This window comes from Chionomys nivalis, chromosome 23, assembly GCF_950005125.1.
Source record: "Chionomys nivalis chromosome 23, mChiNiv1.1, whole genome shotgun sequence".
NCBI lineage: Eukaryota > Metazoa > Chordata > Mammalia > Rodentia > Cricetidae > Chionomys > Chionomys nivalis.
In genome coordinates this window covers 35,418,894-35,547,817 of record NC_080108.1, presented here as the reverse complement: position 1 = coordinate 35,547,817, position 128,924 = coordinate 35,418,894, and the positions used below count along the sequence as shown (strand labels likewise).

The window sequence follows — 128,924 nt, the reverse complement described above, 5'->3', positions numbered from 1 at the left end:
GACCTATGAAGTACACAGGCTGGTTCTGACCAGCAGGAGCACAAAACGAAAACTAATCATTACACAGATTACCGTTCTCGGGGTGTGGGGGCTCACATCTGTAACCCTGCACTCTGGAGGCTGAGGTCGAACAGTGCCGTGAGTCTGACGCTAGCCTGAGCTACACGGTGAGTTCCAGGTCCACCTGGGTTAGAGAGCGAAGCCTTTTCTCACAAAGATGCTTGTGCCTCAATCCTGTCCAACCCATTCCTCTCCAGAACCAACGTTACCTGTCAAATAACTTGTTTAACCTTTCTGTGTTCATTTCTCACACCTCCTAAATAGGCCTCTTTCTCTGACATACCACTTTAAACAGGAGCTATGATTAAGATAGAAGAGCACTGGCTTTCTTCTACCCTGTCCTTCCTAGTATTTATTACTGTGCGTACTCCTTAGCAGATTATTAGTTTATGGGGCTGGGGGTCAAGCCAGGGGCCTTGCACTTGGAGGTGTCAACTGCTGGATAAAACCCTTTATATAGGAATTAAGGATGGTGACTTATAATCCTAGCACACGGAAGGCTGAAGCAGGAGGATCACTGTAAGTCTGTCCTGGGCTACAGAGTGACACCCTGTCTCAAAATGCACAAGTGAGCAGCCAAAATGAAAAGCAAAGCAAAACAAAGCAAGGCATGATGCTGTGTACCTATAACCACCTATAATCAGAGGATTCATTAGAGTTGAGGCTTGGCTACATAGCAAGCCTCTGCCTCAGTCAAGAAAAGGAAAAGCAAAGCAAATACACACAAAATTAAAATGACACATACTTACATTTCTTAGTTCCTAAGCACTAGATCGTCTGAAGATCTCACTTGGTAAGAAGCAGTTTGGGGTTTCCTACTTTCTTGTAGAATGTTTTCACCCCTTCCACTGTACTAAGCCAAATGGACTTCCAGGTAGTGGGACTGGACCAGCCCTGCCTACATTTCCCAGGTTTGGTGGCCACTGTGACCCCCTGGCTCAGCACATTCCAGATGCTATCAAAGTCTAACACAATGGCAGGAGACACACACAGAATTTTGAATTGCCTCAGCCATACCTTGTCTCTTTAAGGAAATGCGGGATCATTAAGCCACAGCCTGCAGAACTGCAGAGGCGCCCATAAGCAAAAGTTCGTGGGAAGAATCCTATTAGGGATCCCAGCAGGGCTACATGGAGATGCATGCTAATGAAGACCTGGGTGCCTATGTTTACCACGCTCCCCAGGCCACACAAGCCGAGCCGGTTGTTCTTCTGAAAACTGAAGATGAAGATAACCACTTCAAGCAATTCCCATCACCTGCTTGGAGTTGTATTAAAGCGTTTTTAATGACTGGAACTGTCTCTAGAGTGTGCTGAGATTTCGCTGAGTCAATCATGATTTCACCCTTTTATTTACCTTCTAACGCAAAAGTGAACAAATCAGTATTGTTATTTGAAGACAGGATCCTGCTACAGAGCACAGGCTGGCCTCACCTTCTCTATCTGTCCTCTCCAGCCTCCTGGGATTACAGGCACTGGCCACCACATCCAGCTTCTTAAATGTTTTAATTAGAAATCAGATCTTTTAAGGGAAGTTTTGCATCTGTTTGTATATGTTTACTATGACAGGTTCTGCTGTTGACAGTTCTAAAATCTACGTCACCTACATTTGAAAGAACATAAGCAGAGTGCAGGACCCTCCAGCTTCATGCGCTAGTCCAGGCCCTTGTGGTGGGAGGGGTCTTTTTGTTTTCTGATAGAATTTTAGGTTGGGACGGAAATAACAGTTATGAAAATAGCTTTATTTCTCAAACCTAACATCTCATGAGGAGAGCAGCAGTGTCTGTCTTTGTTACAAATCCCACAGAACACATGCAAGGGCAAGCTGTTCTGCTTGAGTCTATGAAAAATGGCCTCATCAAAACCTGCCACACAATAGTTTCTTACAGGTCAGCTGCAGAGTGGAACCTTAAACGCTTGACTTGTAACATGAAACTTGAAGGGTTTACTGTGCCCTTTGAAAAGGCATTGGTTACATCGTCTCTCTCTGTGTGTGTGTGTGTGTGTGTGTGTGTAGTTCACCAAGCTACATAGACCTTTCAGTGCTGGTATATTTTATTATCCAATGTTAAAATCATGCCAGTATTACCACTAAATCTCAAAATGAATGCGCCCCCCCCCCCCCGCCCGTGTCTTCCCAGGGCCTGCACTCTACTGCAGAAAGGTAAAAGAGACTGGGAAGACAACATGAGAAAGCAACAATAACCGTGGGAAGGAGGGCTGGGCCCGGGAGTGAGTGGCACTGTAGCCCTCCACTGGCCAAGGAGAAACCCCTGTGCCACCCGGCAGTGTCTTCTGGACATCAGAGCCATGGAGCCGTGGCACTCACTACAGCTGTGGTTATCTGCACAAGACAAATACTGGGAAGCCTGGAGCTCACACGAGAGGAGCCTTATTTTCCAAAATTCTAATGTTTCTAAAATGTTTCTTGAGTTTTACTATTAGCAAGGAACCCTTCCTTCTGTTTTACTTGTCACGGAGTGAGAGTTTTTCTCTCAAGTGAAAATGATGATGTATTAAAGAGACAGATGGATTCACAATGCCGTGGCACAGGTGGTTTCCCTGGAGATAAATAAGCAATGATCTTCCTGGTTCGTTCTTGGGCCTCCACATTTCAACTGGCAGTGACTGGTGTGTATGGGTTCACTTCTATTACCAACATGATGCAACACGATTTCAGATGCTAACATTTTGCAATTTTGCCCTCACAAACTCTCTCAGCTTCAGATGATCATGGGGCCTCCCCTTCACCATGATATACAGGTGACTGTTGGTTGCTGAGGAATAGATTTCGTTAGGTGTTGGAGTCACTTCTGAGTTGCCCATGCTCCTGTAGGTAACTCCAATTAAACTTGGTGGACTTGCTTTCTCGTCTGCTGTTCAAGCCCGAGCTGGAGCGATTAATGTCTCTCTTTTGCCCCAGGAGAAGTGCATGTGCACACAACAGCTACTCCGTTTATTTTGAAAATTTAAAAAGTGGACCAAATTTATATCACTCCACAGACAACGAGGCTATGAAGAATCAGACATGATGCAAACAGGTGAATAAGCAATTGTTGTCTTTTAAATACTCCGGCAGAGGGAGCCTTTAAATCTGGGCTAGGGGGTTGGAGAGATGGTCAGCAGTTAAAAGCACTGACAGCTCTTCCAGGGGTCCCAGGTTCCATTCTTCCATTCCCAGATAAACATGATGGCTCACAACCACCTATAACTCCATTTCCAGGGGATCTGATGCCCTCCTTCTGGCCCCTCAGATACCAGGTGTGCATATACCCATACCCATACAATAAATAAATAAAAACCTAAAATGAATAAATAAATTTGGCTCATCCCAAGTTACCTTTTGGTTTAACATTCCCATAGCAAGATACACGCTGTCAATGGAGACCTCATTTTTACTGAACGCATACTCCATGCAGAAAATACACTGTAACTTAGTTGCCTTCTTCCTTCCTTTCCTGTTAACTTCCACTAATCAAACGAATTCAGTGGCAGATCATTTTTATGTATGATTCAGCCACAATCTGGACCTAGAAGAATATGAATTACTTGCTATCGGCCAAGATGCTCAGACAATATATGAAAAATGTATTAGGACGGTCAAATGAATTGTAAAGATATTTTGAAACTGCTTATTTATCATTCTGCTTGGAAAGCTTCACTTGAAAGCAAGGAGACACTCAAAATCAAGACGAGGTTAAAAACCAGACGAGCCCTTCAAGGCAACAATGCCCCGCTGCCAGGTGGGCAAGGATGCACTGAATATCCTGCCTCGGTGTCTGAGGCAACACTGCTGACATAAGCTCACCGAGCTTCTCCTCTTGGAGATCTGGAGGTCTGCCAGATCCCCAAAAACTCCTTCAGACCCTGAAGTCACTCATTCGCTGAGTCACTTCGTAGTTTATGGTAGAGCTGTGACACTCCAGCTTTTGATACTTCTGGTGACACATTTCTCTTAGGGTTGTTGAGATGGTTTTGCTATGTGTGGTAACTTTCCTCACCGTTCTGATCCAAATCAGGGAGGAATGATGTTTAGCTCTTGTTTTTCTCTTTAGAGAGAGGGTCTCTCTCGGTAGCTCTGGCTAGCCTGGAACTATGGAGACCAAGCTGTTTGGAATTCAGAGATCTGCCTGCCTCTGCCTCCCACCTGAGTGCTGCAATTAAAGGTGTGTACTACACCACCAAGCTTGGCGTGGGAATTGCTTTTTGGTTCACAAAGGATCAGCATATAGTCACTTAGCCCTCTGGGCTTGTAGGGAGTCTATGCAAGGCCTTGGTCCTAAGGAAGGAGCCCTGGATAGGATCTCTGCAAGGACCTGGCCTCAGGAACCTACTTCCAGGTTCTGTCCCACCTCAAGTTTCTAAAACTTTGCAAAATAGCATCACAGGCTGGGATCAAAGACCAACACCAGCCTTGGGGGATATATCAAGCTGTACCAGGCTGGCCTTAAACTTGCAATCCTCCTGCCTCGGTTTCTGAGCACTAGGATGACTAGTGTGCTACTATGTTTGGCTCTTGCTTATCCAGGAGTTTGCCAATCCTCTTGGAGCTTTCTGAACTTAGGGGATAAAGAGCCACAAAGTTGCAGTCTCCTAGATTTCTTGAAACGGAGCAGTAACTGTAACTGTTTAGACATGCTTAAAGTAGACAAGTTGAAAAATTACCTCCTAGTCAACCCTCCATCCGCACAGATGGACCTCCAATTGCTTCATTCGCTCCATGTTTTTGATTTTAAAAAGCAACGTCCTTGTAACCTCTGTCCTGCTGTGCCTGTCTTCTCTGCCGTGACCAGTCACGAGTCCTAGAGGCGGTTGTTCTCTCATGGCTGCCACTAAAAATACATTTATACCTTTCCTAAGTGGCTTTTCTACACAGATTATAAACCTTACCTCAATTTACTTCACCCAGATTTTACCTCAGTCTCAACTGAGGAAACATGGTCCCTGGACACTATCGATGGGTTAACCTGATATTCTCACTGAGGTGGGAAGCCCACAACTAACGATGGAGCATGAGAGCAGCTGGGGAGCCCACTGCAGATGGGGGCATGGAAGTACCGTTAGCGGTGTGAGCCACGTCTCAATTACCTGACATGGGGTTGCAAGAGTAACTGCAGGAGACTCAAATAAAGAAGGTGGCATCCTAGGGGCACTGAACCAAAACAGCTGCACTCAGTGCCCACTGGGCACTCCTCACCCTTGCCCCTCATCACAAACTGTCTCCTTATGAGAAGAGAGCAGGTACAGCAGACATCTGTAGCTCTATGAGCTAATTTCAGTCTTTACAAATGACCTGGGTCTGGTCTCCATGACGGTGGTGGATGGCTGACAAGTCTGGCTATTTCTCTGGTTAAAAGCTCTTAGCAGTAGTGTAATATCCCTTCCTGTAGGAGGAGGGGCTACGGAGCCCTGAGACTAATCTTATGTAACTTCACGAGATCCTGGTTCTTCCACCCTAAGGGACAGGTACAAGTGGAACACATAGGTAAATTCCAAGAAGGTGATAAAAAAAAATGCTGTGGGACAATGGTTTTGTACCCTGTAAAGATTTGTTACTTGTATTTTAATAAAGCACTGACTGGCCAGTAGCCAGGAAGGAAGTATAGGCAGGGTGTGCAGAAGAGGAGAATTCTGGGAAGAGGAAAGACTGTCTGCAGTTGTCACCCAGATGCAGAGGAAGCAAGATGTGACTGCCTCACTGATAAAAGGTATCAAGTCATGTGGCTGACACAGACAAGAATTATCAGTTAATATAGGATGTAAGAATTCAAAAATAAGAAGTCTGAGCTACTAGACCAACCAGTTTATAATTAATGTATGCTTCTGTGTGTTTCTTTGGGATTGAACAGCTGTGGGACTGGGTGGGACAGGAACCTCTGTCAATAGAAAGTAAACAGACTACTTAGGAGGTGAATGTAATAGAATCAGAAGCCCAATATTGCCCTTGGCTACAAAGCAAGCTGAAAGTTTGTTTGGAGTACATGAGACTCAAAACAAAACAAAACAAAACATCCAGACAATTTTCCTCTAAGGAACACTTCCACACACATCCCAAATGCCAAGGTCCTAAACTGAGCTCAAAGCTCTCAGAAACCAGCTATTGGGAAACTATAGAAAAGTGGCTGCCCATCCTCAGACACAGGGGTTGCAAAGAGACAACAAACCCATTTCATAAGAAGCTTGCCTAAGGAAAACAGCAAACTCCTCCATTCTGCCCCTAATAAAATCCCCCCTTTTCCCTATCCTTTGACACAAAAACCCCAGCTTGAAACCAGTCTCACTATGTAACCCAGGCTGGCCACAAACTCATAAAGATCAACCTACCTCTGCCTACTGAGTGCTGGGATTAAAGGTGTGTACCACCATGCCTGGCAAAAGGGGTAATTTTTGAGAAATACTTTTTTAAATAGTAGAAAATATTTATTCACTGAAAGGTGATGTGGGAGTCCCCTCTGTGTGTTGTGATTACCATTAATGAATAAAGAAACTGCTTTGGACCTATAGCAAGGCAGAACTTAGGTAGGCAGGGGAAGCTAGGTAAAAGCAGGGCGGAGTCAGAGAAAAGCCATGGAGCTGCTGGAGACAGCGGGGAACTTTAGCCAGTAAGCCACTGTCATGTGGCAATACACAGATTAATAGAAATGGGTTAAATTAGTATGAGTTAGCCAATAAGAAGTTAGAGCTAATGGGCCAAGCAGTGATTTAATTAAAACCGTTTCTGTGTGATTATTTCAGGTCTAAGCTAGCTGGGTGGCCAGAAACCAACAAGCAGTCTCCTCCAACAGAAAGGAAATAAGAAGAAGGAAGAAAAAAAAAAGAAGGCTGGGTCATAGCAAAACAATACAATACAAAATCTGATGGGTTATCTCCCTCCGCTGACAGCAGTCCAGTTCTTTTCTGCTGCAGCCCTTCCTGCAAAGGCCAGCCTGCTGAGGCTGCTCATCCATTCTGTGTTCCTGGGAGGAGCTCCTTCAATGAACAACGACAACACTGTCACCTCCTCTTACTGAGGCCCTGACCTCGGCACCTGGACTGTACTAACATAACCAGCATCTTGTGAAGGGGAGTCAGGCTCAGGAAAGAGACTAAGAGCACACTGAGATCTACAGCTGCGTGGGAACCCACTCACTTCCGGACTAGTCTGGGCTCCTGCTGGTGTCTAGTGTGAACAGAGAACATGCCTGGTTCACCCGCTGGAGTTACTGCTTCTTGAAATTGACACCTTCCTTGACTTGTTAAATGTTTATGACCTCACAACAGGAATCAGTGCAAAGAGGAAGCTTTCAATTCTCCAAGTTAGACATTTTATTGAGTATTTTCATTCTTCCAACCGAAATAACATGATTTTCTAACATGTGTGATACATGTGTGACCTGGTCTGAAAGGCAGCATTTGAGAGGCATCTATACATCTCAGCCTTGAGGATCCATCACAGCTAGGGTAAGTACTGAGGTCAGACTCCCCAGCAGTGCTATCTATGGCTCGAGAACGCTGAGGAGAGATAGCTGAGCTGCAGGTGGCTGGAGAGGACAGGCTCAGCCTCTGCAAACAGGACCTGCAGGGGCCGCTGCTCTGTCCTGTCCACTGGTTCTCTGGTCTTAAGATACCCTGATATTACAGCAAAGGATGCAACTAAAAACTGTTCTTCCATAAAGGAAACCTGCAACAAAACAGGACTTTGTCCTGCTCATTATTAAAAGAAAATATATAGTAAGAAACTTACAAATATATAAAAGAAATCCGGAATTACTACTGTTTCAAAAGTAAGCCAATAATTTAAATGACTCCCAGTCTGGCAGGAGAGGGCTCCCTTCAGCTAATCTGCCAAGCAGGCTTCTGCGACTAGGGTCCCACAGCAGAAGCAGGAGGAGGGCACGGTCCTCTGCTGAGCTCCCTACTCTATTCCACACTTACTAGCCAGGAGCTGCAGCCCTATGGAGCCCGCCCCTCCCACTGACCGCCCGATCCCCTGTTAAAGACCGAGAGTCATGTGTGCTTCAGGTTTTGCGGCAGCTGGAGACCAAGATGGTCACTGGAGACTGTAAGTCTGAGTTGAGCTGTTCAAGGTCAGGGTCACAATGAGGGAGCGAGGATCCCTCTTATTCTTGTGAACTGTGATCTTTCCTTTCAAGGCTTCACCTACAAAGTAAGGCAGAGCACACAGTAAGAACAGGCTGCTGTGAATGTCCCACCCAGTGGGTCTCTTGTTCTGTTGTACAGAGGCACAAGACTTGGCTGCCGGCCTTCAGTGTCCTGCCATGTAAACAGGAGGAACCACAGAGGCCCAACAGTGAGCACACACCAGTTCCATGAAACCGCAGCTGTTACCCACAAGCAGGCTTTCCTGAAGACTCACAGGGATGCCTGAGCCTTTCTAGTGCGAAACCTCATTTCACTTCCCCCATCTCTCTGCAGTTACAGTGACAAAGCAAGGCTGACAGTGGTGTCCTCACCATTCCCTGCTTTAATAAGACCACTCCAACTCCTCCCAGATCCATTCTCCTTCCTTCCCATCTAGCTTGGTGTTCTTTCTTTGTTGTTATCTTTGTTTTTTGTTTTTTTGAGATAGAGTTTCTCCGTGGAGTTAGAGCCTCTCCTGGTCTTGTAGACCAGGCTGGCCTCAAACTCACAGAGATCCGCCTGCCTCTGCCTCCTGAGTGCTGGGATTAAAGGCGTGTACCACCATCACCCAGCTTGTTGTTGTTATTTTTAAAACAAGCTCCTGGGACTCACTATATAGATCAGGCTGGCTTTGTACTCACAGAGATCCGCCTGCCTCTGCCTCCTGATTAAAGCTGCTGCGATTAAGGCTGTGTGTGCTCCACAGCACCCAGTTTGTTTTGTTTAACTCCATCAAGTCCAATTTGTGCTGCTCATATCTCATATATTCTTAGATGTCGGTGTGCATTCTATGGAACATGAGTGACTTGACCAGGGACTCCAAAGAAAACTGACTGCTCTCTTGCAGAAGCTTAACAGTTGCCAACAGCTCCTCAGCTGGGTCTACTTTATTTTTTTGTTTTCTAAGACAGGGTCTTACTATGTAGCCTCGGGTGGCCTTCAAGTCATAGAGATCCACCTGCTTCTGGCCCCCTTCCACACATTAGGATTAAAAGTGTGTGCCATCACTCCTGGCCCAACTTTATTACTTCTTTGAGACAGGAGTCTCTCACTACACCTGCGCTCACAACTGAGCTAGACTAGCCAGTGACTTCAGGGATCAGCTGTCCCGGATTTTTAATCTGGGCTCACAGGCACACGTGGTACTACACTTGGCTCTTTACGTGGGTGCTAGGGATCTGAACTCTGGTCCCCACACTTGAAGGGAAGACACATCACCAGTTGAGCCATTTCCTTTTGTAGTTTTAAATTTTCATTTGACTCCAATAAACTTGGTCTGAATTTATCATTTACTGATTCAGAAACTGAGAAGATGCCACTTCATGAATTAAATAGACTTGTTTTTGTACATAACAGAGAGAACTATGAAATATGGAGAATATGCATGGGGTTGGACTCAGCACCATGTGGACCACATTCTCCCCACTGATCTGTGGGCTCAACGCATCCTCATCAGCACCCCAGTCGTTAAAATGTATATGTAAGTGGAAAGTGAAAGAGCCGAAATAGTTTGATCAAGTTAGAGGATCAACGTTTATAAAGATGGTGTCCTCCTGGCTTAAGGACAGACACATAGATCAACAGAACAAAGTGTGCGCTCAGAAAGAGGCCCATATGCATATGGCCCATTAACTTCCGACAAAGGCGCCAAGGTAATTAAATGGAAAAAGGACAGTTCTGTCAAGAAATGAAGACGGAACAACTGAAAAGATGAATCACTAACTCTTACAATGAAATAGACTATAGACCTAAATGTTGTGAGCAAGCCTGAACATTTCAGAAGAAACACACAACCTTGTCGCAATCAGTTCAAGTTTTAGGATCAGCACAAAAGGCACATGCTATCAATGGCTGACATAGTAAAACTCATAAAACCTCTATTCTATGGCTATTCTTTGTAAAGACATGGTAGAAACTGGGATGAAGACATCATCAATGCACCTACCTTATAAAGAACACAAACAATTCTTACAGCTAACTGACAACAAATAACCCACTTAAAAATCCAGCAAAAGGGCAGGATGTGGTAGCACCCAACTACTACCCAGAACCTAGGAGCAGAGGCAGGAGCAGGAGGATAGCAAGTTCAAAGTCAGTCTGGTAAAGCCAATCAAGGACACAGAGAGAGACTGTCTCAAAAACCCAATTCCTCACAAGCGCCACACAAATCCCAATAGTAGATGAAAAATGCTGATGTCATCAGGAATCAGACAAATGCAAACTACATATACAAACACAAAGCTGGGCAGTGACCCAGCCATAATCCTAGCACTCAGGGGGCTGAGGCAGGAGATACTGGACCATAGAGTATGGCTGTCTCAGTGACACAAAGACAATGATGAAAGCACAGAAAAAATTATGCACCCAATAGAATTATTAAAATGACTGCCTGTATTTGAAACAAACAGGGGCTGAGAACTCACAACACTAGGAGAGACATAAGCATGAACTGCCTTAAATATGAAGCCGGCATTGCTGCTGTTCTCATGTCTATCTCTCTTCCACAGCAGCCATTTCAAAGATTAGGGTGCAATACACTCTTACTGAAGTTAATTAAATGGTGTGAAGGGTCACAGTGGTAAACACATAATTCATACTGCTGAGACCCCTTCAACTGTCCGTACCTAACTAAAGTGCAGTGGCTGTCACAGCGGGCTAGATAAGAGTAATTAGTCAGTGTCAGGCAGATATAAATAACTGATGCTGCTCAGAGTGTACAGCAAGCTCTTGCTGGATATAGAGAAAAAGCTTGAGCAAGCTTGTGTCAACAGCCTAAGCAAGCTCACCGTGTGTGTAAGCATCGAGTAAGCTCACTGTGTGTGTAAGCATAGAGTGTGTGTAAACAGTCTGAGCAAGCTCACTGTGTGTGCAAACAGCCTGAGCAAGCTCACTGTATGTGTAAGCATCGAGTAAGCTCACTGTGTGTGTAAGCATCGAGTGTGTGTAAACAGTCTGAGCAAGCTCACTGTGTGTGCAAACAGCCTGAGCAAGCTCACTGTATGTGTAAGCATCGAGTAAGCTCACTGTGTGTGTAAACATCAAGCAAGCTCACTCTGTGTGTGTAAACAGCCTGAGCAAGTTCACTGTGTGTGTAAACATCGAGCAAATGCACTCTGTGTGTAAACAGCCTGAGCAAGTTCACTGTGCGTAAATACTGTGAGCAAGTTCACTGTGAATATAATCACTCTGAGCAGACACACTATGTGTGTAAAGAAACAGCCTGATGACAACCATATTTTCAAATTTAAACATGAAACACATCAAGATTTGTAATACAAATTGTTGTGTAAGCTGTGTAAAAAAAAGTGTATTATTTTCGGATGCAAAGAAATACCACACATTTTAAAAGGATGTCGTCTGCAACTAAACTCCATCCTGGAGACAGTTCCCCCCGCAACAAGCTGGAGCACCCTAAATTCTGAAGTAGGCTGTTTCTTTGCAATTTTTTTTTTTAGAACTAGCTTGTAAATAAAGCAAACAGAAACCTAGTGAGTTTTGCTCCTAGCCAAATGAATTGTCTGAATTCTTATTTCAGATACATTCTCAGTGGGAGAAATTTCTTATTTGCAGCTTTTTCCCCCCTTGTTTTTTCTTTTTTTAATTATTATTTCTTTTTTCTTTTAAAATTGGAGACAGGGTCTCACTGTATAGCTCTGCTTGGCCTGGAACTCTCTATGTAGACCAGATTAGCTTTGAACTCAAGAGAGCCACCTGCCCCTGTCTCCCTAGTGTAAACCATCAGATCCAGTCGTCTTCCTACTTTCTAAGTATTTAGTCTGCCCTCACAGGGAGTGAATTTAGTTTACCAAACAACACTGGCCATTGTCGAAACAGAAGCAGACACAGACATATGCACATGTAAACAACACAGGCAGAGTAACTACATGGCTATACTGAAATATGCTGCATCAGTGTATGGTAGCGCAACACCGATAATATCAGCACTCAAGAGGAGGCCAAAGAATCAGAAATTCAGCTATCCTCACATAAACAGTGAATTTAAGGCCAGATTGGGCCATTTGAGACCCTGCTTCAAACAAACAAACATCTTGCATGTTACATCATGGATACCAAAATTCATAAATAGTAAAATTTTCAAAATAGACTCTTGGCTTGAACTCTGCCTAAAGTCTCTGCCATGCATAAAACCACACTGATGGAGGTGGGTCTTGTATTAATCTGTTGCTTTCATTGGTTAATTAATAAAGAAACTGCCTAGGCCCATTTGATAGGCCAACCCTTAGGTGGGTGGAGTAAACAGAACAGAATGCTGGGAGGAAGAAGCCGAGTCAGGCAGTCGCCATGATTCTCCCACTCCAGACAGACACAGGTTAAGATCTTTCCTGGTAAGCCAGCTCGTGGTGCTACACAGAATATTAGAAATGGGTTAGATCAATATGCAAGAGCTAGCCAATAAGAGGCTGGAGCTAATGGGCCAGGCAGTGATTAAAAGAATACAGTTTCCGTGTAATTATTTTGGGTAAAGCCATGCGGGCAGCCAGGTGCCGGGGACGCAGCCCCGCTGCTCTTATTACAACACCACACATTGAAAATTCTTTTCAGCCATGCAAGATAAAACAACCTGCTTAAGTCCAGCCACACAGTAAGGTCCCAAGCACACTGGAGCTGGCAAGATGGTCACACAGCAGCGAGTTAAGTGCCTCGGCATGGTGCCACCCTAAGTGACAGAAGAATGGGACCTAAGCAAGTAGTCTTCCTGTAGTCCCTCAGCCACACACTACCAGATAAAATCGAAAGGCCAAGGACTCACGCCATTAGAAGTCAGCACAGCATATGGCGACACGAACGTGCTGTTAGAACTTGACACAAGCTAAGGGGATGCAGCAGCAGATGTGTGGACAAGCTGACCTGGAGAGGACAGGAAAGGAGAGAGCCGCTGACTGAGGGCAACCAGCAGACTCCCAAGAGTGAACAGAGCGGAAGTGGAACTCTATACACAGAGAAGCCACAGCAGCTGCAGATGGAGACGACTACCTTGAATAAACCCAAGGAAGTTCTTAAGAAAATAGGACAGTAAACTAAGAAATGTCATCTCTGCAGCTCCGTGGTGGAGCACTTGCCAAGGCATCTATGATGTCCTGGGCTTGTCCCAAAGCACCGCAAAAGCCCCAACAAGAAGATGCAGCTGGGGCATGAGTTAGTCTTGGGCCCTGAAAGGGGGAAGCTGGAAGACAAGAATGTTTTTTAAAAAACAGCTTTGGGAAAATCTGAATTTTATCTGGATGAAACTGTCCAACGAGGGAGTTTAAAATTTTGATGGCATATACAGTTGTCTTGCCAACATCCCCTTTTATAAGCCTGCCAAAAGATGATCTATTGACCATGAGTTTTACACAGTTTAAAGCCTTTAAATTTTACGTATCTAGATCTGATGTTGGCTCATTGCCACCAAGCCTAAGTGAGCACTTGAATTCAATCCCTGGGACCCACACTGTGGACAGCAGGAACCAACTCCCCTAAGCTATCCTCTGACTCCACAGGGGTACTGTGCCACGTGTGCACCTATATATACAAATAAATAAAATGGAATACAAGTTTTGATAAAAAAAAAAAAAACAAATGGTATCTACAATCCACTGAGTGTTAGTCTCTGTATGGTGCAGAGAATATACCAACCAACAGCGCATCTCTCCATTCACTAGGATTTCATTTCTCTCAATGTTCTGTAGTTCTAAATGTACAGGACTTAAAGCAATTTTTTCTGTTTTTAAAACTACATTAATTTATTTAATGCATGCACATGAACACATGCTTATCACTCTGTGTGTGTGTATATGTGCACACGTATGCGGTCAACAACTATGAGTTGATTCTCTTCTTCTACATGGGGGTCTCAGGGACTGAATTTAGATTGTCAAGCTTGGTAGTAAGCACCTGGACCACTGAACCACCCTGCCAGCCCTCTGATGTGGATCTGAGGCTCTGCTTTCTCCATTTTCTCTACTAATACTTTCTTTTGGTCTGGCTTATAAGGTGCTTTGTTCAATCTGTTGATCAGCAATTTATGCCATTTGCTTTATCTTACTTAACTCTCAATGACTTCAATCTGCGGATTCTAGTTATTATCAAGTGGAGAACATGTACCGTGTCCTATTTTCTGCCCTAGGTCTCTTCTTCCTGCTACTACCCTGAGGACAGGGCACTTAGAATGTCCCCACATAGTGGGAAACTCCTGAGGACAGGCACTTAGAATGTCCCTACGCAGTGAGGGACTCCAAGCTTGTTTATTAAATCTCCCTTATTTTGACATCTACCAACCATCTATATCTATCAGTCTATCATCTCTATCACTCAATCTATTATTTACCTACTATCCACCTATTAATCTATCTGAGAAAGACTTTTTCAAGGTAGTATCTCACACAGCTCAGCCTGGCTTTGAACTCACTATGAAACAGAGGATGACACTAACCACCCCATACCTCTACTTTAGGCATGCTCATTCTTAAAGCACTTTAGACCTCTGCCGTACAACAACAAACTTCTCGGCTCTATTCATTCAAAGGTGTTAAGTTGTTGGGCTAGAGAGCAACCTTAGCATCACACACCAGCTTCATAACATTAGGAAAAGCCTGGAGGTGAAGCACACACTAGTCATCTTCAGGGTTGTAACAAGAGTAGATAGAATTTCATATTTTTGCCAGTTATCAAGTATTTCTTTGAAATTAAGAGAGAATTTGGAGAAGCAAGCTTAAAAGCTATCTTCATCCTCGCGTCTAAAACACGTGACTTTAGAGTCCTAGAATTAAGATGACAAGCTGGCTACAAGAAGGACCTTCAAGTTTTCATGCAAGGCCGATGTGAGCTGCAAAATTGAAAGCAGAGTTGCATCCAAAGCCTCGTCTGTGTTAGTCTCGGGTCAGCTGTGCTATGCTTCAGCTTTCTTCAGAGAAAATGGCACTATCAAGGTCTCATTCCCACAGACAGCACTGGAACCTGAAGTGAGAGGCGCCGGCAGGACGCAGCATTCCTCTAACAGCCTCCTCTGCACCTACATTCAATTTACGCAGCGACAGTGAGACCAAAGCTATCTCAGAGTGTCAGGAAACAGGATGCAGAGCTTAGCATAATGGTGATATGCAGCCCAACTCTGACGCTGAACCCCTGTGTAGCCTGAGAAGTCTGACAGCTGTCCAGAGCCATTCCCATCTAGCACAACAGAGCTCATGCTCCTGCTGGAGGACACTTCCAAGTCACGATGCCCCCCCACACCTTCCCTGGGTGTTTTCGGCGGCCTCTCAGCACATGACCACAGAAATCTTTACAGTGGTTTGCAGATGTGCAAAGAGTGAAAACAAGCTGAGATGGCAGAGAAAAGATGGTAAGTAAACATGGCAGCTACAGAGAAGAAGAGCAGTGAGCATGCAGGGAGCTGAGACAGGAGGATTGTTCTGAGCTTGGAGCCAGCCTGGGCTCTAAAGTCTCAAAACCAGTAACAAATGTGTGTCAAGTAAGTAATGCTGTGTGTGTAAATACCACTCAAAAACAAAATGAGAGAAACCGAGGCTGGAAAAGACCCTTGCCATCCCATCCCCCACTTCCATGAAGATCTCCAGCTATTTGCACACATCTATGTAGAGCGGAAACCACCGCCTTTCCTCTACTGGAATTCTGCAATGCTCCTCTAAGGACACGTGATGACTACCATCCCCCCAGAATGAAGGCAAGGTTTCTCACCTGCTTTCACTGGAAACGGCTTTTCCAGCAGAAACACTGTCTGTTTCCAGTGTGTTTTGGTGCTCTGAGGGCCCGTAGAGAACACGACCTGCATTGGTAAAGTTCAGAAGCATCTGATGAAGTACACGATTTTTAATATCATGGTACATTAATCTACTACATCAAATACAAGCTGCAACTGCTTACAACAGCAAAATGCTCCTGATCAAACACCTTAGGGCACAAATCAAACAGAGTACTCCATATAATTAATCCTTATGAATAACTCATGATACTTACTCTGTTGTGGCAATTCTTCTCAAAATGTATATCAAAGTACCCAGCGACTGCCTGTGATTTTAAAAAGAATATGATAGATTATTAAACTAATTACACGATACAGTCATTAACTATTCCGTCTTTTAAGACTTGACACCTTAGAAACTATCTCAAAGCCTAGACTCCTCACAACTGACTCGTCGCTGTTTTTCCAGGAAAAGATGCTGTAAGGAAAATGAAGACCACAACTGGCTTTTCCCCATAGAACTGTGTGATAATAAGGGTAACAAGGCTAATCAAACAATCAATAAATGGCTTATCAGAGAAATAGTCAAGCAAGGCTGCCCCAGGTAGGAGGCTAGGCAGAGGCCCAGCTAGACTGGCAGAACAGACTAAGTTGAAAAACTGGCAGACAGCAAGGGAGTCACCCTGTGCCCTCCAGCTCTCCTCAGACTTTAGGCATCTGTAGCTAGGCAGGGCCAGGCACGGCTGAAAGTGCCAGAGCTCAGTCCAGACTGTGTTTCACAAAAGATGCCATCTGTGAGATCATGGCTACAGTTGGGGCTGGGTCACAGGAGAAGCACTCTTTTGCAACTACTATTGTTTTTTAATCTAAGTTTGCCCAACTTTAAAGCAAATTAAAATAATTTTGTGAGCCGTGCTGTGGTGGCTCATGTTTTTAATCCTAGCACTGGGGGGAACAGAGGCAGGCAGATCTCTGAGTTCAAGGACAGCCTGGTCCACAAGAGCTAGTTCCAGAACAGACTCCAAAGCTACAGAGAAATCCTGCCTTGAAAAACCAATAAAAAAAATTTGCAATGGGATTAGCAGATGCAATTTTTAAATGTTATTTATTAAAAATGAGCAAAAATCATAGTACTCAAAACTGTTTATAAAAATATCATAAACACATGTTTTTGACAAAATATATGTGGGAAAGCATATATGTGTGTGTATATATATGTATATATATATGGAAAGCCAATAAAATTAACTCTAAATATTACTGGGACAATACAAGACAGTCTCCAGAAAAAGATTTAACACATTCAGATAAATATATATTTCACATCTGAAAAAATATTTATTTTTATGTAGGCTTGTATGTAGGTTTGAGCACCACATGGTAATGATCCACATGAGATAAATTATTGATAAACATGATGATTAATCCAAAATTGAAAGTTTTAAGTCTTTTTCATGGACAGCCAGACCAAGGCGGGCTTGAGACTCTGAAAAGTCTCTCAGTGCCCAACATTTTAAAGGAAACCCACAAAGATACACCAAGATCCAATGAGAGTCAGAGGAACCTTGAAACACTCATTCCGGGCAGAGGATAGTTAATTATTCTAGATATAACCTTCCAATTATTTTTGGCTACTACATCTGGACCATAGTCAAGGCCATAGAAATTTCAAATATGTAGCCAAGGCAGAAGGAACCATGGGTGGGTGGGAGGTAGAGGGTTGAAAACCATTTAAGTAAACACAAAATGCAGTCAGATCAGGAAGGCCTTACTTAGTCATTTCAATGTGTGCCTAATGTCTGTGGTAACCGGAAGAGGGCAAAGATCTCCTGACCTGAGTTGCAGGGATTGTGAGATGCTGACTGCAGGTGTTGGAAACTGAACCAGGGTCCTGGGCAAGACCAGCACAAGCTATTAACCACCAAGGCATCTCTGCTGCCCAGTTCCACCTTGGCTTGTTTAAAACTTAAGTGCTACCATTCCCTTTCTTTCATAATGGATTAGGTGGACTAAATCTGTTTTCAAAACTGGCATTAAATTAAGCTTACGAAGTGCTAAAAACAAGGCATTGATTATTGAAAATTCACCATCAGGCCAATTTGTGTGCTCTGCCGCTTTTGCAAAGAATGGAGAATTTTATTGATCTTGGAGGGCTATTTCACATTGAGTCCAAAGCAAATCCAATACTTAACCTTGAAGTTCATTACACGTTAGACACCAAGAGGGAATGGAAATGCTGTTGATACTTCTCCCAAAAGAATCACAGAGCAGAGGTTCTTAGACACCGGCTATTCCAGAGAGGCATGAGGCTACAATGAGCTTCTATAACAAATCCTGGGGCGTCTATACCTACGGCACCTTCAGCGACGAAGCCAGCTGCTTGTAAGTATATTTCTGGTGTCTGCCTTGTCCCCCACGGTACTCCTGGTGCGGTGCTGAGCAGATACCACTTGAGTGTACCATTCCCCACACTGATCACACTCTGCCTGCCCTCAGGCTGCAGTCTGTTTAAGAGCAGGGCTGGGGCATAGCTGAAATCTCTCACCCAGCACCATCTTATATAGCCCTCAAACAGATTTAGGTACATTTTTAGTTCCTTGTCTCTTAAATGCAGCTAGCCCTATACAGTCAGGATAACTGACTAAATTAATTGTACATTGTACACTGAGGATTTACCAAAGAAATGAATACAGATAAAGAAAATTGATAAGAATCTAATGATTTTATTACTCTCTTTGTTTTTGTCTTCTTGTTGTATGTTTTTAAGGCTGGCTTATTTAGAAAGGAAGGGAAATGACTGGGTACAATCTTCCTCTGGGAAGGGAGAGGACCATGGACGGAGTCAAGTACTAATGTCTAAAGATTAATCAACCACACTCACACAATAGAGTCTTCTTTAAAAACCTAAGCGTTCTTCTTCAGAGAAGGAGAGTCAGGGAGCATTCAGATTGGTGGATGCATCTGTCTGTTAGGATAGTGGCACACACTGTCTTTGTTGCAAGGACATCTCTGGTGCTGGGACCTTCCAGACCTTTCTACCTGCTCTTCTTTTGTCTATCTTTAAGACACTGGGGAGCAGAAAGAGGCAAGAGAAAGTGTACCTGATAAGAAAGATGTTTCTCAATTCTGAGATGCATTAAAAAAAAAATCACAAAGAAAACTACTTCTCTAACTCTCTCTCTCTCTCTCTTTTTTTTTTTTAATAAAAAGCAGCCTGTCAATCAATGACTTGGCAGGACAGCTGTAATGATGATAGAATGCCAGTTTCAAGAGGGATTTCAAAGTATAAAGATATCTTAGAACTGTCTTCTAACCCCAAACAACCATCTATAAATTTTAGCTAAAATAACAAAGATAAAGCTAAAAAGTGAGAGAAATATTGATGAGTTTGGGTAACAAGAAACAAACAAACAAAGCAACGTTTCTTTTGTTTTGGTGACTAGCACTGGAACCCTCCTGACTGATTCCATGCTTGAGAACTGCTGTGCCTCTGCTTCCTCATCAGACCAGTGTCCCAGTGGCATCTGGAGACGGAGGCTGCAGACACAAGAGGGGGCATAGGAAAGGGTGAGTATGATCTACAGACAACCTGCTCTAAAGTGTGCTTTCCCGGAACTGCAAACACAGAACACACTGGCTCTGGAAAGCCAGAGTTTCTGGACTCATTTGAGACAGGGTTCTCACCATATAGCCCAGGCTGGCTTGCCCACGTGGCTGCTGCCCTTTCGCCACGCACTGTGCTTTGACGTATGGCACACTGACTGGAGACTCTCATCTCCGTGCTAGAGAGCACATGAGCTACATCGGTCTGGGTACTGTCCATTTCAGGCACTCAGGAGGACTACTAGATGAGTGATTCTTAGGAGACAGAAGGAAGACTCGGCCTGAAGTGCAGCCGGGGAAGCCAGCTGCACTACGGCTGGAGCTAGGACTTCTGTAGAGCATTTGGGCAAAGTGCTGTTTTCAATAAAATGTCAGCTGGTTTGAGGACAAAACCGTTCCTTCCAGAGAACATAACAAGCTTTTACAGTCCCATCATCCTGTTGGCATCACTGTGGAAGGCTGTCTTAGGTCCTCCAAGTGCTAACTTTGAACTTTTTTTCTTTTTGTTTTATGACACAGGGTTTCTCTGTGGTGCCCTGGCTGTTCTGGCATTCACTATGTAGGCACGTCTACCTCTGACTCCTAAGTGCTGGGATTAAAGGCATGCACCAGCACACCTGGCTCCAAGTGTTAATCTCAATGGCCTCTATTCTCCCCTCGAAAGTCAAACACCAGACTCGAAGACCACCACAGACAACTGGAGATGACGACATCTAGGTAAGATGAGCGACTGGAGCCAGGCCCAGGGAGAGCAGGGGCTCAAAGGGCAGGCACAGGGCACACTGCTGCTAGTTTCCTTGGTATCTCGGTGGCAGCAGGGATTGCTTAGGAGAAAAAGGTATGAAGCCCAAGTGTCAAAAGTAACTGGCTAATCCACAAAGTCAGGGTGATATTAAACAACACTCCCCCCCAAAACACACTCGGCTCTATCAGTCAGAGGCCAAGAGAGGGGAATGGGCAGCCATTGCCACCACAGTAAAGAGTGAGATGACAGTGATGGCAGAGGACAGGATGAAAGAGAGACTGGGGACAGTGACTTCTGGACACTTGAGAATGTTTCAGACACATGGAGAAGTCGTCAGCGTGTGGCTCTATTGTGGAGAACACTGTTCCAGAGGGAATTGCTCACGTGTCCTGTGGGTGTCACAGGAAGAAAATAACACTAAGCAGGTATAAACAGAATCATTTTAAAAGTCTTCTTTAAGCCACATTTTTCTTGTTTACTTTGTATGCATAAAAGTAAGCAGTTCATTTTACACTCATGCATTTGAGGAATAATGGGTAAGAATTAAACAAACGACTTTTTCACGTGTGTCAGTGCGGTGGGTCTTTTTACAAAAGGGAACCCATGTGGGTATGGAAGAAGATGACAGCCAATGAAATGCAATCAGTCTAGACTCTAGACTATACAAGGAAGAAGGAAATTAAAAATCATCACGATCACTATCACCTGCAGGGGGTAATTCATCATTCCTGTTCCTCTGTGGTATCATGTTCCACCAGCGCATGGGTACAGCAGATACAATTAGGCAGCTGGCCACAGCCGTGGAGGATAATGTGCTTTTGATGGAGTGTATTCAAGCATGGAGAAACAGAGCTTGTAATCCATGTGGCAGGATCTCTGCAGCAAAAGCACAATTCATCTGCTGTGGAGTATTTCTTTCAAAATCTCAGCACTGAATGTAAGCGCCGACAGATGAAGGGTCTGAAGCAAGCAGCAGATAATGCGGGGGAAGGTTCAGAGCTTATATCATAATACATATGCGCATGAAAATGTAACATGGGCGACATGGTTGCTGAGCAGACAGCAGTGCTGTGATGGCTGGCACAGATCAGCAAATGGGAAAGCGACAGTTTCCTCCCAAGGCTAACTATGCCTTAAATTATAGACTCTTTCTTCTTCAATTAATTTCTATTTTATCCCAAGAGTGAATTTGTGTCTCTGTTTGCTGTTGTGGTCCCTCTAGGGGACAATGCATGCTAAGTGCCGTGCAACTCCCAAAGGGCAACGCCAGCCCGAGTGGTGTTCAGAAAAAGGACTGAACAACATGGGAAACAACAAAACACACAAGATGGCTTTAAAGACCTCTTTCTGCAAAATCTCACTACAATACTAACCTATCCCCAGATATTGGCTGGAAGGCCTTTTCAGGTTTAAATTACATCCTTATTATTTCAGATTGCTTATTAACATCATTTTAGGAGTGAACTGAATCATCTCTTCAGAGTCTAGAGTTTGTTTAAAACAAACAAACAAACAAACAAACAAAGGAATCATGCTATGTTACCTAAAGTGGGCTCAGGTACTCCTGCTTCAGCCTCCTGAGTAGCTATATGTAAAGGCATGTACAATTGTCCTTGCCTAATCAAGTATCTGATTTTTTGTACACTGTTACCTTACCACACCTAATTATATATTTCTTCTGTCCTGTAAACATAGGCTAATGTTTTATGTATTTTGTATTTTTAACCTTTAAAAATATATCACATCATCATTTGGCTCTTTGGAAACAGGATCTCATACAACCCAGGCTGGCCTCAAACTTACTAAACTCGGGATTCTCCCACCACCTCCATCTCACAAGTTCTGGGATAACAGGCTTATTTCATCATGCCGCACTTAAAAATGCACTTGAGTGCACAGTACAGTGAGCTTTCAAACCCAGCTTGTGGTGGACAGGTCATCATGTCTCACCTACAACCTATAAAGTCTCCTTGCTTTTGTTTGTAGGGGTGGCTTCTTTGGCCTTTGCTTTGCTCAAATAAACCTATTGTTATACTTTTTCATTTCGGCTTCATCTGGCTTACTGCATCAATGGAGAAACCTATTACAGAGGGATGGAAAACCTATTACCACTAACTGTTTTTAAAATTCTCTCCTTGGACTATGAATTTTTTCAGAATAGGTCTAGGGTTTCTTCTTCCCTTTTAATTGAGACAGAATTCACATATCACAAAAGCTACCCATTTAAATAAGTGTAAACTCACATTCTTCAATGCAATCAGAGTCATGTAGCATCACAACCCTAGAACATTCTACACCAGTCCAAGCCTACATTTTCCTGTTCTGAACATCCGCATGGAAGGATTCATACAACATGTCATGATGTACCTGGCCTCCTTCCCTAAGCACAATGTCTGCAAGTTTTATCTGCACTGTATCATTTCTTCATGTTTCAATCTTCATAGCAAGAGACAGAGTCCCCAGTAGCTCAGAGTAGCCTTGAACTCACTACGTAGCCAAGAACAGGCTTGATCCTCTAAGATTACAAGTGTGCACTGTCCCTGGCTTTCTCCATCACTTTCCTGGATGTATCTCAATTTGTTACTCATTCTTCTTGCATTCAGTTACTAAGAATAACTGCTGTTAATGGTACCATGAACTGTGAGCCACAACAGACTCCTCTTTCCTTGGGTGTTTGTCAGGGTTATTTCATCATAGCAATAGGAATGGTAGTGAGGCCACGTCTCGTCCTTGTCCTTGCACCTCCTGAGTTATTTTCTTTTGGTGTGAAGCCCAGCTCACAGGTCCTTTTAACACTATGAAGATCTGCTGCCAACTTGTACTGTATTGAGGTTCAGGATGTCTGGCTCCTTTCCACACTAGGTACCTTATTTTCAGAAATGTTTTCAGTCCTTTCCTCCTGACCACACCAAGTCTAGTTGATTTAATAATGTATGACTTGGATGAATACCCATGGCTTCCAGAGCTGATCTTAGTCCCCATTTCATCTGGTTCTTGGTCCATGTCGTCTTCTCTCAAAATCACTGATTGCCTTTGATTATGTACCTTACAATGAACTTTTTAAAATTGCTAATAGAAATAATTTTAGGCTTATAGCAAAAATCTTCTAGAAATATTTTTGAATTTATTACTGAAATGCCCCAGGAAACTAGCAACCAAACATCACTATAAGGCACCACTGGGACCTGGGTTCCCTGGGTCATGCAGCTCTATTGCTGTAAGGCTCCACTGGGACCTGGGTTCCCTGGGTCATGCAGCTCTATCGCTGTAAGACATCACTGGGACCTGGGTTCCCTGGGTCATGCAGCTCTATCGCTGTAAGGCTCCACTGGGACCTGGGTTCCCTGGATCATGCAGCTCTATTGCTGTAAGGCTCCATTGGGACCTGGGTTCCCTGGGTCATGCAGCTCTATTGCTGTAAGGCTCCATTGGGACCTGGGTTCCCTGGGTCATGCAGCTCTATCGCTGTAAGGCTCCACTGGGACCTGGGTTCCCTGGGTTGAGCAGGGGTGGTGAGGCTGGCTGCAGTCATTGCAGTTCTCTGGTCTCTGCTATGCCCTGCTCTTGATGTCAGCCTTCCAGGATTCCCACTGCAAACCCTTAGGAAGACCAGCACCCCTTTCTATTTGTTAGGGTGGAAGGCTCCCAAAGGGGTAACATGAAGCTGCTCACCTGCTTCCTGAGTGGCAGAGCAGAAACAGCTGCAAGTCTGTCTAACTTCTTTGGGTCTTCCTTCTCGCCCTCTTCCTATCGCCCTTGTTTCCTTCCCTCCCTCTCTGTGACAGGTCCCACATCCCCTAGGCTGGCCTCAGACTCACTATGTAGTTGAATGACTTCTGATTCTTGTGTCTGCACCTCCCAAGTGCTGGGATCACAGCCTGTTCATGTAGTCCTAGGGATGGACTCTGGCCTCCTCATATGCTAGGCAGGCATTCTACCAACTGAGTCACATCCCTAGCCCCCTTCTGGGATTTTCTTGTGATTCTTGGACAGATCAGAGAGAGAGAAAGGGGAGGGTGGTTGTGCACGCATGCGTGCACATATCTTTCTTATGTGCCAAGCACAGGAGAACATGTGCACAAGCTGAAGGTCGGCCAGTACCACAGTGTCACTGTTCTCTGTGAGAAGAGGAAGACGGACTGACTCACTTCTGTAAACGTCATAAACTACACTGTGACTTATCTAGCTTATGCAACAAAAATTTATTTTTCAATTCTTGACTCATCTCTTCATAAAGACGGATGTTCCTATCAATGCCCACGCACACACAATGTCTGGAAACACTGGGTATGTTATGTCAGATTTGAGGGCCAATATTCACAATGACTTCTGTAAAAAGACCTAAAAGGGCAAGATTATTTTCTCATAGGTCATTACTCCAGGGTAAGTGTCTCTATCAAAGAGTCAATTCACTTCACAATAATGCCCATAGGTGACTGTGTGACAGGGCAGGGAGAGGCCTTTTGACAGCATTAAGACAGAACCTATTACTGTTTATTTAATAAATACCCCATCCACCCTTCCACTGTGCTTGAGCCTCTGTGACTTCTCTGACATTGCTGAGTCCCAGTGTGACACCTAAAGGCCTCTGTCCCATCTAGTGACAAAGCTGTCCAGTGCAGCTCATGAATCCCCGCTTCCACACAGGGTGTTTCAGAGCAATGATGTTACAATGCCTACAGTTTTGTCTGGAGCCCCTGGAGCCAGGTGCTACCAGTCCTTCAGTCTGCAAGTCTGAGGCTCCACCACGGCCTGACTTTCAGAACTACCCCAATTCCATAGACAAGTCACTCTCAGCTCCAGAGCTACCTGTTTTGTAGACAGTCACATTCTCACTGATGATGTGTGAACAGCAACTTAGTCACTGCGGGCCATTCTTCTCAACATTCTATCAAAGAACACACATCTTAGAGTTAACACAATGTAGGGAACACACCTAAGCTTTTCAAGATCGTGTTCCCGAGGAATGCAAAAGCAGAGATGAACTGAGTGCCTTGAACAGTGGAGCTGGGGCTGGGATAGTCCACTGCATCAGGTGCTGAGTATCTGATGCAGAACTGACAGGCAACTGCCACTGTCCTGCCTCCTGAAGACCATCAGCGATGCAGTTTGGAAAGATGTTCTGATAGAGAAGCACGTGAAGGAAAAATAGCCACTGGCCAGGCTTGCTTAAGACAGCAGAATCATCTATACTGGGGTAGTTCCTATTCCTGGAGACTCTGCTTACTTGAATGCTCAGTTGACCAACCTGTTGCATTTTATCTGAAAATGATGCTGCCTTAATAGACTTGCCAATAAGTTTTCTGAATCCCTAAACCGTAGGAAGCAGCAAAGGTTAAAAAATAGTTAGCCAGGCATGATGGTGCACACCTTTATTCCCAGCACTCAGGAGGCGGAGGCAGGAGATCTCTGTGAGTTCAAGGCCAGCCTGGTCTACAAAGAGAGTTCCAGGACAGTCAGTGCTACACAGAGAAACCCTGTCTTAAACAAAACAAAACAAAACAAAACAAAAAACCACAGCTGTTAGCCAGTCAGCTTGTTGTCTCGGCTGTGGTCCTTTAAGCTTCCCACGAGGAACCTGTCTCTGTGACTTTGTCTTCTGGTTCTGAGGCTTTATGCCATCCTTCTCTCATCCTCTTTACTAACTTCATTCTCTTGGTTTCATCTCCAGTTAGTTCCTGGATCACCATCTCCTTTCTAAACTGCCCATGTCAACCATGGTTATTGGCTATGCTACGGGGCTAGCCTGACTACCAGCCGCCTGCATCCACTCTAGTCCCTTTAGCCCCATATTCCAGCAAAGCTACTTTTCAAGTGCATCGTAACCGCTTCTCATTGTATTAAGTTCAGGGCAGCAGATGATAGGGAAGACTCTACACCTCTGCAAACACTATGGTCTACATGTTCTAGCCAAGTTAGACTCCTTTCCTAAAAATTAACATGTCACCTATACATCCTAATGGGGTTGAACAGAAGCTACTTCTATACATGCATACAGCATGCACTGATCAAACACTAAAAATCATGCTAATTTAGCTTGAAACTTACATAATGAAACTTTCTCCTGGGTGGTCCCTCTATTCTGAGGTGAACTTTACACCCATAAGACTCATGAATATCATGGTCACACATACGCTCCTCATTGCTATGTTCTTATCACATTTATTTATTACCCTGTTAAATGTTAAATATCACATATTAAATGCCCTATTTTCTCTGTTAAGTGCTTGGATTCTCTGCAGTTTGGGGCAATAAGAAGGCTGCAATAAATATTCTTACACATGCATATGAATGCACTTCTGCTGTGACCTATGCAATTCCTGTGGCTGGAGACGCTGCCGAATTTATAGGAACAGACCACTCTGGGGTGGTGAGATAGCTGAGTGGGCAAAGGTACTTTTGGTCAAGCCTGATTACCTGAGTCCAATCCCCAGAAACCTCACGGTGGAGAGAGTCAACTTTTACAGTTGTTCTCGGACCTCTTGTAAACTGGAGATAAATCTAATAAAAACAAATGAAAGCCTGAACAGCTTTCTCTTCGCCTTTTCTTTGTCATCCCAAGTCTCTCAGAACGCTGCTGGCACAGCTCAGTCAGATCCTTGAGAGCGCACTCTGCTACAACTTTCAAACACACTTTCAGGACACACTGCCAGCACCACCGTGACCTGGCAAGTCACTTCTGCCCACTCTTCTCTCTGTGCTGCACTGCTGTGAAGCAAGCGCCTCACTAGATGACGAGAGTGCCCTAGCACAAACTACCAAACTCTGTCTTTATTTGGTGCTACCTAATATCCATGGTGTAAACTGAGTATCTGACTTTTCCAGTATTGGCTGTGAACACAGAACTACCTCTTCAGCTTACTACATACCCCAAGGCCTCCAGCTCTTAACACCGGTCAGTTAGTATTTGGTGATGCTTGGGATACAGAGGAGCAGAGACAAGGATCAGCCTCAGGTCTAGATGGCATGGGCATCCCGACAAGGAGACCTAACACCAGCTGCAGAGAAGTCAGCGAGAACCACTCTCCTCTACAACATAAACCTTCCTTAAGGCAGCCTATTACAACATCTGCCAGCTGTCTCTCTGAAATCCAAGATGCAAGCTCAAGACAAATCTGACCATTTCTAAGCAGCACAGATGTGCTTTAATAATTAGTTTGTTTAGTTGATTAGCTTTGCAAGGTCAAAATTAGGTCAACCTACACCAAGGAGTTCCAAGAACTGATTTACTATGCGGAATGAGTTTGGAATTAGCTGGTTATCACCATCAAATATGTCAAAAAAAAAAAAAAACCCTTTAGAAGATTTGAAGAACAGTTGCAAAGAAACCGACTCCTTCCTGAAGCTATTAGAAAAATGTAAAGCTTGATTAGAAAATAAAACAAAATAAAGAACCATGACAAAGACTCACTGAGGCTTGATTGTAAACACGGTGAAGCCTCTTCTTACAGCAGTGTTATGTGCCCTAGAGACTCAGCAGCCTAAAGGCCCCGCCTGCCTCTGTACAGGTCAAAACCTGAGCTTTCACATTGCTGCAGCCACTCACCAGGCACATCATGAAGAGAGGCTGAATGACACTGAGAAGCAACAGGATTTTTAGCTGCTGCTTCTATGTTCTTTCATTTAACTTTTCAAAATCCTAGTTAGGGAGACCCCAGTTTCTTAGGCAGACAATTTCTCACTAGGCCTCAGAGACTGCCTAGACAAACAGGAGAGTCCAGGGCAGCGTTTCCTCTCGGCAGCCTCCCCAACCTGCTGGGCCCAAGCCTCTGGGGTCACAACCCTGCAAACCCTTCCCTCAGCACTGCCATGAGGAGAAGGAAAAGAACAAGTCGTTTATGGTGGGAAGCGTGGCTGATACCAGGATGATAACCTTGAAGTTCAACTCTGGATCTTGGAGTAAGACACCAACTTCATCAGAAACAAGAATGCTTTAGTCTGGCCACTTAATGAATGTAAAGCATGTTTTAAAACGGGCACCCTCTTTAGAAAATGAATACGTGGCATATTAGATATGTCTGAAATAAACTAATGGAAAAACTAGGAAGGAGCCTTGAATGTTAAACAATTAGCAGAGAGGGGTGTTTCTATGTCACAGAATCAGACCAACAGTGGCTTCTGGAGCTGAGGACATATGCTGAGGACAGAGTGAGACATCAGCCTGGGCCTGGGTCTCTTGGGAAATCTAGGGAACCCCAAAGGCAGAGCCTGTGTTTTGTGTAAACAAGTTCTTACTGTCACTGTCGTGTGCAGTGCTCAGACCAGGCCTCAACCACGCGTTACCCCCGACAGGAGCCTTCCCCGTTCAGTTCTCCATGTCCCTAAGCTCTTCCAAGACAGACGTTTGCTGTAGGTGATCAGGAGAGCCTATGTATGAGGAACAGGCTCATTAACTAACACAGTGAAAACCTCTGCAGTACAGAAGGCACAGTCACACGTTCCCACAGTCCCCATACTGGAGAAGGTGACAAGCTCAAGGCCAGCTTGGGCTCCTACTGAGACCTGGCTTCAGGAGAAAGTGACTGAGTGAGTAAGCTCTGAGTAAGAAACAGGTAGGTGGAGTAGTGTTCAGTGTTCAGGAAACAATGTGAAGCCCACTTAGCTGCCTGCCAATCTTCAACAGGCCAATACCTGATGGGGACTTTGCACTTGATCTGACCTCACTCTAGTGAGATGCTCTGCACACCCTGACTTTGCTTCCCTACGAGGATTGATTGCTGGTCAGCCTGTCAGGGCAAGGTCCTCTTCCTGCAGCAAGTTGTGAGCCTGGCTTTATTTTGCTGGGCTCCCCAGGAAGCTGAACAGAGGACAGCCTGACGCCATTCTCAAGACACTGGAGAGCAACCACCGTGGCACTCAGTCCTCTCCCCAACAACCGCCTCCAGAGTGAAGTTCTACAGGAGTACTACCATTTTAGTCCGAATTATTCTAGTATATAATGACTACCATAATTTTTTCCACTTGGAAAATTGCTTTTATGTGTATATGTCTGTGTGGGGATATGTACAGATGTGTGCTCAAAGAAGCCAGAAGAGGGTGCTGGATGTCCTGGAGCTAGAGTCACAGCGGTCGTGAGCTGCCATGTGAGTGCTGGGAAGAGAACCTGGGTCCTCTGGGAGAGCGTATGATCTCAATTGCTGAGCCACTCTTCTAATCAGCTAATAATTATATGCAGTATGAAAAACTGGAAAACTCATAATTAGAAGAAGATAATCAAGAGAAACATATTTAGGATTGGCTCAGAGAGGCAGCAAATATAGACCTTAGAAATGATTGCAAATATGGGTAAAGGGGAAAAACACTTCTAAAACCAGTGCTTTACACACAAAAACAACGACAAAAATAACAGCATTTTGTTTTTTGTTTTGACCAGGTGATAGTGGCCCATGCCTTTAATCCCAGCACTCGGGAGGCAGAGGCAGGAGGATCTGTGAGTTCGAGGCCAGCCTGGTCTACAGAGTGAGTTTCAGGACAGCCAGATGTACACAGAGAAACCCTGTCTTGAAAGCCAAAAAAAAAAACAAAAACGTAATTTTTTGTTGTTCTTTATTTGTTTTTGAGACAGACCTCACACCACAGACTAGGCTGCTCTCAGTGTTGCTGTAATTCTCCTACCTCATTCTCCTCAGTGCTGAAATTAGAGGCACATGTAACTATGCCCAGAGAAGACGGCTTCCTATACTGGTGAGAAGCACAGCAAGCAATCCCACAGCTACATGAACAAAATGAAAGACAAGCTAGAAATGCAGATGGGCCGGGGAGACACTCAGAAGGAAAGAGCCCTTGCTGTGCAAGCACGAGACCTGAGCTAAAGCCCAAGCATGGGCCGGGCGGTGGTGGCGCACGCCTTTAATCCCAGCACTTGGGAGGCAGAGACAGGCGGATCTCTGTGAGTTCGAGACCAGCCTGGTCTACAAGAGCTAGTTCCAGGACAGACTCCAAAACCACAGAGAAACCCTGTCTCAAAAAACCAAAAAAAAAAAAAAAATAAAGCCCAAGCATGGCTGTGTACCTTTGCAGTAGTAAACCTTGGAGCAGAGGCAAGCGGATCTCCTGGCTTCAACCTGGTTTAGAAGTTGAGTTTCTGCTTTAGTGAGAGACTTTGTCTAAGGCAACACGGAGGCAGGTGACTGAGGACACACCCAGTGTTCTTCTCTGGCATGCACGCATGCACGCACATGCATACACACACCATACATAGAGAATAAAAAACAAACAACTATAACAAAACTAGAATTCATAAGGTGAAGCTATTTGTCAATAAACTCTAGCAAATTAAAACTGCTTTGAAATGCCCATGCTGTGTGTACATGTGTAGGCAAGCGAGAGGATTGTGCAGTTGTGCAGGAAAGGTGTTTACTCATAGAAGGTTCTAACCACCCTGAGAGGCTCAGCCTGCAGCACACATGCTGTGAAAATTAAATCCAAAGGTGTTCTTGTTATTTTGGAAAATTCAATTTTCTCTAGTTTTTTAATGAGGCCACAAATTTGGAATCTCTCAGGAGAAAAACACTGTGCATGTATTTAAACATGCTCAACTCCTAAGAAACTGTGTATTTGTCACTAGGTATTCTAGTTTCAGAATGAGAAAGACATTGAATTGTTCTGAAGTTTATTCTTCCCAGTACAAATCCACAGACTTTGTTCTCTCTACTTAAAACCAACAACAAACTCCCACACTCAATCCCCACGCTGCCTCTCAGCCGTCCACCTCCACCATCTAGCTTTGCCCATCACCAGCTCTGCCCATTGGTGGCACTGCCCTTCACTAATCAGACACCTGTCCTCTGAAATACGCCTGTGCTGGATTATTCTTCATGAACACAGAAGCTGTCTCTTTAGGAGCAGCCGCAGAGACCATGTTCACACAACAGCTCCAGACCAAAGGGGTGAGCCAGGCTTCAGACGACGAGATGATTAGGATCATTAGGTGCAAGTGTCCTAGTGGTGCCAAGCTCCTGGTCAAGTGAGCATGGGAAGGAAGGGGTTTGCTGGAAATGCAGATGCTTATCCAAACATCTCAGTTCTCTCCAAGAGACAAAGTTTAACAACTCAAAGATCTACTTTTCTTTTTTCTTTAAAGGATTTCCTTATCATTATGTGTGTCCAGGGCAGGGGACAACTTGTGAAATCAATTCCCACCTTTCACTTTTACATAAGTCCTAAGGATTAAACCCTTTACCAACTGAGTCATCTCTCTAGCCCAGGATTTTGTATTTGCTACAAAGGAGAGACACATGGCCTACTTCCTCAGCTAAATCTAGCTCTGTCTGTTTGGACTGCACATGGATTCAAAAATTTCCATCTTCCTCTCCAACAACGGCTGCTAGACTTCTGGCTCACCATGTCTAGAACGGAATACATTTCAGGCTTGTTTCAGATGTGCCTGTATCTGATTCTGGCTGATTGCACACCTGTACTGTTCTATTTGTTAAGCCTTCCTATGTGTTCTCTGGATGACTCGCACAATCCCACTAACAAAGCTTTTGAGGACTCGGGGGATAAAGCATGGCAGAAGTTTCTACTCCTCATCAGTAGAATGCAGCATCCTAAAGCAAGCCAACCTGAACAACTGTGACAACCGAGTAACGAATGCTGTCCAACGCACACGTGCACTCTGCCTGCCATTGCAGGAAGATGCATTTGATTTAAAGTATGTGGAAGAAACTCCCGGAAGTGCTAACATCCAGTACTACATAGGAAATCTGCTTCTCAGCTAAAACCTACCACAATTCCCTGACAATTTGGGCTTAACATGGCCTGGATTCCTCCACACAAGCATGCTGTCGACACAGATAGAATTAGGCTACACAGTAGAACTCTGTCTCCACAGGCAGACAGACCTACAAATGTGTATTTGGATCTGCCTACCATTTCAAAGATCTAAACTTTTCTTCTGTTCCAGAGCTGAGTCCGTAAACATATCTAAATTAAGTGTGGAGACCTAGAGGGAGGCACAGCATAAGAACTTTTGTTTTTGAAGACAAAGTTGAATGTTCTCCACTAAATATGATAGATAATGACCAAAAGAGGAAAGGAAAATAAAAACCAAGATTGCCCACTACTGTCTACTAACTAAACTAGCTGTAGGAGACAGGGTCTTTATAGCTGTGGCTGTCCTTCATCTCCCGAGGGCTGAGATTACAGGCGCTCATCACCACACCCAGCTGTGGGGACTTTTCTGAAGTCTACTCATCTGTTAAGCAGATCTGTCCAGCGACAGCAAAGGCAAAGACAGACTGTCAATGGCAATAGCCGTTTTCATTTATCACAAGCCTGGTAATTAATTCATTACTCTGCCAATCAGCTGCACTGCTAGTCAGATCTGTGGAAGTAGGAAGGGGCGGCTTACCGTGCACATAGCTGTCTTTGTGGTTCTCAGGGTAAAATCTGAAGAAAACTCCAAGTCTGAGATACATGTAGTGTGGCAATCAATATGCTTCCCAGCAGAAAGAAGAAAGAAAAAGATCAGTAAACAAGAATAACAAAGTCTAGCTAATACACAGCAGCTGTAAACCAGTGTTGCCTAATTTCTAATCACAAGCCAGCCTGAGGATTCTTCCCACACTAAAGGAGCATTAACAGTTAGCTAATGTTTCTTTAAATCAAGTTGGTATCTATGAAGTCACACGCGGACCTGTCTGTTAGCTTTGCTAACACTCTAGACTTCAAATGTAAAGCCTGGTGCTCTTCCCTCCGCTGAGATCATCTTGCACGCCAGCCCTGCACACCGCCCTCTCTGCTAAGTGTCAGGTTATGACACTAATCTTCGAGGAAATACCAAGTTGAAAACACATGCTGCTGAAGGGAAAGACTGTCAGAAAAATCCATCTCTCAATGAATTTAATATGCGTGTTAGATAGTAGAAAAAGTCACAATAATTCAAAAGTTAAGATTCATCTTGGAGAGAAACAGCCCATTCCTTTCTTTGTCTTCTGCCCTGACTAAAGCTCAGGGAAGGGCTGACAGTGATAGAATTTAAGTCACAGCCTGGTCATCACAGTCTTTAAGATAGCTGAAGAAAGATTTTAAAGAGACTTACATAGTGTGGGGGCTTTTAAGACTGGGAAGAATGGGAGGAAACAAACGGTGCAGAAGAGGCACGCTTGATGTCACAGAGCATCTACTAAACACCCTGGGGTTTCAGTCCTGAACCAGCTACTTCAGGCATGCACAGTAGTTTGGGGATGAAGAAGACGGCACCAGGAGAGAACTCAGCACTCCCACCCACTACTATCTTCTTGCTCTGCAACAGGGCCAAAGCGGCACTAACTGTTCCCTTCTGCTCTGTGCAAATAGCCTCCCACATCTCTTCCTACCAAGGTACCAGGGCAGCAGCATGGAGCAGGCCCATAGTGGCCATCAGTGCACCAGGACACCCAGCAGCCCCACAGTTAATCAAGCTTGCTTGCCGAGGAGTCTCCTTTGTGCAGAGAATGCCTAGATATTACTAAAGCCATTGATTGGAAGACTTCACACACTCCATTATCTACTTAGATAGCCAATGTGCTAAGAAAGAAACTCAATGTGCCTCTTCACTGTCAAGCTATGGTGAACCCATGTAAAATCAACAGTCACAGTAATGCTATAATTAACATGGACAAAAATAAAACACAAAAGGACTTAATGAGAATTTAGTTTCAGGTAAGTTCATGGTAATTAATCTAACGAGTCTAGAAGAAATCAAACAAGTTAAACTGTGTGATGGTAATGGTGATCTGTGGGGCCAGCGTGATACCAGGTGGTGGTGAGGCAGATGCCAGCACTGCAGATGTGGGCCTCTGTCTTCAGGAGGCAAAACTACTACAAGTGAGTCAAGCAGCTCCAGCACTTGGATCCAAAGGCTGATAAATGGAATAATGAGAAGTGACTCTACGCAACTACGGCCCAGAAGCGAGCTTGATCCCGTTTTAGACTAAATTAAAATCAGGAAGCCCACATGGAAAGCCAGTAAGCAGGCATCCTGTATTGTGGCCCCATCCCCTTGGATTCAGGCAACTGTGGACTGAATGTATCACCTTTGTGCAGACACCAACCTTCTAAAATACCCTAAACAGCACTGACTTGGCAGTAAGGGAAGTAAGTGATGATTTGAAGTGTACGGCGGTACACATGCAGGCCACATGTATACACGTCCTCATTGTGCACATGTGTGGATTGTAGCATGTGTATCAATCCTAGCATCAAGCCCCACAGACACAGAGGGAATGCTCACACCTACCTTTATATCACAAGGATCTGAAATAAGAGTCTTATGATCTACAACTTCCACAACAGCTTCTGGAATAACTGCCTTCTTCATGCAGGACATGTTGAAGCCATAGACGTCGTCCCAGAAGGCAATTCTATCAGCGTGCTTGCTCACGTCACTCACGGCCACTAGGCTGATGGTGCAAATGTCAGGGTAGACTGGAAGAAAGAAAATACCCATATATGTAGCATCTTCTCTTCACTTAGAGGACAGTTTTAAATGGCTAATTATAAACATCAAACCTGTCTGTACAGAATACTAGCAAGGAGAGATCAATGAAGACAGAGACGGGGAGACAACCAAGTTCCCAGAGTGTTTATAATCATGACGGTAAAATTAGCATCCCCAAAATGGCCTCCTAATAAAATTACTAAAACAACTTTGAAATAAACATATTCATATTAAAACCTAAAATATGACAACTTAAAAATTATTTCATATATTCCTCTAAATTACACATAAAGAAACAAATGATCTGGAAAAGTATGTAATGTCACAGGGTGGGGGGATCACAATGGAGTTTTATGGGCAAAGAGAGAATCAGCTCATACTATAGTTTTATTTAATATAAAATGATTGCTAAATGTATGCCAGTCTAAATAAAAGACTGTGGATACAAATTTCTACCTTCAAGAAACTTGTATTTATCTATTTATTTTGAAACAGGATCTCATGTAGCCCAGGCCGGCCTCAAAAGAGAAAGCACAAGACATTATGGATCACCTAGCGAAATCGGTAGGGGAAACAGGCTACCATGTAAGAATGGAAACCAGCTCAGAAGTGGGGTGAGCAGAGTGCTCTAGCAGAGGAGAGAGCATCAGTCACCATTAAGGGGTGGCACTGCATTCTGACTAGACAGGCGGAGAGGCAAGGCTCAAAGGGGTCTCGACAAACCACTGCAGTGAACTGGAATTCATTTTAAGAATGATAACTCAGTGAAAATTCAGAACAACCATTTGAAGTGCTAAGGAAAGAATGTCTGGGAGGAAAATAGACAATTTCAGAAACATTTAATGATTCAGGAGGTGAAAACCAGGCTGGTGGCTAGGTCAGGGAGAGGAAATAGATCTGAAGGACAGTTGGGAGGTAGAACTCGGCAAAATGGGCCAGGAAGAGGAGGAATCGCGAGCAATGCTTGGCTTTCGCAGCTGAGCAGACTGTCCACTGTAACAGGGCACTGATCTGGGCAGATCAGGAGGAATGAGTGCGCTGCTTCTGGCACCAATGAAAATGCCAATGAGCAGATGAAACATTCAGGTGTGGAATTCTAAGATACAAAACTGAAGACTCTGAGCATGCACACTGTAAAATCATGCACAGCTGAAGCGTACGAGACACAGCAGCAGATATGTGATCAGCACCAGAATTTATGGCATAGGAGAAGCAGCGAGAGGGGCTGAGAGGGGACAGGGAAGGGCACTAGAGGGGTGGTGGGAAACAGACATGCTGATGATGGGAACGGCTATTGTGACACAACACACAACTTCTTTCTAAGACTAACATGGAAATTACTTTTCCTATGAAGAGCTCCAGCATCAATTTTTAGGAAATTCATAAATCAAAAAAAAAAAAAATTCAGTTCCATGTTCCCATATCAGATGACAGCTGTTAAATAACCACAGAAACAGTCGGGTAAGCAGTCAATCTTCAGACTTTGAAATTGCCCTCTACCTCACGCTTAGAATCTGTATTCTTCAAACCTCCAAGTTATCTTTAGAATAATGGCCAGGATAAGATCTGCATCCCAGGTTCATGGGCTCTAATGCTGCCTCACAGTTCAGCTTCTACAGTCATCACCAAGAGCCATGCACAGGAGTATGCTGGCTAACCAGGGCCTCTTCCACCAGCATGCCAAGCTCTCTGGCTGGTTCCATTCTGAGGAATGTGAGCTTGTTACCAGGATACTAACAACAGACCGCCACAGGCACTACGGTTAGCCTCTGAGCCACATCTCAACAGGGGACACAACGACAAAGGCTGATCCTGAGGCAGGGCAGCAGCACTGGGCATCTCAGCAGCTCCTCACACCCTGTATGGAATTTGGGCCACAGCTGCAGCTTTCTGCAGTAGGGCCTGAGGAACACAGGAAGGCACAGTCAGGTTGGCAGACTTCTTTTGTAAAGTCATTACTGCAGGCTTTGGAAGCCATTTTTTGTTGAAATGACCACTTCCTGTGGTTATTGTGAGAGCAGAAGGCTGTGTTCAATAAAGCCTTGTTCATAAGGCAGGCGGTGGCTGTGTTCAATAAAGCCTTGTTCATAAGGCAGGCGGTGCGTCAGACCCAGAGGCCCTGCCAGAGAAAAGTGGGAAGACAGTGAAGGTGAGATCTACCAGGGTGGCTGACTGCTTCTGTTAGGAGCTCCCGCAGTTCACGGGAACTAAACTTAACGCAGCATTGTACATGACTGGGCAGTCATGTGACTTACTGCAGCTCACGGGCAGTTCAGAGCATGAAAAATCCTCACTGAGTTTGGCACACCACAGCTCACACATCAATCCAGTGTGATGCATGGGTTTGTTCACTCTCATAAGACCACTGCAGTAGCAAAGTTTACCCATCATCCACAGCGGCACTGTGCTATGGTGCCAGAGCTAAGTAAGAGAGGGCAGGAATGTGGCCTGTCACAGTGACAATACAACCTGGACTTTCACCAAAAGTCTCTGATCTGCCACCTCCTTACGTCGTGTGCTGTACTAGGGTCACCATGGAGAACAAAGATGGCCCTCTCATGTGGAAAACTGTAACTGACTGCAAGCCAGGCTTAGAGGGAAAAAACAAGAGCAGAATGGTTCTTTTCTAAGTGCTGAGGTGCAGTTTTCAGGCTAATTATATTTCAAAGATATAAAAATCCTGGTGCTTATTTTTGAACTCAGAAATGACTTTTTCAGTTCTCAGAAATACGTGAATAATCCTAGAGTGCTAGAGGTCACTGGGGTCAGATCCTCTCTGATCCTAAGTCTTGGGCCCCTGCCACGACTCCACACACATTTGTCACTCGATTTGGGTGGGTTTTGTTTTGTGTCATAGAAGCCATAAGTGAATAATTATGCCTGCTTGTAGGTGAAATCGGCCAAATGCTGATTGGACAAAAGCAGCCAGTTACCAAACCATTTATAAATCCATGGCTTTGACATCTGTGTCCTTCTCGATTCACTGCCCAGAATTCATCTGTCACTGGAATGGCTCACGAGGTGAGCAGACCAAGATGGGAATTCCTTCATCCCTAGGGAAGGCCTCACAAACTTCTGGGCCCTAAAGGCCGAGACTGAGGAACGAGAATACAATTCCCATGAAACACTGGCACACAGGAGCCAAAGCTCTGGAAACACTTGCCGATATACAGAGCAAGAGTAACTTAGAAATGAGATATTCACTGGGAACTACACCTGTTCTTCCACATTACTACCTTATAAATAGTGACCCGCTCCATTAAAGTTTACATAACCTAATACAAAGATAGAATATGCTCTGGAAACTCTGCTCTGAAAAAAACAAACATTATCAGCATATTTCTAGAAAGAAAAAAAAAACCCAAAGTAACAAATGTGGTTCAAGTAGACAGTTAAGGAAAAAATAGTATAGGAAACTTTGAGCTCCAGCAACCAGGCTCATGGCTTCCGTGTGATGTGAGGTGCAAGTGTGAGAGTCGATGTGCTGGCCGAAGATGTCATGTTCCAACCCATTTCACCACTGTTTAAGGCACCAGCCAATGCTGCTCTTGTTTCCAGCAAGAATTCAAGAGACTTAATATATAACAGAAAACCATTTTGAACCAGGTGCTTCGTCTAGACTTTGAGATGACTGTCTATAGCTTGGTTATAATCTTCATTTTACAAAAAAGGAGATGGAGGTAGGGAGGTAATGCCAAAAGAAGCAGTCTTCATTTGCTAAGAAGACAAACCCGCCAACTGACACACAAGTCTTGAGGTCTGTCTAGAGACACCCCAGACTTCCCCCTTCATGCCAGCCCACTGCCTTGTTCTTCAAATGGGAGATTTCCACCCTCCTAAAGCAGGAGAGTATTTGTTAGATGGGAAACGAGAAAGAGCAAGTACATTTTAACTATTAATAAAACTGGGCAAAGCAGAAATGGATGTACTTGCTCACTTTGTGAGTGACTAATGACAGGACGGAAATAGAGGTGAAAAGGCAACAGCCCAGCGGCTGAGAGAACAGGAGGCATGGAGGGACAGATGCTTGTGAGGCAGCTTGGTGTGCCCAGGTCAGACGCAGGGCTGAGGCTGCTGCAAGTGGTGTTCCAGCTCTGCTGCCCGTCAGGAGGTACGTGGCAGAAGCTGGCTTTCTTCAGTCTAAAGGAGACCAGGCTGGTAAGGGAGGGAGGCTCTGGTAAATGGGCACAGAGACAGCTCATCTCCAGGACACCTACAGTAATGTGTCAACCACAGGTCCAGCCATGCGGCAGTTTCTGGCCGTGTCACTCTCACCTACCATGCTCTGCAGCATTCCTGCCCTTTAATAAGCCCTCTTCCCACTGCCTGCAGTGAATTCTGTTTCTCCTGACAAGTCCTCTTACACATGTATTATAAAGAGAAGGGGCACTGAAAGTAAACTCTGCCTCTGGACTGTGTTCAAAGGCCACTTCCATGAAGCCCAAGCATCTGTATTTTAACCAAAGCCCCTCGTGAGCATGTGAAGCCCTGGAAAGTAAATCACAGTGGTGAGCTTGGAAGTGAATAAAAGCCCGAAAGAGCCCAATGCATGTGGACTCTTAGCATTGGGACCTGCTTCCACAGTCCAGGACAGGGAAATACAAATGGCAAAAACAGTTCCTTCCTGATGGAGGAAGATCAACAGATTCTCAACTTCCTCCTGCTAAAAGTGATTTTAGAAACTCTTGCTGATTTTGAGCAAATTACAGAAGTGAATTACTTCTCCATGCTATTAGCAGATACAGTTTCAATCCCTTCCTCTCCTGAGCATGTCAGTTTTGATTTCTCAGGGTGGTGGGGCTTCCACACCGGAACTTACTCGCTTTGCCCTACTGTAATTAGCAGATATTTCACGGAGGATCTCTGAAAGCAGTAAACATCTCATTCTTCAAGTTCCAGTTACTTATTTAGTCATTTTTCCCCCTTTTTTTTTTTCGAGACAGGGTTTCTCTGTGGTTTTGGAGCCTGTCCTGGAACTAGCTCTTGTAGACCAGGCTGGTCTCGAACTCACAGAGATCCGCCTGCCTCTGCCTCCCAAGTGCTGGGATTAAAGGCATGCGTCACCACCGCCCGGCCATTCTCTTGTTTTTATCAAGGGGGTTATAAGTAAGAAAAGGAAGCACAGGTACAGAAAGATAATATTAAAACTCTGCAGACAACTGAATTGTTTACACAGGAAATCCTTTTAGAAATAACTACCAGGCTCAGCAAAACCATAAGACATCAGCTTAGTAAAACAAAGCATTTTTAGTTCCATAGCACAGGCAGGCGAGTGAGAAACAATGCCTGCAAGGCCAGCATTGTCTGCACAGCCTGGGCTCACAGACCAGGGGGCTCAGCGGTTATTTGCTAACTGTCCTATTCACCAGTGCCATCTTAATTCCAAGTCTTTCTAAAGCAATGCGGAGGTGAAAGGAGTGAGAGGAACTGAGGAAGGCGCCCTGTATAGAGACCTGGCCTTGTCCCGCCCCACTGCTTTCTTCCTCTCTTCCTCTGGGTGTGTGATAAAGGTGGTGTGATCTTGAAGTGAATCATAAACTCAATAAAAACACCAAAACTTCCAGAAGGACGTAGAAAGACCCTGTGTGACTTCAAGGAAAGTGTCCTCCAATGAAGCATGCGCACAACAGGACAGAGGCAGCACCTGTCAGCTGCCCCATCCTTTCAGTGAGCTGTCATTCAACTCTTCGCCCAGTGTTCCTTCGGCTTTGCTGGCTGCTTGCTGGGAGGATCCACCAATATGTCAGGAATTAGGCTTATGGTAAGAACTGGATGGATTCCCCACTTTAGTCCTTGTGACTCTGTCACGTGGGGATTTACACATATAGTCAACATCACAAATCATTCTTTCAGGGCTTCTAAATCTAAGTTCCCAGAAAACTCTTCCCTCAAGTCTAATGTGTTTACACTCTATGTGACTCACTGGTAAATTACAACGGTCAATTTATTATCTAGATTAAGCTGTTTGAGGAAGGGTTGTCTGAAGGTTTTACTATGTGGACCAGACTGGTCTTAAGCTCCGGGGCCTAAGTATTCTTCATGCCTCTTACATGCTGAACTACAAGAATATACCAAAAAGACCAGGTAAGCCTCTAATCTGCTTCCACCTCCCAAAGTGCTGGGATTTTAGGTGTAAGCCACCATACTTAGCTTTGCTTTATTTTTAAATAAAATTATAACTTCCTGTATTTTATGAGGTGCTAGTTACATCTGTGACTATAATGAGATTTTCAATTTTCTTAATTTGTCTCCCACACAAGAACCAGTAACGTCTGGTTTTATTGTCTAGACTTCAGGATGCACTTTCGCATACAGCAGGACCTTCCTCCTATCCCTGACACCACAGGGGCTTGCAACTTTGGAGATTTCTTGCCATTCCTGTTCACTTTTTCATATAAATTTCATAATCACCTTAAATTAAAGACAAACCTGTTGGTGAGGACAGCAGTAGAAACTTAGAAATTCTACTGTATAACTTTTAACATCAAAAAGGAAGAGTTATACATAATTCTCACCTACAATTTTAAAAAGTGGTAGTAGTTTTAGATTTCCTCATATTTTGCAATGAGGTAAGGTGAATTGACATCTTCTGGCATTAATTCTCTCTACCCAAGAACTTAGCACTTCTTTACATTGATTTAAATCTTCATGGGGGAGAGGAGGAGACAGATGAACTCATATTCACATCATGGATGCGTTATGGTCACGTGGGCCCACAATACTGACACCTCATTTCATAACGCAATCATTCTTTTAAAAATTCTGACATTATGATTGCTTGGTAAGGATTCCCACAAGAAAAACATAAAGTGCCGGGCGGTGGTGGCGCACGCCTTTAATCCCAGCACTCGGGAGGCAGAGGCAGGCGGATCTCTGTGAGTTCGAGACCAGCCTGGTCTACAAGAGCTAGTTCCAGGACAGGCTCCAAAGCCACAGAGAAACCCTGTCTCGAAAAACCAAAAAAAAAAAGAAAAACATAAAGCAAAACTTCACAGCACACACGAGCATGTGATGGCAATATTCGTTCATTTCATGTCGTTCATAGTGAGTTTAGTTTTTCTCCTAATTATATTAACAAATAGCATTCCACAGCACTGCTCAAGCAGCTAAATGCCGACTCTTCTGACTACACTCCCAGATGATCCTAATGTTAATCAGTTATATAAAAATATGGACTGAGCTAGAATCATTAACCTCCCTTTTGTCCCTCCAGCTGCCATGGTCCCATGGCTGTGGGGACCTAATGAATCTCACTGAGCACTCGATTTAAATGCATTAGCTGCTGTCAGTTCTTCAGTGAGATCAATGGACACCACTGGGGAGGTATGGAGAGGGAGGAGGTGGGGGGGAGGTTCCCTAGAACCCCACAGCAAGAGTCAGATGTTTTAAATGCATTTTAATAGGGAAACAAGGTTTAGTGAAAAGAACATGAATAATGATTAGGTCAGGCAGATATGAGTTTAAAAATCAAAAAAGAAAAAGAGATGCAGGCTTGGCTGCCCAATGGTGTCATCTTCCAGGACACCTTTTGAAACTGTTCCCCAAATCTCAAAGGCCTGTGGTGAAGATTATGTATAAGATAAGCAAAAATGGCTTGCCAGGCGGTGGTGGCGCACGCCTTTAATCTCAGCACTTGGGAGGCAGAGGCAGGCGGATCTCTGTGAGTTCGAGACCAGCCTGGTCTACAAGAGCTAGTTCCAGGACAGGCTCCAAAACCACAGAGAAACCCTGTCTCGAAAAACCAAAAAAAAAAAAAAAAAAAAAAAAAAGATAAGCAAAAATGATGGTGACAACCACAGAGAATCATTAAGTGATACCATTTCCTTCAGTCACTAAAAAGACCACAAAAATCACAGATTTGCACTGTTTCAGGATAAAACATCTAAAATCCTAGCCAGGTTCACAGCAGAGATCAAGAACTACTTTAAAGTGGATGCCGAGAATATATGACAAGTGACCTAGAAAGAGGGAACACAGATGCTACCGGAGAGCTCCGCTGTCCGGAGGACCTGTCTTAGCTCTCCTGGTTTGGTCTGAGGACTTTCAACTGTACTGTCACTGCCTGGACAGCTGTAGGATGCTATGGGCAGGGGGCCTGAGCAAGAGCATAACCCTTGTTCTCAAGGACACCAGGGGTCCCAGCACAAGGCTGGGATATGTACTTCTCCCTGAGGATGCAACCAGAACACTACTTTCCCACAGACATGGAAAAAAGGCTTCCAAGTTGAGAGGGATCTACTTATAGTAGACTTAGGGGTAGGAGGTGCTTAAAACCTTTCTAGACACCCGGACTAAATCACAGAGTGGAGCAGCATATAGGTTAGTGAGGCAAAGAAAATTTGCTATTAAAGTCTCCAAGGTAGTCTGAAACATGCTACAGGCCTTCTGCTAAGATTAAGAGTGGGAAACAGGAAATAAATGACATAGGGATTAAAAAATGAAAAGACGCTTTAATTTGAATATTAAAAGCTTCCCACACCTTGCCCTTATGTTTCTATTAAACAAACAAACAAACAAAGAAACCTTCTAGTAAAAGATATCCTAAGAAACCACAGCCTTGGAGACCCCATATCAAGTAAGCAAGGCTCCTTCCAATGGGAACATCTTTCATCTCTACTGAAACTCTCTCAGCCATGCACAGTGCACTTGAAGCTCAGAGGTTCACTTGGTTGCACCACGCTGAAATCAGACTAAAACTGAAATGCCGTACTTACCCGATCCTCCTTTCGCCAAGTATTTGCTCTTTGCATAAAGGACAGAATCCAACATCGACTCGAAAAGAAGAAAATAGCCCTGCGCAGAAAGGAAACGATGAACGTCAGGAACGGGCACTGCACAGGAGACCCAGCAGAGCAGCCGATGGCTGTCAACTCTCTTCTCTGTCACACAGCTCTGCCCGTCACTGTATGGACAGTCAGTTCTATCCAGTGGCACTGGAAGGCCAGGCCTGGGTGGGAAGTGGACCCATCGAGTTCTTACAGTAGCAAGTTCAGAACCTGCACCTGCAATTCCACTTTTGAGTCTACTGTTTCTCCCCCAGGGTAAGGGGAACTTTGGGGAGACCTACAGCTCCTGGAATGTTACAGGCTAATTAGGAGTAGTGGTTCTAACAGATTTTGTCTCCTGTCACACTGGACACTCTCAGGCTCACATTGGGGGTGAAGGTGGAAACACTATTGGTGTCCACGGGGCAGAGCTACAAGATGTTACCACACATCCTGCCATGCACATGACAGGCATCACGATGTGCCACCTGACCTAAAGTGCCATCTCCCAAAGCACTGTCTAGAGATCTTTTTTTGGTGTGCATACAGACAGCACTAACTGGACTCAGTGGGCCATTAAAAAGGGAGGAGGGGGAGGCCAGAGACTGTCAGGGAGTAGACATAATTTAAATACACTGTATTTATGCATTCTCAAGAATTAGGAGCAGGAGGAACAGTCATTCATCATAGAGGTTCACAGGACACATCAGCACACCAGATGCTCTCGACAGAATAGGGCCACTGCCATACTCTGAGCAAATGTCACACTTTCCCACTGCGGTTCATCCACTACTTGCGATGCAGCATCTTTAAGAAAGTGTTGCATGAAAGCTAGCTCAAGGAACAGGACCCTAGTACAACCAGATTTCAGGGAATGGTGGTGAACCCTTCCCAGGGAAAGGGTAATAATGGCGCACACAGGGAAAGACGACACTCTTGGGGTCCTAAGCACCCAATACAGCATGTACTGTGCAGACAGCCACACACCTCATCTACTCCAGGGCCACATCATTCAGCATCAGGGAGCGTGTGAGCTGCACCTTCACACCACCACTCTAACTAAAGCTGTTGTCTCATCCGTGGATAAACATCCACCAGGAAATGTTTAACCACATGAATAAATGGAACAAAAAAGGCAGCAGACCCAGAATCATCCCCATAGGTGAGCGAGTCACACTGAACTCATAGGAAACATAGGTCGGATGACTGTCTCTGCCTTAATCAACCTCCTCCCAAAAACTAACTCACTGATAAGAAAACTAACATCCATGCTGAGTTGTAGATGTGTTCACACCATGAAAACTTGGGCTCAGGGGAAATTTCTGAACAAGTATGCCTGTCATATGCTAAACACTACACAACAGCATCTGTTAGTATGCCCTGTGTGTTCAAGGGACATGGGATGTGTGGATTTCGCCAATGAATACTTACCAGCTCACCTAGATCTACACACAGAAATGCTTGTAAATGGGCATCTTTGCATTAAGTAAAGAGAATCACAATTTGTGTCAAGAAATTATTAAGAGTGGGTTACCTAAGGAATAGGAAGATCACCTGAAGTCAGTCATGAGTGGCAAATGCCTTTAATCCCCAGCACTAGGAAGACAGAGGCAGGTGACTCTCAGAGTTCCAGGACAGCGAGGCCTACACAGAGAAATAATGTCTTGAAAAATCAAAACCAAAATAATTTTAAAAATTAAAAAAGAAAGAAAGAAAGAAAGAAAGAAAGACAGACAGACAGACAGACAGACAGACAAAGAGAACTGAGGGCCTGGAGCTTGGAGAGATGGCTCAACAGTGAGGAGCATTGGCTGCTTCTGGAGGAGTGGCCTGGGTCCCAGCACCCACACGGTGGCTCACACCATTTCTAACTCTGGCTTCAGGGGGCTCCAGTGCCCTCTCCCGGCATGAGTCACACATGTGGAACACAGACATATGGTTGGAAAATGGTCAAAAGAATGACCCATGGTGAACAAGGCCTTGCGGAAGTGTGAGGGAGGCTCCAGGGAGAAAGGCACAGGGCCTTTACCTCAGGCGCATGTTGTTCCTGGACGTGATTTCATGTCTTCTGTGTCAAACATTTACATTCAATTTATAAACCATGTTAATCCTTATTGGATGTCAGATCAGCTATAGACCCTCAATCTAGTCAGTATACTGGAGTCTCTTATGATCTTCTGCCTAGTTTTCAGTCTTTCCCACATATAATCCACGGCATATGCCAGGCAATTTTGTTAAAATTGGTCTGTACTGAGAAAGTTCTGGGAAAGGGCTACTCTATTGAGTATGTGCTTTTAGTTGACACTTATTTACCTGCTTTTCTGAACTCACACAGCCTCCCTTGGATCACTGCTTCCTTTGTTACATTCGTGTATAAAGTACACTGGGACTGGAGTAAGGCTGTCTACAGTTACTGTAGTCCGCCCATTCTTTCAGGTCCTCAGATCCACACAGGTGGAGGAAAGTCAACATATACATTCAGGCAAAACACCCTTATACAAAGCCAGTTTTCTCAAACAACTCTGAGTAACACTGCTCACAATGGGCTAGGTTCTCCCACACCAACCATCATCAATTAAGAAAATGTCTCACAGGCTAATATTGGTGGGTCATTTTCTCAATTTAGGTGCCTTCTTTTAAAAGGGCTCTAACCCGTGTCAAGTTGACATAAAACTAGCTAATACCCTCAATATATTTTTCTTGAATTATTCATTTAATCAAACTAGATGAGAAAATATAAAATTTCTCAAAATGTCTTTATCATTTATAACTAAAGAAATACAATTTTTTTAAACTATTTGCTCAAACTATCCAAATCAGTTCCAGTATCAACTCTGAGGATCTCCCGCAGAGTGACCAAGGGATGTAACCACTCATGCACAGACACCCTCCATCAGACACCCTCCAGATCTCTGCTCCCCAGTTTCCACCCAGCTGTTACTGGCCAGAGAATTCCAAAAGCAAAGAAGAATTCCATTGTTCATATGCAGAGTTAGGCATAGCACCTGGCACCTGTGAAGACCAACATGTTTAACACAGATTCAATGGTGATGGGCTTTGATCAGGGCTAAAGGAACAGAAAGCAAGAGCTACAGAAGTCAGTTCTTCCCATTTCTACCTCCTTTCCCTCTGTTCATGGCTCTCTCCGATCAAGATTTCCATTCTAATGCAAGATTCTGCTCCCATATAAGCTTTTATTATGTCAAAGTCCTTGGTAAACCCTAAGTTAAAGAATAGAGAAATTGGGTAGGTGTGGCGGAGTGCACCTTTAATTCCAGCACCCAGGAGGATCTCTGTAAGTTTGAGGCCATTCTGGTCTACATAGCAAATTCCAGGACAGCTAAAAATACATAAAGAGACACCCCCCCACACACACACACAAAACCACCAACAAACAAACAACAGGGGAGAAGCCAGGAATACAAAAAGAGACGCCACACACACACACACACATAGACACATACAAACCACCAACAAACAAACAAAAACTGGAGGAAGCAGCCAGTCAGTGAGAAAACATTCCCTCAAACAACAAATCATACAGTCACAGTGGGTACTCTGTCACACTACTGAAGACTCAGAGCTGAAACTGCTTATCCTACTATTCAGGTAATAGCTCAATTGTTAATCCATTTAAGTGAATTTTTCCAAAGTCACTATGTATGCTCTCTTCTTTGATGCTCATCCATATCTATGTCCTTGACTGTTTCTTCTCAGCCAATCATAAATGGCCCTACAGCGTAGGCTTCAAGAAGTGCAAGCACATGGTCTGCACTGCGTGGAGCAGCAAGCTCTACATGAGCAACAGCATCCACTGCATGAGTGTCTACACTGCTACAGCGAAGGAGACTTGCCTTTAAAATGGTACAAAATAACATGGCCTATCTAAAGCGAGCTTCTGTTTTAAAACTGGAACTGCTGAGTACTAAGAGCGGTGCTGGCTGAGCTTTATGGAGAACATGTCATTTAGTTATCTCAGAGTGAATTTGTCACTGCCATCACCTACTGAAGAAACTGTGGCAAAGAAAGGGTAACAGCTTCAGATCTAGAAAGGAAATCCAGTCACACAACAGGGAGTGAACTCAGACTGATGACCCTGGTCTGATGACAGAAGCCATGGTCTCAATTTCCATTTGATTTGCTTGACTGGAAGATTACATATTTGTATTAAGATGACATGGGTACTGAAGGACTCAGGTAGTCTGAAACGAAAAACTGCCCACAGAACACGTCAAATGGGATCAGAATTTTAAACTATGTGAATTAGAATACTTCAGAGTGGCTTCTTAGTGAGCAACTGAAACACTAATAAGAAAGATTACGTGACACGTCAATTATATGTAGAATTAATGCATGACACTGATAAAAATTAACTAATATACCTCATTAAAAGTGAGTGGATGACTAACCAGGGCTCATGGGGGCTCTCAGAGACTGAACCAACAATACCGGGAGCCTGTATGGATCTTAGCTAGGTCCTCTATTTAAATATATTATGGTTGTGTAGCTTAGTGTTCTTGGTTGATATCCCTGGGAGGCCTGCCCCTTTCTGAAGGCAATCGGAGGGGATCCGGGGGGAGGGGGCTGGGGTGAAAGGAGGGAGGGGAAACAGAAGTCAGGATGTGATGTATGAGAGAAGTATAAGAAGTGAGTGGGTGACGATGGTGTGTGAACTGTTAGCAGCTACCGTCCTTCCTCTGAACTTCACTCTGCTAAAGGCTGTGAATGTAACCAAACAGCTTCAACTTCTGGGAACTGTTCCTGGTGCTGAACCAAGTCATTTATTACCGATAACAGAAAGCTTTGCTCCTAATGCCCCAATCATCTGTGGTGCAATTCAGAGTACAATTTCACAGGCTGCTGCCTCACCTGTAGGGCACCATCTTGAAGGATTATACCTGATATCGCCCCCTATGATGCTCATGGGGCATTCTTCTTTCAAGACTGACATTTACTTTATAAAATCTAACGCTGCATTTGTCCTTCAAAAGAACACATGGAACACAGAGATGCAGACTCACACTTGTAAAACAGGAGCCTACTCCTAACATGCTCACATCTTCCTGCAACAGGCTCACTGGTGATAAATAAAGGCAGATACTTTCAGTACCAGACTCTTTCCTAATCAAATCACTAAAACACCCTGAGGCAAAAGCCAAGTTAAGAGGTAGTGAAAAATAAAGTTACTCTGGGAAAGACTGTTGACAAACAGTCATCTGAAATAACTTAGAGGGGAAAATATTGCTTGTATCGAATACAAGACTACAAGATCTAACCCATAGCACACCTACAGGATCCTAATGTGTCTATACAGAATTCAACAGTGCAGTCAGCATCATCAAACTACATGGCAGAAAGCCCAAGAGTGGATTCAAGATCAAGTGTAAGAGGGAAAGGAATAAAGTTTATAAAAAATATTTTCACAGGCCGGGCGGTGGTGGCGCACGCCTTTAATCCCAGCACTCGGGAGGCAGAGGCAGGTGGATCTCTGTGAGTTCGAGACCAGCCTGGTCTACAAGAGCTAGTTCCAGGACAGGCTCCAAAACCACAGAGAAACCCTGTCTCGAAAAACCAAAAAAAAAAAAAAAAAAAAAAATATTTTCACCTTCTTGGGGAAAAGACCAAGGACATCAAAAGTCAGACTTCATCGAAAGACACAGAAAGAGACACAGGGCACATTTACTCAAAGAGTGGGAGTGTGGGCTAGTATAGTCGTCATGGGAATCAGTACAGAGGGCCTCAAACACTAAACCATACCCACAGGTGATCCAGTTATGCCACTGCTGGGCAAACACCAGATGGATTTTAAACATAAAGCTGACAAATTGTAACCTGGGTATTTTATGTTAGGGACTATTGTGAAAAATCCACTTAAATACAGAAACACAGGTTAAAGGGAAGGACTTGGGGGTGTGGTTCAGAGGCAAAAGACTTGCCTAGTATGGACGAGATGCCGGGTTCAACTGCCACAAGAACAAAAGCAAATTAAATGTGAAATGGCAGAAATATATATGACATTCTAATATGAATACTAAAAAAAGTTCAGTAACTTAAGTGTCCATGAATCTAAGTGTGGGACTAGAATCTGCACTTTTTATTCTGCCACAGATAGGGTGCTAAGGAATGAGCATGCTGTGGGCTGGAGATGCACACACTTTAAAAGGGCAATCACAGATTCTGGTGGAAGAGGGAGATGGGTCCTGAGTGACAGGGGAAAGGTGAAGGATACATTTTTTAGTATTTTTATATTAGTGTGCAGTCAAAAGATAGTAAAATTGCATATGTGTATAATAAACATTCGTCAAAGGAGCTCCTGCTTCCTAGTACTTCCCCTGATTACTGCCTTCTGTGGGGGGAAGAATGACATGGGCATCACAGAAGCTGCTCCTGCTAGGCATCCAGTATGTGCTGGCCACTGTCTTGCAACACCTTGCTCGGCCCATTGACCCTGACCTCCGCTCAGTCTGGAAAATGCTAAAGTTTAAAAACCTTCCTTCCACTAGATGGCACTCTGACCTGATCAGTACAAGACCCTTCCCCTCGCACTGTGGCAGCACTAGGAAAATTGAAAAAAGAACAGCAGCAGCATCTCAAGATCTCAGAACACACACCCTTACTCCAGGCTCAGTCAGCTCTCACGGCTGAAGGATGCAATGTATTTCTAGAGCAAGAGTCCCCACATCAAATCGGGGGAATCATTAATTATAAGAGGGTAGTCCACTTCTACGAGAACAACCAAAGCATTAGCTGGCACCTTTAGGAAAGACAATCATATTAAAGAGACACAGTGGAGTGTGCTATGCCCCAGTGTGTCTCCCTAAATTCATATATTAAAACTGAACCAACAATGTACTGGTATAAAGTAAAATAATAAAGGCAAACATATTGTCCTCTCATATGCAGACTTTGTATTTAAAAAAATCATACAAAGGACAAGAAAACAGATGAGGAACTATAAAAGAGCCTAAAAAAAGGGAGACTAACAGTATCACGTACAAGGACAAGCAAGAATTGCGTTTTCTCTGACGTGAAGTAAACTTGATTCTCACACACATTTATATATAAGAATGACATGAAAGCAGAGGGGGCCATGTAGGAGGCAAGAGACCAGCAGGGAAGGGGAAGGCAAGCCAGTGGGGGATTATGAGCAGCATACAGTGAGACACATATGTGAAAACATTATAATAAAGCCCTTTATTCTGTATGCTAACTAAAAATTGACTATAGAACGGGAGGTGGAAGGAAAACTAGACATGATGGAGCACGCCTTGCCTTCCAGCACGCAGGAGACTGAAGCGGGAGTACAGTCAATTCAGGGCCAGCCAGAGCTGTACGCTGCCATGTGAGGTCAGTCTGGAAGATCCCATCTCAAAATAATACAACTGGGGACTTTTACAAAGAAATTGAGCCATGAGGAGGAAGCCGCTCACACTTGAGGTGGTGGGCTTGCCCCCTTCTGTCCTGTCTATGGCAGGACAGTGTCCACTCCACTAGAGTACACAGTACTATCTTGGCAGCTAACACCAGACCCTGACCAGACACAGGTTCTGACTTTGGACTTACAGCTTTGCAAACTCTTCAGTTTTTGGAAATTTCTATTATCTATAGCTATAAATTACCCAGCCTCAAGTACTTTGCTATAATACCGTAAATGCTAACCGTGATACATAATACACACACACTGCACGCACACACAATTTCAAGGCTATAGGGAATAATAACTAGCAGTATGATTAGAGAGTTAAAAGAACAAGACTTCAATCTTCCAAATGCAACAAGTATATAGTAAGAAAAGACCATCCTTTGTTAGATGAATTGATAAGATTCTGTCCAAATGGCATTTGCTAAACGTGCAGAAGAAGCATGGGGCGCAGCTCAGGTGAGGACTGCAAGGAACTGGCCCATATAACAAGGATGGGCAAACACAGTGAATTCAGTAGCCCACCCAAACAGCTTGGTACTGGGTGGCCAAACACTTCCTCCTCACTCCACCCCACTCCAAAGGACTCTGGAGCACAAATCTGCTTCAGGGAAATGCAAAGCCCTAATTTAATTAATGCTTGATGTGGCTCGAAGTACTGAGCCAAAGCCAGTAATCTAAAATCCTGCCAAAGTCAATAAGGTAAATTCCTAGTATACTTCCTGTGTTTCAAGTTGACAGGGGGCTTTGTTCCACTGCGTGAGTGAACATTCCCAAGAAGCTGCACCTATAAAGGCTGACTGGCTGAACTTGAGGGGGGAAGGCTGGAATGCTGCAGGGCCAGAGCAGGGCCAAATCATCTTAGGGCAGCGGCAGGCCCTGAAGGGCCATTATTACCACCTCTAAGCGACACAACACCCTGTGAGTGCTAATGCCAGGCAAATCTGCGCAGAGTCCATGTGTGTGCAGGAGGAAAAACAAAGCAAGGCACATCAGCTACCCAACACCCCACAGCAGCTCCTCCCCATCATTGCACACAGTAAATGTGAGAGGGTGAGGTGCAAAAAGATGTGCATTCCAGCCTGGTAACAAGCCACAACTTACAGAACACATGGGCATTACTCAGCAAAAAACAGGAATGGAATTCAAAGATGAGAAAGTAAAGCAACAAGAGGAGATGCTGAAAAGCACGGAGTGAACTGAGGAAAAGACTTGCAATCATTACAAAAGAAAAAAAGCACCAACATTCAGGAAGGACGAGGAAAATCTAACCCAGGGCAAGGACTACAGAATGAAAAAAAAATCCTATTGAGAGAGCAGACCGTCAATCTGTGAGGTCCTGAAGCAGAGGCTGGAACAGAGCAGACGTATCAAAGACATATTCTAAGATGAAGACCTGACACCTGCAGCCCAATGAACATGGCCTCCACGGACACTAGACACAGACTCGCCACATTCAGACACAGATATAAGAATGTCAGCCATTCTGACATGAAAACAAAATACCTGCAGGGGAAAGACATCGGACTGAAACCAATTCTCTCCAAGACATTGGGAAGGTTCTGTGGGAAACAGCATGGTCCAAGAAACTGTCTAGCAACTAAGGCAAGAAGCAGACACTCACAGCCATTGAATCAGGGATACAGGACTCAAGAGCACATGAAAGAGAACTTGGGAGTGCAGTCGTGTTGACGAGATGGACGAAAAGTGAAGGACGAGGAGGCCAGTCTGATGCCAACATTCTGAACACAGCTTTGCTAGAAAACAGTCAACAGTGGTTAAGAACCGAACACTAAAATCACATCGTAACATCCACAAGATCCACAGCAGCCGTGAAGACAGGAAACACTGTGTGTGCTCCACTGTCCTCCTGATCCAGGGAGTCACTGTGTGCTACTGTCCTCATCCAGGGAGTCAAGGTTACAGCCGTTCTCCAGAACAGAAGGGTCAGTAAGCACAGACAAACCCAGGCTGACTCTAAATGTCATGTCTGAAAGGAGGGAGCACAGGATGATCCTGGCACAGTCTCTGCTGTCCAGGGGAGTCATCTGGGCAGCTACTCAGCCAGTCTACGCTCCAGGGCCCAGTCGAGCAGCCCACTCCCGCGCTTGTGCTACTGTCCGAAACCGAGCAGCTGTTCTTGAGGGTTAGACTGCACCAGAGCCATCATCTGATCCTCACAAAAGCCATGAAGTGAGGGCTACTGTCTCTTCATTTTATGGAGCAGGAAGCCGAGGCAGAGAGGCTCCACACATGCCCAGAGGAAATGAAGCAAGGCTGGAGCTCATGCAGTCTGACTCCCAGCAACATCCTCAGCCTGCCACACACCATCTGCCTTCGCACTTACACAGAAACTCACACATACAGCTGTCAGGGCCAGTGAACTTCTGTCAGGACAAGTTCCCTTGTGAAGAGAGCCCATCATCATCTATTTACACTGAGAGTGCTGGAATCTGCCAGTACCAAGAGAACTGTAGCTCTCTGGAGAAAGGAGGTTTAATAACAATGGTCTATAACAACTTAACCTGTGACGGCTCTGACAGCTTCAACTAAAGTGCAAAAGGTCACCATGTGGTCAGCCCTGAAAACATACGCACACAGACAACATTAAATGGACTGAGCATACGTATGTATCTAGGAACACACAACCGCAGCCATACATACACCCCCGCCACACACACACGAGGGGCTGGAGAGATAAGGGAAGGGGAAAATTATATAAGTATATTATAATCTGAATAAAATTTATAAAAATGGGTTACAATAAAACAGAAAAAGAGGTTGCACAGGAACAGACTGCATGTGTCTTAAGGAGCAGAGGCACTTAGCAGACAGCCCAGGTAAAGCCTTTCCCAGAAGTGAGAGTCCTCTTATCTTTCCTTATCTTGAGCCACTGGCTCCAGCTAGGTGAGAAAACACTGTGGCAAACAAAGGGGTATTTGCTTAACACTCATAATTTTACATTATTTAAAAATTTCACAATAATAATACAAATCTGAGTTTCTAGCCCTTAAAGCAGAGGAGATGAGGAAAAAGCACCCATTCTCATGGTGGCAGCTGCAAGGGCTTCACTGGCAGGCCAGCTGAAATAAAACACAACACCCAACAGCATAGAGACCAGAGGGCTGCTGGACCTGCCTCTTGGAATGATACACCAGGCCGAAATATGTCCTGAAATCCCACTTGCAATGAATAAAAAAATAAAATAAGACTTAAAGCTATGCTGTCCACGCCCAGGTGACACTCACTCTGAACCAGTGACGATTAAACCCTAACACTTACAAAGCTCCCAAAAGTAACTGCTATTTTATGGATTGTAACTATGTCCATTAAAAAAAATATAGAAAATTGTGCTTAAACTGTTTTAATAAACTTACTACATGACAATATAGTTTATCTACAGACTTTTTAAAAACTTTCAAATTTCCACATAGGAAATCTGTGACTGAATAGGCTTCACCAAGTTGTATCAATAATTCTGACCCATTGCTAAATACCATGGTCTCATTACATACTTAAATAGTCAGTCTGCCTTGATGCAAGGTTTCAACACAATCTAGAGGACTACGGAACCAAGTCAATGAGTTCCTCAGTGCACGAAAGGACGCTGATGGTCCAGCGCAGTGGGCCAGAGAGGACAGAGTATGCTTGGAAGGCACAGTCCTAGCCCATCCTTCCTAGGTCTTGGAGTTGGCCCTACAAACCTAAAAAGCAGAAGAATACGTCTGCTAGTCGGCAGAAGCCACAAAGTCAGCACTATCTAAAACACCTGCCACCATTGCCATTTATCAAATATAAGGCTGCTACCATGTTCATTTAAGAGAAAAAAATTTTTTTAAACTTTACTTACCATCCACTCTGATATAATAACATCCACCTTTTCTACAGGGAGACTCACTTCTTCAATCTTTCCTTTAATGAGTATAATGGTATCTTCAAGTTTATTTAGTCTGAAATTTATAATGAATTAAATCAGACTATTAAATATTTTGTTTACAAATCATATAAAAAATCACCACATTTTAATCAAATAAGGCATTGCACAGCTAGATTATTATAGCCACTTCAACACTTGTCCAGTCTCAAACTACGGATCTCAGTGAACTTCTGCAGTTAGCATGACCATTCTAAAGTCAGGAAGCATAATATACTTTTCCATGCCTCATGTCCTCTTGCCTGAATTCTCTTTCCTTATCACCTAATATTAGCTTCTCTTGGTTTCCTTTGTAATGGTGTACTATATCATACACACTTAAACCTGTTTAGATATATACACTATACATTATAGGCTAAGATCCCATGCTGGGGCTGTCTGTGTTCAGCTGACAGTTTCTTTTGCTATGCAAACGTTTTTTAATTTCACGTAGTCCAGTCTGCTGACATCAGAGACTAGCTCAGGCCACTCAAATTCTATTCAGAAAGTTCTTGCTGACCCATGTACTAGTTTGCTAAATAGACTCTAAAAGCTGGTTAAATGATTGTTTTCCAGAATGTTCACACTGTTTGTTGAAGAAAGTGATGCTTAAATCCCTTTGCCTGTGCAGTAGGAGAGTCAACTGATAGGTGCCCAAAACCCCTCTGATTAATAAGGCAATAACATGAACTAACAACAATACTTCAGCCTGAAAAGAAACCTGCATTTATGAAGAATACTCTCCTCTATGCAGTCACGGTCTCTGTAAGAACAAAGAGCAAGCAACAAGCAAGTGTGGAAACAGCAGCAAGGACAGCAAAGGCAAGGTTTCCCAGGATTAGTGAGAGACAGCAGTGAGGGGGCTGGAAGCCGGGGCCTATAACACCTTCCAGCTATTGACAGTTGCCCACTCTCAGGGAACTTGCTAACTTCCCCGGCCTAGTGTAACTCAGGGCGAGAGACAAGGCTAGCACCTGGCACGGGCATTTGTGAACACCATAGACACACCTCAAACACGACACAGAACATTAAAGTCATTCCTGTGCAGAGGAACTGAGGACTATTTTTAGAACAGGCATGGTGGTACGCTTTTGTTATCACAATACTTAAGAGGCTGAGACAGGAGGATTGTCCAAGTTCAAGATTGACTTGGGCTACAAAACACCAAACAAACAAAATTAACCAAACAAAATCAAGGCAACCAGAGGAAAAAAGAAAACTTCTTGTAACCTTGCCTAAAGATACTCACATTACTACATACTTGATGACAGAGATATATTTTTCAACCCCTCTTTTCTGCAATCTAAGATGACAGAATTAAAATGACCACCTCAGGAAGCAAGCTGAAGATTAAGTTGCTACCTAATTAAACCACGTTCTCAGTTAGAGACCGAACATTTTAATTACATGGGAGTTTTTCCTGCATCAAAGAGACTTGCCCTAACATCAGGGCATTATTGAACATTAAAGCATTCATTGTAAAGTACAGTTTGCTGAAGCACTTATCATGGGTGACCATGATCAGCAATACATGAAAGGCTATGGTTGCTCAGTCTCAGAAAATTATTTACTCTCTCCTGCCATGTGCCTCCATCTCTGAGACCATCCTGAACTCACTATATAGCTGAGTCTGGCCTTGAACTCCTGTAGCTTTGTTTCTTTCATTGCTTGTGATATTTTTAGTCTGCAGACTGCTGTTAAGGGAATCATATTGAACATGCTTCCTACCTGGCTTCTTTGAGGAAGTGGGCCTGTGGGTAGGTGTGGGGATGAGAGGGCTTCCCACTTACAAGTTAGGTTCTCTGGAGGCCCCTGCTCACCTACACTTAAATTCAGACTGTAATATCAAGTCTATCTTTTAAAAAAAAAATTATGGAAGAAAAGAAAGAATGGGCAAAGCAATAAATAACTCACCAAGAGGGACAGTTTAGATGGTTTAAACAAAACAAAACAAAACAAAACAGGAGAAAGGGTATTGCTGTGTGGTGTGGCGCACACCTTTAATCCCAGCACTTGGAAGGCAGAGGCAGGTAGGCAGGCAGGCAGGCAGGCAGATCTCTGAGTTCATGGCCAGCCTGGTCTACAGAGCAAATTCCAGGATAGCCAAGGCTACACAGAGAAACCCTGTCTCAAAAAACAAACAAAAACAGGGGAGGGAGGGGTGTCAAGGGGAATTCTGTGGGCCCATACAACACTTATTAACAAACCCTGCAGATACTTCAAATGAGACCGGTTACGTATGGCTGATGCCAAAACAGCCTGGCACAACCACGTTGGAAGCCCGTCAGTCGGCAGGTGCACCTATCCTGGGGACTCACTCTGTGGGTTTCTATCCCAGCCACGTGTGAGGGCACATGTGTGAGAGGATGCAGGAGAGCGGTCAGGGAAGCCTGTCTGACTGGGAAGGGCAGAGGATAAGGCAGATTCGGAAGAGGAGATGATGCTTACTGTGGGTTTAGTTTCCTCTGTTCTGTGAACTTATGAATTTTCCTGCTCACTCATGCTTCTCTATGTCTATACCTATGCTGTATTTAATGCAAAAACAAAAGAAAAAATTGCTTAGTTTTGAATTTCTCAAAGGAATACTTGAAAATACTAGAGTTGTTTGCTATTTCCTAAAACACTGCATGCTTCTCAAAGGAGCAGTACGCCATCCACCCAGGCAGACACATCTCGGGATGGCTGTGTGGAGACCAGGCCTGCTCTGTGACCAGTTGTCTCTTCAGGCCATTTACGATCTTGCAATGCGTCTAGCATCAGCAATCACTGCTCAGATACAGACGTGGAGAGGAGAGAGAACATGATTCAGCCTACACAGAAGAGACAAAGTCCCCCCATCCCCAGGAACATGGGTTTAGATTGATCCACACAGTTTTCAGCACCAGCTGACATCCCCCACTCAGGAAAGGCCTACAGACTGAACTTAGAAACCCAAGTGCGGTCTATGACTTACTTTGAGTCTAAAAGCATTCTAAATGAATTTCTTTAACAAAATCTACTGTAAAACTAGTAAAGCTTCAATCTGTGGTAATACTTCCCTGTTTTTTTTTTTTTTAAAGAACCCTTTAAGCAGTTCTCAATTAATCCAATAAACACTGAATTATGAATTTGATTCAGTATGGAAACTGAAACTAGAGCAAAACCCTCTCTGTTTATTTCTTGCCTTCAGAGCAGCAATCTCGCCTGCTTTGTTAAAATATGGAGAGAGGACAGTGAGCAGCATGTGTGCCGTGGGATCTCTGGAACTGGCACTGGGAGAGGCCCAGGGAGAAGAGAGCTGGCAGTGAACAATATGGAAGAGGCGGAGGTCACACCAAGAGTTGAAAGGTGAGGCTGATGGAGTCAGATTTTTCTTAAAGTTGATGAAGAACCATTCACGTATCTTTAGAGTAAGAGTGTATGATTAAGCTTGCAATCCACTTTTGCCCAGTGATTTAGATACACAGACACAGTTAGCATTTTAAGAAACGAGAAAATACATAAGTAGAAAGCACAGAGCATCAAGTGAGTGACATTTAAAAGTGGTGACAAATGGTCCTAAAATTCAGAGAAAAGTACACAGGTGTGTCACAAAAGTTGAAAGTAAGTGACAGGAGACGAGAATACTCTAATAGGTGCAGCACTGTGAGCTTTCAATTCAGTGAGCCAAAACCACATATTTCTTCATCTTTTGTTGCCCAAACATATCGAAATGACAATTAAAAATGTAATAATAAAAGCACGTCTTATAAGAGGGTATCAGAAAACAAAAGATTCTCGCAATTTGGTGGGGGAGGAAAAAAAAACAGATTGGCAAACCCATGTAGTACCCAGCACTCAAGTGCACAGCAAACTGAATAAAGCCATTCATCATTCTTCACAGCACACACCCCGAAGGGGGATTAGAAGTCCACGAGGTGGGTGTGCCAAAGGGGCTGAAACATGGCTATAACTATTGCCCTGACCAGGACACCTTCTCCACTCCTCACACACCAGACCTACCCCAGCTCCTTTATCCACAGGTACATAATCCATTAAGAACAAATACACCTGGTCGATAAACAAAAGGGGAGGAGGATACACATATCAGAAGTAGGCCCAGGGCAAGCTACTGCTTGGGTTCTCCACTCCCCATGCATCCATTGGCACACGGCTGTGGAATTACACAAATCATGATACAGTAACTCAATCTCTCCCACAGTAAAAACAGCAATGAAAAGAATCATCAAATTCAAGCAGACGAGGAGGCTCCACGCCCTAGGAGGGCAACTTGACTCCTGATGTCCTAGATGTTGAAAGTTCATTCATCTACTCACTCACCAGACAGGTGCCCATCAGACTAGAGGAGCTGGCATTTCAGGAAGCCTGTGTCAGTTCTAGTCAAAGTGTTGCTAAATATCCACCATAATCTTGTTTTGTATGTGGTTAGGGATGAAAAGATGAGAGATTCTAGAAAATGCTTATATAAACAGGATAGACAGCAGGTCAAAACCGGCTTTGGTTATTCTTTTTATTCTGTGTGTGGTGTTGGGGTTAAGCCCAAGCCTCACATATGCTAGACAGATGCTCGGTGCTGAGCTATACACTTCACCAGGCTTTTCTTATCATGCTTAATACATTAGACAGCGGCAACATGAAAGACTGCGCCTTCCACTTCACACTGGGGCTGAAAGTACCGCAATGTGAACATGAGATAGATCAGCTTTCCCGTGAAACCGCTCCAGCTACATCAAAGTCTGAATGATAAGTTAGCTGTCCATGGCTGAGTGGGGGAGAACCAGAGAAATGGCAAACTATATCCAGTAGAGACGTGAGAGTGAACACAGCATGTGACTGTCTGCCAGTGGAATAGCTTTGCTATCCTCATGTAAGTTTATGTTTCTGAAATGATTACTCTCTGCACAGTTAAAAACATAATAGCAGGAAAGTAATTCCTTTCTCTTCCATGCTTCAGTTTTATTTGTCAGCATTAACACCTCTGCAATCCTAAGTATATTCTACCCTATGGGCAACCCCAGAATAGCTGACTGAACTATTTTTAAACTTTGATACACCGATTTAAATTAAATAACTAAAATTATTTATTTCACTAAAAGAAATGTTAGCAGTTTATTAGTAAGTGGGAGAACCTACAATTTGAGCACTGTATTTAATAAGCTATTAGTAATAAATTTGAACTAAGAATCAAATACATGATTGATGATCCATTTACTGATATGGTGCATGAGATTATGTTAGAATTCTCCCACAAAAACAAATGAACAGGAAAGTAACAGGACAGGGCTGCGATACACAGAACATACTCAGAACCCTGCAGCGGGTACTCGGACCCATGTGTCATGTACGGCTCAAACAGTGGCTTTGGTAGCTGACAGTTTCAAGAAAATTAAAATGTAAGTTTTAGCAAAACATGCCTGTTTCCCTCTCTGTGGCACGAAGGACTAGCAGAACAATGCTCACAACGCAAGTCAAGCCAGCCCACCTAGCGCAGTGAGATAAAGACTACACACTGGTATTAGGATACAACTATTGCCTCTGAACATTCCCATCTGGAAAAAACACACAGAAATCCCAGTGTGACAAGGTATTCGTTCAGCAGGCAGGCAGAGGCAGTAGCCTGCCGCAGCACTAAGAACTGGTGGGGAGTTACCTCCTCGGCCTCAGCTCCCACTACACAGATGCAGGGGCACCACACTCTAAAACCTACTGCCTGCTCCTTGAGACTTCACTGTCACCGGCACCCTCCATGAGTGACAGGTCACAACAGAGTGCTGAGATGACCACAAAGCGAAAGGGACTAAAAAGAACTGCCCCATATATCACCGACATCTTCCTTTCCGCTGCGGTGTCAAGGCTGTGTTGCTGGCTGCTGGGGCTTTGGGGAAGTGCTTGGGTAATGAAGGCACAGCCTTCAAAAATGGCTAAGTCCACTGCATGATGTCACAGGGACATGGAACAAAGCAGGGACTAGCTGGGAGAAATAGGTTACACCCTGAAGAGCAGATCTTGCCCCCTGGATCTCCCCTGACCCACACCATCAAGCGAGTTTTCCTCCACACCCTTCTGCCAAAGTACAAAGTATTCTGCCTCAACTCCAGGGTAACACAAATCCAGCTGACTCTGAGCCATGACCTCTGAAACAGTGAGCTCATCGTGGAACTGAAACCTGAACACATACATAAAAATTAGGGCTCAGTAGGTAAGAGCACCGGCTGCTCTTCTAGAGGACATGGGTTTAGTTCTCAGCAAACAGTGGCTCACAACTGTCCATCACTACAATTCTAGGGCTTCAATGCCCTGTCTGGCTTCTGCAGGCACCAGGCACGCACACAACACACATATATATATACACACAGGCACAACACTCATACACCCAATTAAAAAAAAAAACTAAAAAAATGTTTTAAACATGTCTCTAAGTTTGAACACTATACCTTGAGTACTGAAGTTCAGATACAATGAATGTGAACATGATCATGTCAAACATGTTTCTAAAGCTCTGGGAATGGAAACAAACTGTCCTTTTCCATCATGTCAATAAAATATAAAATTCAATTGAAAGCACAAGTGGTCCAGTTCTGCAGGATTAAGCTGATGTTTAAAGGAGCAGGGTTTTGCATACTGGAACTCCAGACAAAAGTGCCTTCTTATAATCTTATTACCAACAATGAATTTTTGTTAGCTTTTCTAAAATAATTTTTCGTTGGGATGGTGACTCTCATATTTGTTTGCACACATGATTGAGATACCTGCTACAGAACACCTAGAATGACAATGACATACTTAACTGTGCATCATACAAATGAGAAATAAAAACCCTCACAAAACTACAGAAAGGCATACACACAGCCACAACTTCAGCTCACTTCTACTCATTCCAGAATTAGTATAAAGGAGGAATACGGTTGATGTCAGAGAATAAAAACACAAGCACCATCTTTAATATAACTGCTGTGTCCTAAAGAAAGTACCACTGACGGATTTGTTCTGGAACGTCTTGTGTTAATATCATCCTATGAGAGTTCCCGATTTTCTATTATAATCAGTACTCTGGGTCAAAAGAGGACGAGAACAGTTCCCTAACAACTCTCAGGATGACTTGGAGCTAGCACACCTAGCTCAAGACAACTTAAGATTTTATTGTGCTGGTGGACTTTTGCAAAAAAGACAAATATTTTGACTATCTTTTACTAGATATTTACTAAAAATTAAGCAATGTATACATTTTCAAATTCAGAATGAATTGTAAATCGAGCGTTAAATGTACACCTACCTTATGATATCCATAGCCTGATAGAGGATTTCAGACTGGTCAACTGCAATCACTTTCTTTGCTCCAGCTTTGGCAGCAAACATCGAGAGAATCCCAGTTCCACAGCCAACGTCCAGAACAACCTGGGAAATAAAGCTGCGACTATTGAAAAGGCTGATGTTTCCAACTGTACAAAATGTGAGTACTCTGGGATAGGAATACCTTTTGATAAAAAGTTTAACTTTATTGATTAAATATGGCATTTTTTGCACAGAAACAAATTATTATGAGTTATTTAATAATGGTACAGTTGGTTATGGTCTTCTACAGTTAGGCCAATAATGCTAAATTAAGAGATACTTTGCACAAACTGAGCAATTCCATGGCCAATATAAAGGTGCTTTACCCTGCTACTGCCAGAGTCTAACTGAGGCTCAATTTGGGCAGAAACAAGCCTTTCAAGTTTGAGCAAAGAACTAAAGTAGATCCCATACAATTTAAAAAGTTACAAAGGCAAAGGGGCACACAGAACACACGGGGAGGTGACCAGAGGGAAGGGGTAGGGACTTGAGTTGGGAGGGGAATCTAATAAACACATTTTGCTTGAGAATATTACAGTGGTATCTAATGCCTTCTATGCTAACCTAAGAAATATCTGGAGGTAAACTGCTGGGCTTTAAATCTTTCATTGTGGTCTGGGGAAAATGGTTCAGAGGTTAAGAGCACTGGCTGTTCTTCCAGAGGTCCTAAATTCAACTCCCAGAAACCATATGGCAGTTCACAACCATCTATAATGAAATCTGGTGCCCTCTTCTGACTTGCAGGCATTCATGAGGGCAGAATACTTTATACATAATAAATAAATAAATCTTTAAAAAAATAAATCTTTCATTGTGACATCCCCCACTAATGCTATAAATTTGTCCTGAATATGTACCATTCCAGGGCCCATCTACTTTAAGTGCCAGGTACTGAACTTCTATGACTTTTCTTTTAATATCATTGCAAACAAAATAATCTTGTCAAGTTCCAAATAAAATAAAGCAAAACAGAGAAAAAGCAATAAAACACAGTACAAGTATACATTGTGACTATATATAGCATGACAGTGTGGCAAAAGCTCCCAAACAAGTTCATTTCTGTATTGGGAACAGAACCCATAGTATTGCCTTAAACATTCATTAAAATACAATTGTAAAATTAGGAATAAAAGGTTGGAATGGGCCTGAGACGCTTGATCACATGCTGCACTGGCAAAGGTGAGGATGTTGATGGAAGGACAGCTGCTACCAATACCACCCTGGGGAAGACCCAGGGGGAACACAGTCAAGAACTCATCTTGTTTTTGCCAGAGCGGGGATCAAACCCAGACCGGATGAACTGATCTCCAAAATATACAAAAAACTCAAGAAATTGAACACCAAAAGATAACATAATCCAATAAAAAAAAAAAAAAAGGAGTACAGACCTAAACAGAGAACTCTCAACAGAGGAATCTAAAATGGCTGAAAGACACTTAAGGAAATGTTCAACATCCTTAGTCATCAGAGAAGTGCAAATCAAAACAACTCTGAGATTCCATCTTACACCTGTAAGAATGGCCAAGATCAAAAACACTGATGACAACTTATGCTGGAGAGATTGTGGGGTAAAGGGAACACTTCTGCATTACTGGTGGGAATGCAAGCTGGTACAACCCCTTTGGATGTCAGTGTGGAGATTTCTCAGAAAATTAGCAAACAACTTTCCTCAAGACCCAGTAATACCACTTTTGGGTATATATCCAAAGGATGCTCAATTGTGCCACAAGGACATGTGCTAAACTATGTTCATAGCAGCTTTGTTTGTCATAGCCAGAAACTGAAAACCTAAATGCCCCTAGATCGAAGAATGGATAAAAAAAAATGTGGTACATTTACAGAATGGAGTACTACACAGCAGAAAAAAAAATAGCAACATCTTCAATTTTGCAGGAAAATGGCTGGAGCTAGAAAACATTATTTTGAGTGAGGTAACCCATTCACAGAAAGACAATTATCACATGTACTCACTCATAGGTGGTTTTTAAACATAAAGCAAAGAAAGCCAGCCTACAAACCACAATCCCAGAGAACTTAGACAACAATGAGGACACTAAGAGAGACTTACATAGATCTAATCTACATGGGAAGTAGAAAGTAGAAAAAGACAAGATCTCCTGAGTAAGTTGGGAGCATGGGGACCTTGGGGGAGGATTGAAGGGGGAGGGCAGAGGCAGGGAGGGGAGCAGAGAAAAATGTAAAACTCAATAAATATCAATAAAATAAAAAAAGGATAAATGTGCAGAAGATTTAGGATATACATAGCATAGTTCAATTAAGAACGTGTTTTCAGGCTGGAGAGAGAGTTCAGTAGTTAAGAGTGCTTGCTAGGCACTCAGGGGAATGGGGTGGGGACACAACACAGGAAGATACTTGATGCCCTCTTCTGGCCTTGGAGCTTGTGCCAAGAGGTACATACCACACAGACACAGTCAATCTCTCTCTCTCTCTCTCTCTCTCTCTCTCTCTCTCTCTCTCTCTCTCTCTCTCTCTCTCTCTCTCTCTCACACACTCACACACACACACACACACACACACACACACACACACAATCCTCATTTATCAAGTGAGCAAAGTAAATTCCAAAGAGAGGAAGAAATAGGTCCAGGACCCCACAGCTGGTGAACCATGTGACTGGCTTCTGACCCAGGTCATCTGCTTCCAGAGCCTAATTATACTCTCCACTGAACTTCAGTAGCTAATTACATCTAGGTGCTAGCTGACTGATCAGGCAGGCAAAACCTGACAAACTCTGACAAAGTGATGAGAATAACAAAATAATCGGTGCTATTTTATAAAATAATAATGGAAATGGATTTCCTTTTCTGTAAAATAAGTAAATAATAAAGTGAATGAGCAGACTTTAACTGTAGATAGAAGCCCACAGCATAAAGAAGGCACCTAACTGGGGATTTCCTCAATGGACTCCAAACAAATTAATTATGAGCTCGTGAGAGGATGATTAAATGTCACCCAAAGTTAAATTAATTGAGCTACCATATGGCCTCCACAGGAATTTTGAGAATTGAAACAATATTAAGGAAGAAAAGAGGACAGTGAGGGAAGAGGAAGGAAGACCATTTTTAATTACAGCCCCATTGAAAAAACAGCAATGGTGCACTATGTGTTTGTGAAGATAATGGCACAGGTGTGGAGGGCAGAGGACAACCTCAGGTGTGATCCCTGCCTTCTGCTAGTCTGGAACAACATCTCTTTGTGATCTACTGCAGTGTGCCCCAGGCAAGCTGCACAGAGCTTCTGGGAGTCTCCTGACACTGCCTCCCTTTTGCCTGAGGGGCTCTTGGGTTATGGACCAGTGATGTGGGATATGCTTCTGTATATGTTTTGCTTTTATTGGCTGATGGATAAAGCTGTTTCAGCCAATGGCTTAGCAGAATAAAGCCAGGCTGAAAGAAATGAAAGGAGAGTAGGTGGACTCAGGGAGAGGCCATGTAGCTCCAAAGGAGATAGACACAGGACAGAACCTTACCAGTACGCCACAGCCTCGTGGCTACACCAAATAATAGAAATTGGTTAATTTAAGATGTAAGAGTTAGTTAATAAGAAGCCTGAGTTAACAGGCCAAACAGTATTGTAATTAATATAGTTTCTGTGTTATTACTCGGGTCTGGGAAGCCGGGAAATGAACGAGCAGCCTCCATTTACAGACCTGCTCCTGCATCTAGCTTCGTGTGAGTTATAGAGATGCAAACTCACTGGTCCTCATGCTTGCGCATATAACCACTAAGTCATCCCCATCCCATAACAGTACTTTGAAAAGCAAACCTCTACTATGCACTGTACAGTACGATATAGAAGCTGGTGTTATAATATGAAGTCTACTTAATATATAAAAGTAATAAAAGGCAGAAAAAATATACAATGTCATAGACTTTTAAAACAAAGACATAAATAGCTACATGACCATGCCACATACAAATGTGTGAATATCCACACTGTAACTAACAAGTCCCACCCTAACTACCATCTTTCCTGCACTGACACACTGCTTCTCAGTTGAAGAGCAAGGCTCACAAGCACTAGACTAGAACACAAAGTCTGGAGTTTTTTCCAGTTCCGTGTTTTGAAGACATCAATAAACCTCCCTATTTGAAGTAAACTTGGTAAGTAACAGGCAAAGCAGACAAATGGCACCTAGGTTCACAGTGTTACACAATGATCTATGCATTAGCAATGCACTCCTACAGCCACAGTGCAAGAGGAGATAAAAGCTGTAGACTATTTAATACTCTGAACCACAAAACAGTATGCCTTTAATGTGCTTTAACAAAAATATTTTACATTGAAGTGACCTTTAAGAAACCACAAATGCAGAGCAAAATTCATCACACTGAAAAAGTTAATGGCTAACACCTCAAGCAAAGCAGCAAGGAGGTGCTCACACAAACCTGCCATTTCCTTACCTGGACAGGCTCTCAATGAGAACAGTGGAATGCCACAAACTGACTCCACATAGTTTGACATAGATCACTGGTAAGTCAAAAGTACCATGTTTTGTTTGCTTGTTTGACTGTCTTATGTGTGTGTGTGTATATGTGCATGCACATGTCTGTCCAGATGTTCCTTTACATGTATGTTTGCTAGTACATAGAGGCCAGAGATTGACTTGGGGTACCTTACTCTACCACTCACCACCACTGGAGCCCAGAGACTCGGATGACTCGGCCTGCTAGCTAGGCAGCTTGCTGCAGGGAACCCATCCTTGCCCCCAGTGCACCTGACCACAGATGGGCTGCCACAGCCCTTGGTAATGACATGGATGCTGGGAATGTGCACTCCAGTCCTCCTGTTTTTGTGGCAAGTGCTTTATCACTGATCCATCTCCCCAGTTACCCCGACCCTGACACAAAGAGATACACAGCACTGCCACAAAGAAACTATAAGCAAAAGTTGCTGTGTACAGGTTCATGAACTTAGTAAGCACTCTTCCTAGCCACATGTAGCATTTCAAAAGACTAAATCTACTGGTAACTAGTATTTGAACGCTTTTACTCCAGAGTGCACTAAGAGAAAAATTTCTAAATACCATTTCAGTTCCTACAGCATTCATATCACAAAAAAATGAGAAGATGAGCTGGGCGGTAGTGGAGCACACCTTTAACCCCAGCTCTTGGGTGGCAGAAGCCGGTAGATCTCTGAGTTCGAGGCCAGCCTGGTCTACAAGAGCTAATTCTTGGACAGGATCCAATGCTACAGAGAAACCCTGTCTCGAAAAACCAAAACCAAAAAAGAAAATAAATAAATAAAAAGATGCCTCAAAGACATGAGGGTGCTCTAACAATAGCAATCGTCAATGAGGAAGGATTCGAAAGTTCAGTCTGTAGGTGAGGCACACACCAATTCCCATGTGTCCAGATCCTACAGTTGGCTCCTGTCTGGCTAGACAAGGACTTCTTCATTTCTACACAGTTTACTAGGTTAAGAATAAAGTAAAAATAAATAACAAACTGCAATTAACCAAATTAGAACTATAAAGTGACATTTTCATGGGGCCATCACATCGACAGGTACCTGCACACACACAGTATGCATACAGACAAGTAGGTATATACATGCACACATAAAAAATTAAAACTTGAAACAGAAAGCCATTCCTTCCAGATATGCCCCAGTGTGAAAACAGAAGTGGCCCTAACGAGGAACGTCTCCATTTTCTGTTCCTCCACGACAGAAAGCCCAGGAACTAATGTACAGGAGCTTGAAGATGGAGAACTAGAAACACCTGCATGCTCTCAATGTCGAGGCACTGGAAGAACAGTGGAGGGAAACTCCAGGAAAGGGACCAGATAGCAGGATGGTAACTCCTGACTAGATTAGCGGTAACGTCTAATAAAGACAAACAGAAACAGGATGCTCTGGGACAGAGTGGAGGGAAGAAAATGTAAGAACTTGTGAGGATTACTATACATACACAGAGACACATGTACATATGTACACATACAGACATACATACACACATGTATATATAGAGACACACAAAGAAACACTCAGATGTGTACAAACTCGTGTGTACACATGTATAAAAAGAGAGACAGATACACAAAGACATACACAGAGCATGTGATCATCTTTTAAATAAACAACATGGCTGTCAAGATGGCTCAGCAGGTAAAGGTTCCTGCGACCAAGCTTGAATGTGATGCCTGAGAACCACAAAGTGGAAGAAGAGAATGGACTTGTCAAGTTGTTTCTGCTCCATGCATGCGCACATACACACAGACACACACACGACTAGTGAGAGAGATAGCTCAGTAGATAAAGGCACTTGCTGCCAAGCCTGACAACCTGGAACCTACATCCAGAAGGACAGAACTACCCTCTGAGCACCACATGCATTCTGCGGTACGCATATACCCACCCCACCATACACAATACATAATATAAAAAAGAGAGAAAAAGATTAAGCAAAATGCAATAAAGTTTTTAAACAAGTTAGACAATATTAAAACTGATTACAAGATGCCCCATAATGCAATAGATTCACAAAGGACTAAACCCTACAGAAAAAAATCTAGCTTGCATAAATTTCACTCTAGTCAACATTATGAATTTTTAACTATACAGCACAGTGGAATAATAATTAAGAGTGTACTTTGCCATGGGGTATAACTGATAAGTCCAAGCACAAGTAAATCACCATAAATGAAATATTCTAGTCTAGACTAACTGGATAGACAAAGTTTAACTAGGCTCTATTTCTGTAATGAATGACGCCCAGCTTTCTTTACAAAAGAGCCCCAAATGGCAGCCCCATCAGCACCTTGGACAGCAGACTGCAGCACCACAAGGCAGAGCATCAAAGGCTCCTGGGAAGTTAAGCCTGAGTCAATCATCCAGGATGGCCAGTTCAATGACCTTAACTCACCTTATCTTTGAAGATATGTGGATTTTGGTATATGAAATCTCTGTAGCTTTCTGTGCGGACTTTGTCCTAGAATAGAAAGCAAAGCACTGTCTTTACAGGGACAATCTGAGCAAATTAATTCTTCTATGAACTTATGGCTACTGTATTACATACTGCTAGCTTCCATAGTTAGGGTCTCCTGGGAAACTGAGCTATTTAATTTTTTTCTTTATAAAAGAAAACAATAAAGAACAAAAATTGCAAACAACACATAATTTTTTATATAAAAAGTAACAGTGAAAGTCAGATCTAGCCATTAGTTTGAAATGTGCATGTCTTTCTCTTTCCACACACAGCCACTGTCAAGCTCAGGAGATGAAAAACACTAAGAGAAGGACCTTTCAGCTGAGCCCGGCTCCCTGCACGGAAGCTAGGGACAAGGATCAGAAAAACAGAACATGAAAAGGTGAGGTACACAGGGATCGCAAATCCACACTGCTGAAGTTTTATAAGAAAGCCACATCAGCATCTGATTTATAGCACTATTTGTTTCTAGAAATTTCTGCAGTAGGAAATGATGCTTCGAAGCCTGTAGGCCTAGAAGGAAATCGTGTGAGCCCTGCAGTGCACACTACCAGACTCCAGACTCAGGAGTTTCTCGTAAGCTGTGACCACGCAGGCCTGCAGCATTTTCACACTGCTGCACCCCTAAGTCAGACACACACAGCCTGCAGGTGATGGGGGAGGGCTCGGCAGCCAGCGAGGAAAACTGAGTGCGGTAAAAACAGGTCCACCAAGTGAGAGATTCTAGCTTTGGGTTTCACATAAAAATAAAGATACGCCTTTAATCCCAGCACTCAGGAGGCAGAGGTAGCAGGATGTCTGTGAGTTCAAAGCCAGCCTGGTCTACAGAGTGAGTTCCAGGACAGCCAGGGCTACACAGAGAAACCCTGTCTCGAATAACTCAAAAAAAAGTAAATTAATTAAATGAATAAAAAAAGTCAATTCTCTGTTACCTCACTTTGAAGGATTTAGTCAAATAAGAACTGAGAATACTTCAGACAAATAACCGGATCTGTCCTGAGCCTACCTGACCTCGTTATCTTTCCTATTTCTCCATAAGACAACAGGAAACTTACATCAACAAAGACAATTACTCCAAAACCCTCCAACAGGCCTCCTCCAAAATTAATTTCCTCTTTTATGGGGTGCAGGGGCAGTCCACTAAGTCTAACTAGTGTTGAGTAGAGGGAAAATTAGAGAGGAAGAGGGCAGGTAAGATTATGCTTCATTGTATATGTATGAGAAATTCTTGCTGGGCAGTGGTGGTACACACCTTTAATCCTAGCACTTGAGAGGCAAAGACAGGCGGATCTCTGTGAGTTCAAGACCAGTCTGGTCTACAGAGAGAGTTCCAGGACAGGCTCCAAAGCTACAGAGAAACCCTGTCTCAAAAAACCAAAAAGAAATTCTCAAGAATAAAAAAAAACCTAACAAATAAAAATCACATGCCCCTTTCAAAGGACACCATTTTGTACATTTTCTGCTGAAACAACAGACTTCAGAGTGTGCATAAGTCACAGATGTAGTAGCTTGGAAGGCTCGGACCCATCACCCCATCTTTCCATGCTCCAACTTAATCATAGCAGCCCAACTGCAGTCCTAACTGCAGGCACTGCTTCCTGGCTGAGCTCTGTTCCCCCGTGGGCTCAGCCATCATCTGTGTTGTTTTTAAGCTCATCACACAGAGCCTCAGCTGAATAACTGACCTTTGCTAGAAAAACCCACAATCATGGATGGGAAAGCTACTAAAGAACTCGCCTTAAACACTGTTTCCAAGCCAGGATGGTGGTGAAGCCCTCTGACCCTGCAGCATGTGGCAGTGGGTGTTGAAAGGTCAAGTGAGTCCAGGCCAGTCTAGGCTACATGAGACCCTGCCTCACACAAACAAAACAACAACAAAGAAAATCTTCAAAATGAAAGTTCTGAAGATTTACTCTAACAAAGACTAACGTGAGTACAGAGTAAATCCCAGAGTGCGTCTTTCACACCAACCAGAAGAAAGGAACAAACCAGAGCTCGGGTCCGCCAGACCCCCGTGTGGAGGTGACAGGCGCTCAGCAACATCCCTCCAGACAATCCACTGCAGATGAGCCTCAAGCCTCGCGCTACAATTTTATATCCACGCATAACACCTCAAGGTGCACTGGCAGAGGAAGGGGACACAAAGCCCAGGCCAGCTGCAGGTACCCACACTTCGTGCTATGAAACAGCACAGTGACCAGCATACCCACACACCCAGACAGCAACTGCCGTAGCAAACGCAGGCAGATTGAGGTGCAGCTCAGATCTGTATTACAGCCAACAAGGAGCAAGGGCTACCTAAAGTTCATTTAAACTATACCCTGTCTACTGAGTCTCTAAACTTTAAACAATTACATTCATCCAAACCCTAGAAGTGAGATTACAATTACGATAAAATGTCTGCACCCAAACAAGAAAACCCGCCAATCAGTCTATAAATGCTTTACACTAAGTGCTTCCCAATGTGAAATTACTTGTCAGAATTAGGTAGGTTTTCTGTGGCAAGATCCACCGAACAGTTTAGCTGTGCTGAAAGCTGTTCTGTTGAAAAACAGGAAATACAGCCTGCTCCAAGGCACGCCTATTTCTTAACTTAGCCAATATCAAACCCACCAACATCTCCAAGAGCAATCCTGCAGCACAGGAAGAGAAACTAAGAGACAGTGCCTAAGTGATCCTCTAAAGGTAAAGCACCTCTCAGCTGGAGTCTCCGTTTGCACTGGTCACGTGTCAGTCTCTAGTTGCTGGCAGAGCTAGCTCCGCTCGGCTGTAAGCAAAGCAGCCTTCTCTCCTCACTGCAGCGGAAAGGCTTCCATCCACGGCAACCCCAGTGACCAGGACCTGTCTGCAAAGGCCGCCCAGGTTCCACAGCAGATACAGGGGGCATGCAGCACTAAGTTGACAGGGATCTAAAACAACCAACTGGGCTTAGATGATACTTTATCATCTTCACAGAAACTATTCTACCCGGAATATGAAGAAACATGGTGCTGTGGGATATCTGATCACACTGTGAAACTCTGAGACTGTGTTAATAAAATTAACTTTGGATGGGGGCAGAGCCACAGACTAGGTGACAAGAACTAGCCACACAGAAGACACACAGGAAGGAATAGAGAAAGATCTAGAGATTCGCAGCCTTTTTTGATCAGGGACATGTGGAGAGAGATGTGCTTGCTGAGTCTGTGGTTAAAAAGGCAGGTTGACTGGTTGCTCCTCCTCTACTTCTCTCATCTATCAGGTTTTACTCTTATTCCTGTAATCTGCAATAGTTGGTAAATGTGCTGTAAGTAGGTAAAGTTAGAAACTACTTCTCTCTTATATGGGCATCACTACTATGACTATTAAACCTGAACAGCTTCAAATGTTAGGGCTGACCACATTGGGAAACATCTCTACATTATCAGTGATTCATCAATACTGTGAGAACTATTGAAATTAACCTGAAGATTGCTATTTTAAAAACTCAAACTGTTTCTTTTCCAGGTTAAAAAACAAACATGTCATTTAATTCCTACTTAACATGGTAGATGTTCCTAGAAAGACCAGACCACAAAACAGTTGTTTTTTTCAATTTCAAATAAAAACGTGGCTTCACAAAGAAAAGATGAACACTGTCTTAAATAGGATTCACAGGGACTTGACCCCTTTGTAATCTTTTCATCTGAGGAACAGTTATGTAAGCACCAGAGGTGTACACACACACACTCGCTCGCTCGCTTGCTCACACTTAAGTATTAAGGCCTATCCTGCAGGGTTCTCCCTTAGCAGATTTGAAGCACATGAACTCTGTCCAACCTTTAGCATTTCTTCATGTATCCCATAATGCCCATAGGAGCTGAAGTAGACACCATCCTCATCCTCCTGCAGGTCTGCAATGGCAGTCGTGGAGGAGCAGGTTCTGACATCTACGTTCATCACAAAGTCCTGAGCAAATTGTCTGTAATCAATTTGAAATACACCCTTGAGACAGGTTTACTGGACCATGAAAAAGGAAAGGCTGGAGGGTGAGGAAGGGGAGGGGGACTGGGACAGTGTGCCCAGAATCTTAAATCCTGTTCTAGCTAAAGCCCCGACAGCGCCCCCTGCTGGATCTGAAGCAATGTCTGGGTACACTGCTTTATTCAAATGTATTTTTCCTACTGTTCTAAAAACCCTTTTAGCATCTAAATCAATGGAGCCTGTTTCAACTTTGAATGCTCTTAAAATGGGTTAAATGAGCAGAAAGCAGACCCAAGTCAGCTGACCCTACTGACTCCAGTTCCCACACTCAGCTGGTGACACACTAGTGATCTACAAGGTAGACGAGAGGGAGGAGGACAGAAGAACAAAGCTGAGCTGGTGATGGGGGACTAAATTCCCAGCATAAAAGTCAGAAACAAGGACGAGGAACTTGATGGACTCTGCTCTCCCTGGCACCAAACATTCTGGCCAGCCGTCTCATAGGAACTCAAGCACTAGCAACCAGCTTACAGATCCAGAAGGTGGCAGCTGGGAGCTGGGCATGCTATGTGTGCACATGTGAAGGCCTGTGCCACCTCTAGACTACCAAGCGCCCCCAGGAGATGCAAGACTCCTGGAGAATGAGAACTCGGTGGGGGGAAACTACCCTGTCTCTCTGGCTCTTTGGCTAAATTCTACACTACTGTCACATTTTGCTTTTTAAAAACAACAATTCAACACTTTTTTCCAATACCTAAGAAAAAATAATAATAATTCTTCTGTTTCTGAATAATTAGGATAGGACAATTAAAGAGGAGAAACCAATTAGAAATAAGAAACTTGAAAAGCAGGAAATATTAAAAACAAATATTCAAGAGGAAATTAGAAGAGCCACATGCAAAGTAACTATGGAGTATTTACAAGTAGATAAAAATGCAGTTCTACAGTAATCTATATTCACACGCTATGAAACTCCTAAGTAAGCATATTCACTGAGTGTCTAGCATCCCGAGTGTTCTTCCCAGGAACTACCCTACATCTAAGGCAGCGTTTGGTTGGACAGGCAGTTACTTCATCTTCTGCAGATCCTCGCGTGCTCGAGCCAGGGCAGCCTCAGCAGACAGCGCCCGCGCCTCCATGTGCTTCAACTTTTCAACAATGGACGTATTTTCACTGAGTCCATTGGGGTATGAGAAGGGAGTCGACACCGGCTCATAAAGATCTTCTACATCTAAAAGGTACAAACATCATTATCAGCCTACCTCACAACAGCACAGTGGGGACAAACAAGTTAAGTGCCAACCATGGGCAAGTGAGAAAAAATATTCAAAGCACTTTTCACACATACTTGACATCCAAGCTCTCTGATTTGATCGCATGGAGTATGAGAGCCTGCTTTTCATTAGCCAGCTAAACTGAGCATGTGCATGCACGGACACACGGAACCAAACACAGGGGGGAACCTCCAGGGTTTACCAGTAAGCTCTCAAGTGTGTGCATATTACATCACATCTCACTCTCAAAACAACCTGATACGCAAACAGTTATTCCTACTTCAGGCATAGGGAAAATAAATTTCAAAAAAGCTAAGTGATCAACTCAGAAGTCATACAGTTATTTATTGGAGAAAACTCAACACCTGTCTTACCAGCCCAGGTTCTTGACCCTTATAGAGCCACCTCTCAGTCTGTGTCCTTAACCCCAGAATGGGAGAGAGCATGTGCAGACACACAGGCAATCCTGCTGGGTGCGGCAAGAATGAACCTGGAGGGTAGCATGTGAAGGAAAACACACCAATACCAAAGGGCAAACACAAAATCTCACTCAGCAGTGCACTTAGAGAGGCAGAGAGTTGTGCTGCCATAGGCCAGGGTGGTAAGCTTTCACTTCAGGTGAACACAGTCAGGACATCTCATGCATGTGACTACAGCTGATGCCCTGGTGTACAGTGAAATGTGCCAACACAGCAGACGTGTTCGCATCACACGTAAAATGGTAGGTAAAATGCTGGATGCTGACTTGCTTGACTGCGGCAATCATTTCATAATACCTATGTTCACGGGATCCCAATCCTGCACCCCAAAGGTTATATTCAATCACACCTTCATCAAATGAGGAAGACAGGTCATTCCTTAAGGACTTCCGTATATCCAAAACCTTCCCATCACGGGCAAGACACTAATATTTTATTACTGATATTATGATGCAGCAAAAATCATAGGTTAAAAAAATATATCTTATTGGGAAGTCGTGGTGCTGTCTTTAATCCCAGCACTTAGAGGCAGAGGCAGGTAGATTTCTATGAGTTTAAGGCCAGTCTGGTCTACAGAATGAGCTCCAGGACAGACAGGGCTACACAGAAAAACTCTGTCTTGAAAAACAAAACAAACAAACCAAATTTTGACTTAATCTTAATTGTGTCACTAACTTCTAGCATATGAACAACCGTGCAGAGATGGAGCCGGTGATTCTTCAGCAACCCCAGAATCAGAAGCAGATCAACTTTCAGGTCTACCTAATGCATAAACACTGCTGGCGCTGTTCTCCTCCATGCAGAACTGGGGACAGTACTCTGCCCCATTCAGGTTTCTGCTGTGATACTTATGAAGACACTTCTTCAAGGTTGGGACCCAACAGCTAAGCTAACCAGGACACACTGCTTCTCCAGGAAATATCAGACACACAGAGCCGCATCACTGACCTCCATTCAGAGACAGAACAGAGCCATCTCATGCATTTGAACACTCAGTCCCCAGCTGGTGCACTGTTCAGATGTTATAGATCCTTTAGGAGGTAGAGCCCACTACAGGAAGTGGGTCACTGGGAGTTTTATTTATTTGTATCTACGGGTATGTGTATCTGTTAGTCTGTGTGTGCATCATATACAGGCAGGCGCTAACAGAGGCCAGAAGAGGGTGGCGTATCCCTTGGAAATGGAGTTGTGACCTGCCATGTGGGTACTGGGTACCAAAATGTTCTTCACCTCTGTGCCATCTCTCCAACCCCATTCTAAGCATCATCTAGACTTTCCACTCTAGACTTTCCCTACCGGTGTGGAATGAGCCTCTCAAATGGTCAACCAGAATAAGCTGTTCATCCTCCCAACTGCATCTTTTGAGTACCTAATCACATCAACTACAAAGCCAATACAAATCCTTACTTGGTATTTTGTTTCCAAATTCAAGCTGTTTGGCAAGCTTGGTTTTAATTTGGCTACAACAAAAATTAGTCATAGTTTAATATTAATATGCAGCATGGTTCAGTGATGTTAATCTTATAAACTGAAGGGAAAGAGAAGCAATAAACAATAGCAGCCCTGGAGGAGGTAGCCCTACTGCATGAAGCACTGAGTACTGTGGGAAGCAGAACTCTACAGAGTTCATAGAGAACACGCCTGTTCTCTTTAAGAATATATTACTCCAATTGTGGCTGCCCACAATTTATTCAGCCACTCTCTTTTGAGGGGGCATTTACTTTCTCTCCATATTTTGAAATAAGCTACAATGCTGCAATAAGTAATTCTGTGTGTGTCTACTTGGAATGAGAGAGCAACACAATGTTCAGGAGTAAGAATGTAGTCTTGTTGGGGCTGGGAGTACTTTGGGTCAAACCTAGGATATGAGAGGCAAGCACGCATTGGCTCCATTGGCTCAGCTACATCCCCTGGCCTGAGATTCATTCTTTCTGTGAACACTGACAGCCTGCGAGGTCCTCAGAGATGAAGCCATGTCCAGAGGGTGGCTCTACAGAGGAGATCTGAAAGTGAACCTTCTCTGAACCATGTTTTCCGTATCATACCACAGATCCAGCATGAAGTTTAATCGATAACAAGACATAGAAATAAATTAACTAACAATTAATAACAAACATAACAAGATGCTATAATAAAAAGCATATGGATACAGTCTCCCGAAAGGATCACGTGACTGTGAGTGCTATGGTACTGCAGTAGACAATCCATCACTACAACTGAAGAGTGGGGAGCACACACAGTTTGGATACACTGAACAGAACCAGAAGGCACAGGCCATGGGAAGAGAGAGCTGCCCTGCACAATACTTCATGCCTTCAGAACAGCAGCCAACTTAAAACTCACAAACTGGTTATTTTGGGAAATATTTACCCTTTAATCAACCAGGTAAAACAATGGAAAGCAAAAAAAAAAAGAGATGGGTATGATTGACATCCATTTTCACAAAGCACTTCGCTTTCGTCTGGTGTAACAAGCGGTCTGAGGCCAACTAAAGCAGATAAAGAAGGTTTATCTTACCAAACTGAAGCAAAAGGTCATCTTCCAGCACTGGCTTCAGGTACTCATCCTTCTCCCAAGGCACAGGGCTGTATATGGAATTCATATACTCAACTGTAGGATTCTGGATATGAAGTTAAAGCACACTGTATTTGTTACATGGAATAACAAAGCTCCCTTAAAAAGAGTGGGGAACTTAAGCAAGAAAAAAAAAAAAGAACTCAATTTGCACAAGACTGGTACATCTGTGTTTAGCTGCCATTTTAAATGGCTGAAGTGTATTCTCTTATTGTCTGATGCAGGCAAAGTGACCCCAGCTCAAACATTTATTTAAATAGGACAAACAACAAAATGTTTGGAAAAAAAAAACCTGAACAATGTAGGAGAGATGGCTCAAAGGTTAAAAGCAGTGGCTGTTCTTCCAGAGGAGGTGGGTTCGATTCCCAGCACCCACATGATGGCTCACAGCCACCTATAACCCCAGTTGCAGAGAATCCAACATCCTCCTCTTCTGGCTTCCGCAGGCACCAGGAACGTAGGTAAAACATTCATACGCAGAAAATAAAAACAGAAATTTTTAAAAAAGAGAATAATCTGTGAAAAAATTAAAAAAAAAAAAAAAGGTACATCCAAAGTACTTGGAACCAGACTAGAAATTATTGGATTTTACAGAAACACTGTTAGTTTTCCTTTTATCTGACAATTGCTTTTTGCACAGTATTGATTCAACACTGTTAAACAAGGAAGGAATAAGCAGGTGACACCACCACCGGGAGCTTCACCCTGCACTCTGTCCTCACACCCACAATTCCTACAATATGAAAATGCCAGATCTGAACAACTGCTAATATTCTATTAAGTAATCAGCATGGCAACCTATGCGAACTTCATAAATTCCTACATAAAATCATTAAGTTTCCAGGTCAGGAAGTGGTGGCACAAGCCTTTAATCCCAGCACTTGAGAGGCAGAGGTGGGTGGATCTCTGTGAGTTCAAGGCCAGTGTGGTTCAAGGACAGTTAGGGGTGTTACACAGAGAAACCCTGTCTCAGAAAACAAACAAACAAACAAACAAACAAACAAATAAATGAACATTAAGTTTCCAACTTACCTTAAGTCTAATAAAATTTATTAGTTTAATGTATCCATAAAATTCAAGTCCTAAATGGGAGAAGTCACAGATTTTAATATATGTGTTTTAACTGATACATAAGCATTCCTGACCTCTAAACTATCACTTTTGCTTGGAATTTTGTGTTAAGAACTAGAAACTTTAAGTTTCATACTTGTAAATACTTAACTGAGAAACAGCCATATATAACAAGTTTCAAGGTGCTTTTCTTGCATTTTTTATTATTATAATGTATAATGTGGGAGGTATGGCATATGTGTCGGGGAGGGGTGACAGGTGTGTGTACTGGCTGTCTTTTTCCACCTTTGCAGAGCAAACTCAGGCTGTCATACTTGTGTGGCTAAGTGGATTAGCGCACTTACACGACAAGATTGAGGACGTGAGTTCGAATCCCCAACACCACATAAAACACCAAGCAGAGGGGTGGTCTCTTACAATGTCACTGCTTGGGAGGCAGAGACCAGGGATTATTTGAGCAGACTGGCGAGCCAGAGCAGCCACATCAGCAAGTGGAGTACAACTGGGGAAGTCACCTGACATCCACTTTGGGGAAGCACACACAAAGAAAAGGAAGGGTCTGTCTGGAAAATTATAAAATTTGAGGCTAAACTTCACAAACGAAATTGTCTTTATTCTAAGAGATACTCACCATGTTTATGGACCATACTATCAATATTAAATTGATGCTCCAACTTACAGTGTGCAAATGTTTCCTCAGCAGACGTGAACAACCTAAAGAGACAAGCAAAGCCTCATGGGACAGTCTGCGGGGAAGTCAAAGTACTGACCCCTGTCCCAAAATTACCCAAAGGCTTCTGGGTAACAGCTTTCCCTGATAAATTTTGTGTCATTAAAGTTCCCTACTTGATTCTCTTTCTCCTCCCGGAGGTGAACCAGCAGGGCACATGCACTTAGACAAAGCATACAGCTGGCACACTGGCTGTCCACAGCACCTACACTTCTATTTGTCCCCTCCAACACTGAAGGACACGGAGGACAAGGACGTACAGCAGAAGACTCTGCACCCCTCCTCTGTTCGCCTAGCGCACAGATAAGTCTCAACAAATGCTTGTCAGGATTGGTCATCTGGAGCGTCCTCACGGCTATCACAGGGCACTGCACCAATAAATGCTCATTCCTCCTCTCCAGTGAGGTGCCACCTGGGAACTCATATGTCACCAGTCTGCAACATTCTGGGGGCTCAGCGGCACTGGTCAATGTCAAACACCCCCTTTTGAGCCCACACACCCAAAGTTACTGTCTTGAAACTAAGATGCAGGATTTGAAGCAAAAAGATGTGTTCTTGAAACACAAACCACAGCTTCGTGACCTTGAACAAGCTGGTGGCTCTGCAGCCTCATTTCCCCTAAGTACAAAAGGCATCAATTCCTTCCTCAATCATGGAGGTGGGCTAGGGATGTTTACATGGCTCCATGAAACATTACAGGAGAAGACTACTGGTCATGTTACAGGATGGCAGAAACAGAAACGCCCTCCAGAGTGTGCACTCCCAAAATCGTTACCCAAGTAACAGGATTAAAACTACCCATACTGTGTCTTCCGTCATGGAAACAGAGGACTCCATCCCTGATTTAAGACTGAAGTGTGGAGTTCTGCTTTTTTGGTGTGTTGGGGAGGTCAAGCTAGGTAGTTCAGGTTAGCCTGGGATTCATGGCCATTCTCCCGCCTCAGCCTCCAGAGGGATTGTATGCCAAGCCCGGAGTATGATCTTGTGTGTGTGTGTGTTGGGGAGGGGGGGGGTTTGACTTTGTGTGTTTGTGTGTGTTGGGGGCGTTGACTGGGTTGCAAAGACAAACCCAGAGCGGCTCCCGGCTCCGCCCCCCCCGACCACGTGAGCGGCCCCCGTCAATCAGCAGCCAGACGTGGGCCACGGCCTCCGGCCCGCCACGTGCTCGCTAGTTCCGTGGCGCGCTTGCCAGGTGGGCACGAACCTGTCACAGAACAGGCAGGGCGTGTGCTGCCGGCCGTGCGCGGGCTCAGCATCCTCGTCCTCCCAGCCGGCGTCGTCTCCGCTGTCCGACAGCTCCGGGGGCTCCGGCCCCAGCTCGGCGCCTTGGCCTGCGGGGCACACTGTCAGCGCCGGGACCCACGCCCGCCCTCCCTCGCCCCGCCGCCCGCGCGAGGGACCCACCGTTCCCCGCCGCCAGCGAACACATGGCCGCCGACCAGGCGGGCGGCCTCGGAGCCACGAGCGAGCGCAGACGCGCGGTAGCCACCAAGCAACACAGACGCCGGCCCGAGAGCGCTTCCGGGTCACGTGGGGCTACGGGGTGGGGCGAGAGGACGGGCGCCACTCCCGTCCGCCGCAGGGTGGACGCGTGCGCAAAGGCAAGGTTGAGCGCGACCTGCCGCAGCGCCATCTGGCGGCGGAGGTGGCCAGTGCAGGCTAGGCTCGGAACTCCAGAGCCCCATACGGAAGAAAGGCTCAGGGAAAAACCTTTCTGCCTAAAAGCTGGGTGTGCACTGTTGGTATCAAAAGGAGCCAACTCCTCCCCGCCGCGCGCCGCCTACTAGGGGTGTTAAAGTGGGAAAGTGAGAACATGGGGACACACACTCTTTGAACCCTATTTCAGTAGCTAGAATTCTAAGATCGTAAGACCCCTGCCTTCTCTGGGCCTCAGTTTCCTGTCTGGTAAAACAAACACGATCATGACTGTAGTAGCCTGAGGGCTATAGTGAGGGTTACATGGGTTCACGTGTGTGAAAAATCTTGGCATCAACTTGATCCCACACCATGGAAACAAGTGGACTGTTTGGTATGTGCCAGCAAACGATGCTGTCTGCCTGGCAATGGGGCGATTCGTACTTGTCAGGCTGCGTCCTTTCTACTATTCCTAGTATCTAACCATGGAATTCCCTCAGACAGGTGGGCAGCAGTAATTCTGGGTAGGTCATTTCTACAAGCTGCAGTCTAAGGCTGGACTATGCACAGGGCATGTTTGAGGACGACATAGCCAGCTAGGCCTGTATGATGCTTGCCATCAGCTCGGCTCAACCGCCCGCCATGCACACCCTCAAGCCTGTGTCCTGCTGATCTGATCTCCGAAGCGCTTTAGTGAGCGGTTCTGCCTTTTCCGCTCCACAACCAGGACTTTGCTCACATGGCCACCGTTTATTTTTTTTTTAATGTTTTTATTGAGAATTTCATACAATGCATTAGGATCATATTCCTCCCTTCCCCCTTGAACTCCTCTCGGATCTATCCACCCTCACCCCTCTTTCTACCCCTCATCTTTGTATCGTTTTAAAAAAAATAATTAACATGGGTTCTGGTTTCCAAATACTCTGGGTGTGGGGACATCCGCTGGAGTGTGGCCAACCTACCAGAGACGACATCCTTAAAGAAAACTGCATCTCTCTCTCCCATAGCTCCTCAGTTGGGAGTGGGGGGCTTATGAATTCCCCGCCCCTCCACATCAGAATGCTGACTGACTTGGTCTTGAACAGACAACCACAGCTGCTGGGTTTGGCGCAGAGGTTCTATCATGGCCAGAAGATACCACTTCTCTGCAGTCCTCCCTGGTGCCATCTCTAAAAACACATGGTTATTCCAGGCACAGCCTGTGTCTCTCTCTCTGCTAGCCCCCCATCTATTGACTTCTTCATCTCCTCTCCCTCCCCTTCTCCTCTCCTCCTTTCCCACAGACCGTAATCCACAGTGGCTCACAGAAGAGGACGGAGCCCACCCGATGTTAACTTCTCAAGTACCCTGACATTCTAGGACACTGGCAGAAACCTGCTGACCCCCTTGCCTAGTCGACTGCTCACTAATTTATCACCAACTTGATAAGCACTTGCTGAATAAATTCATGAATGGATGCTCTTTCTTTACCTGGGCCCATCCAACTTTCCTCACATAAACCTCTCTCTCCAGCAAGGCCCATTTTTCTCCGTCGAAGGAACCTGCTGAACCACAGCGATGCCCAGATGTTGACAGGTGACAGTAATGCCAGTCTGGAGGTGACTGGGCCAGATTTCTGGGAAGCTGACAACTGACCATGGCACAGGGCGTGGGCATGGCCGAATTTTCTCTTCCAAACGTGAGCGCTGGTCCTTCTAACGTCACCCTACTGTTACTCAGGTCTAAGTGTGGACTCACTTGCTCCTTAATGTTTGATGTGCAGAAATGGTAGAGAGTGATTAGCCACGGAGTCTGGGTGCCTTCAGAGCCTGCAAGGCTCAGGGTATTCTTATGGGTACCCCCAAAGGCTGCTTCACTTCTCGGGGCCCCAGACTGAAACACATTCAGGCTCTTCCAAACCCAGCCGCAGCGAACCCCACTGGCAGGAAGTAAACTTCTCATTTTGAGACAGGGTTTTACTATGTAGTTCAGGCTGACCTTGAACCATGGTCCTCCTGCCTCAGCCTCCCTGGTGCTAGGATTACAGGCATGCATCCAGCATTGCCTTCTTGTAGCACACATTCCAAGATCTCAGTCTGCTCTGGAGATTTGGTGTTGACAGTGTCCACTGTCTTCCAAGAATGTACAGCCATACTGTAGGGATGGTATTTACTCAGTATTGTCCACCAGAACTAGAGGTATAACTGGGACATAGACTCCATCACTGGAGTCAAGTGACTCGGTTCCCCAGCACAGAAGTTATACCTGCTCCATGATGGAACAGCACCATGTGCTCCTCTAGGCACTGATCCTTCCCTCTCTGTTTTCCTTCCTTGCCTGTTTAAAGTGTATCAGCTCAGGCTGGGAACATAGGGCAGTTGGTAGACTGTTTACCTAGTACACATGAAGCCTTGGATTCAATCCAGCACTACAGAAACTAGGCATGACAGGGCACACCTGTAACCCCCAACACGTGGGAGGTAGAGGCTGAAGTATCAGAAGTTCAAGTTCATCCTGGACTATGCATTGACTTTGAGGCTAGCCTGGGCTACCCAAGACCCTGTCACAAAACAAAACAATAGAAAAGCTCACCACCCTGAGTCTTTCAGCTTAGTGCCGGAGAATTTTAGATTAACCACTGTTTGCACTTAATTGTCAGCACCCAAGGATTTAAGTTTTATGCATCCATAAATGTGCTAAATTACCTGGAACCCTCTAGAAATAGATGGACATGGGGTACTTTTACAGAATGGTTAAAGAAACCAGATTCAGGGGGCTGGATAAATTGGTCTGTGGTTAAGAGCAATTGCTGCTCTTCCAGAGGACCTGAGTTCAGTTCCTAGTACCCACATAAGTGGATCTATAACTCCAGGTCCAGGGGATCTGTTGCCATCTTCTGGCCTCCGAGGAAACGCACACATGTGGCAGATACACAAACAAAAATAAATACAAGCTATGGGATCAGGCTGAGTGTAGTTAATCTCGACCACGCCATATCCTACCTTAGCTTTTCAGCTTTAGACCTTGAGCATGGTGTTTAACCATGTGTGCCTCGATTCCCCATTTGCAATGTGAGGGTGAGAATAGAAATTTATATGGGAAAAGTAAGGGTACGAGGGCAACAGTATGACTTTATACGACTGCGGCAGAGTTAGAGTGCCAGGAACATACTACCTAAGATTCTGCAGACCCTGCCATGTTAGGGGCTGGGGTGCCATCCTCCGGGGGCCATCGCTGCACCTTCCTACTTAGACCTCCATAGTTTTCAGCAACTGAACCAGCACTCAGGGTTTGGCCATTTATTTTTATTCCTCAATGAATCACAGAAGCTTGTTTTACGTCTCCTGCACGGCCACACAGTAAAGGCGCAGGGTGCACTCTGCTCCGTGCAGCCGAGTGGCACCATGCGGCTCAGAGACTGGACTGTCGGCAAGCTTCACCAGCACTCGCCTGCCTGGAGGGCTAGGGCCCCCGCTGTTCAGTGCTCAGGCGTCTCTCTCGGAGAGCTTTAAAGCTGGTCTCCCAACCAGAGGACATAGAAGTCAAAACCACAGATCCCTGTCCTCAACCGACAAATTCCACAAGGGCTATGATACAGGCCTATCCTTCCATAGTTCCCTGGGTGACTCACATGGACAATGGGTACAACATCAACAGCTGGAGCAGAGCACTGGGGTTTCCTGATTGAGCTGCAGGGACACCACAAAGGACTACAGAGAGACGTTCTAGAGACCCCAACATGACTGATTCGGTGACAGGCACTGAGGTTTGAGAACAAGCCGTCCTCCCGTACGGTCACAGCTTGGGCCCATCACCGTCTTTCCCCAGGTGGAGGATGGCCTTGTTTTCCAGAAGTTCCATTTGTCCACTGCTGGGACTCACCAGGTTGTTCAACATCGCTCTAACCACGGTCACAACAGGCACAGAGTGCCCACTGGCCCAGGACTCGGGCAGAGAGCCGAAGAATTTCCTAACCAGCCATTCGCCTGGACGAGACTCCTGCCTGTCACACAGCAGGACTCTAGGAGACAGAGAAAGACAGGGGAAGAGATGGCACATATGCTCAGACTTTATGGATACTTCAGATTGAGTTCTGTTCCCCCAAACCTGTCGGCAGAAGCCCTAATCCTAAAGGCAACTGTATTTGGAGATGGCCCTTATGGAGGTAATTAGAGTTCAGAGGTGTTGAGGGTAGGACAGGCCTGCCGTTCTGGCGAGAAGGACATGCACGAGAGAGGCTATGTGAAGCCACATCGAGAAGCTGGCACAGCCCACGAGGAGGAGGGGCACCAGCCTCCAGGCCTCAAGAAAATCAGTTGGCTCATGTGGTGGCTGCAAAGTTTGATTTATTAAATAAAGGCGGAGTGGGGTACAAAGGCAAAAGGGCATGAAGTGAATAAAACTTAAAATGTTAAGGAAAAAAATGCAGGCAGCATCTTCTTCCAGAAAGTTCCCATGATTCTGAGGCAGCCCCCAAGCTACTCTTCCCCTTTCCATCCCCCAGAGCTGAAAGTGGGTCCTTTGGAGAAGCAGCTCATCCCGGGCCAGCCTTGTTCACAGATGGCTTAGCTGTTAGCCTCTCTACTTACTCCTGGCAGGAGAAACTTACCCCGGCCGGAACACTGAGAAGCGATCAAACTTTAATTCTTCGACCTTGGCTTCTACTTCTCCCTGTTAACATTTAAAATAAATAAATAAATAAATAAAATTTTAAAAAATCAGTGTTTGGCCAAGACCAAAGCACTCAAAGCCTGAGAGGGGGTCACTCAGGCCTGAAGATAAACTGCTTCTGCAGCCCCCAAGACTCACATTAATCCCAACGGCCAGCCTGAGTCTAGAGTCTGCACAGAAGGAAGAGGCCATTTAACCCTGACACACTGAGAGTCATCGGCTAATGGTCAAAATGCAGCGTCACCCCCAGACCCTGCGGGTCAGTGACCACGTGGCTCAGTGACCACTGTAGAGGAGGAGGAGCCGAAAGATCATAAAAGCCAGAGGTTAGAGTGGACCCGAACAAAACTGTGTCTTCTGGCCCCCTCAGGCCTGCCACGCTCATGAACTCAGCAGCTGTGGCTGCCCGCACACTATCAAGCTAGCCAGCATTCTAGCACGGAGGTGGGTGGGGTTGACAAACTTCCACCCCTGAGGAGCAATGGACATCTGATGGCTTCTAGGACAGAGGAGGTGAGTTTTCTTTAAGGGTGCAACCCCTGGTAGGTTGGCCATGCTCCCGGGGTACTCCTTTCATTAATGTCTAAACAGACCCAGAGAGCGTAAATGAAGCATCAGTCCAAACCCCTTCAGTCCCTCCTCACAGCCACAGGCCTCACAGTCACTTTTCAGTATACAAGCAGTTGTAATAGATGAGAAAAATACGGTGATCAGGAGGCGAGCCTCCACCCAGGGGATCCTAGATCACCCTCTGTGCCAATCACTTCTAAGCGTTAGCAATCCCCACCCAGAAGAAAACTATGAAGTGACAAACAGAGATGCTTCAATATGGAGTCATGAATTTTCGCACCAGGCCAGGGAAGCTATCGTGTGACAGGTTTTTCAAGGTCCACTCAGTAAAGAGACCCAGGTGATGAAGGGGGTAGGCCTAGGAACCAATTAAAAAAAGATGAAGCCAAGACTTCAGGGCGTTGTGCCGGACAAAAGGAGTTAAGGCAACGGGGATCCCCGGTGGTGTCTAAGACTCCAATGAGGAACTGACTCTATAAAGGACAGGCGTTTCTCCATGTCCAGGTGACGACTATAGACAGATGGGGCCTAGCCAAACGAAAGCCCTTTCTCCTGGCATATTAGGCTAAAGGCAAGTGAGTGTCTGAAAAAGGATTTCATGCCGAGGAGAACCCATGTCCAGAGACACACGGCACAGAACCAGGTGCGCCCTCCTGCGGCAGCGCCTCTACTTCACTGTGAGGAAATGGAAACTTCTGGTTAAAACCAGCGGCAACCATGTATTGTACTGGCAAGAGGCATACAATTCTGGCATCCTGGCCAGAGAGAAATGGAGGGAGTGTCCATCTCTGAGGCTGAGAGGCCATGCCATCTAAGACCAGGGCTGCCTCTCCTTTCTCCACCAACTTTACTGAGTAATTCATAGGGAAGATATCTTTTAAACCATGCCTGCTTTCTAAGTACATTTCTCCCAAAACAGTCCCTGAAACTTTGGAAAATACACAATACAATGAGTTTTTTTTTTTTTTTTTAAAGATTATACTGGCTACTTAGTATTGTCAATTACTCTATGTGTATGGAAGGGAGAGCACACACAAACCTTTACTCGTAGGTATAAGAAACTGCTGGACTTATCCGCCCCCTTGGAGGACAGCAGATTGAAGTGTTTGCACCCGCCTGCTCTTGCCAGCTCTGCAGACTTCACCACATAATCTCGGTCAACACGGACGAATCCTTCCTGGAAGGGAAAGGACCTGAGTTATTTCCTAATGTCGCATGCTCGTGTTAAAGATGATTCCCAGGGTCGGGTGGCAGGCTGGGAGGCCTGGGGGAAATGGGATCTAAATAGAACACATCTAAGTCATGCTCGAAAGCCAGACTCAGACCCTGGGGAAAGGCTCCAAGGGTGAGCGTCTAGATGGAAATAGCAGCTTCGGCAGTAGAGACAAGAACCCCACCACACCACAGGGATGGCAATGAAGCCCAGACGGCAAACAAATCTACCAATCTTTTTGTCTTTCTCTGTGTCAGCTCTACCAGGCTGGGCTCTCAGGGTACCACATAGGAACTCCCAGGCACTGTGAGAATGGAAAGCGTGATGTCCAGTTTACATGGAGCCCTTGCAATATACTTTGGATATTATACGACAATGCATGCCTTTCAATTCTTTGAAAAACTGGTATGTGTGTAATCGAAAAACGTTGGAAAGGGGCTCACCAAGATGGCTCAGTGGGGAAAGGCACTTGCCACTCTGAATATGTGTTTAATTCCCAAACCCATGTATGGTGGAAGAAAAGCACCTACTCCATAGAATTGTCCTCTGGCCTCCATAAATGTGTTTAGCTTACTTACAACCACACACATGGACACACACACACGGACACACACACACACATGGACACACACAACCACACACACACGGACACATACACACACACGGACACACACACACATGGACACACACAACCACACACACACACGGACACACACACACACATGGACACACACACACGGACACACACACACAGTCACACACACAATTTCACAATTTTTAAATGTTTGGAGAAGACTGCTATGAGTGACTCCCTCCTCTAACCACCCAAGGTTTAGCCCAGCTAGGACAGTGCTGAGTCTTCATTCTTAATCTACATCACAGAGTCAGAGCTCCAAAAATATCTGAATAAATAGGTAAACTCAGTTAGGATAAAACAAACAAACAGGACTACATAATAAGGAGGCCTAACTGAAGGACACATGGTTTCACCCCCAAGTGAACTGAACCCAGCAGTAAGCCACTAAGCCCTCTCACCAGCCCCGGAACTCATTTCTTTGCCCAGGGATTATCACTATCTTTTCTGGTGTTTTATACCTTGACACTCAGACCAAACAACTCACTTGCCAGCCCAACCTATATGCCGACTCAAATTCGTGTTTTGGCTTCTTAACGTTAGTGTGGAAACAGCCAGGGGAGGCGGGCGGGCGTGCCTGCGGCAGTCACAGCACTTGGGAAGCAGCGGTGAGAGTCGTGGCAAGTTTGAGGCCGGCTTGGTAGTTGTTGTTGACAGGTTCTACCAGCCATGGCTACATAGCAAGACCATGTCTCCAAAATACAATAAATAAATGAAAAAAATAAATAAATAAATGTAAAGCAAACCAAATTGCAACACTTTTGAGAGGGAACAAGAGAGAGAGAGAGAGAAAGTTGATTCCCTTGATTTCTCTAAATGGAGATTTTAGATAGGCTGAGAGGAGACAGGAAAAATCCAAACTCCAGAGAAAAATCCTCAGTGGATCTCGCATATTTATTTCTTTCCCTAACTCTAAATAAAAGCAATTTTAATAACTGGTTTATTCTTCACAATGCATAGTTGACTAGTAACATAAATTTTGCCTTGTGTTAGCACAATGCTTAGACTACTATAGCTGTCTGTGTTCCGATGCTTTTTTTTCCCCAGCAGTTTCTTTAAAAACAAGAGAGGCTCAGCCAATCACAGGCCTCCAGACCGACGCTATCTCTCACTTAATCCAGGGCCAGGAGAGGGTAATTTGATTAAACTGAGACCCTAATTTATTTGGCTTTAGTTCTGGATCAACCTCTCCTTAATAGAGTGCTGTCGCCCCCCATTGTGCGATGGAAATTAAAGTGGCATAAATGTCATGGGACTCTTTCAATCTGATTAGCCAGCGGAGACACATCAATACCACCCCAGCCACTGGCTCTGGCGTCCTTCCTTTCACCAGCCCGGCGAGCAATTGACAACAGCTTCTTGAAGGACCAGCACCCACGCCAACGTGTGGACCCCCGTCCTTAGCCCATCATCCCCTTTCAATGGGCCCTGGTGACAAGGTGCCCACACCTTTCTTCAGGGCTGTTCTCTTAACAAAGCTAAATATTGTTTTATTAGCAATCAATGGCTGTTAATCCCAACCGACTTCACAAATCCTCTGAGCCCTCAAGCGCATTATAAATACGCACTTTTCCAAGCGCACTAAATTTTAAATCTCACCTCCTTCACTCTGATGGCGTGGCCTTTTTGCTGCTGAATTAGACCCTAAAGGAAAAGGGTCAACGGCTTCCAAGGACTCAAAAAACAAGCAGAAACAAGGTCCCTGGGACTGGCTAGAGACACCAATGTGTGCTAGGTTTAGAGGGGGGTGGGGCAGTTGGCACAAGAACGATTCTGTTTCTCTTTAGAAGGACCTAGCTTTAATCTTATTCCTGTTCCTGCTCTCTACTGCTCAAATTAAAAACAGTAGAAAAACAAACTTTCGAAGCTACTCCATACCCCAGAGACAGTTTTTTTGAACAATTGTACCTCACTGTCTAACCATACAGCCAGAGAAAAGCCAGGCCTCTAAGAGTACTAAATCCTTCAAGATAGTGAGGCTTCAAATCCCATCGCCAGTGTGCCCTATGCTAAGATGGAGACGCTTTCTAGAATCAGGGAATAAGTAAGTTCCCACGGTAAGTTTCTTTCCCAGATCTACTCAAAAGAACACATACACCTTAACAGAGATGCACTCAGGGGCTCCGCCACAAGCTCAGATGATTCCCCTGAGTCTTCTGAGTCTTATTAAAATGCATCTTCTGTCTTTTTACCCATGTCTGAAAACTAGCTAACAACACTACAACACTATGGCTCTGGAACAACTCATCTTTGCTGTCATTTTCTTGTTGCTTTGAGATAGCGTCTCAGTGATGTAGGTGGGCCTTCTACTTTCATTGGTTAATAAAGAAACTGCCTTGGCCTTTGATAGGACAGAAAATTAGGTAGGCGGAGTAAACAGAACAGGATGCTGGCTAGAAGGAAGTGAGGTCAGACGCCATGGATCCAGCCACCAAGTCAGACATGCTGAATCTTTCCGGGTAAGCCACCACCTTGTGGTGCTACACAGATTACTAAACATGGGTTAAGCAAGATATGAGAATTAGCCAATAAGAGGCTAGAACTAACGGACCAGGCAGTGTTTAAAAGAATACAATTTGTGTGTTGTTATTTCTGTGGCTAAGCAAGCTGTGCGGGACGAAAAGCAGGCCTGTCCGCTCCCCTCACTACATCTCAGACTGGCCTCAAACTCACTTATGGGGCCAAAAATGATGTTGAAGCCCTGATCTTCCCCGCTCTACCTCCCAAGTGTGGGGATAACAGGCCAAGGACAACTCATGTCAATAAGTGTGAAGGTTTGAGTGAGGAATGTCCCCGGAGTCCCAGGCATTTGAAGATTGGTGGCGCTGTTGGGGCTATTTCAGAGACTCGCTGGAGGAAGTACGGCACTGGAAAACAGGCTTTGAGCTAGCAAAGCATCACCCAACTCCCAGAGGGCTCTGCTCCTGCTTGTGGTTCAAAACCTGAGCCCTCAGCTTGCCCCTCCAGCCGCCAAACCTGCCACCTGCTGCTTCTGCCCTGCCATCCTGGACGCCCATCCTCCGGAACCATAAGCCCAGATAAACCCTTCTATAGTTGCCTTGGTCATGGCGCAGAAGCAGAAAGGTAACTAACATAACAGGATAGCTGGGCAGTGACAGGACCAGAGGACACTCTGGGACGACCAAATGGTCTCCAGGCCCTTCCCGAGGAGGAAGACCTCTCCCTGTGTCAATGGTCTCAGTTGTGATTCTGTTGAGGGTTCCTGTTCCTTCACCTCTTTTCAGTTCAACCCTAAATCAGAGTAGACAGCAGATGCTGGCAGGAAGAGGATGATATCACCCGGAACCCCATGTGTGTTCTGGATGGCAGCTCTCGACCCAGAAATGAGAGCCAGCTCTTGCTTAGAGAATAAAAACAAGAACACTCAAGCCAAATGGCGGCCGAGGATTCCTGAGTCCGTAGCTGCCCTCACTTCAGGTGTTCCTCAGCTGTGAATGTAGTCAAGGAATTCTACAGGTGGAAGGGAGCTGGGTGCTAGAGAAGGAGGGGCGCTCCACAGACACTAACCGACAGACTCAAGGCTACACACACAGGACCTGGGATCTGGGTCATTGGACTGTTAAGGACTTCACCATATCACAAGGCTCCTCCTGAACATTAAATAAAACAGTGGAGCTCAGAGCAGGGCTGGGCATCTGATGCTGTAGGCAGCTGTGAAGGCCTGCCCATCCCTACACAGATCCACCATTATCGGACAAAAGTGGCCATACGCAGTACGAAATGTAATGAACTTGGCTGTGTTCTAACCAAAAATTTTTTTATGGATACTAAAATTTGAACTTACTGTGCTTTCATGTGGTATAAAATCTTCAGCCATTTAAAAATATCTGTAGGCCACAGGCCATACAAAAATTGATGTCAAGTGTCAGTCAACTCCCAGGCTAGATTATCAGAGCATATTACTGGAATCGGAAGCCACGAGAGCCTACAGATGCTTAATAAACATCGCAACGGCTGCGTTAATCACCTTAACAGCACTAAACATTTGACAGTACCCACAAAAAGGCTGCTAGAGACCACTGCTAACAGGGAGATACATAAAGGGGTGAAACCACATAAACTCGCTACCCAAATCCTCCTCCTACTTCACACGGGGGAACGTATTATGCCCAGCATTGTCTTTGACTTTTGCTCTTCAAGGTACATTTGGTTTCCAAGGGTATCTCAGCCTTCGCTTGGCCCGGGCGGCCAGCTAAAGCAAGAGTATTAGAATTACAGTGCATGGAAAAGCAGTAGGTGAAGATGAATACAACCCCATGTCTCCCCAAAGCAAGTGCAACAGAAAAGCAGGATCAGCTATATCAGGCTCTCAAGGAACCTGCAAAACAGACTCCAAGCTTCTGACTTCAGACCTGCCCAGCAGGTCTGGAGTAGGGTCAAGTGTGCAGGCTATTGTACTAGCTGCACAGCTGTGGCCTGGACACGGGAAAGAAGTTTGGCATCTAAGCAGCCACTGCTGAAAGACATTGGTTTCCAAATAGCTGGAGAAAGCTAAGGCTTCTGCCTAGTGCAGCCTGAAATCCAAGGGTTGAACTGTAATCATTAAAGGATAGCTTAGGTGTAATGGATTAAGTAAAAATGCTGCAGATCCCCGAATGGCTGCAGCGGCAGAAACACTGCAGGTCCCTGAGTGGCGGCAGTGGGCAGCGGGTCCTGAGAGCAGCCAGTCCCAGGCAGGAATAGCACAGTTCCCTGAGTGGCTGCACCGGGCCACAAGTCCCAGGCAGAGAGTCACATTGTAGGTGAGAGACCTCAATGGGGCAGCCAATCCCATGAGGATAGACAGACAGACAGATGGATATGCCACGAGTCCATGCCACAGGTCTCTAGAGGTGGCTGGTCCTGGGCAGGGAGCCATGTGCAGTGGATGAGAGACAGATGGATAGGCACGCCATGCAGAATGGACATTTATTTAGTGGGTTATGGAAAGGAAGGGGAGAGAAGGGAAGGGGAAAAGGAGAAAGAGCAGAGAGAAACAAAGAGAGAGAGAGAGAGAGAGAGAGAGAGAGCAGGAGCAGGGTGAAGGGGAGAATGGAGTGAAGCAGAAGTTGCCTCTTTGCAGGGGTGGGGGGACAGAAAAGAGAAGGGACTCAGGCTAGAAACTGAAGATCAGCTTCAGGGACGGGAGTGGGCATGGCTTGTCTCTTAAAGGGACAAGACAGGTCATTACATTACATTAGGTTCTAGCCCCTGACCCTCAGCATGTCATCTTACTTGAAGAAGGAATCATTACAGATGCAATTTATGATGAGGCTGTCATTGAGCAAACTGGCCCCTCACGCAATGTCAATGACTCATGTCCTCATAAAACAAGACCATAGGGACAGAGACGCATGCGCATGCACGTAGGGAAAATGCCATGGGCAAAGGCAACCAGGGAAGGCAGGGAGAGAAACCTCCCATAAAGGAAGGAAGCCACTAACACCTTGACCTCAGACTTCTAATCCTCACAGCTGGGAGGCCACGCATGCTGGGGTTCATCCAATGCCACTGGGCCGTCTTTATTCCACAAAGGGTCACAGGGCGACTAGCCAGCTACTCTGAGGACCTGAGCACTGATACAGGAACCTGAACTTCTCCAAGTTTTTCCACTGAAAACTGAGACTGCTGAGGTAAAATCACAGTGTATTCCTGTAACAAACAGCTACTAAAAGACACGAGGCCTGCCACCAGCTTTGCAGTGTCCATCGGGTTAGCCACATGCCTAGTCCTCCTCCAAAGAGGCCTACAAACCCAGAATCCCAGCGGGGATGAGCTCAGAAAGTCACAAGCCCCTCTGAACCATAATTCCTAGCCACCTGTATGTTGTCACCTCTCAAATTAAGGTACTGCAACCACCAAACAGTGTATCACGCTGAATCCAAGTGATCTTTTTTTTAAAGGTCTCTGTCGTTTGGAGACAGGGTCTCACAAACTCCAGGCTGAAGCCATACAGTGTAGCCTTGGACTCCTGGGTCCTTCAGCTTTCACCGCAAGTGCTGGGATTACAGGTGCATACCACACTAGGCCTTAAAAGATGTAAGAGCTGAGCTCCACACCTAGAACAAAAGCCTGAGGGGCTATGCAGTGTATTACTATGGCCAGATGGGAGGCACAAGAGAATACCCTGGAAGCTTGAAGGCCAGCTAACCTGAAGCATGGTAGGAGAGAGATCTTGTCCCCAACAAGGTGGGAGAGACACCCCAAAGTTGTCCTTTGACCTCCATATATGTACCCTAACGTGTAAGCATGCGTGCATGCACGCACACACACACACATGCACACATTATGCCCAGATCCGCAGAGTCCCCCAAAAACCAACTAAGAGACTGAGTCCTATATTTTAAAGCAAAGAGTCTTTATTCCTACTCAAGTTCAAACTCGGAGAGCCCAGCACAGTTGGGGTGGGGGTTTATAACAGCAGAAATTGGGGTGAGGGACTTCTAAGGTTCAGGATCCCTGATTGGCTGACATTTGTCTAGGGGTGCCCTGGTGAAAAGGGGATGGATGTGTGCTGGGCAACATCAAGTGATTCTACCTACAACAGTTGAAACGTTAGGAATTTCCTTCGGATGCTCTGTTCGCTCTGTTCCGAGGTGGTGCATAGGTGGTCTCAGTTTGTGGTCTTTCTTGAAACCAGGCATTGCCTTAGGGTAAACTGAGACTCAGTTTCCTGTTGGTCTCTATAGAGCCTGTCTTGGCAGGTGTGTACCAAGGTGCCCTGGGTCGTACAACACACACACACACACACACACACACACACCACCACACCCTTTCTAGAGGCAGTATCAGCTTACTTCCTGCCCATTCTCCTGGCCCACTGACGACCTGGCTATTCTTTGCCCTTTTGAGTTCATCAATTACCTTTATCTTTTCAGGCCGATTGGAAAGACAAACAAAAGGTACTGAGTGACTTAAGAGGCGAACCTACTCCTCGGGTTAGAACTACAGCATTTCCCCCAACACTATTTTTGCCTTATCCATGCTGAATGCAGCAGTTCGCTTTGCTGAGTCATCGTCCAAGCCAGGCTTGAGCCTGCGCTGAAAGCGGCAGCACTTTTGGAGGACGAGCTTCTTAGGACTGCACCAGCTAAGCAGGCACAGGACCCCTTCTAGAGGAAGAAACGCAATTCTTGGGAAAGCAGAGCCTCTCTGTAAACCATTCCCCAGCCCTGGCTCCCAGGGTGGAAACGCAAAACTGCACAGGACAGGAATGTCCATCTCAACTGAAACCATTTCTAGAATTACCTTCTGCAGCACCAAAAAGCCTACAGAGACACAACCAAGCCACGACTCTGCTCCCAGAAACCGCTGTTCAGAGCCCCATCAATCTACTGGTTTATAAAAACCGCCGTTAAGTGGGGCTGGTGAGGTGGCTCAGAGCAGGTACTGCATTGTCAGAGTACCTAAGTGCAGTTCCCAGCACATACACCAGGGGGCTCACAACGGCCTCTCTCTCCAGTTGCAGGGAGAACCATACCTAGTGTTGGTATATTGTCAACCTGACCTGGAAGCAAATCTCTGGGCATGTCTGTAGAGCGTGTCTAGATCTGGTTAGCTGAGGTGGGCACATGACCCTAAATGTGGGTGGCACCATCCATGGGCTGGGGTCTTAAACTGAACGGAAAGAAGGAAGTGAAGTAGGCCCTGGCATTGTTTCTCTGTTTCCTGACAGAGGACACAAGACCAGCTGCCTCGGGTTCCTGCCACCCTGCCTTCCCCACCACGATGGACTGAGCCCTCACCCGGTGAGCCAAAATGAACCTGTCCTGCCTCAAGCAGCTCCTGCCAGGCACTCTGTCACACTCCTGAAAGAGTGGCTAAAACGACCATTATGGCAGAATCAATACCCAACTTATTTAGTAGAGATATGGACTCCAGCAAGCAAATCCTGCCAGAAAAATAAACCATACTAAGACGTAAACTGAGTAAGACGTATAAATGCTTGCCCACGACTTTTACCTCTGCAGTACACGATAGCTCCTGGAGAGGGGCTGACTCAATTTAGCACACCATTGAAGAGAACATAAAATGTGTACTGAAGCAGTTTTGCGTCAGTGAGGGCTGAGTCATCTCTGGCTGAATCACTGCCGATGGCTAAGTCATCACGACTGAATCGTGCCTCTGGGTTCTGATGATCTAGTTCCTAAGTTTAAAGGCTGGCTTGAAAGCAGGTGGAAGCGAATGAGTGAGAGAAAAAGCTAAAAACATTGATTATGGAAAGACACATAAAGTTTACCACCCACGGCATGAGCCAACTTCTGCCCAGAGACTGTGGGCTGCTTCCCTTAGTCAGGGGACGTTGTGATGACTGTACCATCTCCGTAGGCACGATCACGTAAATTTCTGGGACGGAGTCAGCATTCAGGTCCTAACTCAAGGTTATTCTGAAGATGACCTTATCTGCAATGTCCCGTGCGTAATACAGATGGGGCAGCAGATGGAATCTTAAGCACATTCTACGTTTAAGCACTGCAGTACAACCCAAAAAAAGAGAGTGAGCGAGAAAGGAGCCCTTGAGGCTGCAAAGATGGCTCCGCAGTTAGGATCCCAAAGTGTGTCTAGAGAGGACCCGAAGTCAGTTCCCAGTACCAAGTCAGGTAGCTCACAAGCACCTGTAACTCTGATGCCCTCTTCTGGACTCTGCAGGCATCTGTATCCTCTTGTGGCCATAACTCCCCTTACCCCTTAACCCCCTCACAAAAACACCTAAGAGAAATAATTCTTTGAAAGAAAGGAAGAGGCTCTTGATAGTACTGGCCAGTGAGAAGAGATGTGGTTATTTCTTGCTCACCGCTCCAGCTTTTCCCCTGGTGGTGCCCAGGCAACAGAAGCCAACATCATGACCTTGAAAGGCAGCCGCGTAGTCATCCAGCTTCTCAAAGTCCACCACTTCTTGATTCTAGACAAGGAAGGGCATAGCGGCATATAATTTCACACACTTAAAGAGACCAAACACTCTTCAAGATGTAAAGAATAAGTAACAATTACCGAAGTATCTAAACTCTTAACATAAAGTTTGCCAAATTCCTCTTTCCCATCAAAAAAATGACCTGGAGCTGGGTGTAGAACTCAGAGGCCAAGTGTTTGCAGGGTACATGTGGGGCCCTGGGCTGTATGCCCAGCACGAAAAAAAAAATCTAATTAGTAGTGCACATGTATGTTCACAGAACATGCCAACTGCAGTAGGGTAAGTCAGATTTCAAACAGCAAGGTCATGTGTACCTTACCTTTGGGAAAACAAAAAGCCAGTCTCTACTTTACCAGGAAGGAAACCATTCGGGTAGGATGCGGACAGAGTGGCAAGTAGAATCTCAAAGATCCAGGTTCAAATCTTGGGCCTAGTACTCACAGATATCCAACTGTGGTCAAGTTTTATTTTTTTAATTAAATCTCTTAAAATGTATTTTATGTGTATCGGTACTTGCCTGTATCCATGTCTCTGCACCATGTGGGTATAAGAGTCAAGAGGTCCAGAAGGGGGCCCCTTGGGTCCCCTGGAACTGGACCTAATAGATGGTTGCGGACCACTATGTGTGTGGTGAAAATCTAATCCAGGTCCTCTGGAAGAGCATCCAGTGCTCTTAACTTCAGAGCCATCTCTCCAAACCTGCGGCAGACTGTTGACCAGATGCCTCCATTTGTCCAGCTGTAATGTCTGGGTGATAACCGTTCCTTCAGTTCAATTCAAGAACTACCTTCATTAGAATGAGCCAGAAAGAACTCGAGTCAAAGGCACCTTCCTGGGACTTGTTCCGATCCCTGTGATTCAGCCTCCGCAGTTTGTATAGTTCCTCCTCAGTATCTCTGTCTTTCTCTGTGTCTCTCCATCTCTCTCCAGGCCAGGCTGGCCTCAAACTTCCTAAGTAGCTGAGGCTGCTCTTAAACTTCTGATCCTCTTGCCGCCACCTCCGAAATGCTAAAAGGACAGGTTTGCTCCACCATATCCAAGCTACACAGGGCTAGAGACTGAACCAGGGGTCTTGTGTGTGCTAAAGCAAGCTGTCTACCATCTGAGGTCTTTCCAATCTACGCTGAAACTGGTACGTGCTAGGCAAACTAAGAGTGCCTGTAACCACAGCACTGGCAGAAACAGAGGCAGAGGAACTGAGTTCAAGGCCAGCCTATACTAGTTAGAGAAACGCTATCTCAAACGTAATCATCCTGTATCCTGCCATCAAGCTTGCAGCAATCCAGAAGCTCAAATGAAATCTTGGGGGCTGTCACTACCTTCAGTTCCTTCAGAGAGACTTTCCTGGCACAGTATATACTACAGGAGAGAAAAAACAAAAACAGAAACAGAAACAGAAACAAAAAAAAAACAAGCAAAACAAAAACCAAAATAAAGTCTAGTAAAAATACTTGCCACCAAGACTCTACTCTCAGAGAAAACTGCAATCTTAGGCTCCACTGTCAGAATCTCCCCAGGGCTCAGGAAACTAGACTATGGAGTCCACCCAGCACCCACCTGAGGCCAGAGAGGTCTATTTAAACCAGCAAGTTCTGATGCACCAGACATTTGTAAGATGAACAACCAGGAAATCACAGGAATCAAGAACACATATTCGCAAGTATGCCCACCAGCTCACAGGCTGGGACCCACAGGACTGGACTGTGGTCCCAGCAGGACTGTGGTCCTGGCAGGATGTGGTCCGGGCAGAACGCTACACTGTTTAATCTGCTGCAGTTGATAGGTAACTCTGTTTACTGGAGAACAAAATATAGGCGGAAGCTCTGACTTCGGATGCTTAGGCACAATGACCAGATGGAAGTCTGGCACTACCATGTGCTTTAACCCAGACAGTGTCACTTACAAGGAAGGCAGTATTGCATTTACAGACACAGGCCTGGGAAGTGAAGTGGGCACAGGCGGGGAAAGCTCCACCTGTCCTTGTCACACTTCCCCACTCCGTGGAACGCACAGGTAGGCAACATGAGCAAGCACTGTGCTCTAGGAACTATACACCTGACACCTGACAGCTGATCTAGAATAAAAGGCGGGCCTACAAGCCAGGCACGATCCAGGGTTTGCTAGAGGGCTCGTCTAGATCAATTGAACCCAATTTTGATCATTTTTTCCATCTTCACCACCACCTGGCAAGGATCAGCCTTTGGGTACAGACACCTTCCCCTCAAAATGACTGCGGCTACATTTTCTTTTTAGCCCCAGCTCAAATACCCACCACATTTTTATAAGCTTCCTCCTCGAATGTGAGCTTCCTCCGGCCAATGAGCGTGACTTTGGAAAACAGGTTCTGTCCCAGAATTTCTTTTAAAAGTATTTTGCCGGTTTCCCCACTGGCGCCCAGAATAAAGACGGATTTATTCTGCATCTTGAAGTCTTCCCGAAGCTTAGGCAGGGCCTCCTTGTCCGCCATGCTAGGGAAACAACACCCACAGAGACTGTGTCAGAGTGCTAAGCGACAATCTACACTGGGGAACAAGGGTTGTTGATCTGTTGGGCAGAAGAGATTCTATCGACACAGTCCCAGCCCAGGGGAAGTGCTGAGTCACGGCGGGGCTCGGGAGAGAAGGCCAAACCTCAGATGTGCCCAGCTGGATGCGCCCAGGTGTCTCTCTACCCCACCGGGCCTCTTACACCACGGTAACCTGGCCCTACTGGACAGGGCTGCAGGGCCGGGCTCCATCCCCTACCCGGGGTTACCTGGGGCCAGCCCCGGACCCCTCGTCCCCACGCTGCAGCAGGAGCATCGAGGCCACCAGCGCGGCTCCCACCGCGCCCAGCGCCCAGGGGCCAGGCATCGCTCCACAAGCGGCCCCGCAGTCTCCCCCTCCCGGCGGGGATCCCCCAAGAGGGCCAGCCAGAGCCTACCCGCCGCGACGTCTTCCGGGTGACAGCGCTCGCGGCCCCGCCCCACTGAGCGCCGGAGCAGAGCGCGGGACCCGCCCCTGCACTGGAGCTGCACCCTGGCGTAGGGGCTGTACCCAGCCCCGAGCTGCTCCCCGGGGCTGAGCTGCAGCAGGACGCGGCGGGGCGCTTCATTCACCCCATGCCAGAACTTTTCCTCCATAATCCTCCCTGCATGCTCTCCCTAACCACCTGAGGCCACAGCTAAAAGGCATCCCGTGGTCCCCCAAAGTGTAATTTCAATCTTGTATTGGAAGGCATCATCTCAGCCCATGTTAAAAAAACGCTCCCTCCTCACACCGGGGATTGAAGCGTGTAGCTCAGTTAGTAGAGTGCTTGCCTAGCACGCATGGAGCCCTGGGTTCCATGCCCAGCACTGGGGTCGATAGGATGTGGTGGCACAAGCATGCACGACGAAGGGTCACAGCTCCCTCAATCTAGAGGTCAAATGAAATGTGCCCTGTTCCAATCTTCTTATTAGATGTGAGACCTGGCCTAGGCTTAGCCAATCAACTGCTTCCACACAGGTTTTTCCACTTTGGGGGAACAATACAAAGATGCAATAAAAGCCAGGGGTGGAACCAGCTAGGCAAGGGTAAGGAGTATGTAGGATGTGTGTCCTGTGAGCTCCTGCCTTAACTGTGGGCGGAGCTTGTTCTGAGGACTTCCTGTTATTCTGCAGTAAATTCAGTTCTCCATCCACTCCAGTCAGATGGACTCTGCTGTTTACAGCTTAAAGCCGGGGCAACAGGGAGTACATCCTCACCAAGCTGTCACAGTGCCAGGCTGCCAGAGGCTCTGCCATTGCCTTCCTGGAGACTGTCATACAAAACGACACCCTCAGATCTTTTCAGGTCACATGGTCTTGGGGATTCGTGTATTCAGTCCCTTGCAGAGATAATTACTAACTGTACCAAGACCATTCTCTCCTTTCTTTTTCAAAACTGTGATGTAAAGTCCATAAGCTAAGGTTCAGGTCATGATTCGAGACCATTGCATACCGTGGCTAGGTACAAAGCCCAACACAAGATCTAGAACCCCAGGACGTGCCTTCGTTCTTCTGCTTTGGTGGCCCCTATCCACTGGAAGCCCAGAGCTTTCCAATCTGATTAGAGATTGTTGGAGAATCTCAGGGCTCCTACTTTTGTGTCTTGGAGCTTGGGGGGATTTGACTTTGTTTTATCTAGTTTACATGTTTCATATCCAATGTTCTTTATAGGGTAAAAAATTTATAGTGTAAAAAATTCCATGGTAGCCGGGCGGTGGTGGCGCACGCCTTTAATCCCAGCACTCGGGAGGCAGAGGCAGGCGGATCTCTGTGAGTTCGAGGCCAGCCTGGTCTACAAAGGGAGTTCCAGGACAGGCTCCAAAAGCTACAGAGAAACCCTGTCTCGAAAAACCAAAAAAAAAAAAAAAAAAAAAAAAAAAAAATTCCATGGTTCTTATGCACTTCATGGGCCCCTTCCTTCATCCAAAAAACACATAAACAAAACAAAATTTAAAAAAACAACAACGACATACACCCAGGAGGCCTTTAGTCCCAGCACTCAGGAGGCAGAGGCAGAAAGATCTCTGTGAATTTGAGGCCAGACTTGTCTACATATTGAGCTCCAGGACAGTCAGACTACATCCAGCAATTCAGCAGCGAAAAGAAAAGCACTTAGGAGCTGTCCAGAGGGATCTTCAGGCAAAAGCACTTGCCCGAAACTTGATAACTGGGGTTCAAGCATCAGACCCCACGTGGTCGAAGGAGAGAACCCAGGACTTCTTCACTAAACACTCACCCACCCCAATAAATAAATAAATGTAAGAAAAATGGTTTTAAAGTACATACACTTAAAAATGTACCTTAGACCCATATTCATTTCTGGGGCCCTAGAGCCATGCCCTGTGACATGAGGGTCAGTCAGCCCCAGAATGTTTCTTTTTAAGTAGCTGTTTTATGGTGCTGTCTCCTCCTCAGGGCATAACATGGTGCCATCTTGGATTTTGCCTGTAGCCATGGCAACTAGAACATAACAAAGCAGTGGTAACAAGGTCTGTTGTAAAGATAACATTGGTGGGGCTATTAACATTCCCTAACAGATGTTTTAAAAAGCCATAAAGCCCTCCTCCCCTTGCTGACCCCAGCTGCACGGGATCTTAAGAGAATCTAGACTACATTCAGAGTAAAAGGTTAGTCTCAAGAAGGTCCCCATGATGTAACTTCAGGAGGTTACCCCCCCCCATGGTGGGGTGCATCTCTGTGGCAATGCAGCCATTTGGGAGTCACCCACACTCTTGCCAGGCACTCTTCACTCATATTCTGTAAACACCCCCCAACACACACCAGCAAACGTATTGGTCTCAGCCAGTGGGACTTAAGTAAAATCTTATCTGACTGTCGTTGGCGTCCTTTGGGGGTAAAGTCTCACTGTGGGTGTGCTTTGAGCACTCTCCCAAGGCCAGGGCCGCCGGTGCACAGTCCCAGACTCACAAGTCTTCGGAGGTCAAACGACTCCTCTCCATCCTTTATGCCCGAGTTCTACATTGTATCACACACAGCTGAGCATTCGGAGTCTGTTTCGCAGGACCACTTTCAAGATGACCTTGGGACTCAGACCTCACCCAGGACACTGGAGCAAAGGGAATGTGTGCTATCTGATCAGGTTACAGAGCAGGCCCCCTCCTGCCCTTCCTTCTCACCTTCAGTGAGGTGCTGGTGAGCCAGTGCTAACCGGGAGGAGAGCAGGATAGGGCACAGAGTCCTGGAGGCCTTCACAGAGCAAAGATGCCTGCTTGCCCTGATGCCCCCTCTTCTGCACTGTGCTGGTGTAGGGAAGCAACCTCTGCCATACCAGAGCCACCAACAGCTCAGACAGAATTTACCCAAATTTAAGATCTTCTAGATAGTCTTTCCAAGGGATTCTCTTATGAAAGACACACGCTGTGCTGAGTGATAGAGATGAGTGGGGTACCAGGCCCAGTCACTTCATGCAGGAGGCAAGCTTGTAAATTCTTGGTGCATAAAGCATCACACGCCCCCAGGAGCTGGGGCTGGGGCTCAGACAGCAGAATCTCTAGGTTCAATACTTGTGTGGGTGTGCACACACAAACTAAGCACAGTGTCACACACCTGAAGTCCCAGCACTTACGAGGTGGAGACAGGAGGAGCAGAAGTTCAAGGTTATTCTGGGCTACTTAAGAGCCTGATTCCTCTCTCTCTCTTTCTCCCTCTCCCTTCCTCCTCCCTTCCCTCTCCTCTCCTCTCCTCTCCTCTCCTCTCCTCTCCTCTCCTCTCCTCTCCTCTTCTCTCTCTCTCTCTCTCTCTCTCTCTCTCTCTCTCTCTCTCTCTTCTCTCTCTCTCTCCCTCCCTCTTTCCCTCTCCCTTCCCTGCTCCCTCTCTGTCCCCAGGTGTTCAGAGGATAGATGGTATCTTTTTCATCAAAGAGCTGAGTCAATGCCACATGACAGGCGGTCAGAGCATCAGGGTTGTAGACACTCAGAGACAAGAAAGTGGAAAGACTTAAGAAGGGAATGCCGGAAGACCTGCCTGCCAAGTTCAGGTTTGCCCTGGTGTCTGACCTGGGTGAAGCCTCTTTGTTTACACAGTCCGTCATTCTCCTTCCTGCAAAATGGAGGTTGTTTCGTTACGTGTGATTTTTCTCCAAGGAATAATAGGCTACTAGTCTAGAATGCAGTGTTGGGTTGAGCAAAGACTGCACATTGTTGGAATATCTCTTGAGCAGAGATGCAGAAACTCAGAGAGCTCTGAAAACAGGATGGAGGGGCTAGGTCGTGGAGTTGGTCCTTACCCTGAGGACCTAAGGGTCTTCACTTAAGAAAATGGTATTTCAATTACACTTTAACTCTTTCTACTTCAAGTGTTTGAAAGCCCGATTTAAACTGTCTCGAGCAAAATAGGAAAATGTGCATAACAGCTTTGGGTATGGCCAGAGTTGGGACACTCAGAGGGCCGGAACCCAGACCTTCTCCTCATTGACCTCTGCTGGCTTAGGTGAGCCCCTTAGCCTTTCTGACACTGGGTTTCCCATTTGTAGTTTTGAATGACGACAGTGGCCTCAGAGCTTCCGCTGGAAAGCATCCATTCACCTGCTCGTCGGAAACGGAGAACAACCATTAGCAATGCTCTTACCTCCCTTGGATGCTGAAGCACACGGTGGGGATTTCTGTGCTGGCTACTCCAGGGCATCTCTTTAGAAAAACATTGGCAGATGAAACTTGAGAAAATATAAAGCTGCCTGAGCTTGCGCTTGACTGCCTGGCTCAGGATCAGTAACGATTTTTGTTGTTGTTGTCTTGTTTGCTTGCTTGTTTTTCGTTTCCAGATGTGTTCACGTGTCTCTCTGTGTGTGCATTGGGATGCCTGAAAGAAGTCCAAACAAGGCATCAGATTCCATGAGCTGGAGTTACCAGCAGTTGTGGACTGTCTGAAGCAGTCTGCTCACAGAGCCTCAGGCATGCTTTCTTTTGGTGGGGGATAGGAAGTGAGACAGGGTTTCTCTGTATAGCCCTGGCTGGACTGTAACTCACTCTGTAGATCGGGCTAACCTTGAACTCCCAGAGATCCACTTGCCTCTGCCTCCCAGGTGCTGGGATTAAAGGTGTGCAGCCACCACCTGCATTCTTAACTGTTGAGCTACCCCTAGGACTGGCTGCTTTTAAAGTTGCAGAAGGCGGTTTGCTACTCCGTTAAAGGAGAACTTCACTGTGGGAGGGGATGACCTTGGGGTGTGTTTCCTCATGATAGCCTTACTAGTCTTCTGCTTAGGGAGCACACGTGGCCATTGATAGGAAACTGGGCTTCAAGTCTCCTGCTTCAAAAATATAATATCCAGGGGCTGGAGAGATGGCTCAGAGGTTAAGAGCACTGACTGCTTTTCCAGAGGTCCCGAGTTTAATTCCCAGCAACCACATGATGGCTCACAACCATCTGCAATGAGATCTGGTGCCCTCTTCTGGCCTGCAAGCATGCAGAACACTGTATACATAATAAATAAATAAATAAATAAATAAATAAATAAATAAATCCTTTAAATATATCATGCAACAATACACCCTCAGCGCTGTTTAGCACTTCATATATTACTGACTTAACACTTGAAGCACCCTTTGAAGAGGGGTAAGACAGAGGACAGAGGGAGGAAGGGAAAGAGGGAGGCAGGGAGACAAAACTCATTTTACAGGTTGTACAGGCAGGATGGAGCTGAAGGAAATTCATACAGATTTGAGAAGAAAGACCAGAGAAATGGTTGCAAAGTCCATCACAGTTCTGACATGAGACTGCGTAGATTGGCGTTCAAGGAGAAAAGTCAGTTCTCCAGGATCGGCCACGTGTGTAAGCTTCCCTGCACCTGTATGCAGGAGACGATTCACAGTCCAGCCTCAACCACCAGAGGGCGCCAGAGAAGGCGGAAATGTCACCCAGGTGCCAGAAAAAAGACTTGTAATCTTTATAAGGAAGCTTATGCGTGCGAGTTTACTGTCTGATACTTTCGGTGCGAGCGGGGTAGTTCCTCAGTAAATAAGCAGGGCCGGAGGGTTCGGGAAGCAAAGGGAAGGTCTGTAAAGCATGCATGCATTCAGCTGCCTCCCAGGAGCCTGCTGTTAGGTTAAAGAGAAAGATAGACTCGCATTACTGTTGAACCCATTCGTAACAGAGATTTAAAACTCCATGCTACTCTGGTGCTTTTTATTTGAAATTCCTACACCCTTCACCTACTAGACTCTTTAGGGAAGTGTGCAATGGTTGAGTCAGGTTAGCGCTGGAGGTTTAGGTGGGGACCCTGTTTGGTTTGGGTTATACATCCTCACCCCTCCCTGTAATAATCAATGGTAGGTGGGCTCTATGCACACACCTCTCTCCAAAAAAAAGATACCTAGCAACCACAGGACCCCCTTAAGCCCTACGTACACATAGGCTTTTTTAAAACATATATATTTTTATTCATCTCTAGTAACAAAATTTAAAGTTTCTAATCAGATGTGTTCCCAGTGTGTCCTAGGAAGGGTCAATCAGGCCTAAACTGGTTTTTGGGTGAATCACAATAAGGTACGGAATGTATTCTGGTCACCTTCCAGGAGGAATCTCTATTTACCATTTTATGCCTAGGGGTAATTGGGGGTGCATATGAATAAAACCAGATGCATTCTGGGGAGGAACAAGCACAGTAGAGAAATGAGGATGTAACCTATCTAGCAATCAAAACAGAGAGTCACCCAAGCCAGGAATCTTCGTGACCAACCACCTTTTTTTCTTGAGCCCTCACCCCCTGTTGGTAGTTTGAATGTTATTGACCCCATAAGCTCATAGGCAGTGGCACTATTAGGAGGTGTGACCTTTTTGAAGTGGTTGTAGCCTTGTTGGAGGAAGTGTGGCACTGTAGGGCTGGGCTTTGAGATCTCCTATGCTCAAGCTATGGCTAGTTCAGACCTCCTCCTGTTGCCTGTGGGTCACAATGTATCAACTCTCAGCTCTGTCTCCAGCGCCATGTCTGCGTGCATGCCGCCATGTCCTGCCATGATGATAATAGACTAAACCTCTGCAACTGTAATTAAATATTTTCTTTTATAAGAGTTACCGTGGTCATGGGGTCTCTTCACAGCAATAGAAACCCTAACTAAGACACCCTCCTCCCAGTGAAGCCAGAACAATAGCTGGGGACTCTGAGCATGCTCACACACGGGGCCCTCTGTCAATTTTGACAGTGTTACCCCTCTCTGATCTTTACTCCAAATAAAATTATCTTGCTGCTTTTTCATGTCTCTTGGTCCTTCTTCTCGATTCTTCGGATAAGAGACCAAGAACCTGCAAACACCAGGCCAAGGCCCTGACTACAGGTAACACACAACACGGAGCCTTTGGAGGAAGATAGCTGGGCTCCGGTTCCTGTCACCCTCCTTATGTCCCGGGTTCTTCATCTTGAATAGCCCTTCCCACACTCGTGCCATGCAGATTAAATGGAAAACCCGCGCAGAGTGCTCGAAATTATGTCTCAATTATTCTCAGGATTCCAGCTGCGGAGACACTCTACGGGGCAGGCAGCCGAGTCACACCAACCCAACCCATTCATTTTACAGAAGGAGACGACGAAAGCCTGCCACCTGCTGGCTGTAATGGCATAGTGACGGTCTTTAAACGTGCAAAGCCTGTTTCCTGGGAATGAATCCACTGCTGAGCTGTAGGAAGAATTAACTGAGGAACATACACAAAGATCTCTGCAGAACTCACCTCAACGCTTGCCTCTTCAAACTGGGCTATGACTTCAGTGACTTTGCATTGTGGTCTCCACAGTTCCGGACAGAAGGAACCTGCTCCTGCTGGCTGAGGGTTTCAGTCCATCATGACAGGAAGGGACACCAGTGCAGCTCAGACCATGGTGACTGGGGTGTGTAGCTAGGGCTACCCACATCACAGTGGACCAGAAAGCAGAGGGTAAGGCTAGAGCCACAGTCTGGGTTACAACTTTCAAAGGCTAGTCCCCAGCGACCTCGTTCAGCCAGATGGGTCCCACCTCCTGAAAGTGTCACAGTTTCTCAAGACAGTGCCACCTACTGGTGAATGAGGGTCAAAAGCACTAGCCTGAGGGGCACATTTCAGACTCATGCTAATTTTCACTGGAGCAAGCTACAACCTGGAAAGAAGCTGGCTCAGCAGTTCCACACTTTGTAATAATGTTTCCCATCAAATCAAACCAACGATAAACTGCCAAGTCACCAGTACAAGGGATGCCTCCAAAACCTGGGAGACGGAAATATCTACAAACCCACAAAGAGTTTGGGTTCATTCTTTCCAATGAGGGGTAGAATCTAAAGGCTGTGAGGTAGACAGAAAGAGCAAGAGATGTGGATTGGCCCTTCAGGCTAAGAAGCCCTGGATGGTCTAAGCTAAGAAGAGAAAGTTGAGGCAGGGGGGCTCACTGTGAGCCCTGGGGTGAGGCTCCCACTAGAATTCCACAAACAGATGAAGATACAAAGAGGAAAAACAGATGGGCTTGGGCCACAGCTGTATTACCACCATCTACACCAGTACCTGGCGCTTAGCAGGTGTTCAGTAAATATTGAGCAAATACATTCAAATGCTCCTCATAGGAACAAAGGGAATGCACACATCCTTGCAGCCTGGGATGCCAAAACTACAGGTTCGGAGGCAGGAGGACCAGACATTCAAGGTGGTCCTTGACCACTTAGCAAGTTTGAGAGCTGTTCTCCGCAAAACAAACAAAAGCATAAACAATGCAATCGGGCTGATTGAAATTGACTCTAGAACAAGTTGGTCAAATAGAAGTCTAGCAAAGAAAGTTCAGCTGGGTGTAACCAGCACCCAGGAGGCAGAGACTGGTGGATCTGAGTTCGAGGCCAGTCTGGTCTACATAGTGATTTCCAGGACAACTGGGGCTACACAGAGAAACCTTGTCTTGGGAAAACAAAAAACAAAAACAGAAAAGAAGGGAGAGGAGGCAGAAGAAAGGAAGGAAGGAAGGAAGGAAGGAAGGAAGGAAGGAAGGAAGGAAGGAAGAAGGAACAAAGAGAAGGAAGGGAGAGAGAGAGAGAGAGAGAGAGAGAGAGAGAGAGAGAGAGAGACAGAGACAGAGACAGAGAGAGAGAGAGAGAAAGGCAAGCAAACTTTAGTTTCTGTCATTGGTTACAAAAAATTAGTTTGACTTTGAAAGTAGAATCTTTTTGTATCTTCGTGCCCTTTTCACTCTGAAGACTCCGTGGTGAAACACAAGCTCAGCCCTGTGCTCCCTGCCCGGAACAGCAAAAACAAACAAATAAGCAAATAAAAAGATGACAACGGCTTTGAAATTGCTGTTTAGGGACAAACACCTGAGTCCAAATGCTGGCAGCTCTGCTTTGATCGGTTCCTCTCGCGAGATCCGACTAACATCGACCAACGATTCTAACTAGAAACTCGCGATTGAATAATTATAAAAGTGTTTCACCAAAGTGCAGTCAGTGTCTCAGCTTGATAAATACCGCCATTTCCCCTTCAAACTTCTGAGCTCTTAGAAACCTGCTGCTTGGGTGTCTTTTTTAAAAACCACTTTTAAGCAATTTACCATTAAAGAACGAGCCGGCATGCAAAGGAGGAAGCAATCAGGATTCCAGCGAGGACAGAAGCACTGCTATCTATTAATAGCCTTTTAAAACCTCCTTTTGAATTTAAAACTAGCCAGCTAGCTGGACCACGGAAGCAGAAGGGGATAGAGTGGGTGGGAGGAAGACGGGAATTTAATGAAGGCGTACCGCAGTAAACCCTTTCCAACGCTAGAGGGCAGTGCAGTGCTAATATTTCTGCAGCCAGGCTGACATAACACAATGTTAGCATGCAAAGCTTTAGCGTACTGTTCAGATCACCCTGTTTACACGTCCTTAACAAAATTAATGCCACTAAGGTTTGAGTACTTTTATTATGAAGACATTAAATGTGTACAGAAGTAGCAAGAATCCTCCGTAATATTCCAAACTTGCCCCATCCCACCCTCCACTTTCATCTCTGTTAATAAAGTCAAGAAGAATTCATGCCTCTGGCTGCTAAGCGTCTCTATTTCTCTCTCTCTCTTTTTTTTTGTCTGTTTGTGTGGTTTTTTTTTTTCTTTTTTGGTTTTTCAAGACAGGATTTCTTTGTGTAGCTTTGAGCCTGTCCTGGCACTAGCTCTGTAGACCAGGCTGGCCTCGAACTCACAGAGATCTGCCTGCCTCTGCTTCCTGAATGCTGGGGTTAAGGAGTGCACCTCCACCGCCCGGCTCTAACCTATTTTTAAAACCTGCCCCAGATGTCATGTTACTTTGTTCCTGTGTGCTTTATCTGTCACCCCTGCAGGGTATGAAAGGTAGTGCTTATTTTGTTTCTTTTTTTATATAATAAAACTCCTCACTATCACCTAGCAGCTAATTTATAATCAATAATCACGGTGTCTCAAAACGCCCATTCTGTGGCTTTGTTTCAATCAGTAACCAAAGGAGGAGCACTGAGTTTTGACACCCCATCCCTGAAGGCTCTAATTTTAATCTAGATAGACTGGCTTCCCCCCCTTTCATGCTGCGTACATATTATATAGAATACATTATTTAAAAATACTAAATAAACATGTAATAATTTAACTATATCATCACTGAACATAGGACATGTCTGTAGATTCTCAGGAAGCACACATAAAATAAAATAATTTAAAAACATTTTAGGTGTACTTATTTTATATGTGAATGTTTTGCTTGCACAGGCTGTGCACCATGTGTGTGCAGTGCCCACGGAGGTGAGAAAAGAGCTTCATCTGCTGTGGAAATGGAGTGACAGATGGCCGTGAGCCAACATGTGAGTGCAAGGAATCACACGGAGTCCTCTGGAGGAGAGGTCAGTGCTCTTGACAACAGAACCATCTCTCTCTAGACCACAACTTTTTCTCTTTCTAAGAGTACACCCCTTAGTTTTTATTTTATTATTTTTTTCCAGGCTTACTTTATGGCCTGATGAGCCTGGAACTTGCTGTGTAGACTTGTGACAATCCTGCTTCAACTTCCCAAGTGCCGGCACGACATCGTGCTTCCAATGGGCCCTTTAGATCTGACTAGTAGGGCATTTGGGTTGCAGCGCTTGGTTTTCCACTTTGTTGCTCTCAAACTGACGGGTACAGCTTTGCAGGGACAAAGAACAGCACTTAAGTCCCACTCACCTGTGCCCTGCCTGGCTTTCCATCAGTTTGGACCCAGAATTCATTCTTTGTAAATTCTTGGGATATGGAATTATTAGGAGAATTAAGTGAGATTGTGAGTGACAAGCTTGTGGGCAGAATAACTGCAACATAACCACACACGATTATTATCACCCAAATAGATTTTCATAATCCTTAGCATTTCTGAGCTAAGGCAACACACGGTCTGTGGGAAGCGTAGACATCTGGCTTCATCCTCATCAGCGGTGGGAAGGGTTTTAGCCCAACTTTGCCTCCATCTCTGTGCACTACAGTGTAGCCAACTTGGATTCAGAAATAAGAGTTCCTGGTCCAATCAGACAGCTCACTGGGTAAAGGTGCTTGCTGCCACAGCTGGTGGCCTGAATTCCATTCCTGAGACCCTCACGGTGGAAGGAGAGAGCAGACTCAGGAAAAGCTGACCTTTTGACTTCCACACGGGTACTGTGGTGCCTGTGTGTGTGTGTACACACACAAGTAAATAAATAAATGCAACAACAATAAAGAGAGAAATTAGGGTTCTTGCAGAGGACGAAGCTGTCCTACTGTGCTTTACGATGTGAAAGAAAGATTTCTGAGTCCAGCAAGAGAAGAATTCACAGCCCCATTTTTCTTGCCTCCTCTAGGGCCCCACCCAATAACAACAGGAACGGTAACAGCGATGGTATTCCTTCCCCCCTCAAGATTGCCAGCCCGTAGCTGATGAACAGAATTCGCTGCATGTCAATCCCAGCAAATCCCAGGGTGGTGTGGGGAGCACTCAGCAAAGGCTGTTGAGCTTGCCTAGAGACAGACCTGGAGGCTGGAGGCCAGCAAGCTCCCTGCTGGGACAGGGAGTCTCTCCTGTTTCAGAGCAGAACTGTCCCAGAGCTTCCAAGAGTCCTACCCATCCTGTGGTCTAGACAGATACATTTGAAAAGAACAGTTTATTTGAGAATTGAAAGTAGGAAAACGTAATCCCATTCTCAAGCAGTATGGGCATGGAAAGAAGCGGGCAACATAGCTGATGGGAGCGCAAGTTGACTTTGTGGACCGGAAAGGATCTATTTATAGATTTATTTCTTTGGGCATCAGGAAGCCCAGGCTCTCTTTGAGCTGCTGGCTCTCCTCCTTCCCCCTTCTACCTTCTAGCTGCTGGGGACACAGGCATATATATGTTGGCTCGGCTAAATATACTAAAACACTTTGAATTGAGTTGTAGAATTCTGTCTCAGATTCTTTTTGATAAAAAAAAAATAGCTAAACTTTAAAATGAGCACAGACTTATGATGCTGCATTAATTATACATAATTGAGGAAAAGCTCCCAAATCCCTTTTTGGTGATGATGTAATTTGGCAACATTTGCTCTGCTAATACAACAAGAGATGCCCACTCGGCCACGTTACCCTGGAGAGAACGTGCCACTTCCCAGAGTGGTTGGAAAGTATCTGCTTCGATTGGCTTTCCTCACAGCAAAGTAACTGCTTTTCTAACGTGCTAAAAATGATGGTTATCAAAATCACAGGACTGAACAGATTGTGCTTTCTAGAAGTGAAATGTGGGGTGGAAGTAAATGAAAGGAAGAGACCAAATCTGCATGACTAAGGAAGAGAAAAATGCACTATTTGTGGAAAATTTTGATCAGGATCTATTTCTCTCTCCCTGCCCCTATATGGGAGAGAGAAAAAGAGAGAGAGAGAGAGAGAGAGAGAGAGAGAGAGAGAGAGAGAGAGAGAGAGAACACAAATGACTGTGTGGTATGTTACGTGTGCGAGCACAGGCAGCACTTTCAGTAAGAAGTCTGTTCTTTCTTTCTACCTTGCTTGAGGATGACTCTCCCTTATTCCTGTGGCTGCCCTTCGTACTCCAGGCTGGCTGACCCATGGGCTGTTGGGTCATTTCCTGTCTCCACCGCTCTTCTTGCTATAAAAATGTATCTGGCATGTTTGTTTGTTTGTTTGTTTTGTTTTTCAAGACAGGGTTTCTTTATTCAGCCCTGGCCATCTTGGAACTAGCTCTGTAGACCAGGTTGGCCTGGAACTCACAGAGATCCGCCTGCCTCTGCCTTCCCAGTGCTGGGATTAACAGCATATGCCACCACTACCTGGTTCATATCTAGCTTTTCACAAAGGCTCCAGATAGCAGAGCTCAGATCATGGGCTTGCATATGTAGCCAGGTGCTTTGCCCAGCCCAGGTTCTTCTTTTCCTAACTGATTAAAATCAAAACTAGTCTAATCCAAAGAAAAGAAAAATTATTATCTCTACAACTGATCAGTTGCCACCTAAATGTCTTCCTGTGCAGACCAAATTCCCAAGTCTTAAATTTCAAGGCACATTTCCAAGAGATCACACCCAATCTAAGGTACTAATAAGAGCACACACTCCCTTGCTTGAAGCAAGATGGATGACCAGGGAGCAGAAGTCCTTCTGTGGTTACTGTTCCAAAGGGAATCAGGTGCTTGTAAGCCATGCTGTCACACAGATGTTTCCAGATGGGCAAGTCACTTTTGACAGTGCAATCAAAGCCCTTGAATGATTATCTATCTTTGAATGACCTGTTCCCAACTTCCAGAACTTAGGAGTTAAATGAGGCTTTAACCAGTAGCATAGCCTCTATTGTCTGCAGAGACTGAACCAGAGCTCTTTGAACTCCGGGGATGTTCCTGTAGATGGGAATGCTGTTCCTGGCTTGCTAGCTAATCCCACCAGCTGGCTAACTCAGATTTCTAGGTCCTTTCTAGGAAGCAAATGTGAATCTGACATCCTGTATAGTTCCCACAAATGATGCTATTATAGAAAGCCATTATACCTAGAACCAAACTCTGGGCTCCCTATTCTCTGCTGGCCTTCGGTAAGTCCCTTTCCTAGCTGAGGTGCTGCTCCTTCACTGCAACTTGAAGCTAATGCTTCTTAGAATTCTCGGAGGGAATCGGAAGACCCAGTGAGCAGATACTCTACAGCAAACAGCGTTTCTAAAGTGTCAGGTCTCATCTCAAGTCTACAGTATTAAGGAGTAGGAAAAGTGATGGAGACCAAGAGTTTGGGGGTGACACAGTGGCAAAATGCTCGGCTAGCGTGCCCAGGGCCCCGGGTTTGCTCCCGAATTCTGAAAGAAAACCTTAGAGTTTGTGTAAACAGTTATTCTATGGGAAGTAGAGATTGCTTTTCAGTCAGTAGCAAGTAATGGTCTTTTCCCTTTGGGACAATGTGTCTCTGTATAAGCCTGGCTGTCCCGGAACTTGCTCCAATGATCAGGCTGGCCTTGAACTCAGAGATCTGCCTGCAGCTGACTCCTGAGTGTTGGGATTGAAGATGTGAGCCACCCCTGCTGTAGCAGAAAATACTGAGAGGGGTCAGAACTTCAGCCCTGGAGTCTACCGAACTTCAGCATCCATCTAATGCCTTAAATCTGTTTTAAGCACCTTGTAAACTGAGTCAAGACATAAATGAAGCTGTTAGGAAAGCAACTGGTGCTGCATTACGAAGAGCTGGAAAACTGCCTGCGGCTACATGACCTAAAATGTCTATACCATCAAATTCTTCCTGACACTGACAAGCCACATCCCTTAGGAATAAATCCAGCTTCCAAGGACCTTGATTCTCCAGAGTCTCCTGGTCTTAGTGTCAGCCCCCTCCACAAAGTCAGCATACCACACCAACAAGCTTCAGGGCGGTTCCCTGGTGTTTGAACGGTGTGGTTTCCTATGTTATAGCATACAGCACACACTGACTCTCTCACACGGCTTTCACGCCGGGAATAACCAGAGCTGGCAGCCAAGCAGGGACTGTGAAGGAAGGAAGCTGATGATTAACACACCCACAGAAAAGGGCAGAGGAGAGGTGTGTGAAGGAAAGAGGGTGTTGTGTCTCCAGAACTGGGGTTCTGGGCGTTGTGAGGCGGCCAGCATGGGTGCTGAGAATCAAACACAGGTCCTCTGCAAGAGCAGTCAATGCTCATGACCACTGAGTCTCAGAGGTTGGGGTTTTAAGTATGTCATGGTTGGGTCCGTGCAAATGCTCTTGATGCTAAGTGTGTAAGGAGAATTTCTGAACTGCTACCAGCTTTAAACAATAGTCTCTGAAGGTAGGAGTCACTATGTTAACCTGCTGTGGGCCTTAGTTTACATTGAAGAGTCAGTATTGTGCATGTGCATGTGTGCATGTATGTGTGTGTGTCTGTGTGTTTATGTGTTCTCATTGTATTAGAAAGGCCCAAGTGGAATGGTAAAAAAAATTTCCTAAGAACAGACTAGGTGTTCAAACCATTAGAACCCAGAGTTGAGCTTCTAGCCTGGAAGTCACTGTTGCCTCTGCTGGAGAGTACATCCAGGGTTGTCTGCAGACCTGTTACAGGTAGTGATGTGCCCTTAAAAAGCAGATGGTATAAGGATGTGGCGATGCCTCCCTGGGTAAAGCACCTGCCACATGCACGTAAGGACCCGGGTTTGGGTCCCCATCAACCATGTAAAAAGCCGAGTGTGGCAGGGCCTGCCTGCAAACCTAGGGCAGATACAGGTAGATCCTGGGGAGGCTCCCTGGAAGCTGCTGTAGCCCAAACATTGAATTCCCAGGTTCGGTAAGAGTCTGTCTCAGCCGAGTGGTGGTGGTGCATGCCTTTAATCATCTCAGCACTCGGGAGACAGAGGCAGGCAGATCTCTGGGAGTTCGAGGCCAGCCTGGTCCTACAAGAGCTAGTTCCAGGACAGGCTCCAAAGCTACAGAGAAACCCTGTCTCAAAAAACAAAACAAAATAAAACAAACAAACAAACAAATAAAAAAAAGTCTTTCTCTGCAAGTGAAATGGAAGGCAATAAAAGGAGACATGCATGCACGCAGCATTGCTGCCTGGCCTGCACACACATGCATGGGCGTGAGGGCTGCCATGCATATACATACAATGGTTAGTAGTGGAGAAATTTGACCTAGGTTTTATGCTTGACTTTATCATACAAAACCACATAGATAGCACAGGCATTTGAAGGCTGATGGGATTTGGATCAGTATTTCACTGGAAAAATACTGGATTCACAGATTATGTTTAAAATCCCTGGAGGAGATTCATAGAGGACCCCTCAGAGGTGCCCTGTGAGTGATGGATAAACAAGCAGTGGGTTCCTGGGTGGCCTCCCCACACCCACACCCATGTGTTCTAGCTCTGGCTTTAGGGCACCCAGAAAGGTAGAGTAACAAGTGAGAACACAGAAGGTCTGTCCTTTCCAGCCACATGACCTGGGGTCATCAGACAGAGATCTCCCCTTTTTCTGCTTCACTTGAAATGAGAGCTGGCGTGGACACAGCAGCTCTCCCTTCCCATCAGTACCAGAGGTGGCTTGAATAGTGACTCAAGTCAAGACCCTTGAGATCCAACCCACTGGTGTGGGACAATTCTGTATTCTGCCAGTTATGTTTTAAATAAACACCGATTGGTCGGTAGCCAGGCAGGAAGTATAGGTGGGACAACCAGACAGGAAGTAGAGGTGGGGCAATGAGAACAGGAGTATTCTGGGAAGAAGGAAGCTCTTTCCCCAGTCCTGCCAAGATCACTGAAGAAGCAGGATGTGACTTGCTCCACTGAAAAAGGTACTGAGCCATGTCGCTAACATTGATAAGAATAATGAGTTAATATAAGTTACAAGAGCTAATACGAAGCCTGAGCTAATGGGCCAATCAGTTTATAATCTTATGGAGACCTCTGTGTGATTTTCTTTGGGACTTGCCGGCTGTGGGAACTGGGCAGGACAGAAACCCCAAGAAGAGGTACCTCATGCTACAACCTACTCTACACCAGGCAAGCTTAGTCAGTGAAAATAACCATCTCCCCCTCCATAGGTATGGATTATACTGGGGTCTCCCACACTCAGCAGGCTAGCAACAACTCCAAAGGGAAATTGCTAAGGTTCCCCTTTGTGTTCTGATCAGGGATTTGAAATGGCCATACTTTGACTGGGTTGAGAAAGCCGAGACCCTTACTCCACGCTATAGATGGAGCCAATAAAGGAGGTGGTATATAGGACAGAAGATGGTTTTAGGTCCTGGTTCTAATTGTGGCAGTGAGGAAGACTGACCCATGCTCTTTCTCCCAGATACTTAGTGCCCTGTATGCCCTACTTCTACATGTTGCATGCCGCTGTCTGCGGGGATGCAACTCCGAGGTAAGACACACAAGGTGGTACCCAGTCATCAGAGTAGGAAGAAATGCTACGGTAGGACTGTTGCTAAGCAACAGGTCACAGATGTAGAAGCTTCATTCAAGACTGATGAACCCAGAGTTCTGGCTTTGGGCCTTAGCCCATGGTCACTGGCACAATTCTAGCAGGCTGGGTAGCCTAGGTGAGATTCTTAAGACTTGATGCCAGCAGAGAGGACCCAAACTTGCAAAGCAACATTTTGCAGTTGATTGTCCTTATTTGCTTCCTTGAGACCACAGAACACAGACCAAGACGAAGAAAACCACTAAAATAAAATGGCTTTCAAAGCAGGAATTCTCTCCAAATACAGAATGTCTGTGGAGGCCAAGGACAATGAATAAATGCTTTTAGGAAACCAAACAGGACTGCAGTCTCTCTTTCTGATTAGTCTGTGTCAAGATACGGACGAGCACCCCATAGCTGCCCAACCCCTGGGACCTTTCCATGGATTACCCTGTTCATCCCAGAGTAAAACTGGAAGCAGAGTAGAAAATGAGACCAAATTCTTTTTGGATTCTGCGCTATCTTGGTGTTCTAATCTGCGCCAGGCCTTTCTCCGGCCTAAGAAATCACCTTGCTTTGGGTGAGCTTCCCCCCTGCTTGTGTTGGCTAATACTGTTCATTACACAAGACCTAGAGCTAGTATTAATTATACATCCCTCCAGACACATCTGCGAGGAAGTTTCTAGATTATGGTAGCTGGGAGAGAAAGATCCCATGGGAGTTGGAGTTCTAGAATGAACAAAACAGAGACAGCAAGCTGAGCACCACTGTTCATTCGTCCACTTCCTGACTGTGGACGCCAGGTGACCAGTCACCTCACCTTCCTGCCACCATGCCTTCCCTGCCTTAATAGACTGTACCCTCAAAGTGTGAACCCAAACAAACCTTCTTCCTCTTGAAGCTGTCCTTTGCTGGTTCTTTGTCGCGGCATCGAGGGGAGCTACTGGCTGATACACCACTGGCTGCAGTCTCCTTAGTTTGTGTTGCAATGACAGTTTGATCTACAGTCACTAGCTCCTTCTGGGCTGGACACTAGGTACCTTGCTGACCACGGTGCACCCCATTTGATGGGCCTTGTGGTTCCCTGGACCAGTGTTCTCAATGCAATGGACTTCCGTGTGGCTAGCTCACCCCCTTGCGGGCTACCTCCTCGTAGGTTTGCCTTGCCTTACTGCTCTTGCCGTGGGCTGTTGTAGCCTTTTGATGGAGGCCTTAAGTTAACAAGCTCATTTCACACCTACAACTAAGACATCCCTTCCTCCTGTTCCCATTGCAAATGAAGGCAATTTCATCCCTATCACTCTAAGATCCCTGGTGTCCAAAAGCCCAGATACCAATTAGCCTCCATTGGAGATTAATAAACAATACAATAATGACAGATAAAAAGACTAATTCCTTGCCAGAAGAATCGCTTTAATTAATTTAATCCTGGCTGAAAGATCAGCTGTGCCCAGGCCTGCTCACCAGCAGGGCCATTTATCCCGGTCTGTCCTGGCCCCCGAAAGCCAGGGTGTGTCTGGGAGCCCGCACTTGGGCGACAATGAGAAGCAGATTGTACTGTCAGGCTTCATTAAAGGTGATCATTAGCATTCGGCTCTGAAGACCCGGCAGTGGCTCTCAGCCCTTCGCTCATTCTTTTCTGCTGCATTGTGAAGTTTGGTTCAGCTGTGAGACATAAAAATTCTCTCTGGACTCCCGGGAGGCAAAGGATAGCTACATTTGACGCCTGTCCTTCTGCAGCTTAAAGCACAAATCTTCAGGGACGTGGCGTCCCAAGACTCTTATTTAAAAAACCAGTCGTGCACAGCTGCCTATCTTTTGGATATTTTAAAGGAACGGAATTTTGGCCTCGGCCGCTGCAGTGCCCTTCCAGGAGCCTATTCTATCGGTGTGCTGCACTGGTAAAAAGGCCCCAAAGTAGCAACCAGGAATGCACCACCACAGTGGGAAACGGAGCCAGAGGCTCCGAAGAGGAACAGGGACAGTGCACAGGATTTAACATCAACAACCCAAAGCCCAGTTTCCACGGGCTTCAGACTTCACATAAACTGCAGTATTTGAATTTCCTTCTCTCCGTGTCTCTGTCTGTCTGCCTCTTCCCACTCTCCCTCCCCCACGCCAGTGACTTTTAACTACTTCCTATATTCCGAATCGTTTTTATCCATAGGTCATCGTATGCAAGAAGAACTTGATTATCCCTGAGCAGAGCAACAGCTCCACCTCTTTGTCTCATGTCCGACAATCAGGCCATCCCCACTGGGCATGGCTCTGCCACCTTCTTTTCTAGTCATTCTATTGAAAGATTTTTGAGGTGGGGTATTTATTTTGGTTTGAATTCTTTTGAATTTTCAACATCTTGTTTCGTATTTCTTTTGGTACCAGGCCACACGACTCACTTCTTGAAATGAGGTCTCACAAATCAATCAACCTGGGCAATGACCAGCCTTCCTTCCCATCCTCTCTCCCCCCTCTTTTTTCTTGTTTCATCCTCATCATCCCCTTCTCTCCTTCTTCCTTCTCTCCTCCTCCCTTTAGCCCTTCCTTCCTTTCTTCTCTTTCCTCTTTCTTTTCTTCCCTCCCTCCCTTCCTTTTCATTTTTTCCCTCCCTCCTTCCCTTCCTTTTCATTCTTTCCCTCCCTCCCTCCCTCCCTCCCTCCCTCCCTTCCTCCCTCCCTCCCTCCCTCCCTCCCTCCCTCCCTCCCTCCCTCTCTCTCTGTCTTTCCACCTTGTCATCGTTCAGATTATCAAGCCATGTGTTGGAAGATAAATTTAAGATAGGAAACACTAACTGAACTTATGTCCATCCCTGCAGGCCACTCTCCGACTCCTTCCTCTCCAGTCAGAAGCAAATGGCAGACTCCTCTGAGCCCTTCTGTTGGAGGGGATGACACAGGGGCATCCCAAAGGCCTGGGCAGTTCAAGAGGCTGTGGGTGAAGCCGGCATGAATGAAAGGGCGATTCAGGACCACACCCCACTCTACCCAGGGCAACAGTACCTTAATTTACTTTGTATGTTGTGCCTTGGAAAAGGGAGTCTGACGCTTAATATTCTCTTAGATTTCTAATGATTTTGTAAACTAGGCTTTCTGAGATTCCATGAGAATTTTCTCACCAGACAGAAATATGAGTCTCAAAGATCAGATGCCCACAGGAATCCCAAACATCTTTGTCTGCCGGACCTTCTGTGAACCATGGAGGACCCTGTATCGCAGTAATGTGTCACTGAGGACCAAGGATGGATCAGAAGCTTCATCCATGGCAGTTGCCAGTGGGCCCATGCCTGTGCATCCCACGCTCACTTTCAGATGCAGGAACTCTTTTCCAGACCTGTCCTGCTGCCCCTGGACTCCCTGCAGTGGCCATTGCCACACTCAGCTGTTCATTTGTTTCTTCTCTTGTAGCCTTGGCAAGAGGAAAACTTTGCTAGTTCCAGGCTCAGTGAGAGACCCTTTCTCAAACAATAGGTCACTGAAGAAAACACCTGACATCAACCTCAGGCCTCCGTTCAAATGCACCTGTTTGTGCACATGCACCCCCGCCACCCTGCGCTTGTGCATACGCACACACACACAAATATCATAAGGCTACTGTGCAATCCACTTCCTGCCTCTCTGTCAAGTCCCCTGATGACAACATGCCCAATGTCCGAGGAGGTTTATAGCACCTGAGACAAATCTCTCGGCCATTAGTATAGGAGTGAAAGCAGTAGCTTGTTAGTGAGCAAAAATGAAGACGTGATTGCTCCTGGGCATGGTTAAGGAGAGGTTTTTATTGTAGACATGAGGGAGAGAATAGTCAGAGACATCTGGAAGAGTCTAGACTTAACTGGGCCAGCAGAATAGACCAGGCCAGAGAAAAAACAGAGGGGAGGGGGAAGTGTGAGAGGGAGAGGGAAGAAGAGAGGAACTTGAGGATCAGAGAGCATGTGGTCAAAATGGCTGGGGTTTTATAAGAGAAAATGGGGGAAGGTCAGGAACTGGCGAGGTTTAGGGGGAGGGAGATGGGCTGGAAGAAGTTTAGGGCGGGGGGGGGGGGGGGGAGAAGGGCTTGGAGGAACCTGAACTCTGTAGCAGGTACTTGTAACACTGAGAGACCCTGGTGGCCCTCAAATCTGACATGTTTAACCGGCCCTTCAGCTAATCTTCTGTCCTGGGTTTCACTGAGCCCTAAAAGTTACCAGCTGGTGGGTGATAGTTATCAAACACCTGTGCCTAGAGGTGGACCCATCCCCCCAGCTACTTCTTTTCAGTGCGACCCAGTTGCTCCCCACTTTTAGTGAGCCAGAAAACCAGCCTACGGCTCCCCAACACCAACTACCCATCTCTATGCGCCAAGATTCTAGCTCATTTTTCACTATCGAAAGAAACCAGTTTATAACTGAGAAACACACACACGTACATGCTCACACACATACACACACTTGTATACATATACACACATTCACATAACCATTTTCTCTCTCATTCATTTACATATGTGCGTATGTATGTATTCACACATTTTCTCACAAATGCATGCTTGCACACATGAATACACATGTACCCACAAAAACATGCGTACACACACATGCTCAGACACACGCATACATAAAATTCATATATCCACTTTCTCTCAGATACAAACTCACCTTCTTACACATGTGCATGAATACACATGCATACACACATGCTCACACATGCACACACACATACACATATGCGTGCACACGCACACACATGCACACACACACAGAGATCCTTTATATAAACAGCTCTCTCTCTCTGAATTGCTCTGACTCTTTGGACTTGAGACTTAACAGCCCCCAGAGCCACAATATGCAGGAAACCAAAGAGCAGCCACTAAGAGCATGAGTGAATTTTCTTGGGAAGCTGCAAGCCTCCATTGTAGGCCTGTTTTGAGGATCACAGGGAGAATGTATGTGACAGTGCTTTGAACACTCAGAGTGCCCCACAAATGATCATTATCTTACCACACTCCAAGTACAGCAGACAACTCTCCCCCAAACAGCTCCACTCCAATGCAGGGTCCATGGAAAGTCAAGCCTTGCTCTCCACAGCCTTTCTTGTGGTTGGAATTCAGCGATTTCTGTGGTAGTTTTTGTTGTTGCACTGTTAGTGTGTTTTCCACCAGGACCTCCTTAGGCCTGTATCTGTCTGTCTACACTATACGGTGAGAGCCAGCAAAGTGCACACTTTGCTAGGGACGTTTGTGTTCATCGTTGTGGTAATTAATTCACCACTCGACACATGAGCAAATTCCTCAAAGAAGCCCCTGTGCTGTGCCTCGGGTGAAGGGTACTTCTGCCCAATCCAGGCAGATTCTGAAAACAGTTCCTTTGAGAGCATGCACAGTGTGTTTCCAGGGTTACCAGGCCATCACTCTGCTGACTTAAATTTTCTTTTAATGTAGACTGGTATAAATATGTCATAGGGGTCTTCTTAAATGTGATAACCTCAGTGGGACCAACCTGCTACGAGGCAGGGCAAGGACCTCAGTGTACCTGATGGCCTGGTACGGAGGGTGGAACAGGGCCAGGATGCTATGGCCCCTTCAGATGCTCATGTTTTATCTGTGGTTCTTTATCCTGAGACACTCGAAAGAGTAAATGTGCTGTACCTAGGAGACAACCACGGAAATGAGCCTAAGGGTCCCCTAAGTACGCTCTGTCCCACCCTCATCACAGCCAAAAAGAACTCCTACCCCCCTATAGTATGGAGCTGTTTCTCAACAGCCTATGAAGTAGAAAGTTCAATTACAGTTTATAAATTATAGAATTGGGACTTAGAGTGAATGGTGAAGGAACCTTCCCTTTCTAAAGATTCTTAGTTTTTAAGTTTTGATTTGTGCGTGTGTGTGTGTGTGTGCGTGCATGTGTGTGTGTATGTGTTTGTTTACTGCATGTATGCAGAGTCCTGCAGAGGCCAGAAAAATACACCAGATCCCACCAGTCTGGAGTTACAGGTGGTTGTGAGCCACCTGACATGGGTTTCAGAATCAAACTCAGGTCCTCTGCAAAAGCAGCAAGTGCTCTTAACTACTGAACCCATCTCCAGCCCCCCGCCCCTGGTTTTTCAAGACAGGGTTTCTTAGCTGTTCTGGAACTTGCTCTGTAGACCAGGCTGGCCTTGAACTCACAGAGATCTGCCTGCCTCTCCTTTCCCAGTCATCAGATTAAAGGTGTGCACCACCACCGCCCAACCAATAGGGGCCATTCCTATTCGAACCACTGAACTATAAAACTGAACTAAGAGGAATTACAATGCATTTTATACATTATAAAGATGACAAAGAACAAATTAATAAATTCTTATAAATCTAAATAAACCAGTAACAAACAATGGGAATACGGATGTGAAAAAGCATCCATAACAAAGGAAAGCCAGACCAGGTGGACTTTCATCCAGGTTCTACCTGAGTTAACATCAATGATCCTCAAGCCTTTGCCATAAAACAGAGACGCACAGATACCACCAAACTCATGGTATGAAGCCTGATACCCAAACCAGGTTAAGAGACCAAAGAGATGCTAGAGCGATTTCCTTAGTGAGTGTAGGCAGAAGTGCAGGTCTTCGCCAGTTGAATTCCACAGCAGAGAAAAGAGATAACACCTCCACCTAGCTGTTTCGCTCTGTGGATGCAAGGATGGTTCAGCAAACATGAACTCCGTAAGGCAGAGAATCAAGAATAAAAACCACACAATCAACTCAAGAGAAGCAGAAAGAAAAGTCCTGGAGAAGATTCGGTATCCTTTTGTAATAATTCTGAATACACTAGGTGCAGAAAGATGAAACACCAACATTATAAAAGCTACACATAAGAAAGTATCCTCATACTTAATGGGGAAACACTAAAACACGGCTTTCAAGTTCCGGAAGAGGGCTATATTACTTCATATTCAATACAACATACCAAATTTTAGGCAGAGCAATCAGGTAGGAGAAATGGTAGAGATGCAGAAGAGGAAAGGATGGTGCTAAACCGTCTTTGTTTACCAAGGATACATGTCCATGCCCAGGAAATTGAAGAGACCTACCACGAGACTCCTGGAATCTATCACCAAATCCGGCAAATTGTATAAAGTCAGCACGAAATGAGTAGCTTTCCTATGCATCAATAATGAAGTTACTGAGAAAGAAATCAGGAAAATGATCCCAGGAACAACAGGAAAAAAACTACCTGGGAATAGAACTACAGAGGTAATAAACTTCTCTACAATAAAAATTACAGGCCACAGGAGAAAGAAAAAGATACCAGAGTAAGAAAAGGCTCCAATATTCATGGATAAGGGAGATCAATAGAGTTATAATGTCTATACTACTGAGAGCAATTGACAAGCTCAATGTAATTTCCATCAAAATATCAATAATATTATTCACAGAATTTATATATATATATATATGTATATATATATATTCGCAGATGAACACTAAATACCTGTGCTGGTTAGTTGTTTGTCAATTTGACACAAACTAAGGTCATCTGAGAGGAGGAAACCTCAATTGAGTAAATGCCTTCATAAAACCAGGCTGCAGGAAAATCTACAGGGCATTTTCATAATTAATAATTGATGGGAGAGAGTCCAACCCATTGTGGGTGGTGCCACCTAGGCTGGTGGTCTTGCTTGCTATAAGAAAGCAGGCTGAGCAAGCCATGATGAGCAAGCCAGTAAGCAGCACTCCTCCATGACCTCTGCATCAGCTCTGCCTCCAGGTTCCTGGTCTGCTTGAGTCCCCGTCATAACCGCTGTATGGAAGTGTGAGTGAGATAAACCCTTTCCTCTCTAAATTGTTTTTGTTCATGAAGCTTCAACACAATAATACTTCCAAGACAATACCCTGAATAGCTGAAGCTATCTGAGTAGACAGAGTGATGCTGTATCATCGTATCTGACTTCAAACTGTTCTACAAAGCTATATCAGCATAAAAACTGATACATAGACCAGCGGAATAGAACAGATGATGAAGGGGGGAAAATCAAGCAACTACAATTAATAGATTCTCAATAAGGAAGAAAATAAACATTGGCGAAAAGACAGCTTCTTTAATAAATGTTCTGGGAAATTGGATATCTACACAGAAACAATTGCGACTAGCTCTGTTTACAAAGCAATTACAAGGGCTGAAGAGAGGGCTCAGAATTTAAGAGCACTGGCTGCTCTTGCAAAGTTGCCAGGTTCAATTCCAGCACCCACATGGTGGCTACCAGCAGTCTGTGATTCCAGTTTCAGGGTATCTGATTCCTTCTGGCGTCTGTCAGCACGGTACACATTTGGTATAGACATTCATCTAGGCAAAACACACACAAATAAAAGCAACAACAACTTAAAGTGAGTCAAAGACCTTAATATAAGACTTGAAAACTGGCCAGACAGAGGTGGAACACGCCTCCCAGCATTCGGGAGGCAGAGGCAGGAGGATCTCTGTGAACTTGAGGCTAGCCTGGTCTACAAAGTGAGTTCCAGGACAGCCTGGGCTACACAGAGAAACCCTGTCTCAAAAAATAACAAAACACCCCAAAGCTAGAAAAAAAGAAGAGAGAACACTCTTAAGGTACAGGTAATAGATTCCCAAATAGAACTTCAATAGCTCAGGAGATGAAAATGAGGACAGAACTGGCAGACAGGATTGCTGTCAGATCCAACGCATCTGCACAGCAAAGGAAACACCAGGAAGTGGCACACATCCCACAGCGTGTGTAGAAAATTCTTCCAGCCCTCCATCTGGCAGATGGACATCTCATTTCCTAAAGAAAGACTTCAAAAAAACCCAAGAAGAAGGAATAAGTGACTCAACCAGTAAAATGGTCAAATGCTCCAAACAGATATTTCTCAGAAGAAATACATTCCACCCGTTATGACGGTGGATGCCGGTAGGATTTGCTGAAGGAGGTGGAGGCTGGAGGATCACGTGTTCGAGTCCAGCCTGGGGTAAAAGAAAAAAAACTGGGCGTGGTAGTGTATGCCTTTAATCCCAGCACTCGGCAGGCAGAGGCAGGCGGATCTCTGTGATTTCGAGGCCAGCCTGGGCTACAAAGCGAGCTTTGGGACAGCCTGAACTGTTATACAGAGAAATCCTATCTTAAAAAAATAAGGAGAGAGAGAGAGAGTCATTTTTTTAATGAAAAATTTTCAACCTTTTTAGCCATCAGAGGAATTAATCTCAAAACTACACTGAAGCTGGGTGTGGTGGCCCACGCCTTTAATACCAGTGCTCAGGAAGCTGAGGCAGGCAGCGAGTTCCAAGCCAGTTGGGGTCATATAGAGAGACCTGGTCTCAAAACAGAAACAAAACCAATACCTCTGCCAAAAACTGCACTGAGATTCCACCTCACGTGACTCAGAATGGCTATAAAAAAGTAGAGGAGAAACATTTTCAGGTCTGTGGCAGTGGTGGTCGGGTGGACAATACTGCTGGTGAAATGTAAGTTAATGCAGACACCAGGAAGTCCCTCAAAATCAAAATCTAACAGCACCTCCTGATCAGCTCCTGGGCTTCTACTCAAAGCAAAAGAAGCCAGAAGCCGCTAGGAACACGTCTATTCCCTGGTTACTGCGTTGCTAGTTGAAGCAGCTACGCTATCGAGGCTACTTCACTATCTGCCAACAGAAATATGGATGAGGAGAATGTAGCATGGGATATTAGAAATGAAGAAAAGCCGGGCGATGGTGGCGCACGCCTTTAATCCCAGCACTCGGGAGGCAGAGGCAGGCGGATCTGTGTGAGTTCGAGACCAGCCTGATCTATAAGAGCTAGTTCCAGGACAGGCTCCAAAGCCACAGAGAACAGAGAAACCCTGTCTCAAAAACCAAAAAAAAAAAAAAAAAAAAAAAAGAAGAAGAAGAAAAAGCCCAAGTTATTTGCAGGAAAATGGATAAAATTAGAAGTTGTCATGTTACGTGGAGTCAGTCGGATGCAGAAAGACACAGGTGATATGCTTCCTTTCATATATGGAAGCGTGAGCGATAATTATAATAAAATTGTAAACATCTATGACTTCTCAAAGAAAACAAAGATTTAAAGGATTAGGAGAGCTTTGAGACGGGTGAGGGAGATGGGGAAGAGCGCATGATGAGACAGGGTAACTAGGCAATTGAACAAAGCATGAATGCATGAAGGGGAATGTCACCATTATTAATATACAAATAATATTTATCAATGATTACAACTACATGGGGCTAGAGAGATGGCTCAGTGGTTAAGAACACTGACTGCTCTTCCAGAGGACCTGGGTCACTACGCACATGGCAGCTCACAACTGTCTGTAACTCCAGTTCTAGTAGATCCAATACCTTCACACAGACATACCTGCAGGCAAACACCAGTGCACATAAAATTTAAAAGAATAAATATTTTATAAAAATAATTACAATAGCCGGGCAGTGGTGGTACATGCCTTTAATCCCAGCACTGGGGAGGCAGAGGCAGGCGGATCTCTGGGAGTTCGAGGCCAGCCTGGGCTATAAGAACTAGTTCTGGGACAGGCACCAAAGCTACAGAGAAACCTTGTCTCGAAAAACCAAAAAAAAAAAAAAAATTACAATAAATAATGTATTAGAAAGAGATTTTTTTTTTCTCTCCTAAGAATTTCACTGTGTAGTCATGGCTGGCCTAGATCTCATTATGTAGACTAGGCTGGCTTTGAACTCACAGAGATCTGCCTGCTTATGCCTCCAAGTGCTGGGATTAAAGGTGTGCACCACCACATCTGGTGGAAGAGATTTTTTTTTAATGTTTAAAGGTCCTGTGATGGTCAGAAAACTAGTATGGTCCTCAGGGGTGCTTGCCTACTTTCTAGGGACATTAATTTCTGGTGACCCGACACAGAATTATGAGAAAGCAAAATTCACACCAAAGTTGCTGTTTTTCTACTTACTAGATACGTGGCGGTCCATCTGGGTTCAGAGACGATGCAGTAACTCAGTCTCTCCAGAGGCCGAATAGTGTTCTCTCCAGCACACACCCTCATCCAGTTCACTGTTCACCACTACAAACCAGGACATCCATATAGCAGCCTCTCCAGGTCAGAGAGCAGCTCCTGAGAGCTGGCTCCTCAGACTTGGGAGCAAGTACTTTTCCTTCCCCAGTCACCCCACCTGGCCCCAGAATTTCCATTTTATTTAAAATTGCATATAATAATTATATTTATTAATATTTGTAGGTTTTTGCTTTGTTTTCTTGAGGTAGCACCATCCCACAGTGTACACATCAATCCTTCCATCCTGAAACTCATTGTATAGCTGGGGCTGCTTTGAACTCACTGCAGTCTTTCTTCCCCAGACTCCTGGGTTCTGGGGCTTGGGGTGTGTACCATCAAGCATGGATATGTTTTCATTTAGAGTAGTAAGATATCTATCTGAATGTTTTAAATGTGTGTATACGTGTGTGTTCACATGTGCTGCACATAACTGCAGAGGCCAGGACGGGGGTCAGATCCCAGGAATTTGGAGGGACTTGCAGCTTCTAAGCTGCCTGATGTAGGTACAGAGTTCTAAACATGGCTACTTGGCCTTTTTATTTATTTATTTTCCTGTCTTGGTTGGCTGTGGCTGATTGATTTTTTTAATGATTTGTTTGTTTTTATTTTATGTGCAGTGGCGTTTTGCCTGCATGCATGTCTGTGTGAGAGTGTCGGATCCTCTGGAACTGGAAATGCAGACAGTTGAGTGACCATGTGGGTTCTGGGAATTGAACCCTGGGTCCTCTGGAAGAGCAGCCTGTGCTCTTAACTACTGGGTCATCATCTCTCCAGCTAGAAAAGACATGTTCCACTTTCTTTCACTGATGTTGCCATCTGAATTTTATACGTTGGCGTCAATAGAACACAAAGGATTGCGTTAGCAAGTCCAGTCGACCACTCAGTCACTCATTCACCTTCATGAAGTTGTTTTTGCCTAGTTCTTTTTTTCTTTTATTGTTTTCTTGTCTGTGAAAGTAGGTACCAGCCTTTGTCAGCTATACCACAGATACTTAAGGCCATTCTAAAATTTATAAATTCTAAAGTATGGTGATATTTGCTATTCTTCATGTGTTTTCATATCTAGGACATCTATTTCTTTAGCAATACTTAGATGTGATACCAGACCACAAAATGCCTTTCTACTCCCCACTCAGAAGACAGGAGTGCTCTACTAAACATAGAGTCCCAGTGTTGGGCTGGGGATACTGCAGAGGATAAGGCGCTTGCCTAACTGGTACAAGGCACTGGGTTTTATCCCCAGCACTGTTTAAAAAGTGTTTTCAAAGCCCTAGCCAGCTAATTGAGAGGAACTATAGAGAACAAATGATCCTGGAGAACAATGCAGGGGCAAAGCTGTCTTCCCAAATCCCCAGGTTAAACAGACTTAAGCAGCCTCCACAGCAGGCCTTCCTGGGAGGAGTCTAAGAGGATCACCCCCCAGGGAAGGCTG

The 128,924-nt window shown here is 45.2% G+C and overlaps 2 protein-coding genes across 4 annotated transcripts; both read right to left on the bottom strand.

The window, feature by feature from the left end:
* Positions 1 to 7,359: 7,359 nt before the first annotated feature.
* Prmt3 (protein arginine methyltransferase 3) lies at positions 7,360 to 80,592 on the bottom strand. 2 transcript variants are annotated; one of them, XM_057756186.1, is made up of 16 exons: positions 80,485 to 80,592; positions 80,285 to 80,411; positions 78,982 to 79,064; positions 78,312 to 78,361; positions 77,223 to 77,325; positions 74,024 to 74,183; positions 72,809 to 72,950; positions 68,948 to 69,013; positions 62,003 to 62,124; positions 54,688 to 54,787; positions 43,367 to 43,445; positions 34,452 to 34,639; positions 32,583 to 32,669; positions 16,158 to 16,208; positions 15,879 to 15,966; positions 7,360 to 8,198 (listed from the first exon to the last, which is right to left on the bottom strand). In XM_057756186.1, the coding sequence occupies exons 1-16, from the start codon at positions 80,507 to 80,509 to the stop codon at positions 8,089 to 8,091; spliced, it is 1,581 nt and encodes a 526-aa protein (XP_057612169.1). In that variant the 5' UTR covers positions 80,510 to 80,592; the 3' UTR covers positions 7,360 to 8,088. The 2 variants fall into 2 exon arrangements, with proteins under 2 accessions (XP_057612169.1, XP_057612170.1); XM_057756187.1 differs by lacking the exons at positions 80,285 to 80,411; positions 80,485 to 80,592 and having other exon boundaries at positions 79,030 to 79,049.
* A 3,370-nt stretch (positions 80,593 to 83,962) lies between these two features.
* On the bottom strand, positions 83,963 to 99,684 carry Htatip2 (HIV-1 Tat interactive protein 2). Of its 2 annotated transcripts, none has more exons than XM_057756295.1 (6): positions 99,448 to 99,590; positions 98,966 to 99,161; positions 96,577 to 96,684; positions 86,975 to 87,112; positions 85,304 to 85,365; positions 83,963 to 84,715 (listed from the first exon to the last, which is right to left on the bottom strand). In XM_057756295.1, exons 1-6 carry the CDS (start codon positions 99,543 to 99,545, stop codon positions 84,490 to 84,492), a joined length of 828 nt encoding a protein of 275 aa, XP_057612278.1. In that variant the 5' UTR covers positions 99,546 to 99,590; the 3' UTR covers positions 83,963 to 84,489. The 2 variants fall into 2 exon arrangements, with proteins under 2 accessions (XP_057612278.1, XP_057612279.1); XM_057756296.1 differs by lacking the exon at positions 99,448 to 99,590 and adding an exon at positions 99,616 to 99,684 and having other exon boundaries at positions 83,964 to 84,715.
* Positions 99,685 to 128,924: the final 29,240 nt, after the last annotated feature.

Excerpts from the sequence above, each read along its gene's own strand:
- Prmt3 (XM_057756186.1), bottom strand. The coding sequence starts at position 80,509 with ATGTGTTCGCTGGCGGCGGGGAACG. Across the intron at positions 77,326-78,311 it reads TAAATTTTATTAGACTTAAG|AATCCTACAGTTGAGTATAT; the intron begins GTAAGTTGGAAA and ends CTTCATATCCAG. Across the intron at positions 8,199-15,878 it reads GCCGTTTCCAGTGAAAGCAG|GTGAAGCCTTGAAAGGAAAG; the intron begins GTGAGAAACCTT and ends CTTACTTTGTAG.
- Htatip2 (XM_057756295.1), bottom strand. The coding sequence starts at position 99,545 with ATGCCTGGCCCCTGGGCGCTGGGCGCGGTGGGAGCCGCGCTGGTGGCC. Across the intron at positions 99,162-99,447 it reads GGGTCCGGGGCTGGCCCCAG|CATGGCGGACAAGGAGGCCC; the intron begins GTAACCCCGGGT and ends TTGTTTCCCTAG. Across the intron at positions 87,113-96,576 it reads CCAGGGGAAAAGCTGGAGCG|GAAGGATTCGTCCGTGTTGA; the intron begins GTGAGCAAGAAA and ends TTTCCCTTCCAG.